This window comes from Haliotis rubra, unplaced genomic scaffold, assembly GCF_003918875.1.
Source record: "Haliotis rubra isolate DU_JTF1 unplaced genomic scaffold, ASM391887v1 Scf789, whole genome shotgun sequence".
Lineage (NCBI taxonomy): Eukaryota > Metazoa > Mollusca > Gastropoda > Lepetellida > Haliotidae > Haliotis > Haliotis rubra.
In genome coordinates, this window is record NW_025767511.1 from 336729 (window position 1) to 471574 (window position 134846).

The 134846-nt window shown below is 40.0% G+C and overlaps 5 protein-coding genes across 6 annotated transcripts; 1 reads left to right on the forward strand and 4 right to left on the reverse strand.

Moving 5' to 3' along the window:
- Positions 1–23633: 23633 nt before the first annotated feature.
- On the reverse strand, positions 23634–37276 carry LOC124261098 (probable glycosyltransferase STELLO1). The gene is made up of 4 exons (XM_046695418.1): positions 37143–37276; positions 35324–35473; positions 33208–34133; positions 23634–23956 (listed from the first exon to the last, which is right to left on the reverse strand). Exons 1-4 carry the CDS (start codon positions 37274–37276, stop codon positions 23634–23636), a joined length of 1533 nt encoding a protein of 510 aa, XP_046551374.1.
- A 15131-nt stretch (positions 37277–52407) lies between these two features.
- Positions 52408–63185, reverse strand: LOC124261103 (transcription initiation factor TFIID subunit 9B-like). The gene is made up of 6 exons (XM_046695421.1): positions 63034–63185; positions 61750–61886; positions 59952–60083; positions 58232–58301; positions 55398–55520; positions 52408–54473 (listed from the first exon to the last, which is right to left on the reverse strand). The coding sequence occupies exons 1-6, from the start codon at positions 63152–63154 to the stop codon at positions 54280–54282; spliced, it is 777 nt and encodes a 258-aa protein (XP_046551377.1). The 5' UTR covers positions 63155–63185; the 3' UTR covers positions 52408–54279.
- Positions 63186–72903: 9718 nt separating this feature from the next.
- On the forward strand, positions 72904–89770 carry LOC124261099 (probable glycosyltransferase STELLO1). Its single transcript, XM_046695419.1, has 4 exons — positions 72904–73016; positions 74317–74466; positions 75695–76734; positions 89622–89770. The coding sequence occupies exons 1-4, from the start codon at positions 72904–72906 to the stop codon at positions 89768–89770; spliced, it is 1452 nt and encodes a 483-aa protein (XP_046551375.1).
- A 5171-nt stretch (positions 89771–94941) lies between these two features.
- LOC124261084 lies at positions 94942–106144 on the reverse strand. 2 transcript variants are annotated; one of them, XM_046695404.1, is made up of 4 exons: positions 105953–106144; positions 100633–100781; positions 99005–99027; positions 94942–97704 (listed from the first exon to the last, which is right to left on the reverse strand). In XM_046695404.1, the coding sequence occupies exons 2-4, from the start codon at positions 100689–100691 to the stop codon at positions 96206–96208; spliced, it is 1581 nt and encodes a 526-aa protein (XP_046551360.1). In that variant the 5' UTR covers positions 100692–100781; positions 105953–106144; the 3' UTR covers positions 94942–96205. The 2 variants fall into 2 exon arrangements, with proteins under 2 accessions (XP_046551360.1, XP_046551359.1); XM_046695403.1 differs by having other exon boundaries at positions 99002–99027.
- A 2978-nt stretch (positions 106145–109122) lies between these two features.
- On the reverse strand, positions 109123–119637 carry LOC124261101 (protein FAM151A-like). The gene is made up of 6 exons (XM_046695420.1): positions 118871–119637; positions 116758–116883; positions 115713–115819; positions 114149–114279; positions 111876–112345; positions 109123–109975 (listed from the first exon to the last, which is right to left on the reverse strand). Exons 1-6 carry the CDS (start codon positions 118980–118982, stop codon positions 109311–109313), a joined length of 1611 nt encoding a protein of 536 aa, XP_046551376.1. The 5' UTR covers positions 118983–119637; the 3' UTR covers positions 109123–109310.
- Between the last annotated feature and the right edge of the window lie 15209 nt (positions 119638–134846).

A 134846-nucleotide genomic window follows, 5' to 3' on the forward strand; every position in this document is an offset into this window, starting at 1 on the left:
TGTCCAGACTCGATTATTTACAGACCGCCGCCATATAGCTGGAATATTGTAAAAACTTGCGGCGTAAAACTTAACTCACTTACTCACTTGGTGGAACATTTCTGTGTACGGCGTCAGGCAACTAACAAACCATACCAAGCATAAAGATGACCACGCCGTCTTGATCTAGACTGGTTACCGACTGTGCTTGCTTTGCAACAGCTTTATGTCAGGTTAAATTTGAACTTTGTCACGATCAAATCCGACCAATCTATTTTGAGCTGATACCTGTGCTGGGAGTGCCCTTTAACAAACGCCCGTAACTTTACACTGTTAAGGCTACGTTATAGTCTTTAGGTAATCAAAATCAGGGGAATATAGTGGTTGGCGAACATCACTGCCTTCTCTCTAAAGATGCAAAAAGGTTTCAAATGACTAAGAAGAATGTAACCAAACATTACCTGATATCGAGGGTGCGTTGCCGCCATCTTTTTGACAAAGCGACGCGTCGGCGTTGTAGCACGTGCCGGCGGGGCAGGCCACCACGGATGCCGTGCCACCTTGACACATGACGAACTTCTCACAGGTGAAGGGGAAAGGAACGGTGGAGGAAGAGCCGGAGGAAGATGTGCAGATATTGGCTGGAAAAACATTCAGATACTATCTTGAAGAGTGACATGACATGTAAAATAATATGACTACACATGATAATGATGATGATGATGATGATGATGATGATGAAAGCGATAACGGGGACAGTTGTACTGCCGCTGCTACTACTACCACTACTACTACTATTACTATTATTATTGCTACTACTACTACCCGTGAAGATCCGGGTTAGAATCGATCTTCAGTAACGGGATCGGGTGGTCAGTCTCCCTGACTTGGTTGACACATTTCATCGTATCCCAATTGTGTAGATCGATGCTCATAATGTTGATAACTGGATTGCCCGTTTCAGACTCGATTATTTACAGATCGCCGTCATACGGGTGGAATATTGTTGGGTGCGGCGTAAAACTAAACTCACTCACTACTACTACCACTGCTATTACCACTACCACTTCTACTACTACTGCTATTACTACTACTACTTCTACTGCTCTTACCACTACTACTTCTACTACTGCTATTACCACTACTACTACTACTACTACTACTACTACCACCACTACTACTTCTACTACTACCGCTATTACCACTACTGCTACTACTACCATCAATTCTGCTTCTACTACTACTACCACTACCACATCCACTACTATTACTACTTCAACCACTACTATTACCACCACCACCAGTACTACTACTACTATTACTACTACTACTACTGCCACTACTACTACTACTACTACTACTACTACTACTACTACTTAGGTTCAAGTCCCAGAATAGCCCTTATATTTTGACTGACTGACTGACTGAGTTTCACATAGAGATTTTTCTGGGTTACATCTTCTTTTTATTCTCGAGTACAACGTTTCAGGGCTTGTTCTGGCCCCATCATCAGGTAAACTACTACTCATCATCAGTTGTACTCGAGAATAAAAAGAAGATGTAACCCAGAAAAATCTCTATGTTCATCAAATATCATCTTCTAAAATGCCAATCAAGCATCTGACTGAGTTTAGTTTTACGCCGCTTTTAGCAATATTCCAGCAACATCACGGCGGGGGACACCAGAAATGGGCTTCACACATTGTACCCATAGGATTCGAACCCGGGTCTTCGGCGTGACGACCTTATATTTTGAAGCATTATTTCTAATCTTGATGTGTCATTAATCATATTTCATGGTTTCGAATCATGGTGTATATTACCTGGGAGTACATGCAAATCATCTGACGCCGTCTTTCTGATGACGTCGGTTGCTATGAAACTATTTTCCGTCAAACAAACAATAGCGGTGTTGTTGCCGTCGTTGGGCGGAGTGTATGTGTAAGTGAGGTTCACGTGGTTTTGACACCCGACCCGTCTGAACTCCCGAGTCAGTCCATCATTTTGGCCGATTTCCCTGAGAACGCCAGTTTCCGTGTCCTTGACAAACAGCAGCATCATTCCCCCTGGAAAACCCACGTTCCCTGTGCACGAGATCTCAGTCCGTTGCCCAGCAACCAGCGTCTTGGGAGTAGTCAGCGAAGGCTTTGTGGGCACAGCTGGAATTATTCTTATTCAAATTATCACAATAATAACAATAATATTGATATTAACGGTTATCGTGCTTGATTACAATCGTAATAGTGATGACGACGATAACGATGATGATGATTATTATTATTATTCGAAGTGGTGGATATAAATGTTTGAAAGAGACCATTTAAGATGTAGGACATGTGTCCATGGCAGATAATGATGATGATGATGATGATGATGATGATGATGATGATGATGATGATGATGATTCTGTGTGTGTATAATGGTGACATACTTATATCGATATAAATGTTTAATAGATCCATGGAAGTTGTGTACCTTTCACCGTAACAGTGGAACCAGCCGTTTTCGTTCCTAAGTCTGTGACAAGGTCGCAGAAATATGTCCCAACATCTTCACAGTTGGCAGGCTTGAACGCCACGAGGAAATACAGACTTGATGTTGTGACGTTCCATTTGACCTTTGAGTAAGACAAGGATAATAAGGTCACTGCGAAATGATTGGATGAAAACAGTTTTGAAGCATTGAGTTGCCGGATAAGAGGTGAGGTGAGGTGAAATTGGGTTTAACGTCGTGCTTAAGACTATTTCGCTCATATGACGATGTGCATGCGTGGGTATGTGTGGCTGCTTGTACTTGCCCAGACTTCAGCTGGTTTTATAGTGCTAGCTCACTGAGATACCATGCCGCAGTGAAGCATGAATACCCCACTCTGACACATTATACTGACTCCGAGCCGACCAGTCCTTGTTGTACCCATTAATGCCGAGCGCCAGGCAGGGACCAACAAGTACCATATTTTAACGTCCTTTGGTATGACGCGGCCGGGGATGAAACCCGCGACCTTCCGCTCTCCGGGCGGACGGTCTAACCACTACACAACGGAGGCGGCCTGCCGGATGAGAGGTGAGGTGAGGTGAAATTGGGTTTAACGTCGTGCTTGAGAATATTTCGCTCAAATAACATTATCAAAAATCCGTAGCAAAACTAGTATTTGATATCACTTTAAATAGGTTATACTCTTTCGTCTACTCTCTCTTATCCGGCACCGCCTTAAGTCTGGGCTAGTACAAGCTGCCACACATACACATACACACGCATGCACGTCGTCATATGAGTGAAATATTCTCAAGCACGACGTTAAACCCAATTTCACCTCACCTCACTCACGAGGGGAACATAAACAAACATAGAGGGTACATCAACCCATGGGCCCCATCGGGCTCAGGGAACATAAGCAAACACAGAGGGTACATCAACCCATGGACCAGTGAATAACGTATTTTTCTTACCGAACACCTCAATGTTAATTTTGAACTGTTTGAAGCACAGGTATTGGATCATAATAAGGAGTACCGGAGTTAGGCAACAGCCCAAACAATACTAACTCGAAGTACCAAACGAATTCCCACAGTTCGGCATTTCCAGCGTGTAACATAGAAAATGTTGACCGTTTGTAAGCGGGGTACATTGATTGGCTCAGCCAATCAAAAACGACATTTATGTGAGAGGTAAGATTAAAAAAAAATGTGTATTCCTGGTCCCCGACATGCAAATTATCGACTTAAATATGGGAGTGCAACTTGTACCGTACTGACCAATGCACAGTTTGTGGGATCTGATTGTCCTTTTCATTACTTGAATGTATTTGTGTTGCAAAAGACTGAATCCTCTTGCTATTTAAATACAGAGAGTGCTCTTGTACCAGACCCGTGAAGATTCGGATTAGAGTTGGTCTTCAGCAACGTATGCTTCTCGTGAAAGACGGAATCGGGTGGTCAGGTTCGCTGGCTTGGTTGACACATGTCATCGTATCCCAATTGCAAAGATCGATGCTCATGATGTTGATCACTGGATTATTTACAGGCCGGCGCAATTTAGCTGGAATATTGCTGAGAGCGGCGTTAAACAACAAACAAACAAACAAACAACCTGTCAGAAAGCATGGCTGCAATTCAGCTGAACAACAACACGAAATCAATATACAGAGGATATTATATGAGTGCCCGTACTATGTTTACGACACGAGTGCCTAAATGTTGGTATTTCCCGAGCGAGAGCGAGGGATATAACCGATATTTAGGCACGAGTGTCGTAAACAGTATGATATGGGCACGAATATAATATTCTGTTTATTACCGAAGTCGTCAAATTGAGGAAAATATACCCAAATCTACTTGCAAACATAGGCTGGCTACATGCCGTCTCCGTATGTAGAACGCAACGTCATAGAAGAAACGTGACGTCATAGCATTGTTCATGACGTCACGTCACCATGACAAAGTAATATTTTGCCCTAGGGCATCGTATAAAAAATATGAACCCCGATATTTTCGCCCTCGTAGGTAATAAATGTAGATAATCACCAATACTTATGGGGACATCGTGAAACTATTAAATTAAGAATGGTGATAATTAACTGTTATCCATTTTTCTGGCTTCACCAAAGTAGACTCACCGAGATTTTGTTCGCATCCAGGGCAATGTCGAGTTGTGGGCTAGACCCCCTGTCGACTCGCAAGATGTCGCGCTTATTTCCGCTCATGTCGACGTGACGTATTCTGACGTATTGCCAATCGTACGGATGTGTGACGCCGCAGATGACAGACGATGCCCCGTAGTCAAGCAGCGTCTCGGATCCGAACATCTTCATGTCTAAAATACATCCAAGAGTGAGTGAGTGAGTGAGTGAGTGAGTGAGGTTTTACACCGCTTTCCAGCAATATTCCAGCAATATCACGGCGGGGAAACCAGAAATGGGCTTTACACATTGTACCCATGTGATTAGATGTCATGTGATCGGAAACTAGCAACATGTGCATGTCAATATCACGTTTATATGATATAAACCATTCTTCAATATCATACAGTTATTTTTATCCTGCACAAATCAGAAGTATTTTAGGCTCAAAACGTTTTGATAGCGGCTCGTTTCTTACTTGTCTGTGGAGGTGCAGTAGTCGGTGGCGATGTAGTAATAATTGTAGTGGATGCTTTAGACGTAGTTTTTGTAATTGCCATAGTCGTTGACGTAGTGGAGATTGGCGTAGGCGTTGTGGCGGCTGTAGTGGTGGATGTAGGTGAAGAAGATACAGACGATGACTTCGAAGTTGGTGATGACTGCGTCGTCGTGAACGGTGAGGTAGTTGAAGAGGAAGACGTTTTAACATCACCAACATTCTTCAGGGTGTCTCCTTGTCCCAAGGCCTCAGCTGGTGATAAAACAAAAATATTCAGTGATCAACATCATGAGCATCGATCTACGCAACTGGGATACGATGACATGTGGCAGCCAAGTCAGCTAGCCACCCGACCCCGTTAGTTGCCTCTTACGACAAGCATTGGTTGATGAAGACCAATTCTAACCCAGGTCTTCACAGGTCAGGAGCAAAAGAATGTATGCGACTGAAAATGACTAAAAGATCACAAGAGTTACACTAAACGCCAAAAGAAACGTTACCCTCCTTCCTTAATTACGGAGGTACCTATCTTCAGCTGGCGTTGTGATGCGTGGACGTCCACTTCTTGGTCTGTCTACGGTGATCCCACTCTGTCTGAAGCCCTGAATATGTCTTATAACCGTGATACGGTGGCATCCATGGGCGTTCGCAACAGCATTGTATGTCGACCCCATCTGCACCATCCCTATGGCTCTAACTCTCCCTTCAGCTGTTAATCGTGGAATATTTCTCGTACTTGTGTATCAGATCATGTCTTCTAGGCTCTCTTTACACCCTATAGAATCATTCTACATGTGAAATGGATGTAAATACTGTTTGAATATTGCTGCGTTTTGGCGATTGATATTGCAATGTGTAAAATGGAAATGGAAAACTGTTACTTTGCAAGCAAAAATGTTAACAAAGATAATTGTAGATGTTCCTAAAGATTTTTTCACAATATCAAAGACACGTTTTACTTGTTTTCACTAATGCAAAATGTTTTAATAGACAGAAATCATAGCAATGATTATTTTACAATTTTACAAACTCTACAACAGTTGTTTCTTGTTTTAATAGTTGAAAAATGGTGACTTTAAATGGTTAAATTTTATTTCAACCTTTCTTTTGGACATCAAAATGACTATTATTGGTTTATTTCGGCATGGACGAATATAGGACAATTTAACTCTTCTGAAAAAGATGCATTTCACCCAAATATGAATGCATTTGAGAAATATTTTTCGTGATTTGCATAAAGCTGTGTTGATAAGCTTTCTTGTAAACTAAAACATTCTAAAATATCTTTGATAATTTTTCAGTAATTCATAAAGGTAGGAGGGTAACGTTTCTTTTGGCGTCTAGTGTATGTAAATTACGGGACTGAATACTCTGCAAACTAACATACCATGTCAAAAGTTTAATGTAGGCTAAAACGTTTTGGGACATAACTCAACGTGATGAACACAACGACCACTCGTCGCCAATTTTATGAGTGAGTGAGGGAGTGAGTGAGTTTAGTTTTACACCGCTGTCAGCTGGTGACAACCGAAAATCAAAACGTTTGCGAATTGGGGATTGGAACCCACCATTACAGGGGACACAACTATATGCGACTAAGCTCCTTAGACCAGTGAGCCCCTTTGCATTAGTGAGTGAGTTTAGTTTTACGCTGCATTTAGCAGTATTCCAGCAATGTTAAAGCGAGGGACACCAGAAACAGGCTTCACAGATTGTACCCATGTGGGGAATGGACCCCCATCATTAAATGTTACGGGTCCTGGCTGGTAATATAGGGGAGAGGTGTTCACATAAGCTTATAGCTTGTTCACCGATCCCTATTCAATTTTAGTTGAATAAGAAGGATATGGGGGTGCTGTAAAGTATTGAAATGGTGTAGTGTAGCGTACGTTGAGATAATTACTTCAGAGCCTGGAATGAATCGGCGGTCATGTGGACAGTGGTTAAGACTGATGGGTGAAATAACAGACATAGATAACTACTCCCGATGCACGGTAGGGATATTTGTGCGCACCTTCGGGCACAGTATTTTGGGGGTCTCCACATACTGGACGCTTACTTGTGCGTCGAGTAAAACAGCGTGAGTCAAGGTGAAGGTTTCACTCGACACACAAATGTGCGTTCGACTTATCCATTACACCAAAGCGTCTGTTATCAGAAATATCCCGTACCTAAATAGTGAGTGAGTTTAGTTTTACGCCGCCTTTAGCAATATTCCAGCAATATCACCTCGGGGACACCAGAAATGGGCTTCCCACATTGTACCCATGTGGGGAATCGAACCCGGATCTTCAGTGTGACGAACGAACGCTTTAACCACGAGGTTACTTCACCGCTCGTTCCTAAATAGTCAGATAACCTTTAATCCTCAGTGCGAGAGTAAAGTAATATAACTCAGTGATGACACCCGGTGTTCGTTCAAATGACACCTTCACCAGATGACATTTATCTCAATGACAGATACATTAAAAGTATGTGTACTAACATCACCCTAAGGTGAACGTTAAGTTGAAATTATTTTCTCAAACACGATGTTAGCATTATAGTTTATTATAGAATGTTTAAATTGTGACGACTTTACCTGTCTGACGTAATATCTCAAATGACTTGTCTAAAATAACTAATGACGTCATGGAAAACCAGTCTTATTCTGATTCCATTCGGAGTGAAAACAATCACTGAATTGGCTGGTCCAAACTTGATTTATATACGTCATTTTGACGTCATACAGTTTGTTTGTTGTTTTACGATGCAGTGTGTTTGTTGTTTTACGATGCAGTGTGTTTGTTGTTTTACGATGCAGTGTGTTTGTTGTTTTACGATGCAGTGTGTTTGTTGTTTTACGATGCAGTGTGTTTGTTGTTTTACGATGCAGTGTGTTTGTTGTTTTACGATGCAGTGTGTTTGTTGTTTTACGATGCAGTGTAGTGTGTTTGTTGTTTTACGATGCAGTGTGTTTGTTGTTTTACGATGCAGTGTGTTTGTTGTTTTACGATGCAGTGTAGTGTGTTTGTTGTTTTACGATGCAGTGTGTTTGTTGTTTTACGATGCAGTGTAGTGTGTTTGTTGTTTTACGATGCAGTGTGTTTGTTGTTTTACGATGCAGTGTGTTTGTTGTTTTACGATGCAGTGTGTTTGTTGTTTTACGATGCAGTGTGTTTGTTGTTTTACGATGCAGTGTGTTTGTTGTTTGGCGCCGCTCTCAGCAATATTCCAGCTAGATAACGGGGGTAAATAATCGGGTCTGGGTCAACATCATAAACATCGATCTTCACAATTGGATCCGGAGACATGTGTCGACCAAGTCATCGAGCTTGACAACCCGATCTCGTTAGTCGCCTCTTACGACAAGTTGCTGAAGACCAATTCTGCAACTTGTCTTCACGGGTGCACACAGCTGAACGGTGTCATTTAGGGGGGCGTGGCGGGCGAGCTGTCTCAGGCGCCAGGCTAGCGGTCTAGCGAGCTTAAGGTGCCGGGATCGAGCCCACCTGTGACCGGGTGTAAAAAACCTTGGAGTCAACTTTGGCCTGACCTCATTTCGCCTACACCTCATTTCGCCTACACCCTTATCAAAACAAATTTAGGGTTGACTGCACATCACATAAATGCTGTTTACCTTTAGAAAAGTAACTCTTCCACTAATGAAAACACATGTCTGAATTCATAAAAATTCACTAGCCAGTCGGGCCAGTGACTGTGGTGAATTACTGGCCCGACTGGATTTTTAATATCCACGTGCTAGCGGACCAGTGGCTATTTCGCATACTGTACAAACGAATACATGCTTATGATGAAGTCGAAATTGTAAAATCGACACTGCTTTTAGAAGGGAATTTTAATGTTATGGATGTGGAACGTTCTATGTCTTTGTATGTATGGGAGCAGCCGGGGGCATCGCTGTCTATGGGTATGTAGTTTGTGTTATCGTGTTTCACGATGATAATCCCCTTGAGCTATGGTGGCGCGGAGACAGTAAATAGTTTCTGATCATCGCAAATTCCCTAGAGGTATAGAGAAGCTCATACCCGCGTCTATTTTGATATGACTATATCGGCACAAGTCAGTAAAAGTAGCTTATATGTTATGTTTGCTATAAGACGAGACGGGCCCTTGAAAATCCGGGTTAGAACTGGTCTTCAGCAACCCATGCATGTCGTAAGAGGCGACTAAAGGGATTGGTGGTCGGGCTCGCTGAACTGGTTTACACATGCCCCAATTGCATAGATCGATGTTTATGCTGTTGATCAATTGTTGTCTGGTCCAGATTCGATTATGTACTGATATATTGCTGAAATATTTCTTTGTGGGCCGCCGTGATATTGCTGGAACATTGCTGAAAGCGGCGTAAAACCCAACTCACTCACTCACTCACTCTTAGTGCGACGTTAAACAAAAAACAAAATAAATTATGTTGGACGTGACGCAGAATCTTATGGTGTCCTATAATTGCCATCGCGTGGCGCGTAAAAAAAGAACTACGTCGTGGACGAAGTCGATTTTGTATTTTTATCGTAGATCATTCTTGTGTATTTCTGCACGACCTCGTGGTCGACGTAGTCTTTTTTATGCGACGTCGCCCACGACGTAGTTCTTTTTTTTACCACGCGATGGCAATTATAGGACACCATAGAATCTCCATCAGCATGAACGTAACAAGGTCATATTTTAAAAAAAGTAGTCTTACCTGTTGCCTGTCCAGTTTTCAAAACAACGACTGGGACGACGATGGCTACAACAATGACGACAGCAACGATGAGCGTCATGACAATACATCTCCGCCTAGAGGGCGCTTTCTGTTGGGATGAAGTAGAAGCTTCTTTCCTCCTGTCAAATTCCGCTCGGCGGTTTGTGCTGTCATCCATATCGTCATACTGGGATTCTGGTAGGTAGATTTCCAGGTTCCCGAATACCTTTGCATTTGTGCTCACCTCAGAACTCTGAAACAACGATGGTCTGTAAATAATCGATTCTGGACCAGACAATTCAGTTATCAACACCTTGAGCATCGATCTCCGCAATTGGGATACGATGACATGTGGCAGCCAGGCCAGCGAGCCTGACCACCCGATCCCGTTAGTCGCCTGTTACGACAAGCATGGGTTACAGAAGACCAATTCTAACCCAGGCCTTCACGGGCCAGAAGCAAACGAAAGTATGCAACTGAAAATTGACTAAAAGATTACAAATGTTATGTAAATTATTGGACTGAATGCTGCAAACTTACATACCATGTCAAAATTTTAATGTAGGCTAAAACGTTTTAGGACATAACTCAACGTGAACACAATGACAACTCGTCACCAATTTTATGAGTGAGTGAGTTTTGTTTTACGTCGCTTTCAACAATATTCCAGCAATATCATGGCGGGGGACACGAGAAGTGGGCTTCACACTTTGTACCCAGGTGGGGAATCGAACTCGGGTCTTCAGCGTGACGAGCGAACACTGCAACAACTAGACTACGCCACCTCCCTCAATTTTATGAAGCATAAGCACCTATGAAAGAGGACGTCCTCCATTTGTTACGAGATCAATAGGCTTAAATGTTGTAGGCGATGTTGGAGTCGACAAGGGTGGTCTCAGATTTCTACCCAGCGTGTTCAGAGAGAATTAACGTCACAACCAATTGAACATTTACTGTTAGTCGTAATGAAGCATGTTAACAAAACAGTTAAACATTTAAGAGCTTAAAAATTTACATACCTTCCTGTGTGGATCAATGAATCTTTCAGAGGGATAACCATTGTGATAGTCTTGAGGACGGAAGGGGTCAGACCTTTGTCTGTTCATGGTATACGATGTGAATGGCACGTGAAAGTCGTGACATTGTGTTTACCTTGATATAAATACTCTCGTCTCCTCAAGAGGCCGCATCTCTCCATAACGTTACCACGGTAATATCATAGTGATCTCGGTAAACTGCATTGATAACAAAGATAATTATCTCTATAAAGTGTTATCGTAATTTTGTACAGAATTTGATCGAGATATTGGCTATATTCTGTATTCAGATACCCAGAAGGTATAGGCTAGACGCACTAGGGCATGGTTTAGCCATTGGAGGAGGCGGGTAGGGGAGACTGCTGGGAAAATATAATACGAATTGTCCCCAAGATGCATGACGGATGCCTGTGGCGTTTATGACGATAATATTGCACATACACCTGGAGGCTTCAGTGTGGCTTTGTTCGTTAAAAAAGATAACGAGAGACAGAGACAGAGAGAGGGAGAGAAAGAGCGAGAGGGAGAGCGAGAGAGAGGGGGGGAGGGGGAGAGGGAGAGGGAGAGCGAGAGAGATAGAGAGAGCGGGGGAGGGGGGAGAGGGAGAGGACAAGGAGGTAGGGGGAGAGGGGGAGAGAGAAATGCGTTGATAATTGCATTCCATTATCAATTCTCTTTCCCCAACAATATTTTTGGGAAATTCTCCGTAATTGTAATGATGAAATCCTGACTTGATCAGCTTTTCTCTTTGCTGGATATGCGGATAATTCACACACTGACTGACTTCACCCAAGGCTGTTCTCTAATTACTTTGAATTTTTTTGATATTTTGCTTGATATATTTAACAAATTGCACTTCCTGTTTTTAGCCGTAAACATCACTTTGCCTTTATGTTGGTGAACGCTGCACACACTATTAAATATCATATTTCGTATTCTTTTGCTGGTATTAATCTGTAGGTAGCTGTTATTGCCAAGCAAAATCCCTAATTCAGAAATCATACTCTCTAATCCCAATACCATTATAACTGATTTCTGGTACCTAACTCGAAGCTGTTCAACGGCGCATCACAAAATCTACACCGGACAGCCCAAGCTGCCTGTGAGGCGCTATGCATAGTCACGTGACTTATCCCACATAACTTTTCAAACTTGAAAAATCAGAAACTGCAAAGACTTTCATCGGGTTTATTTATGTACACAAAGATAGATCACCCAAATATAAAAATTCAGAAACCGGCGGAATTGGAAAGTTAGAGGATAAACTGTTTCAAATAATATATGGCTATGGAGATATGAGAGTGAGTGAGTGAGTGAGTGTGGTTTTACGCCGCTTTAGCAATATTCCAGCAATATCACGGCGGGGAACACCAGAAATGGGCTTGATACATTGTACCCATGTGGGGAATCGAACCCGGGTCTTCGGCGTGGCGAGCGAACGCTTTAACCACTAGCTATAGGATACCCCCACCGCCCCTGGAGATATGAGTCCTTTCATATTCGGTGGAGACTTAAATGATCCGGATTTCCACCTAATGATGAGTGAGTGAGTGAGTGAGTGAGTTTAGTTTTAACGCCGCTTTTAGCAATATTCCAGCAGTAATCACACATTGTGCCCATATGGGGAATCGGACCCGCGTCTTCAGTGTGACGAGCGATCGCTTTAACCACTAGGCTACCCCACCGCCCCAGATGTCTTATTGAGCTTAGATAAGTGTTTTGATTCAGTCTGACCCTTAAATAAAAATAAAATAATAGTTTATTCGTGATAAGTGGGGCAACCATACGTATTGATACGTAACCGGGTTAAATTCACCGTGTGGAAAATACGCATTAGGTCGGAAAGCGCACGTAAAATCTCCAAATCATCGTTATTATCAAGAGTCCCACCACCACCATCATCATCAAAATAATACTAATCATCAAAACTATCATCATCATCATCATTATTATCATCATCAAAGTCTTTGAACTCTTCTGGACGTGTTACACATAGAACGTGAGAATGTAGGTGCGAATTTTATGGATGTCAACTTCTTTATTATGAAGAACACGACGATTCGGAGCATATTCTTCCTGCTTCATCAAATGAATGAAAACAAGGAGGCAGATAGCTGTAAAAGTGAATACGAAACAACAATAGTCTCATTCGTCACCACTCGTAACTTTCCGTAACCTCAAAGAAGACTCCCCTATTGATGAAGGATTTAGGCACGTTGGTAAATATACTCGGCGTCAATAATAACGGGTCAAGCTATTGGTAACACTATTTCTTAAAAGTTGTAAAATCTTCGTGTTTTTATGAAATCGATACAACTGAACGTTTTATAAACTTTCTTAACAGAGTGGAAAAACATATCAGGCCGTTGAAGTGTCATTATCACGTTCTTTAACGTCCGATACATTCTGTTACAAATGGCACATTGTTTATTCAAATTGTCAATATGGAAATCCACCTGCCCAAAATGTCAATGATCTGCACGTGAAAGTCGCCCTACCCATGGAGAGTGGAGGACAATACACATACATTGATCGTTTTTCACTGTCGTTCACTGTTCAGGTGTAAAATCGCATCTTAAAATGAGACGTTTTTTTACACTAGCTGAAAGGGATCAGGCTATAAGCCTTTTGGAATCTCAAACTCAACGGCAAGTTGCTGACCGCTTTAATGTGAACGAAAGTGATATTGGTAGACTGTGGCAGAGATTTCAAGCCAATGGGTCCGAGGAATATGCATGCCGACCAGGTCACCCCAGAGTCACAACAGTCCGAGATGTAGGCACATGATTAACACTGCGTTACGTAACAGATTCCTTAACACAGCAGATCTTCAGACAGAACACTTCAGTGTTAACAATGTAAGGATATCCAGAAGCACCGTTCGTCGACGTTTAAGGGCAGCCCCACTCCAATGGAGGCGACCTGCAGTTCGTCCACTAACACCACGTGACAGGCAGGCGCATTTGGGATGGAGTAGACATCATGGCCGCTGGAATCAACGTCAATGGTCTCCAGTGCTCTTCGAAGATGAAAGCAGATTCAATTTGTCCGTCCATGATGGTCGGCAGAGGATTTATCGTCGCAATAGAGAGCGTATCACAGATGCAACTGTGGCCACGCATTTAACCGATGTGGCCAAGGGGTCGATCATGATTTGGGCAGGGATAACTCCTACTGGACGTACTCCACTGCACGTGGTCGACGGTAATCTTATCGGACAGCGTTATCGATACGAGATTCTGGCTCCTTTTGCAGTACCATTCCTGCAAGCTATGCACGGTTTTATGGTCGACCCTTTTTACTGAAAGACGACAACGCTACGCCTCATAGAGCCAAGATTGTCATGGAATTCCTTAGGCAGCAGGGTGTAGAGCGGATGGAGTGTCCAGCATACTCGCCAGACCTCAACCCAATTGGGCATGCCTGGGATGAACTCGGTCGACGTGTGTACACACGACACCCAGCACCAGTGGAGCAACTAATTAAAATTTACGATATACACTATCATCTGCAGTAGTACTGCCATACATGTACCTAGCATCGTATTTATTACTCTCTTACAAAAGGTCAAATATCACAGGGTTGTCATGGTAACGATAATTTGGCGTACTATTATTGTCTTATTCTTTAATCTGCAATTAGAATTTAAATCAGTTTTCACGTGAGCATGTTAAGAGAAAGGAAGCTGTAAAACGAAAAATCCAGCAATATCACGGCGGGGGACACCAGAAATGGGCTTAACACATTGTGCCCATGTGGGGAATCGAACCTGGGTCTTCGGCGTGACGAGCCAACGCTTTAACCATTAGGCTACCCCACCGCCCCTATTGTAATCGAACCTATAGGCCATTGTAAAAGCGAATTTCAAGCCACCTACATAAACAACCCTGGTTTCATGATAAATATCTGCTGATCTTTGGCACAAGGGGGAACATTCCTCAGTTATCTCCCTTTACCGCTTCGCCAATAGATGGCGCCAATCACTAAGTGTACTTCCGGTATAATGATGGCGTTCAAAGTCACAATCCGGCACAGCGATGACTTAACATAACATCACTGCCACAGGCTATTATCATATCACATGACTGGACTTTTCTCTTGTTTGTAATCAAAGGCGCATATTCATAATAAGAAGAGAGGTAACTCTATAATGTTTTACATTGTTACATATGCTGTGGCTAGAGGTGGAACTGGCTGCTGGCTTGCCGCATGGAACTCTGGGTAGGAGAGTGGTTCAAAGTGTTGTTGCACGGTCGATTTCAAATGCGCTGCAATTACAATGTCGGAGACGTGTTGCTGTGCCTCGGATGCTGCAGTAGAGGTGGTCCGACGTGTCCAAGAGGTCAATACATGCTGAAATGGTGGTAGACTGTAATTCGAAGTAGCGACGAATCTAACCAAAGCAAGATGAGGTAGCCGTCAGCACTCGCAGGTCTCACTCTCAGTGTTGTGTGCCATTTCCACTTCTGTCAGAGCGATTTCATTGCTGTAACTAACTATGGTAAGTACCACGTATGTTGTAACTTTTAAAGTTTGGAGAAAAGGTTTGTTATTATCATTGTCCTTGCAAAGTTTAGTTAACATGTATGCAAACCGAAATTACGAGCAGGGGTTTTGAATCGATTCAGGGGAAAGGAATGTTTCTTCAAGAGAGACACACACTTTACAAAACTTTTCACGCGAAACATTACGGGCCTCTCACTGTAGTAATAATCAAACTTCAATCAAACTTACAGTACACAGTCTTTTCGCCTTTGCAGCCCTGGGCGTCTCATTTATAGAATGCCACTGATTCTCTATCTTGTGAAATCGGCACCCCAATGAAGCTTAAAACAATTTCTGTAGTAGTTAGGCTATATTCATTGGTAGCATTGATTCCAAATTTTCCACCGTACTTAAACACAGCTACTGGATTCTAATTCCAGGTTGATCTATTGAATCTATTTTCAACTATATTTCAATTATATTGTAATAGGGTGAAATAAAAGCATTTATATTAACTTCATGTGTTGCGTTATTTTTATCAAAATGTATATACATCTATGTTGTTTTGGGTTCAACAGAGGTTCATTGTGTTCACAATGAGCAGTTGTCGGCAAATAGTGTTTTAAGTGCTTAATGCAGGTCTCTGATTGCTTTGGATCATTCCATTACAAGGTCATAGGGTAATTAGGTTATTCTATCTTTCTGTCAGGTATGTGATTTGTAATGATCACCTGGTTGATTGGGATTGGCTTATTTCAAATCATAGGTCATCAGCCATTTTCACTCACACAGCACTTGTCACCCTCACCTGATGTGCTCAGCACTTGTCACCATTACTTGATGTGCACAGCAAATCAACATACTAAATAAGCTACTTCCAAGGTTAGTAATTATAGTACATTACTGCTATATGCTTTTATTAATGAAAACATGACATAAATAAGTATCATAAGTAAGCATTTTCAGTACAGTATTTGATAGTGTAATTAACAAATGTATGAATACTCTTATGCAAGAATGTGTGTATGAGTGATGATTTCATATATAACTTTGTATTATAAGTGTGATTGGATTATGCATATTTATATAAATCACACAATGAAGTAAACCTTTCCTTGTAGATATGTGTATTGTACAAGTTAATTGTTGTGTCTGAACTATTCTCAGTCACGTGACATATGTATATATTTTCATGTGTTATCATGTGTTTCATGTGTTGCTTGGCTCAGGTATCACAGTCCTGTAGTATGAGGAGGGTTGACCGCCGGTAACAACACTCCCGTGTCACCCACAGGGTACGCAGATTATAATCTATTTCGTTATTTATGCATAAGTGATGTATTTGCGTATTGTTGCATATATTGTATTATTGTCTTGTATCATGTACTTGATGACATGATGATATATCATAATTTGGTAAACATATTTGTAAGAAACATATATTTGTATGTGCACTTCTAATGGTATGAGCATATGATGTATGCATTATTACAGATAGTAATGTACCTGTAAACATATGCTTATTGATGTTATGTAATATAGTGTGATGTAATATGTACGCTTGTATTTTAACCCATCAAAGAAATTGTACTTATGATAACACAATTGTTACAGAGTCTCTACTGATATCAACTGAATCCTCAGAATAAACGAGTTGACCTCACACACGCAGCCTTTATTCTCACTGACATAGAGGGTAAATCCCAGGCCGCAACATTGGAGCCCCCAGTGAGGAACTCGTCTGCACAAGAGAAGCGGCATTTCCCTCCAGAGTGACAGTCTACAGGATCAGAAGGACTCTTCTACATGTCGTCTCATCCGTGGTGAGAAACCATGATATAGCCTATACCATGTATTGTGACAGTTTTGCACTGTGTTGATGAACATTCCAACATATACACTTTGTGTCAACTGAGATATGTGCTGGTTTCCTTGACACTTCTTGGACACAGTGATGATCAATATGGACTTATTTTTCCTGGATAAGTCATAAAGGCTTTAGTAATGAGCCATAAAGGCATGATATGCACTAGTTGCCTCATTCATTTGTGTTTACCTTGCTTCATTTCTTTGAAACAACATATGACACATTATTCTGCATTTATTACATTGCCATTCATTTATTGTTTTGTAAAAGTTGAGGTTTGATATTTGATATCTTTGCATACCCTGTTTATCATAAGCCAAACTTGTTTACATTTGTTTAGATTTACCTATAGTGTACTTTACCATTAGGACTTAGTGTAATTTGTTTACATTTCATCTGTTTATTTGAGTGTGTGATTAATTAAACTTATATTATTTAGGTTAATTAATCATTATTAATTAAAGTATATCATAATTAATTAAACTTAATTAAGTATCCAGGTTAATTAATCAATTTATCTTTGTCAAAACATATCTTAATTAATTACGTATTTAATTAATTAGGTAATTTATCATATAAAGCTCCTAATCTTAGCACCCTTCACTGCAACTCACCCTGCACATTTTTATACATAACCATGTTGTAGGTAGTGCTTCTTGGTGTTGTATTTTCTTGGTCTACTGGTGTTGATTATTTTCATTCCATGTTTTGAGTTTCTTTAGTGTTTACTGGGACTTTGTGTTTTCTTTTCTGCTGGTAACTTGCAACTGGTTTACTTTCATACTCGCGTCCGACATTGATGTGCATCTGGTAACGTCTACCAATTTTTCGCTAATCCGTATCTGGCGCCTTCGGTACATTTTCGCGATTGTTCGTTTAGGCCCGGTTCTTTAATTGGTAATTCATTAAATAAGTATCAACTTTTCTTTCAACTTGGACCACAATACATTGCACACCACCTGGACTTTGTGTCATATCACTGATAGAATTAATTCTGTTTCCCTGTGCTACATTTCAACATGGATCTTGATGCTATGGTCGAGGCCTTCAGAAAGGCTGGTTTTGCTCCTAAAAGTGATAGTGCTGAGGATTTCAAGAAGTGGATTAAGGATTTGTCTGATCAGGATATAAGCCCATCTGTTAAACGGGAACCAGTGGAAATACAGGAACAATTGGATTCCAAGCCTACTTCTACCAAATCGGACATGACTTACCACAGTTTTCCAAGATTGCCTTTATTCAGCGGAGACTCTGGTAAAGATACAGAGTATGATCTTGGGAAATATGAAGTGGATTGTTTGCAAGATTCTAAGGTGTACAGTCAGGAAACTGTTCTGCAAGCAATCAGGAAGTCTCTCAAAGGTGAAGCCGCACTCGTCGTCATGAAATTAGGGCATAAAGCTTCTATCAAGGATGTATTATCTAAACTCAGGAGTGCTTTTGGGACTTTGAGAAGAAGCTCAACCCTCATGTTCTACAGTTCTACAGTGCAAGTCAAGGAGACAACGAAGACATTTCAACTTGGAGTTGTCGTCTTGAACGATTACTTTATCCTTTGGCGGAACAGAAATTCATACCAACTGATGAACAGGATGAAATGTTAAGGAGCAAGATATGGGATGGACTTTCACCTTCTCTCAAGAGTTTAGCTGCATACAAATATGACACCTTTACTAGCTTCGACGACTTACGCCTTTGTCTTCGGGAATTGGAATTGGACCTAAACAGAGGGAAGTCGGACTCTACCAAACCCAAGTTTCTTCGTTTGAAGATAATTGTTAGTCATGTTAGTGGCTCATTTGCCGTAATTCATAATCATAATAGGCAGCAGCTGAATTATTTGGGTGTGATTACATCTTGATATGGTATGTTAATAATGGTGTGCATTAATATAGTGTTCAGTGACTGTTTATTTGTTTCATATGTGTTTATTATGTTATTTAATCTATTGTGCAGTGATATGTTCATTGTACCATACTGTCAGTATGTTTACCCAAATAAAGTCTCAAGAAGAACCTTAATGCTGATGAGGACTCAATAAATTATATAACATTATTAAATTATCACATAATGTTAGATAAAATAGAAACAAACATATGAGGTACCATTGAACCTTGGGGAAATCCAAGAATACCACAATGTGACCAAGGCTCTGAGTTTAAGTGAGCAGTCAACCAATTATAAGTGGTGGTCTTATTAATTGAAATAATCGAAGATTGGTCGCAGTGACTAAATGACCAAGCAATCGAAAATGTTTTCTCATAATCGAACACAAGCAGTTTTGGAACACTTGTTTGTATTAACAATATTTGTTCACAAGGTTGGTTTGTCTGAGTCATTATATTTACATTTCATAAGCACTACAAGCTTGTTCCAAGTCATGATTGAATTTATCTTAAAAACTCCTGGAAATTTATGTTCCTCACATACTAGCCATCCTTTAAATATGTGAAATATGAAAATGCATTTTGTGCAATTTGCCTCAAAATCCAAAGAGCTACATGGTTTTTTTTGTAAATTATTTTGTGCATTAACAAAGGTAACAGGAACATTTGATAAATGATGCTAACCAATTATTTTCGATGATTGATCGGTTGTAATGGACCAATGATCAATTTTAACCAATTGCCAACACTACCAATTATGCATTGAATTAGGAACAAAAATTGTCATAAGTCTTAACTCACCATCCCTAATATCAGGGAAGAGTAGGAGATAAATAACAAATAATATATATGTGATCTGAAATATGATATGTAATCTATAAAGGTCATGTCCATGGTTAAGGTCACAGATGTAAAGGCATCTTCCTGATGCTTGATATGAAGGAAATTATTGTTGGTGTAAGTTGGAACATATCAACGTTAGGGCAGAGCCACAAACACAGAACAGATGTATTGGACTTGCAGGTTCCCACTCACTGGTCAGGCGATATAGGCTCAGCTTTCTGTGAACCGTTGGTACCACCACAAACTGGTAGTAATTCATGAACACTTTATGCCATAGTCACAATCAGACAATTGACCCCACTTTTGTTAGGATTATAGAGATATTTTGCTAGTTTCATTTGCACATGCATGGCTGAAGATGTATTTGTTATTTTCCATTGAGTGAATCACCACCGCGGCTTCAAGACGCCTAGATTAGAGCCAGCCACCGCGGCTTCCACAAGCCGCGGTGGCTGAGCGGTCTAGGCGTCTGACTTTGTGTGCTGGCGATTAGGTGCCTGACTCTGAGGGTGCGGGTTCGAATCCCGGATGGGACTCGACCCAAAAAGTACAAGAATTTGTACATTACTAAGAAAGTGTAATCCCAAATATAACATATGTTACATTTGACCACTTTCTAAAATGGCATTGTGTATTTCATAGGTATGCTCCTTTTTGGCAATGTTATATACTGTAGTTAGACTTTTCTGTTTTGATGTTACATTTTAACCTCAATTGTCAAATAAGGCATTTTTAAGTTAAAAGTCAACATCTATGTCTATTTTGTGCATCCCTTCATGGTAACTCACAAAACATCAACACATGGATGCAGTTATTATTTATATTATGGCATTAAAAACAAATGTTTGTGTGTATAAATAACAGGTTGTTCACCATACCATCCCATGTTTGGTTGCCCCCCAGTCCAGATCAACAGTTTGTTGAGGAAAAGCTTGGAATTCAGTTGATGCCCATTCTTGCTGTGAAGAGGAGCAATCTGAACTGTATGCAGGGGCACTGTTGAATTTTTAGAGTTAGCATTTAGTTAGGCAAGTGGGCACATTTGTTATCCCATGTCATACAACAGTGCTGGATCTATAGGTGAAAATAGATCCCAAGGAAAAAATCCCTATGTTGAGTCAGGTGACCAGGAGGTAGTTAGTCTTGGTGACCTAGTTTATGGTACAGCTGGAGTAGTCTGGGATGTTAATTATAATGCAGAGTCAATTAAAAAGAAAGGTGCAGCATCATACAAACATTAAAGGACTGATGAATGCTACATTATTATGATTATTATTATTATGAATTTATGATTTCAGTCTTTGCTGTCAAATGCAAAACTCAGTCACTGAAAAGTACCAGGGTACCATTTCTATTTCTAATTCTAATTCGGATTCTTACCTCAGTGAAAAAACTTACGGCAACTTTTCCGACCGCATGCCTTTAACCCCATCACTTTAGAAGACTCTTCTCCACCTAGGGTTGTCGTGTGATCTCCATCTTCTCTTCAGCCCCATCCATCTTCGGTGATAACTATCCCTCAGTGCACTTTGGGTCCTGAGGTGGGGTTTCTTGTGCGGCGCTTGGTGTGATTCCTAGCATTACATCTCAAGTGACACTTACTTGCAGTGCGGCGCTTTCCACTTCGGTGGTTTTACTACGTCAGTTTCCCATTCGGTGCTTGCGTAGAATGTGTCACTTGCTTTGGGTACAGGAGATAGTTTTGATGCGGCGCTTTCTCAAGTGTGTTGATGGTTCCCAGAGTACCTTTTTCCACTTCTATCCCGTATCCTGTACTGTTTGGTTATGGGCCACTACGTTATTCTAGTGCGCCGCTTACCTCTCAAGCACCGCTTACTTCAGGACAGGTACCTGTGGGTAGAGCGCCGATTGTTGCCGATCACATGATTACTCATTGTACTCCCGCTTCAGCGCTTACGCATATTGTTCCTGGTTTGGCGCTGTCTCATAGTTCACTGGCTTCAAGGTTGACTCAAGGGGCGTTTGGTTTGGTGCTACCCTCAGGGTTCAGCGCTCACCTCTCATGTGTCTAGCTCGGCGCTGGGTCCGCTCAGCTCAACTTTTGCTGTTAATGGCCGGGACCTTACGGCTTCATCGTTGCCTCATCGGTGTGTGTCTCAGTCTGCTGGAGGAGGTCCGTCTTCTCTTAGTGAGGTGCCTCGTCATCTCTCGGTGTCTGCTTCTGTTTCGTCGGTTCCTACTACAACGGGATCGGTGGCCAGACCCATTTTACTGGTATCTTGGAATCTTGGGTCTGAGGATTCGAGTTCTCAACCTCTCGACTTTGATGCTATTGTGCTACCGGTAGTGTCAGCATTACGACAGCAGGTGCCAGCATCTTCCTCTGCATCAGTCATCAGGTCCTTCGACTACTCCAGTTCCCCTTTTAGAGGATGTTCATCGTTTGACGACGCCATCTCCTTCTTCTCATGGTACGGCACTATCCGCTGGTAGCATGGATGCTGTTGACACACCTCAACTACTTGTCTGGATTGCCGATAGCCTTCGTTTACAGCGTAGTAGTTCGTCGGCGGCTTTATTATCCAGTTTTGACATGAAGCCAGGTGACTTTGGCTCTATCACATTCCTGCTTCGACCGTGTATTACTATTGGCAGCTTCTCTGGAGGCAATCGAGTAACCTGAGGAAGGTTAAGGATGGGTTCGCAGCTCCTCGCTTCAATTTAGCATCTGCTCATGTTTATAGTTTCTCTACGCTAATCGTCTCCCCTCCGGTGGATGATGATATTACATTGCTGGGAACTAAACAGAAAGCCTACTCGCCGTTCCTGGGTTGAGGATCGTGAGCATTTGGATGGCGTCATAAGGAAGATTATGGCTCCACTCAATATGGTGCTGACGACTACCGAAGCAGTGGCTATGTCGGTTGTGCATGCTACGTCCCATCAACAAGCGTATATTTGAGCAGCTATGGTCTTTTTGCAAGAGCAATTCCAGACCATTCTAGATCAGTTGGCTCCCTTTTTTTCGTACATCACAGCTGTGCGTCGCAGGGGACCTTTTCACTTATCCTCTTGGGAGGATTGGTTCTGTACTGATCTCTTTCGGCAGCCATGGTCTGGCAGATCACTTTTCAACGGGGCTGTTAGAGATGTCGCCAACAGAGTGGGTCAAGATGCTCATTTACAAGTGTCAGTGGAATTGTTGAAGTTCCAGCGTTTGCAGGTGGAGGAATTGTTGCGCCAGCGACGGCCAGCCCGTTATGTCCCTGTGAATCTGGACTTTCATGCGGGTTCTGCTGCTTCCTTTCGTGGAAAGGGATCCTTTTGCAGAGGACGACTCAACCATCCACGTCGGGCATCCACTGCTTCACGATCAGCTTCCGCTTCCGACCAGCCCACTTCGCAAAGACCTGACAAACAGTGACTTGAGGACATTAGCAGGCGACTGGGTTCTTCCACCTCCAGTCGTGCCCATTCTGACTTCTCCAGTAGGCGACCGGCTTGGGACTTATGCTCCTAACTGGACCATCTTGGGAGACCCCTTCGTCCTCTCCATGTTGTCCCTGGGTTTTCAGCTGCCTCTGATCGGGGATCCTCCTCTCACTTCCGGATCGCAGAACGTATTCCGCTCAACAGACGGCGGTTCTTCGATCCACCTTAGACACCTTACTCAAGAAACTTGCGATCGAATCCCTAGGTCCGGCTCAGACCGCCCCGGGGTTCTATTCTCCAATCTTTCTGGTCCCTAAGAAGGATTCGGACAAACTGAGGTTAATTTTCAACATGAAGATTTTCAACGAGAGGTTTCTGCAGCCTCCGCCCCATTTTCGCATGGAATCGGTGGCACTCCTCAAGACCATTATCAAGCCGGGAGACTTCATGGTCAGTTTGGATCTCCAGGATGCGTACTTGCACATCCCGATCTTCCCGGCTCATCGCAAGTTCCTTCGGTTTGTCTTCGAGGGCACTCACTATCAGTGGCGTGTCCTCCCGTTTGGAATTTGTTTGGCCCCGTGGCTGTTCACATGGGTATCGAAGCCTATCACCTGTTTCCTTCACAGCAAGGGGATAGTGTTTGAAGCTTACATCGACGACTGCATTCAGACACAGACCGATCATGCCCTTCTGCTTTGTCACATGCAGTTTGCAATACAGCTTCTTTGCCAATTAGGCTAGTTAATCAATCTGCAGAAATCAGAACTAACCCCTACGCGCCATCTTCAATTCATTGGAGCAGTGTTCGACACAGAGGCCAACAAACTCTTTGTCCCTAGAGATCGTTTCTGCAAGATTCAGCGATTCTCTGGCACTGGCGCAACCCAGGACGCTTAGTCAGTGGCAGGAGCTCCTGGGCCTCTTGACGTCGGCTCAGGCGTTGACCCTCAGGGGTCAACTACAACTTCGTCCCTTGCAGTTCTTTCTAGCGCCTTACGTCAGAGTAAGAGATCCCGTTGCCTTGATCACTCTACCTCTGCAGCTCCATACCCATCTCCGATGGTGGATGGAAGCATTGAATGTTTGCGATGGAGTTTGTTTAGGGCCGTTTGTTCCGTCTCACCACCTGTATGTGGACGGGTCTCTACACGGGTGGGGAGCTCATCTTCTCAATCAACTAGTGGCAGGGCGGTGGTCTCCCATCGATCGTGCCTGTCACATCAACGTTCTGGAGTTCAGGGCGGTGCTTGCAATCAGTCACTGGCAGGATATCCTACGAGCAACTTCCCTCATGATCCGGTCGGACAACACAGCGGTGGTTTGGCATATCAACAGGATGGGGTCCACGGGGTCTGCTCAACTGCTGCAGTGGATCCAACGGTTCTTCGATCTGGTGGACTCTCTCCACATCTTGGTACGAGCCACCCACTTTCCGGGGGTGTAGAATGTCATCGCAGATTCTCTGTCCTGACCGAGTCGTCCCTCTCCAATGGAATGGAAATTGCATCCTCAGGTGTTCCAGGCCTTTAAGACCTTCTTTCTATTGGCCTTGGCTACGGCTGCTCGTATTTCTGAGTTGCATGCTCTTGATGTTTCTTGGGTATGGCTTGAAAGGTCTAGACATGCGAAAGTTTTCCTTGGTTTGCGGTGGGATTTTCTTGCCAAAATCAGTAACCAGGACAGCCGGATCGCACATTCACGATTCCGCCGTTATCCACTATCTTGGGCCCAGATGACGCTGAGGATCTGTCCTTATGCCCGGTGCATGCATTAAGGATTTACCTAGCTGCCTCACAGGATCGCCGCAGACTGCGTAAGAGATTGTTCATTCCATTGTCTACTGCCTCCACCTCGGAAGTCTCCCGTACTACCTTGGCGTTTTGGATGCGAACTACGATCCTGCATGCTTATGCCTTTGCTGACCTACCTCCACCGTCGACGGCGAAGCCTTATGCTTGCCGCCTCCATGCTCTTGACAGAAATTGTTCCCTGCAGTCCATCATGGAGGGCTGTTTTTGGCGATCAGATATGGTGTTTGCTTCACACTACCTGAGGGACCTCTCAGTTACAGACATGGAAGGTCTACATCAATTCGGCCCCCTGGTCTTGGCGCAGCAATTGTCATCGGCCCGTGTTCCCAGATAAAGCAATCCTTCCTTGGTCGGTTTTGTTTTGTACCTAATATAAGATATCGATGTCATCAATGTCTTGGTACGTTTTTCTCTTGGGCTTAGATCATTCTCACCTATGGGAATAGGGCGTGTCTGCACTGTCATAAGTTATGACTTGATAGACTGTGAGGCCAGTCTTGTGCTACATGCAGAGATGATCGACACTCCGCTTACTGACCTCTACTCTCTGAGCAATTACGTCAGTGAAGTGTTGATTTCCGATTACCTACATGGTTTTCGAAGCATTCTGCTCCAGAGTTAGGGAGATTGGTACTGAACGTTAAACTAGTTGAGCAACCGAACTATTCCCTCTTTCACCGCCTTCCAGCGTGTGACTGTGGGGGTAGTTTCGAAGCAGGGACTGGCCAGATTAGGGTCCTCGACTTTAATTCACTTGGGTCACCTGATAAACCTTTCTTATCAATGTTCCCAAGGTTATATGATCAAGCTGGATTGTGTCAAATACTTGTTTTATTTGATTTCAAATAGGAATATAACACACACACACACACACACACACACACACACACACACACACACACACACACACACACACACACACACACACATACACACACACACTCCCTATCGCTCTGACCCATAGACCCGATATTTGAACCTTTTAAACAGACATAATGACTATGCATGTCAAGAAAGGCACGCACGTTAATAGTGGTGCTCAGTCATGGGTATCACTTCGCCATGTGTTTTATTGATCTCCGTGCATTATAGTGTGGTCGGACGCGCTAACGAACCTGATGTGACAGTTATATTACAGAACCATTGAAATGCGTGTTCAAGTAGTGTCAATCTTGTAACACGCTATTTACCCATTACCAACCATTTACGAGTTTAATACATGTATATGACAAACCTAACCCCGGTCATAAGAGAGTTCAAAGGTATTGAAAGGCATGTCCCACAATCACAGCATTTACATTATGTTACACATGCTAGAAAACACATGAAAACAATGGCCAGATTTACATACCTGGTAAATACATGTAAATGCAGAGTTGAGCGTTCGTCTATATTAACACCCCATTAAACGTGTGTAAATCTGACAGCCATATGATACATAGATTTCAAACGTTGTTCATATGGCCGCTGGATGAAACTTATATTTCCTAACGTTAGGGACAGTTCATAATTTATGGCTAGGAGGGAAAGGGGGATTTAAGGGGTTCACCCATTTTGTTCTGGAGAGGTAGGGGTCATCAATTTTGTACATAAAAATATTAAAAAGTTATGCTTTAAAAATATGGAAAGGGGAGGGGGTCATTGACTTTGTACATGATATGCAGGGGTATTCACATTGTACGTGCTTCTCCATGTAAAATCATCATTTCCTCTTCTTCTTCTTACTCACACCCACCCCGCCAGAAATTATGAACGATCCCTTATTAAATTTGGGTAATACAGTCATTTTCAGTGGTGATTTATACTCCTCTCGGGCGGTGTACGACTGTGCACCGGGCACACATGGTAATGTGTCCTAGGTCACGTGAACCAATCAGAGATGGAATTCTTACATGAGGTTGGATAATCAACCTTAAACTTAAACATTGTGCTTACAGTTAACTTCAGTAGGGATATTCCAGTCTAACGTTTCTGAGTTCCTTCATATTTTCTCAGCGTATTCATGATTTTTCATCCAAACCTGGTACACGTATTAACCAAAGACTAAAGTGGTTCCCTTTGCAATTTGTAGACTTTTGTATTTATATTTCTCAATATTTCCATGGAAACGATTTTCCGTTACCGTTCCATATGTTTCAACAAAACTCGGCAGATACATCAAACAGTTTGACTTTGACTCTGTTCATAGTGGTGTATTTGTTCTGCCCATATCTCTAAAACTATTAGGTATTCTTTTTTTAATAAAATGTTTGCACACAAAAACCAGGTTGTCAAATGGTGCCCTGTGCTGCCTGGGCTGTTAAGAATTTAAGTTTTGTCCGTTTCCATGGCAGCAAATTTGATTGTGCCTCAGGACCATATCTCGAAAGAGTACAATGTGTGATAGAGTGCTATGTATTCTTTCATGAAACTGTGGATAAACAAAAAACAGGTTTTTAACGGCTGCCTTTTGCTATTAGGTATATCTAAAATTTGTATGTTTTTCAATTTGACTTTAATATTTGTGTGTACCTGACATAGAAGTACAATGTTAATTGCATGTTATTGGTTTGATAGCTCAATAACACCTCTTGGGAACGGGTGGACATATTAGACAGACATTCACTCATCAAGCTGGACTTAAAGTAACTGGCAGATGATTGGTTCTTTCAAATTTGTGGGGGCCGGGGGATTTGTTAAATGTTAAATTCATCGAGCTCATGGTTTACTCTTGTCCATGACTCAAGCATTGTTTAAAAGGCTTCAAGGAATTAGCAGTATGGTCGCTAAGCATACTTTGGAAAACCACGTGTCAGCTGTAAGTGCTAACGTACGGAAGCCTATTAGTGCCACGCTACGCGCTATTATTCAGCATCTTGTATCTTGAAAATTCAACACTCTATCTTGAAAATTCAACATTCTTTCTTGAAAGTCATCTTTTTGGACCTTGTGCATCCTTTATTTCACTGCGTCGCGCCCGTGAAAGAGTTCATCTTCAGCAACCCATGCATGCTTGTCGTAAGAGGCGATTAACAGGACTGGGTGGTCAGGCTCGCTGGCTTGGCTGATGCAAGCCATTATATCCAAGCTGTGTACACCTATGCTTATCCTGTTAATCTTGTCGATTATTCACAGGCCGCCGCCAAACAGCTGGAGGACTGCTAAGTCCTAAAAATATTTCACTGCGCACGTACACAGTAATTTTGCATTACCTCCGTTTGGCTACCAACATGACTGATCTCAACACAACAGATATCATGGATTTCGAAATGTTTACAATCGGCAGTTTTAAACAGGACGCCAGGACAGGATGAAATCAGTGATGATGAGTTTGACTCTATCCTCGCCAGGCTCAAATGGTTCAGGTAAATTGAGACCAGAAACTTCGGCATAATTTAACATCTTGAATATAAATAAATTGAACATAAGGTCTGCTTATGTGTAGACCTGCCTATCTGAGGAACACACATGTTTTGGAACAAACGTCTTTGTAAATATTTCAATATAAGATAACAAAACTACAAAATCATTTTCAAACTCATTTATTAACAGAAATCACATCCAGGTCAATGAACAGCCAACATTGCACCAATAATAGCGATGAGGAATTGACTGGCTGAATTTAGTTTTACGCCGCTTTTAGCACTATTCCAGCCTTATCACGGCGGGGGACATCAGAAATGGGCTTCACACATTTGAATATACATGTATATTAAATGTACGTTAAGCTTGCATAATTTATGTTTTGTATATGCAGAATAATATGAACATAATTTACAATATTTCAATGTAAAACAAGAAAACAAAATTTACATTTTAATATGCACGAATTTATATTTCAGATTTATTAACTAGCTGTTCTCTTCTCTACTAAAACTCTACTCTGTCAGGTGATGCTGTTGCTTCAGTTCAGTGCACATGCCGGGCTATCCTATTATCTATAAAGGGGTGATGAGGAGTTGTTGTTTTAACAGTGTGTGGTAGTATTGGGATGTGGAAGTTTTGGGATATAACCCATTGTACCCATTGAGAAATTGAAATTGAAAGGGGAAAACAAGTAATGAAAAAGATAATAGTCTGGAAGTATTAAAAAGATAATAGTCTGGAAGTATTAAAAAGGCGAAATCAAATGATTACCATGATTGCCCGAGCTTTATTTAAAATTACATAACGAGGCATGTCCTTCAAGAAAATAAATCAATAAAAGAAATAAAAAGCCTGTTGACGAAGAACTGTAAAACTACTAGTGTATCACAGATAATAGAGTAAACCTAGGATGGTATCATAAAACGATATTTATCACAGAGAACAATACAATATAAAAACGTGCTAATGATCACCAATAACTGAAGGTAGATCACCAATGTAGAGACCATGGGGACTCACAGTACATTTGCTTCCTGCATGGACCCTAGCCGGATTTACACAATGCCTCCAGCGGTTAGCAATTTAGACAAATCTAGCCATACATTAAAAGGACACATGTTCTACTGTTACAGAGAGTGGAGACATTAAATTGACTTTGAATGTTTTGGGACTTACGTATCCTCTCAGGGAGACAGTACTTTTTTTTACAATATTTTAACCCCCTTTCAGGATACAGCCACTAAAAATCTCAGCTGCTGATTTAAACTTCCAATTATGAAAAATAAATTTATCTTCAAAGCATACGAATCAAAATTTATCAATCAATTCAATTTCATTACAAATTCGAATTCAAAATGGTAATTAACATTATCAAAAAGATCCTTATCAGTTTTAACTCTGAAATATTTACACCTTGCAATGGAGGTACTCAATACAGTCAGGCAGGACATGCTTGACCGTGATTCTTTCATCAAGACTATTAAGACTTTGTATGTTTCTTAAAGAGGTGTTTGTACTTCCATCGAAACAAAAAATCTCTGTGAACACACAATCGTATCAATTGTAATAAGATCTACATTCTCAGTGTGGCGCATATACATGTCTTTACCTTACTGTTTTACACTTGTTGTACTGTTGGCCTCGTGGCCATATATACGTCAAAAAGGAGGATGATGATTCTTTCATCACAAAGGATACAAAACGGAGGATCTGCACCTTTCAATATATACTCATGAGTATACCTGCATAATGACTTATCTTCGAATCTGGACTGACAACCCAAGCAGGTGTTCCACAAATTTAGATACTAGCTTCTGTTGTAGGAGTAGTCACACTTTACAAACAGTCTCTATCGCACTGTCTGGATGCTGTTAAATAAATAATAATAAACTAATAACGTAGTCTTAAATGCATAACAATATGTTCACAAAAACGCACCATAGTTTAAATGTTTGTATGAATATGTTAAAGAACATTTCTGAGTTTAGCGACATTGGGAGTATCTCACTCAAGTGGGATTTTTGTTGTTGTTTTTTTTTGCTTTGTTTTTTGTTGTTGAGAAATTCAGTTTTCAACAATAAAAACCTTAAGCCTTAAGTGAGTTAAGAATTTGCAGTTACATCGGCAATATTTCAGCCATTTCGTGAAGTTCTAAATTCTCCATTAATGCATACAAATTATATAAAGTCTGTCAACAGTAAAAACAACCAGAATATCACAGATACGAACATAAATATGGGGACTTACAGTTCATTTGCTTCTTGCATGGACCCTAGCTGGATTTACATCATCCATTGCTGCTAGCAATTTTAGATAATCTGGTCATAAATTATAAAAAAATTACTTTGAGTCTTTTGGGACTTAGTTACAGTGTGCGAAATAGTTTCCCAAATTATGCCAGTCGGGCAAGCTATGCCTGAAAGCTACTAGCCCACAAAATATTTCACTAGCCTGAAATTTGAATGTAGAAACTAAGCAAAAGATTACAAACATAGATCAGAACAAGATATTGTCAGAATGACAAGGGTTTCATCATTAAGCTGCTAATATGATGAACATTTTTTGAGGCCATAATCTAGCATGATTAAAAAGTGTATTACAACTTAGCACGTCGGAGAGAGTGATATATTTAATAATTGACCCAATGAAAATTCACTAGCCAGTCGGGCCAGTGAGTGCGGAAATTTACTGGCCCGACTGGATTTTTACTAGGCACGGGCTAGCGGGCCAGTGGCTATTTCGCACACTGCTTACGCATTGGAGTTACGATCATATTATCGCTACGACTGTCGTAAGTCGATGATAAAGCATGGGAGTTACGATAATGTTATCGCTACTACTGTCGTAAAGTCGATGATAAAGCATGGGAGTTACGATCATGTTATGAGAGTTACGATAATAAAGCATGAGAGTTACGATCACCTTAGCGCTACAACTGCCGTAAGTCGATGATAAAGCATGGGAGTTACGATCATATTAGCGCTACGATCGCTTCGTGGAACGGGCCCAAGCTTTCAGTGCGACAAAGTTATGATTTCACGAATTTGCTAACCTGATTATGTACAACCTGCCCACATACAGCTAGAATGTTTAAGTCATAAATAAACAAGAACAAAGAAACATATTTACAACACTGTCTTGAACCAAGGAATACCTTTACGTCACACAGACACATATTCCGCCAATTTCATAGACTTGCATTCGAATTGACAATGTGATGTGTTCCAAAAGTTGTCTGTAGTTGGTAAGGAAATTTATATCTCTTTCAATGTATAGATCGACTTAGAACCATTCCAGAATCCTCTAATAGTCCATACAACATGTCAATATATCACCAATGAAGAGCATTAGCAATGAGTGAGTGAATGAGTTTGGTTTTACTCAGCGTTTAGCAACATTCCAGCAATATCAAGACGGGGGACACCAGAAATGGGCTTCACACATTGTACCCATGTGACATTAGCAATGACGAATCATATATTTGGTTGGTACATGCCACAAGCTCGGGACAGCGCAGACTGTGTATATGATGCAGAAATTCTTCTTAAATTCTTTTTAAGCATGGTCCCATCAATAGGGGAGCGGCTAAATGTCAATATAGGGATGAGTGAGGTGTGTACATGGAGTTAAAAGGGTAAGTTATAATCATAAATATATTACATAACGCGTTAATGGATTTTTGTCAGATGTTGTCACTTACTCACGCAAACTAGTCCGTGGACACGCTTCATCTTATCCATATAGTGTTAAGGGGAAGAACTTTTCGCAAAAGAATTTCTTTCCTTCAGGGCTAGGAATTAATTTGGATAGTTTAACAGTATGAATAAAAAGGTGCATTTTGTCAAAATACTTTTCTGTTTGGTTGACAGGTCCGTCCAAAATATATGTTCCAGGCATCACATAAACATTTTTCAACATTTCTATTCCACGAAGGACTGTTGGAAATATTATCTCAAGATATAAATTGAATTTTGAAAAATGTTCCATGTAATATAAAAAGTCCTCCTTGTATTGTACAGGAACGTATACGATGTCTGACGCACCAATAAAGAAACCATCATTCTGTCCGGAATTTTTCGAAAGCATTTGTGTGAATGAAGTATACCTCTGTGCGTCTACTAATTTCAAAGCTTTAAGAGCAGCTTGGTACGCTTTCAGACCCACCTTGGGGTCTTCTAAACGATCCCATTTCAAAGGCTTAGACTGTTTTACACCTGTCGAATGGTAAACCCAGAGACTGTTAAGAGGAGAGACATGAATATTCCACACATTAAGCAACACGTCATCCCCAATGTACAAATAGCCATCAACTCTGAACTGCAGTTTCATTGCTTGTATTAAACACCGATGACCAGACCATCCATCACTAATATCAATCTCTATGAAGGACAATGGTTTGCCCAGGAGTTTAGCGTGTGCGTCAAATAGATCTTTGTTTATTCCACAGTAGACGATATGCGGGAAATGCCTGCCATACATAGTCTCTAGAAACCCAAGGTTCTGGTAGTAGGGCCAATTAAAGACGACAATTAAAAGAAGATTGGGGTTAGTTTTGGGCACTGTAGAAGCTCCAACCAACTGATGATTACAATAGGAAATGATCTGACTCATTTGTGATGTAAATGCGGGTGATGCTTTAGCTGTGGAATACATCACTGGTGGTGTCTGTTCAGCTGCCCAAAATGTGACATTGAACTGCTGTGTCGTCAAATCAGTTTGATATGGCAACTTTGAATAATTCTGGAACATTGCACCTTCCTTAAGTAAACCAAATGGAATTCTTTTCGGTTCCTTGTACCCAAGCGCTTTCAGGTCTTTGATCCAGAGATACGTCAGACGTGCATCCCTTTCCCGCCAAAAGTTCTCTTGGACCATGGCGGTTGACAATTCAACCATACAGTCAAAGAATGTCTTATTCAAAGAACATCTCCATTTTGATAGGAAATCTACAAGGCGTTCTGTTAGGAAATATAGATATTTTTCGTCCTTTGCATCACTGAGGTAGGAGTGTGAGTTCCTCTTTTGGAAAGCATTCGGAGGAAAGAACCCCAAGTTTCCTCCCATCTCCCAAAGAAGTCTCTGGGCCCAGTAGCCTCTCCAGATGTCACATACTCGGAACGTGGTTGTTGTTGGAATCAAGAGAGCCCATAATGCATCATAGAGGAAAAGGGTATTCTGGGAATTAAAGGGAGAGAACACCCCAGCTGGAACAATTGCTGGTGGAGCTCGGTCATCAAAGGTCACATTGAGCTGAGAATGGGTTTGTTTCCGGGTCAGTCTAAAAATGGCATCCATATCCGGGTCGCCATTCACAATGCCCTGCTGTATGGACGGAGTTTTCCAGTGACTCAGCTCATACTCTTGAGTGATATTTTCTCCAACAGAACCAAGTGGGTAGCCTCTTGGCCATAGTGTTGGCTGTCCAAAATGGCGGTAAGGGTTGAAGAGATTTTCTCCTTTATACAGGAGACCCCACATTGTTGGATCCAGAACAAAATGTTTTAGTAAATCAAGAGGGCGGTTGTCATCGTCAGTTTCATAAATAACTTTAGCGCCATGGGCTATTGCAAACAGATACCCCACTGTTTTCCTGGAATAGCTCCGTTCTGGAAGATGTGGGGTTGTCTCAAAACCAAGTCCATGCTGATCGTCCAAGCTCAGAAAGGTACAGTTAGGGTACCTGAAAAGAGCAAGATTTATCATAAACACCAATATTTGACTCATTCCTTGCTTTTGCGAAAATGGTATCCATGTACGAAACTTCATTTGAATATTTCTGTAAAACCACGCAATACCTATGCATCATCTCAGATATTCAGCAAACTTTGTGAAGTTAATCCATGTCAAACGTTGAGGTAACCAGATGTATTCCATGTTAGGTCTACAGTGAGTGAGTGAGTCCAGTTTTAACACCATTGTGAACACCGTGTCATTATATCATGGCGTGATAACTTAATACGCCGGGGTAGGGCAGAAGGTGATGCTGATCTCACAGTACCACTTTGAGCACTCTTTGAAGTGATCCATGATTCAATAAATAACATGTTTTATATTTGTAATTATATCACACCTCGAAATTGGAATTGCTCATTTACAATTGCACTTCCTTGCCTATTTAGCTTTGTGTGAAAACGGTATGGAGTGGCACTGAATACAATAGAAAGAATGGGAAAAAAAATGCTCTCTTGCAAGCAATACTTGTCGTTAGATGCGACGGACGGGGTCGAGAGCCAGGCTCTGATTTGTTTGGATCATCGTGTCAGATGTTTAGATACTGACAGGATTATTAACAGACCGCCCTCATATAGCTGGAATACTGGTAAGTGTGGCGAATAACACTGATTGGTTGAGTATAGTTTTACGCCGTACTCAGCAACATGCCAGCTCTATGGTGGCGGTCTGTAAATAATCGAGTCTGGACCAGACAATCAAGTGATCAACAGCACGACCGTCGATCTACGCAATTGGGATACGATGACATGTGTGAACCAAATCAGCGAGCCTGATAACCCGATCCCGTTAGTCGCTTCTTACCACAAGCGTGGGATACTGAAGATCAATTCTAACTTGGATCTTCACAGGTAGAGACAAGCATGGGTTACCTAAGACCAATTGTCACCCGGAACTTCACGGGTGGAGCCAAGCATGGGTTAGTGAAGATCAATTCTAACCCGGATCTTCACAGGTGGAGCCAAGCATGGGTTAATGAAAATCAATTCTAACTCGGATCTTCACGGGTGGAGACAAGCATGGGTTAATGAAGATCAATTCTAACTCGGAGCTTCACGTGTTGAGTCAAGCATGGGTTACTGAAGATCAATTCTAACTCGGATCTTCACAGGTTGGCGAATAACAAATAAAGATGGTTACCTCCAGTCCTTTGGTGTTGTGGTGTCCCCAACAACAACGACCTTCCACCCGGGTATCTTTGCCAGGAACTTGATGTCCGGAGTTGGGTAGGAAATGGTAGTCACAACTATCCATCTATCTGACCGAACTGTCCTGAACTTGTTTATCACCCTGCAAAATACAACGAACGTGTGTATTGCACTCTATATATATATTATTTCTTTTTGTTATTTAACGCCGAACCCAGCAATATTCCAACTATATGGCAACAGTCTGTAAATTATCGAGTCTGGATAAGACAATCCAGTAATCAACAGTATGAGCATATGTATACAATGGACTCCCTCTAAACCGACATCGCTGGGAACGGGTAAAAAATGACGGCTTAGAGGAATGTCGGTTTACAGGTTTATTAGAAACTCAATGAAAAAGGAAACCACACACAAAGTTAAACAGACACAGTGAAATTTATCTTTATATCAATGCCTCTTTATTTACAAACATCCTCTGTGTAATAACAAATGATAAAAATATTAATATTTAATGATGAACAAAGAATTCAGTCCTGGTGGTCCTGTAACAATTTCTGCTTGACCTCTGGGGTTAACTCAGTCCCTGCTCTCTTAGGAGTAGCCATTGTGACTTGTAGTGCAGTAACTGACCATGACTTTTCATTATGATGATTATTATATGTGTTGGTGACACTGACTGTCAATACTCATGCTAAATTGAAACAGTGTTAATGTCAGTGTCAATGTCAGTGTCAATGAATCATAACAAGCGCTTGTTATGTGATTTTACCAATCTATGAACTCACTGGTCAAGTAATTAGCAAGTATTTAACGGTTAATCCTATTAGGCCTTTTCAGGCCACCTCTAACCCTAACGTGTTGATTGCTAACTACATACTATGTGAAATATACTCTTGTGACTTACAGTGTCGGTAAATCCTCTTGTTATACATACAGTTGCAGCATTGTTAAAACATATATTCATTGTTACATATGTTATATTTGGTATTACACTTAACATATGTTACATTTGACTACTTTCTAAAATGGCATTGTGTGTTCCATATATTCATTGCTAGATAATTACTTCAATTTGTGCTCACGTAACTCTATAAATACATTATATATTAACTATTAAATGGGCCATAAGGCCGTATGTTACCGAATAAAGTGTCTGTGTGTCTGTAAAGAGAGTGTTAATTTGTACTGAAAACATATCTTGGGGCCGGATTCGGGTATCGGAATTCGGAATAGAAGGATGTTAGAGGGAGTTTCTTATTTGATATTTTATAGGGACAAATTCGGGACCAAATAAACATGTTGTCTTACAGGGAACGTCGGATTAGTGGACTGTCGGTTTAGAGTGAGTCCACTATATATACACTATGCATTATCACCACATTATAATATACAATATATTGGGATACGATATATAACATGTGTCAACCAAGTCAGCTAACCTGACCACCCGATCCCGTTAGTGGCCTCTCACGACAAGTATGAGTTGCTGAAGATCAATTCTAACCCGGATCTTCACGGGTATCGGGGATTTTCCCATCCAGTAAGCGGGTACCACACGTAACATACAAAATGAAGTTCTTGAGAGGCATGTAGAAGTTGGTATTCAAGTAAAAGACAAATATTATGGATGACAACTTCTTCCTTATTGTATGTCACAACGTTTCTGGGATATTCCTTGACCCTTCGTCAGGTGATTTCACATCTCAGACATACAATAAAGAGGAAATTGACATCCATAATATTTGTCTTTTACTTAATAAAAATGAAGCCTCAACTGTCAAAAGATATCGCAGATGAATACAACTCACCTTGGGTTCGGTTTTGGATACCTTACGGCTGTGTTGGTTCTTGGCGAGAACGAGAACCAGAACACGTATACCAGCACAAAACACATGCACACAATGTTCAGAATTCTGAAGACATGTGCAGACTTTACCTGCATCCTGACGTTCGTGAGCGTGTCGTCCCTTCTGACGCTGTGATCAGGGCAACGGCCTTATCGCCTTGACGAAATGTTGCAATCAAGATAATCCTACCTCGTGTAAGAATGTCCGTCTCTGATTGGTTCACGTGACCTTGAGCAGATTATCATGTATGCCCGGTGCACGGCCGTACACCGCCCGAGCGGGTATAAATCTTTGCGAGGGAGAATAAATCATTTACATGTATACCCCGCCCCATGGAAAATGAACAGAACAGAACAGAACAGAACATAACAGAATTTATTCTCTTCAACCATACAAAATGATATAAAGAACATGCAATCGTTTATAATTCAATAACATATAAGTGGAAATATTGGTTTAGAAAAAACTAAGAACAGTTTTAGCAAACAGTGATAGTTGCAATGGGGGTGGGGTATAATCTGATTTCATAAGTGAGGTTTATTTTTCCATATGTGGATTATTGCAAAAAGAAGAGGGAAGTATTTTCTTATGTTCAACATTAAGATGTGTACATGATAAAATAACATGAAACGCGTCACAAATAACATTACGTTTACAATTGTGCATGTTCTGTTTTCTAGATTAATATCAAATCATCCTCCCGTTTCAATAGGTGATCTATGATCTGAAGTTCATAATTTTATTAACCAGATAGGAAACTTTGATGGAAGTTCTGAAAGATAAGGTTCTAAAGTAAGTGAGGTTTTATGTAAATGATACTATTTTCCTTCAGATGAATTTTGAGCATCGGCATGCCAGATTGTTTAAACTGGTCAAGTTAATGAAATTTTGACATGATGTTTCAACCAGTGGATGATGAGGAAATTTGAGAATGCCAAATATAGTAGAGCCCAACATTTTGAAGAATAATTCTTTCCAAGATGATTGAATTTTCATAGCCCCACTATTCCGAACTGTAAAGCAGGATTGGTAAGACGCAGTGATCAAAAAGATCAAAAGTTTTAGTTGGCAATCGATTGGCCGTATTTGTGATTGTTGGATAGGTATGAAAATGGAAACGTGGCTCTTTATGCTTTTTCCGAAAGACTCTTAATTGCCTTTGAGACTTTGAGAAAAAGCGGTTTAGTCTCTGAATGCCGGCACGTTACGGTTGCTGAACTAATCCGCTGTTGTTACAAGCACGGGTCGTATCAAGTTTAAATGTACAATTTACATGCAGGGGTTAGTAATGAAGGGTATTTGTATTACTAAGGAAAATGAAAGAAAACGTAGATGTGCAATTTGTTTTTATTGTTGAAAACAACAATAGGCAATAAAATGGAAATCAGTGGACATTTAAACAATATGTAAGAATGTACTTTAAGGATGGGCAATTAAGAGACATTGTATTCTTGCAGAGCAACGGACATATGTCATTCATTAATAATTACATTATAAAATTGACTAAGTCTGGACAATGAAAGTAATACATTTGTTCGTGAACATCAAATGACATTGTAAAGAAATTTACATAGTTAACGCAATAACATTTGCAATACATGTCATATACATCTACAGGCCCACATAATGGGATACAGTTGCGTGGTACATTCGTGACAACTCGTGTTATTCCGGGACAAATGAGCCGAACCTTCATGGAGGTTACGGAAAGGGGCGAGTGCTGACGAATGTGGCGTGGTACTGTTCCCGAGTCATCTGTGCATTCACGAGCAGCCGTTTAACCAAATCCAGAGCGTTGTCAAGCATGCAAGTGCTAAAGCTACGCAGAAACTGTAAATTATGCAAGGACCTTCCAACAATGTTATCAAATATATGTGCAATATATATCCAATGCTCTTGTACCACCGTGGGTGGTTAAAAAGATAATAAAGATTGATTGGTAGTTAATTAACTGGTAGTTACGCACTACTGTACTTTTTAGTTGGATTCTATGCTAATTGTAACAAGTTGCGTTCTATGAGAAAAGCATTGGCTTTGTTTAGATGTGGGGTAGCGTCGCTTAGAAACGAAACTGGCCGTTACGTTGGTTGTCCTTTAACTGAAAGAATTTGCTTTTACTGTAAAGATTTTATTGAAGATGAGTGTCATGTTTCATTGCATTGTCCTCTGTATGCTGATGAGCTATTGCAACTTTTATCTACATGTACAAGTCTTTTAGATGTTTGTTTTAAATCTGGGGAATGTTGAAAAAGTTAGGTTTATTCCACACTGATGTATGCTTTCTATCTACCAAAACCTGCCTTAATATTCTTTAAAAACGTACTGCAAATTTGTATATATCTTCTAAGTGTACATTGTAACCTTTTTGATTGTATTTGTAATGTTCATATATTATACTCTGAATATAGTTTGGCACAAGTGTCTCTCATAATTCTCGTAATGACTCATCTGTTTACTGTGATATATTTGTTATGTACTTCGATGTTTATAATGTTGAGTATTTACTCCAGACACAAGAAATGCCAAATGGGAACCTTTGTCGGGTAATCTAATGGTGTTACCACTTATTATACCTGTTATAAATTCATTAACTGACCGTCAAGTGAATGATGACAAATAACATGTGTAGGTTTATTCCACCTAACACAGGTTACAACAAGGGAGCATTAATTGCTGTATTGCATGCAATTTTAATTGCATATGAAAACTTATGGGCCGACACTGTTTTGAGAATACAAACAGAACTTCATTGTTGCATCAAGAAATACATATAAGCATTTGCTGTGTGCTAAAACTGTATGTACCTATTTACCTAAGTCAATTTTCAGATTCTTCTAGCAATGGCAAAGTAGGGTTGTTTAGTTTACGCATTCAAATAAATCAAATGTCAATTTTAATATCATACGTAATAGACGTCATATTTTTACATGACATGATTAAATATCGAAGTTAAAAAACACAGAAATGGGATCAACTTGGATCATTCATTATACCACCCAGGCATTAGAAAACCTGAAAAAGCCCACACTGCTTTGATACTTTATTACAATCAGACAAGAACTACCGGGGATATTTTCAAATATCTGCATCTGATGGGCATCCACCCTTCTTAATGTCGCACTGTTTAGGTGGAAGAAATTGACCGTAACCGTGATGAGCGAGGCTGATCATCGTTTTCGCTATCACTAGCGTCTGGATCGAACAAATGAGGCCCAGCGACACCAAGCGATTTTGACAGAATCGTCTATGAAAACAAGTTGTAACTCGGAAACTAGGCAAAGCAAGAGACAAAATTAAATGACAGTAGATTGTGAAAACATATAGCTTTCATTTTTCACAACAGTTGTCACGATTTCAGGTTTATACAAACCTGTAAACAAGATAATTTACCCCCTGAAATGTACATGAATTGTGCATCGGCCCTCATATATTCCCCATATGACGTCACAGATACGCGCCGCTCTGATTGGTTGACATTTCGTTTGTGGGTGAGAATTTGTGCACTGTTGTCAAAAAGGTCGATTTAACTTAATTAAAGATCGAAATGAGTAGTTTTAATGACGGGGTTTCATTTATAACGCTTCCAATTAGTGATTTATGTATTTGTATCCCCCTAGAGGATATGTGATCTTTAACTGAAAGAATTTGCTTTTACTGTAAAGCTTTTATTGAAGATGTTTGTCATGTTTGTAATGTTCATATATTATACTCTGAATATAGTTTGGCGCAAGTGTCTCTAATAATTCCGTACGTAATGACTCAACTGTTTACTGTGATATATTTGTTATGTACTTCGTTTTTGTATCATGTTGAGACGAGACGTGAATAAATATCCAATGCGGAGTCTACTAATGCCTCCAGGGAATAACGCCTACAGACGTATATAATCAACTTTACGCACCAGTGGTTCGCAATTTTACTGCTGTCAACATTTCATTAAAGTGGTATGTCCCATATGAGTGTGCACTTTTGCCTGCAATAAATACAGAACAAAGACTTTCTATGTTGATGAACCGGTACCATTAATAGTTCAGTCAGTATGACATAATTGGCTTTTGTTCAATAGCACATTCACCACAAATAAAATATAAAGGGTAATTTTTAGAGACACCTTTATTATAACATGTTTCCCCAAAGCCTTAAAGTGAATATTATTGTGTTAACGGGGCGTTGTCAGAAGCGCATTCTTTATATACTTTGCAAACTTATTTTCTAACTTATTAAGTTAAGGATTATTACTGAATTATATTTAAGTCTTGTATTTTGATTTGTGCACTTTGACAATCGGCCGTGATCAACGACTATGATGCTATTGAAATTGACACAGTTATTTATTCAAGGAATATATTCAGTACTTTGGCCACATGAATCTTCCATACCACAATAGCAATGAGCACAAATTGTCCTATTCCTGTTTGTAGCAAAATCGTGGAGTGATATAGTCATTTAACGATCAAGAATTCCCACTGAATGGATAATCAAATATTAAGACTAGAACATTATTTTTGTAACAGAGTGGATCAGGTCAGTTAAACGACACTGAACACGCTTGTCTTATCAATTAGGTGAACAAAATCGTGCATGATACTTTTCTATACTTTTGATATGTTAAAAGTACACAAGCTACTTACACACTTCAGCACACATTGTTACTGGACTATTATTCGTCATTTATTAGTGTTCATTTTTTGTTTTCATTCATTTTTCGTACACCAATTTTGTACACCTATTTCACACAATTGTGAACATAATTTTCATCTTTAAGTTTTACAATTTCCATCCATCCATCCATCCATCTATTTGCATCCATACATCTGTGTATCTGGATTCACGGCAGTCAGTGAACCGTGAACCAGTGGTTCGGGTCGACTAGTTAGTATCATGTTAGTAAAATATATGACTGAGTTTCAGTTTGTTCTAATGTTGTATTTACATAATAAGAGCTTTAAACATTCTGTAAGATTAATTCCTTATGGCATTATGATTCGGAGTAAACGGGGTTTTATGAGTCCCTCGTTAGGTTTTATCCACCCCGCCTCCGGCGACTCGGGACGCATAACACCCCGTATATTCCTCACCACAATGCTACAACATATGTTATACAATCACATCGACCCGGGGGTGAAAATAAATGAGTGCACGTATTCTCAAAGGGGCGGTAGGGTAGCCTAGCGGTAACGGTAACGTAACGAAGAACTGCAATCACGATATGCTATCTTATCACCCAGGGTGATATCAAACAGATTTAATCGACACATATCGGAAACATCCAGATATTCATCTGGTCACGATAACGGAGACGCATTACCTTTTCTCATGTCGAAATTATCCAAACTTAAGAACAAATAGATATTTTCATATTCAGTGATGTGATATCAAAACAGTACTTTACGGTAATGATTCACTAAGTAAATAATAAATAACAATAAAATCCTGAACTCATTACACCTGTTTATTACTAAAGCAATATTTAAGCCATATTGTGACGAGAAAAATTTATTATCAGTAACGATAAAAAATATTAGAAGCTATAAAACTGTTCACGATGAACAGTAAAACTACTTGTGTATCACAGACAGAGATATAAAACTAGAATGGAACTAAAACGTACTATAATGCAAGACAATACAACATAATGGCTATAGATCACCAGCAACTGAAGGTAGATCACCATACTAGAGAACATGAGTTTATTGCTAAACGTAAGCGCTTCCGGTGAATATCACCACAACATATATACCCATTATACCTCAGGTTTTTTATATTTTATATTTTCATTTGCAACTGCAGGCAATACTAGGCATAACCAACTCCTTGTGGGTATTTATTTTGCAATCATACAATAGTGTATAACGGTCAATTTCCCCTGTATCATTCTTTTACTTTTTAGCTGTTGCGTTTTTCATTTAATTACGCTATGTATCCACAGTGTGCGAAATAGCCACTGGCCCGCTAGTTCGTGACTAGTAAAAATCCAGTCGGGCAAGTAAATCTCCACAGTCACTGGCCCGATTGTATATGATTGTCTCCGACTTATTCAGTTACAATACACTTTTAAATCATGCAAGATTATGAACTGATAGATAAAAATGTTCATTAAATAAGCAGCTTTATGATGAAATCCGTGTCATGCCAACAATATCTTATTCTCTTCTATTTTTGTAATCTTTTGCTTAGTTTCTACATTCAAATTTCGGACTAGTGAATTATTTTGTGGGGTAGTAACTTTCAGGCAAACCTAGCCCGACTGGCTAACACAATTTGAAAACCAGTTTGCACATTGTGTATCCAGCTTATGAAAATTATGTATACTGGAGCGGTGTTAACATAAGCTTTAATAGGCTTGTTCGCCAATTCAGGTTCTATTTCTGGGGACAAAATATATATGTTTATACCATATCCCTTGAGGGGTGGAAATAATTGACTGCACGCATTCTCGAAGGGGCGTTGGGGTAGCCTATGGCAATTTAAGGCGCAATCAGTTTTAAAGAATTATAGAAAACCATAAAAAAACGTAAGTGAACACACATTGTTGAAGTGTGGAACCAACCATCAGAGGGAAATAACTCTTAGCCACAATGCTGCAATTGGAAAGCTTTGCTTCGCGATGGAGATTACTAACATTCACAGACACTGCATGGTACTTTGGGGCTGTGGGGTATCCTTGTGGTTAAGGCGTACGATCGTCACGCCGAGGACCCGGGTTCGATTCCCCACATGGGTACAATGTGTGAAGCCAATTTCTGGTGTCCCCCGCCGCGATATGGCTGGAATATTGCTAAACGCGGAGTAAAACTAAACTCACTCACTCACTCATTGCTGACATGTTGTATGGAATATTGCAGAATTCTGGAATGGTTCTAAGTCGATATATATACACTGAAAGCAATATAACTTTCATTTGATAATGCTAGATATTAGCCGGATCAAGTTACAATAAATTGGTTTGTCATGAGACAGGTTGATAAACTTTCATATACATTGTATTTGCAAGCCCCCAAAACATTCGCTTTGAGAAAACGTAAATACGCTTGCCCGCTGGCCAAATTGTTTTCGCCCATGGGCCAGACATTTTAAGAACACCATAAATTAGCCGAATTAAGTTAAAATAACTTGAAGTTTATGGCATGAAACATGTTAATACACTCAGATATTTGCAAACCCCCAAAACTCGTTTGAACAAGAGTAAATATTCTTGCTCTCCGGCCCTATTGTTTTCGCCCATGGGCCAGATATTTTAAGAACGCCATAAGTTAGCCGAATTAAGTTAAAATAACTTGAATTTTGTGCCATGAGACTTGTTTTTTTGTTTTAAAGATATTTTATTGTCCAAAGACAAAGTGATTTGGCACAAGTGCACCACTTATGATCGCTATCTTCCTGAAATGCAGTTAAACATAATATTACATAATGGGACTACAATTTACAGTGGAAGTTTGACATTGTGGAAATATATACAGTGTTGATATATACTGACGGGTGAAAGAAGTTCTAGACAACTCGAGCGACCATGTCGGTCTGTCAGCAGCGTTCCTCGGTACGGTCGGTAGGCCCTGATACCATAGGCCCGTCGTCTCCTTGACACTATCCTTCGACTCACTGGGCGACCGAGTGCTGTTGACGCTGATGACGTTACCGTCAGGAAGCGGTTTCTAAGGTGTAACGTCCTCGGGTGGCGGTCTTCCTGCGCAGTTGTCACCTGGGGTCTGCCTGTCTGGGGCCTGTCTGAGGTCTGCCCAGTCTGTTGGTAACGCCGACGAAGGTTCCTGACGGTCACGACGGAGCAATTGAAGGTTCTTTGCAACGTTACCCGTTGTTGCGCCCATTTGCAACATTCCGATGGCCCTCTCTCGCTCTGCTGAAGTTAGCCTCGGCATTGTAAAGTGGTTTTCTGCTGAAGTACGATCTGCTCCGTGCTGTGAGGTGGTTTTATACCATGCATGTATGTGCATTTTATCCTTACTTGCAAAACACGTGCATTTTGCTATTTTCGATGCAAAGTTGCCACGAGGTGCGTTTGAGCGCTGATGTTGGCCAGAATCGAACCCTTGTTGTTGGCAATAACTATGGGGCAATTTGCATTTGATTATATTTTCTTATGTTAATATTATGAAAACAAATTGCAAGAGAAAGTTTATTTTGCCCATCAGTATATATAACAATGATAACGTTAAAATTTGTATAGCGCTTGAATCCAAGGTATGCTCTAAGGCGCCTGGTCGAATGCTCTGTTGGAGAGAACTGTTTTTACATTGTTTCTTCAAAGGAATGATGTCTGACAAGTTTTTCAAATATTCAGGTAGTTGGTTCCATAACATAGGACCTGCAAAAGCCCGATCATCATAGCTCGCTCTGCGGGTAGAGAGATCACAGGACATAATATTGTGAGGGGATTACAGTTGAAAGAGTCCGATACTAAAAACACTGATCGACATGCTAAATTAGGAAATTTCCGAGAAAATGATGTGGCTGAGGTCTGATGGTGACTGTTTGAGAGTGTGTGACATTAACAAAGCTATTGCTGTTGAGCTCCACTCCGTTGGACAGTCTAAGTACATCCTGGAGGTCCATGTGAAGGAACTGTTTCCTGGACTGGTTTTCTTCACTAGGGACGGGCCAGAGGCATATATGCTAAAACAAGGGATGACTGTAAGCATTAGAGTAACTGAATGGCTTGAACTGCTGAAATCTGCGGCAAACTGTGATGCTTTTGGTAACCTGAATCAAGATGGTGATGGTTCGTAGTCATTTGAATCTGTGTGTCAGACTTCAAGTCTACTGGATCAAATACAAGACTCGTTACTTGAACGGACATCTGGGGTTAGAGTGGAAATGCTCTCTCTGTACAACTACAACCATTTTTTCTGTCTGTATTCCAAACTTTGCTTGAAGTCCCTGGTAAACCGTTGGAATCTCCTAAGGATCAATAACCTGCTTTAATTGAGATCTTGAGGCAGCAAGTTTGTCATTCCTACTATAATATAGAATGTCAATGTACAGAATAGCCAATCTTCTACATCCACCAATTCACTTTCCTACTGGGTTTAAAAGGCAAAATGGATGTTTTTGTGAATGCAAATCAGTGATGATGCCACATCTTAGTGAAAAATGTAACTTAATATACCAGTAGCACCTATCACTCACATTAATGCTATTTTCAAACAAAGGTGAGTTTCTGTTGCCATAGTTACTTGCATCCACAGTTATGATTTCCATTCATCCTTGTAACATCTGCAATTCTTCTCTGACCTAAGTGACATTGTATCATGCTGTTTAACCATGTTCTCTTATGAATTTGACCTACACTTAGTCTCTGAATATATATAATTTTGATTGTAACAAATACACCCATTTAAATTGAAAAGAAGCCCCAGGGAGACCAGAGATTCAGACCTGAGGAAATCTAGACTTGCTTCATTTAGGGCTTGGCAGTAGGGAAAATGATTTGGTTCAGGGACTGAGAGACAGACTATCTTATGAATGTACAATGCCATTTAGAAAGTGGTCAAATGTAACATATTGTTTATTTAGAACTATACCTTCTTAGTATAGCACATATTCTAGTACCTTTTAGGGTGGAATCTTATGCGAGATTCAAACCCACACCCTCAGAGTCAGGCACCTAATAGCCAGCACACAAACTCAGCCGCCTAACCACAGACTTTGTGAACCTCTCTGATAAGTGTTAAGTGGCACAGCTTCCATGACCAAAAGCTATGAATACGCAAAGCCATTTTGAAAGTGGTCAAATGTAACATGATTTGTAAAATGTATCAGTAAAGTAGAGATTCTAGTACCTTTGTTGTGATTCAAACCCACATTGTAATCCCAAATATAACAATGTTACATGTTCTCCTGTTCTGGACAAGATTAGTGATGGCAGTTGCTGGTGTCCACTGCCATATTACTGAAATAGTAAGGGCATGACTTGCGAGGCCAGTTCTCTAGTTCATTTCTCTTGACCAACTTGGCTGTTTTTAACCAGTTAACCACTCATTGGTCTGACTTCCCTTCTGCAACATTGTGGACCCGTGAAGGTCCGGGTTAGAATTGATCTTCAGTAACCAATGCTTGTCGTAAGAGGCGACTAACGGGATCGGGTGGTCGGGCTCGCTGGCTTGGTTGACACGTCATCGGTTCCCAATTGCGCAGATTGATGCTCTTGCTGTTGATCACTGGATTGTCTGGTCCAGACTCGATTATTTACAGACCGCCGCCATATAGCTGGAATATTGCTGAGTGCGGCATAAAACTTAACTCACTCAGTCTGCAACATTGTGGGTAATAGCAAGTCTCCAGCAAGTATTGGTGGTAGTAACGTGGACTGGTGATCAGGTTCTCATGTTAATGTACCTGGATGGCATGGGTTGTTGCTCATTACATCAGTCACTGGACACAGCTGTTTATATCTGGCCCAGGCAGACTCTTTAGCCTGCCTTCTGCTGAGTGAGGAGAGTGATGAGTCATGGCCTGCGCATGCGTACTAACTGTTGCTAAGGCTGGCATCATCATTTAAAGATGGCGGCCACATTAGCAACCCTCCCACCTCAAGCTTAACTCGTACTATTTCTCCTCTCTAACATTGTTTGTGTTAACATTATTGGTGTTATCCTAACACTTAACTTTGTGGCAAACCATAAATGAAGATTAATGACTGTGTGTAGAAATCTTGACAAGGGAGGTTACAATAAACAAACCCAGTCTGGAATCCCGTAAAACTGAAAAATGTTCTTAATTAACAGTGTCACAATTATCTTATCTGGGTTTTCTGGGGGAAACTGTTTACGTTATATGACAGCCCCAACTTTCCTCTGTCAGATGAAATTAACAGAGTTTATTCAAGCAGGGTCTGTTTCACATGAATCTGTCGCAAACATAGGTTTCATTCATACAGTGTATCAGAGAGTGTAAGGTTCTTGTTGATGATTCTAGTAGTATTGCCGTGAAAGTTTGAAGCTGTATTTTGTGTATTCTAAATGGAGCAAGTTTAAAGTGTTATTTTCGTTGGAATTTGTATTCAAAATGGAGAGAATATGTGAGATCACTTTAAAAACTGGAATTACTGTGCCGGATATGTGCTGGGAGACTTACACCATTTGGTAAAAGAGTACGTCTAGGCCATGTAAGAAGTTCAATGACAGACTGTATCATGTCTATGGTATTGATGTGTTATCTGACAATAGTTTCCACCCAAAGTTTTTTCTGTGCGACCTGTTACAACAGGACATTCACTCTAAACAAAGGAAAATGCAGGATACTATCAAAGGAGATAAATTTGAAAATGTTTGGGAGGTTAAGCAATGTGACAATGACTGTTGGGTATGTGTACAATTTAAAACCCAAAGTAAAGGGGGGAGGCCAAAAAAATACAGACAGAAAAGGGCAAATGATGATGAAACATCGATTCTAGGATTAGAAATCATGGAACATGGTGCATGTGAGGGTTCAAGTTCAGTGGCGACACAGCATGCTACACCACCCCGTCCCATGAAGGAATTTAAAGAGGCTCAAACGTCACCATTCCAGTTTCAGGACAATCCACGTGAACAGTCCTTAAGTGAATGTTTAAATAAACCAGTTATGCAACCACTTTCGAAATTTGAAGAAAAATTACAAACCCATTTAGTTCAGAGAAAGCTAAATACAAGCAGTAATCAGAGAACTCTAGAATGTAAAACAAAAGGACAGCCCTTGTGTTTTCAGCGTGTAAAGAAAGCACGGAAATTGTCTTCAGAGGCCAAAGCCCTTTGAAAGAAGGCGCTCTCAGGAACTTTCAAAAATTAAGATTAATTTTAACTGGTGAAAAAAAGACCACATAAGCCAGTTTTCATCCGAGTTGAAAAGCGTTCCCATGAAAAACGTGAAACTATTTGCCAAAAAGCAGGCATTAGAAGAAAACTGAGAGCTTCCTCCAGATATGGGCTTGCAATCAAGGCTTACTTGGGACTTTCCTGGACGCAATATCGAAAACAAAAGAAACTAATGTCAAAACTTGGAGTGAAATTTGAAAACGAAACATTTGAGAGAAAAGAACAGTCTCAAATTTTAAGTTCCCACATTGACTCCAAAATGATTGAAATGGAAACAACCAATGATGATGGTGAACGGGTAAAATCAGATGTTCCGATGGCATATGTGAAAGATCTGCCGACATTCGTTACAGAACTTCTCAATAATTACCTTGAATCTGGTCAACTAACATGGCACTGCAAACACATTCCAGAGGGATGAAATTTGGTTGAAAATTGGTGGCGACCACGGCGGTGGTTCATTCAAACTCTGTTTACAAATAGCAAATCTTTCACGACCAAATTCAAAACACAATACTGTCATTTTCAACATTTTTGAGGCAAAGGACACCAGAAAAAATCTAGAAATAGCACTTTTAACATACTGTGAGCAAATCAAACAATTTAAAGGACAGACTTGGCATGGAAAACGCAGTAAAAGTCTTTCTCTTTGGTGATTATGATTTCTTATCCAAGGTCTACGGCATTTCTGGTGCAGCTGCCAAATTTCCATGCCTGTGGTGTCATGCTTCAAAATTACAGATACAGAAGGACCCCGAAAGTCGGGAATATGTGGAAGGTAGAACACTTAAATCACTGAAAAGAGATCACAAAAAGTTTGTAGAAAGGGACAGGGTAGAATTGGAAATGCCGGGACATACCACAATGCTATCCACCAGCCTCTATTCCCAGTGCATGTCAACAGAGTATGCCCACCATATTTGCATATTTTACTGGGAGTAGTTAAAACATCATGTAATGCTGGAACGGGAATGTCATGAGCTCGATATGCTCATCGGAGGACATGCTCTCATGACTGATGAAGAAAGTCCAGAGACTGAATTTGGAAGTATGTTTTGAGAAGTCGGGGAAATACAAAAACTAGAAAGAAGGAGAAAAATTTACTAACGTTTTAGAAGAAATCGAAGACAATACACCTCTCGCCCATTTGGAACAACAGGAAAAGAAATTAGAAGACAAATTAAAGAAACTAAGGAAAGAAATATCAAGAAAGACTCAAGAAAACAAACTTAAGGGAAGAAAAGGCCCAGTTACAGCAAATTTGGACAAAGTGTTGAAATCGCAAAAATTGTACCCCAGGCCTATCATGCACGGTCCTTTGTGGGGAATCACTGTAAAAATATCTCGAGCCACAGGTGTATGAAGACCTTTGCAGGAGCATTACAACCGTCACCTGCAAAATGACAAAGCATGACGGAACACTATTACGGCATTCTGTATTAGGGAGGTGTATGAGGAACTAAACCGGAAATTTTCTGCTGTTCATCAACTTATCAGTCATGACAAGCCAATCGGTTGTGAAGAAATGCCAACAATCCAAAGAAGATAAAAGAGTACATGTCCTTTTATCGCCATAAATTCCCATCCAGTAGTGTTACTCCCAAAATGCATTTTTAGAGGATCATGTGTGTGACTGGATCAACACCTGGGGTTTTGGATTAGGTTTGCATGGGGAGCAGGGAGGTGAACAAGTCCACGCTACCATCAACCTGTTAAAACGGCGTGTATGGGGGTGAAATCTGACAAGATGAAATATGAAATTATGCTGAGGGAACATCACATGCAGGTATCACCATGTGTCCAGGCCGTACTTCCAGTCCCGACCAAAAGAGTGAAAAATCATAAGGACTCTTCTCATTGTTATATTGATACACATGGATATGTGCCATCAATAATACATTGTACCGGATATCCCAATAAATGACATAATCGTTTATACCAGGTAAACGGTGAATTGTGGATAACCTGTATACCCTGACAATGACAAAATACATGTATATATAATCTGTCATTAAGAATGTGGATACCCTGCCCATGACAGTCTGTGAAGAAATTCTTTATGGACACTAGATCTCATGTACAAGTGTGATATTGACACTCACTTTATCTGTGTGTACATATTTCTTATATTAACTGCAGTGGATGGATTTAGCAGTTTCAAAACAGTGAGTCCAAATTCCTTATCATTTTGAAGTCATATACCCTGCTTGAATATGATTGCATGATTGTATTGGTAGAATTAGATATCATACTCAGTGTACATATATATTGAATTGCAGGAATAACTCTACAAAGACCTCTTAAAGCGATTTGAAAATGGACAAATTGTTCTTATTATAAAGTTTAGAAAATGAATGGAATGTGAACTTTTTTGACTGAATATATCAACCTCATATATATATTTCTTAAATATCATTAGATAGCAGTGACGTATGTAACAACCTTGACAAAATTCCATTTTGTATTAGTACCGCAAGGGAGCACACGCAACACACGCGCAGACTTAATATAGCATGTGCGACCTAGATCTGGGCTTTGGTATGTACAGGCCAACCACTGCCTTATCTCTCTCTGCCTTCCTGACTCTGCCAGCTACGCTGTGTGTACCAGCTAAGTTGCCTGGTCCTAAACAGCTGTGTGGATTGTCTGGTCCAGGTTGCCATCAGAGAGCTTGCATACTGCAGACAAAACCAGACTAAAAACCATCATGTTTTTGATTAATGTATCAATATGTATGCTTCTGGTGAAGCAATCACTTCAAAGAAAATATCCAAAACTGAATATATACTGAGGGAAACAAATAAGGGATCACATGAAGCCAAGTGTTCCTTTAGTTTTTTTCCAGGTTTCTTCACAAGTTGTGCGATACAAAGCTTGTGAAGAAACCTGGGAAAAAAAATAGAGGAACACTTGTGCTTTCATATGATCCGTTACTTTAATCCCTCAGTATATTATGAGCTCTGATATAAACTGTTATAATTTTAACTATACATGATCAATGTTTAGACAGAGTAAACGCATCTGATTTGCATGGCCTATAGATGTTGGTTGGTTGGTTTGCTCAGCAATATTCCAGCTATATGGCGGTGGTCTGTAAATAATCGAGTCTGGACTAGAAAATCCAGTGATAAACATCATGCTGGGGACTTATTCTAATATGGCACCCTCAAAAGAAATATCAAATCGAGTGAATATCAAGACAAAGTTATTGTGTTAATGGGAAAGGCCCATTCCTCTGATTTCTATGTAATTATAATGAGTCATCTTGATGTTGTTAAGATGAGGTTGAATTGCAAGTCAACAAGTACATTTACGTTTTGTTTGTTTTTGTTTCGTTTGTTGTTTAAATCCACACTCAGCAAAATTACATACTTTCTGTTCTTCACAATAAAGAAAAACATAATACTAAAATATACTACAACTTCTAGGATTTATTCTAATCATGGCAAGATTCTATGTCACATAATTTATAGATCATATACATTTTGTTCTGTTGAAAGTTTTTACATGATTTTGGACATCCTAAAACATGATTCTTCATCATTATCAATACACTTGATCATGTATAAGGAAACACGACCCATCAGTATCAGAGAGATGATATGACTTAGGTTTCTATGCTGTTTTATTCGACAAGAGACACAATATGACGACACACCTCATAGTATGATGACAAGAAAACACAGAGTCCACCCCACCCCCCAACCATATTTGTCACAAAAGAGTGTTCAGTATGGTGAAGCCAAGACAATAACAAAAACAGAGCGTGAGTGAGTGAGTTTAGTTTTACGCCGCTTTTAGCAATATTCCAGCAATATCACGGCAGGAGACACCAGAAATGGGCTTCCCACCTTGTACCCATGTGAGGAATCGAACCCTGGTCTTCAGCGCGACGAGCAAACGCTTTAACCATTAGGCTACCCCACAGCCCACAGAGGTGATTTCAGGATACTGAAAGGGCTAAAAACAAGTATCTACACAATGGGTTTCCCTGACATTCCAAAATAAGTGCTCTTAAAATTAAGGCTGGTCCTGTGGTCCTTGGCTAGTAAAAATTCACCAGGACCACAATGATAAGTTTGCAGTGGTCCTGGTGGCCAGTTAGTTTTGTATTGATAGTTAAGTAAATATGCGAATGTTATTTTTGGACCAGTGAAGTACAGATGTCCCTTTTGCATTATAAATGTTAAATTTTAATGGTACACATTCATATACCATACCCCTGTCCACCATGTCCGTTTGATACTACTAACACAGCCACTCAAGACAAAATGCAAAATTTAAAAATAAGCAGAAAACGACCTCATTTCCATTTGTTTGGTTTAGTTTGATTAAACCTCAAAAATATCAAACAAACCCTAAACACCAAAACTGAATTCAAAATCTAAGTTCCATAATGGTATGTGGCAACCTCAGAGACTTAACTGGGCTGAAAATGCAACAAAACTAATATTTTGTATGAACCTTCAAAAACAAACATTTACTTATGAAGCAATTAATTGAAACTCCCAAATCGAATTTTCAGGAAGGCAGCAAAAATGGCATCTGAGTAAAGTAAAATTCTCCAACTACATGTGGAGCTCATGTACATCCCATACCAAAATGGCTGATGTATGGTATAGTTATGTATGGTGTATTAAGATATGTACCACCCCAAGGCAACATTTGTATGTTGATATTATTGATACAATGTAATGTTGACTAGTTGAGCTTGAACTGGATGTGCAGGATATTTTGACAGTGCAACATTGAGAACACTGCCTCAATGTAATAGTGTACCAACCTAAGGCAACATTAGTGTGTTTGATATACTGTAATGTTGACTAGTTGAGCTTAATTAAACTGGGTGTGCAGGATATTTTGACACTGTAATTTGAGAACACTGCCTCCAGACATCCATCCCCTGATGAAACCACATCACCTCCAGCCTCAGCAACTTGTCACTACCATCCTCTTCCACTTTTCTCTACAGCCCATCCAGATATCCTTCTGTTGAACCACACCACTTGTCTTACTCAGGCTCCCACAGAGTTCAAACTCCTTGGTCAGAACATAAGTCATAATCAGATTCTTCCAGGTATCCTTCTCTTGAACCACACCACTTGTCATACTCAAGCTCCTACAGAGTTTAAGCTCATCGGATACAACATCTACCAGTCATAATCAAAGTCTTCCAGATATCCTTCTCTTGAACACCACCAGTTGTCAAATTCAAGCTCCAACTCATCAAGCTTATTGACCACAAATCTTGTCATAATCAAGATCTTCCACACATCAAGTTATCGACATCATTTATCATAATCATCATCTTCCAGCTTCCTCTTGAGAGGGTTGACACCAGGGATCACACCAGGGATCACACCAGGGATCACAGGCTGACCTCCAAATGCTCCCTGCTGACCAATAGTGGACAAAGTGCTGGTTGGTATCGGCCGTGTAGTGATGATCTGACCGCTGGTGTTGGGAAGGCCTTTTGTCATCCCTAAGATGTTGAGAAAAAGCCATGTTATTGTAACATTTGTCAACAAGACACAAGTTAAAGCCAGTGGTCAACTTATAAACTACTTATTAACAATATTTCTCATAACATAGGTTGGGTGAGGTGAAATGGGGGTAAACGTTGTATTTAAGAATATTTCGCTCATATGACGACTTGCATGCGTGTGTATGTGTGGCTGCTTGTACTAGCCCAGACTTTAGCTGGTTTTATAGTCCTAGCACACTGAGATAACATGCCGCAAGTAAGCATGAATACTCCACTCAGACACATTATACTGACTCCGAACGCTACAGTGCTTGTACCCATTAATGCCGAGCGCCAGACAGGGACCAACAAGTACCATATTTTAATGTCTATTGGTATGATGCAGACAGGGATCGAACCCGCGACCATTCGCTCTCCGGACGGATGCTCTATCCACTACACCACTGAGGCGGTCATTGAATATGATGTGCAAAAAAGGTAAAAGAATAACCTACAAGCACAAAAAAGTTTGTGAAAAACGTAAGGTTTGATTGAACTGCATGTTAAAGTAGTCGGGCTGCCCAGTTTTTAATCATGGTTTAGCATCGAAAGTGGTATTCCTTTTGTATTCTATATAATAGTGTAGCTGTAGAATTTTCTAAAATCTTTATTTCTTCACCGATTTCATTCAAATTTGAAAAACATGTTCATCAAAACATACAAAAGCAATATATGACTGCAAATGTCTAGATTTTTATTTTTAAAAATTATTGTCCGAACAGTGATTCGAACCCCGTGGGTTTAGGTACAGTGGCTGTGGCAGGCTTGCTTGTTATAGTCAGTCGGGTGAGCTGCTACAGCCTGCCATGATATGGCTGGGATATGGTTAAACCTCACTCATGCACCCACTCACTCACAATGTCAAACACGTATCATACCAACCTGTATTGACTCTGATGGTAGGTTTTGGTATAGTGGCTGTGGCAGGTTTGCTAATAATAGTCACAGTCGGCTGTGCTTTTGATACCACCGTGAGACCGTGACTAGATGAACTAGAGCCCTTTGCTGAAAGAAACAATACAAAATATATACTGTAGTTCATGATTCATCTACCTCTAAATAGATTCATATATAAGCAGGCGTCTTATCCTGTCATTTTAATGTAATCATTCTGAATGACATCTGCTGATGTCAATTATTAGATTTCCAATCCCATCTGTACCAAATGTTATAATGAAACTGAAATGCCCATTGCAGGCAAATTTAGAAAAAAACCAACATTTTGTTTGAAAATAGGATATTCTGTTATTTGGATTTTTGTAAAATTCAAAGGGATTTAAACATACCGTGATTGTTGAATGGGGTAAAATTAGCAAGCCAGTTTGTTGCTACAATAAATATGATATTTAGAGAAGCAAAATATATTATGCATTTTCTGTCAACTACACTTCGTTTCGATCCGTGAGTAGACACAATATATATGACTGTGAATTCTTTGAATAATGTGGACCAAAGTTATAATTATTGGTAACTGCCAGTTGTCTGTGGTCTGTGCTTGCCGCGATTAGGACCCCATCGCGGGGGATCGACTTATGCACGAAACATACCATTTTGACACTGATTTTAAGGGTCAAGTTTGGGGGGTCGTCTTATAGACGGTCATATACGGTAGTACTCAGTCCAAAACATTAATTGCTCTTCCCATCACAATTCTTCAGGGTCATAATTTCAAGAAAAATTCTGATAATATAAATCTCCCAAAGCTTTTTGTGAACGCGTTTAGTAACAAAATAATCAACTAAACGTGATAACATTTATTTTCTAAATCATAAACCAAGGAACTAAACATTACTACCGATACACTTATGGAAAAACAATCTTTGATGAACAATAACGTAATATGTACCAAAAAGCATCAATAATTGTCTAAGAATTAAACCAATTTTACTACACTAACCCTGAATATCTAAGGTCTACCTCTTTCAAATGACCAAAACCGACTTATCTCTAACAATTCTAGTTTTGCCTGAAGGTTTTGTCAACTCGCAGGCAATTCTCGTGCAGTCAGTGTTTATGTAAATCTAACTCTGCAAAGTAATGTTTTCGACAAATGTTTATAATTCCATAAACACTAACTGAACGAGGTGTGTCTGAATGAACTCTCCCAAGCAATGACTGTGTGTATGCGTTGCTTTTTGGATTGGTCACCTTATATGAACATTCATACGGTGTTCATACGATTGGGCCCTCCCTCTATGAAGGTTCACACTCAGTGAACTCACACAAAGTGAAAGTCAATTCTCATAATTTCTTAAAACCTGATTTCCAGTCTAAGTAAACTTAGGCTCACTATTATTCATTACACTGCTATACCGAGTCTAACAAAACTTTGCAGAAGATCGCGTCAGATAACCTTTTCAATTGACCAATCAGAATACAGCTTACCAAATCGCGAAAGTTGACATTCGCTCATACCTTTTGAACTTTTACCTCGAAAAAGTTTGTACCCGAACAATTCCTAGTGCTATTTCCATACGATCGCTTCCGAGTAATGCACATGGAGCATGCCACAATCGTGAGTAAATCAGTCGCTGAAAATAGCGTCTTGTCAGTATTCAAGGATGTCAGCCTGCGGGAATATTAGCTCATGATAACATGTCAACAGAAACCCCAAAGCGTATATACTGCAGGTCAAATATCTGTGTTTTATGCGGGTTTTCGTTTGTTGGGAGATCAGTGTTGGCGACCGGGGAAGAGAAAATCCATTTTGTAAGTCCCGCCAAACCCTAAATAGTAGCCGTTGTCTGATTGGTTAAATTCGTTCGTCCGTCTCACGTTTGATTGGACGGTCATAGGTTGCGCAAAGGTTAGCTAACGCGACCTTCTACTAGGTTTTGTTAGACTCAGTATAGCAGTGTAACGAATAATACTGAGCCTTAGTTTACTTAGACTGACCTGATTTCACACTTTGAGTGAGTGAGTGAGCTTAGCATTTTAGCAATATTCCAACAATATCACGGTGGGGGACACCAGAAATGGGCTTCACACATTGTACCCATGTGGGGAATCGAACCCATGTCTTTGGCGTGACGAGTGAACGCTTTAACCACGAGGCTACACCACCTCCCCTGCTCTAATAGAAAAGCTGAATATCGGACAATTCAGAGATCAACAACATGAGCATCGATCTGCGCAATCGGGAACCGATGAAATGTGTCAAGCAAGTCAGCGAGTCTGACCAGCCGATTCCGTTAGTCGCCTCTTACGACAAGCATGGGTTACTGAAGGCCAATATTCTAACCCAAACCTTCACGGGTCAGTTTTACATTAAGAACATAGAGCTAAAGACACCAATCAGACACAGTGTACCGACTCCAAACTGGCTAGTACATGTTTTGTGCCCTCAATCCCAGCTGTGTAAACAAGAATCATCTCTAACGTCTCTTGGTACGAGGTGGACTGGGATCAACCCATTCTCCCGTCAGACACACTTTTCACCAGAGCATGGAAACCCATGAAGATGGGGGTAAGATGGTCTTCAGCAGCCCTTGCTTGTTGTAAAAGGCAACTAACAGGATCGGGTGGTCAGAACTGCTGACTTTGTGCACACATCATCATATCCCAATTGCAAAGATTGATGCTCATGATGTTTATCACTGGATTGTCCAGACCCAATTACTTACACACCGTCGCCATATAGCTGGAATATTGCTGAGGATGGTGTCAAACAAAAAAACAGAGCATGCAGCACTTACTTACGCCTGACACATACTTACACTGCATGGGAGCAATGCTGATTCTGGGAGAACCAGAAGAAAACTGAGGCAATCCTATCTGGATTCGAGACTGAAACAGTGAAAGTGTTCGATTTGAGTTTTATGTTGCTTGGACCGTATAGAAATGCATTTTTATGTTTAGTCAAGGTTAAATGAAATGAAAAAAAAGTGGTTACTGAAAGAAAAAACATGTTCCTGTAATAATAAACAATCCAAGATTGAATATGTTAAAACAAATTCCCATAATTCAGACCTAACAAAATCATGCAATGGCAAACACAATAAATAATTTCAATCAACACAAATTCAAGCAAAAGTAAAATGTAGGTAAACATTGACATGGATATAAGACATATATAAAAAGGCATTTGTTTGTCTGTGGTGTAACTTCACACTTTGCAATAGTGCTGGAGCGATTGATCGAGTAATCAGTCAATAGATCTCGCTTGCATCAACAAGTTTTCATGAGTTTGGGAGACTACTCGATATTCATAAAAAATAAATTAAACTTTAGAAAGTATGTTTCTTATTGTTATGACTGTTAAATCAACATAACCTGGGTTTACACATTCCTCTCTTAATGGGGGCGGTGGGGTAGCCTAATGGTTAAAGCGTTGGCTCGTCACGCCGAAGACCCGGGTTCGATTCCCCACATGGGTACAATGTGTGAAGCCCATTTCTGGTGTCCCCTGCCGTGATGTTGCTGGAATATTGCTAAAAGCGGCGTAAAACCAAACTCAGTCAGTCAGTCCTCTCTTAATGTAACAGACCTGCGAAGATCCAACTTAGAATTGGTCTTCATCAAGCCATGCTTGTCGTAAGAGGCAATTAATGGGATAGGGTGGTCAGACTCTCTGACGTGGTTGACACATGTCATTGTATCCCATTTGCAAAGATCAAAGCTCATCATGTTGATCACTGGATTGTCTGGTCCAGACTTGATTATTTACAGTCGCCGCCAAAGAACTGGAATATTGCTGACTGTTATGGTAACAAGAAACGAACAAACAAAACACATTCCTGTAAAGTTCCTTTCATTTGTTTCAAACTCAAAGATCATAGACATCTGCTTAGTTTACTGACTTGTAATAACAAAACAACTTGCTCATCCAAATCAAGTTTGGGGAGTGGGGCAGGGTGGGGTGGGGTGATATACTTCCGTGAACTGTCTATAGCCAATCCCTTCTGTGTGAGACTAGGAATTTATCAATCAACCAATGTATCCGTTAGTAATGTCGCAATTCACAGGTACATCGCCCGCAGGGTTTGCACAATATGATATACGATTCATCTGTATGTTGACATATATCTATTATGTTTGATGTTGCACCGATATTTCATATAAAATATTTTTTGTTAAATACAAATAGGACATTACTAAAAGTAACTGAACACATGTTTCTTGTATAATTTGTTACACAGAACATCACACATGACTAGACTTGGTAAGTGTGGTTGATGGATACTTGGCTGATACTCACTCTTCCCTTCTCTAGTAATCTCTACCAACATACTTGGTGACAGGTGAGATATGGTATGAGTTTGTGATTCAGGTAAGGGCTGCTTGTAACGAGCAAAGTGTCGGAAATGTCGCATCGTAATACACACCATATCGTGACCTCAGTATCAAGATATGTATCGCATCGAGAGAAATTTGTATCGTGACATCCCTAGTATCTAATTATTCTAGACTGGAATCTAAATGGACAAAAACATTCACCTTCTTGAGTGTCCTAAGCCTGTAGTTGGGAGCACTGAGGCAATATCTGTCCGGTGGCAAGCGTGGTAGTGAGTAGGGCTTGATAAGGGGTAGCTGTTGACTGTTCTTGTGTCGAGCTATCTCCATCAGCAGCTGTAGAACACAAACATAGCAATGTAGTGATGGTTATATTTATGAGTCTGGATTATCCACCATGGTTTGCACTCTTGGAAATAAACACTAGCTTCTAGGCCTGAGGCTGACAGACTTGGTCATGGGCATATAGTTTTAAATTTCAGAAAGCCATTAGGATAATCCTTAAATTGGCATAAAACCAAACTCAGTCAGTGCAAGGTAATTTGATTATGTATTAGTTTTCTGTAAAATCATAACTTGACAAGTTTTGCTAAACATAGGGCCTTTTTAAGGCAAATCACTGACAGTTGGTGTTTTTTCAAGGCTAAAATGAAATAAGGGCATTTTAAGGTTAAAATGTCCATATTTCAGGCTTTTTTAAGCCTTATAAACCCTGAATAACATGAAGAGCCATCTTTTGATGTGACAATGGGGACATGGCTGTGGAGTGAACCACAAACCTCATGGTCTAGTCAGCAAATGGTCAGACAATCTACCTATTGGATCCTGGTCTACAGCAGTGTTGGGAATTGGTTGAAATGATACAATTAATAATTGGTACATTACCAAAAAGCAATCATCGAAAAAAAATTGGTTAGCGTTATTTTTCAGATTTTCCTGTTCAGGTTGTTAATGTATTTAAGCATAAAGAAAAAATTGTTATTTTCTGTTGTTGTTTATGTTTTGTTCATTTGGAAACCACTCAAATTTCAAATCCAATGTACTGATGTACTACTATTAGATGAGCCACGACCTGACAAATGACCCCAATTTGCACATATGGGAACACCCTCCATTTGAAAAATGAGGGAAACAGGTTGTCGTCTAAAACTTGAAAAGTTCAATTTCCCCGTGTAAATCGTGTTTTGATTGTTATATCATACTAAGTATGTGTACACTTTGCCCATAGGCTCATCTAATACGAGTCAAGCAGTAAAATGATGCAACTTGATCCTTTAACTTGATCCTGATGACTGACATATCATGAACATAAACTTCCAAGAGACTTCAAGAAATACTCAGTCATGACTTTTCAGTAAGAAGGGAGTTTTCTTAGAATTAAACATGATTCAGACCCTGACAACTTCAAAGATATATCAAGCATTTTAAACACTAAAACAGTAGTTCCAAAATTATTTCGATTATGAGAAAATGTGATCTATTGCTTGTTTGTTTGGTCAATGCGACTAATCTTTGATTATTTTAATTATTCGGGAACAGCACTAGTCTACAGGGTTTGGGTATGGCACCCTTTCCGATCCTTAGGGTTAGAGTTAGGGAACCTCTCCAACCCTTAGGGTTAGGGACCCTTACTGATCTTTATTTAGGGTTAGACCTCACCTTAGGGCAGTGTAATCCTATTTATATCCACATTGAAACACATTTCGTTCCATCCGGGACTCGTCAGTACAGTCCAAGAAACAATGGCGTAAAAAAAAATGAATGGGAAAGGCGTTTGTTGCGCTTCCGCCTCACTTCTGTGCAAATGACCCGTTAAACGAGCTGTGAGAGCAATCATGGTCCCGAGGTAGAGAGTCTGCTAATTATGTCACTAATTAATGATGTTAGTAATCCGGCGAAGTGTGTTCGAGCCCCTGCTGCGCTAATCAATCTGAAAAAGTGAACCAAGTAAAGTGCCCTACTCCCCAATCTACCTCTTAGACCCTCGTCTACAGATACTTACATCTCGCGGTGGAGGTGTAGTGAAAGAGTGATCCATCTTGCACTGAATGGCCAGTTTGACATCATCGGTGTCCAGGTTCTTCTTGTTGGCATGAGTTGAATACACTTTAGCATCATCCAGGATATCGGTAATGTACCCTGATAGCAACACAAACATTGTAACAGTGAATAATAGGGATAGAATGCTAGTTTGAAATATCGGTTTCGGCCGCAGCGTGCATGCAATACATGTGATGTATTGGGTGTCTTATGACTAACTTTTGTGAAACATAATTGGTGGAAAAGTTATTTGGGCATTTTTTGTGTTCATATTGTTTCCAAAACATCCTAACTGATTCTAGTGACTTTTTAAAAAAATTCAGTCCTCTGAGTAATTATGGGTAGTTTTTTTGCTTTGTTAATGTTTTCTCTCTCCCTGTATTGGAAACACACTATAACAGGACTACATAAAACTAATGCAGGGATTTACCTTGAGTCCTGTATTTGAGGGTCCCTGGGACTCATACTCTTAATTTTCAGGGGTCCTGGACTACAAAATGGGGGTCCCAGACACTTCAATATTATTAATGATACTATGTTGTAATACTGTTGTAATTCAGTTACTGTTATTGTATTGTGTATCATGATCATCACATTGTTACAGAAATTAAATTGCAAATGATACCATAATTATGATTACACAATGCCATTTAGAAAGTGGTCAAATGTAACATATGTTATATTTGGGATTACACTTTCTTAGTAAAGTACAAATTCTAGTACTTTTTTAGTTGAGGCCCATCCGGGATTCGAACTCACACCCTCAGAGTCAGGCACTAATCGCCAGCACACAAAGTCAGCCGCCTAACCGGCTCAGCTACCGCTGGAAGTCGCGGTATATCCTTTATCACTCAAGGTTAGTAAAATAAAACTTTAAATGACATTACAGATATAAATTACGTTTTTGTCTTGCATCGTTGAAAACCCCTGACACCGGGATATATGAAGTTTATTTCCCTTGGGATAATAAAGAAATTACCTTAATCTTACTTCAATACTTGTGCGTGTGTGTGATATTTTGAATATTTTTAGTTCCAAGTGGTGGCTGAAGAGGATGGGCAAATATGTGCCACTGGCATTCAGGGTGTTAGGGGCTTGTGTGTAGATGCCGTCTGCCTAACGATGACAGAACTTCACAAAATCAAGTATGATCTTCGTAAACAACGTCTGTGAATCAAAACAGTGGCAATGCTTTTTGTTAATACTTGTGAGGAGAAACGTATTTTGGTCTCAGTTTTGTACTTACGGTAGGTAAATTCAAGCATTTGATTAATCAACCGTGGTTCGTAGTCCAAAACGCCCATATCTTTCAAAACTGCTGCCATTACTTGAGCATCCCTCGGCGAGCTTTTCGCAGGAGCCGCCATCTTTGAAGTGTGAAAGGTGGCGCTTTGGGGAGACAACTCTCAACTGGTAAACCGCTAGAAAATGAGCTTTCAATAAAATCTGTTAAATTGCTTAAATTGAAAAATAAATATGGCATAACAATTGAATCTGTTTTTCAAGATATCATGACGATAGCAATTACAACATGACCTATCAGTACCTATGAAAACACTCCTGTAACGAAAGGGTCGGAGCTAGGTGCCTGGACGAAGACGGCTGGTCTTAGATATTGATCCAGAGCGATTCTTCAGGGCTGATTGTTGCTTTCGTTGTTGTTTTTCCCCCGCGACAACCAGGATGATATCCCAGAAATCTTGACTGGTTTGCGATCTCTGCTGCGCCACCCGCAAGCTTAAAATCGTAGTTGTTTATGTTTATTAACATGTATATCCATAAATTGATCAACAAAGATGAAATCTTTTTTACCCATTAATATTTCCATCTTTATTATAATGATAACAATTGAAAACATTTTTCATCTGCCAGTGGTAAAAATGTTAGGATGAAAAAGAAACCGAAGTCAACGTACGTCTTTATATTTTGTCTTATAACCCTAAATAATATATTACTATAATTTTATGCATTTTGGAACTTCATAAAAAGTACACGATACGTTTTTAGTGAATTTATAACATGACTGTAAATATCTAGACATTTTATAGATTGCCTACGTAAATCATACGCTCTTAAAAAAGAAACAGTTCATTTGATATATATTGACAATAATCACCATAAGACAATTCCTATGTTTGAATCCCGTTAATCATGTCGTGGTTGTTGTGTACTGGGCGCAAACGCACCCCAAAATGTGTGAACGTTTGTCGTAAAAAATGAAAACCATACATGAAAAGCGCATGCAGAAACGTTTTCCACGTAATGTGCGTGCAATGTGTTGGAAACATAAGTAGAGACATCGACTATAAACGGCCAAACCAAATTCATCAGTGAGTGAGTTTAGTTTACGCTGCACTCAGCAATATTCAAGCTATATGGCAGCGGTCTGCAAATAATCGAGTCTCGACCAGACAATCCAGTGATCAACAGCATGAGCATCGATCTGCGCAATTGGGAACCGATGACATGTGTCAACCAAGTCAGCGAGCCTGACCACCCCCATCCTGTTAGTCGCCTCTCACGACAAGCATGGGTTGCTGAAGACCTATTCTAGCCCGGATCTTCACGAATTAAACTACTCAAGAGAAAGTGTACTTAACTACCTTTTTAAACCTGCTTAAATGTCTCAGCTTTTGCTGGACGCCCAAACAGTTTCTTAGCGGTGATGGTGTGAGACTCAGTCGCAGTTATATTTCTCTAACATTTTAGTTGACACATCATCGGGAAATGATCCGATTCCAACCTGGTTTCAACATTGAAATTGAAAATGGAACTAAATAATTCTGTTTAGCCTAACATACAGTCAACCAGACTCGCTCCATTGTTTTACAAAACAGTAAATGCACCCTCAGAATCACCCCGAAATCTGCCGTTCAATATATGGATTCCGTTGCTACAGCATAAATTAATTAAGCCTCTGTCATTGTTTTTAATCCACCATCTCGAGGTTAGCGCGGTATATCGAACATGTCTTCAGTATCTTGCATCACTTAGTTCTGGATTCGTGATAGCCAGAGATTACATAGTCCATAGCATGACCAGTTCGGGCATTAAAGTCTCTACTTTAAAAAACTGTCTGCTTCGCTGTATTGTGATTTAAGCTCTATTACAGCTTTATCAAGATACTCACCTCTTCAGTGAATGTAACTACGTAAAAGAAATATGGAATGATTTAACTAGATGGCTTAAAACTGTAGCAGAAGGTAACACTGAATTTAATTCAGAAAATATCTTGCTTGGATTTAAAGGAAGAAATAATAATTAATTAAATGCCATATGTCTTGTTAAAAAAGTCATATATTCCCGAAAGGTAAAAGGAGCAGTTCCAAATTCCAAGCATGTACAAAGGGAGATAAGCAGATATTATTGAAGCAACAAAATATAGCGCCATTTCATCATGTACAACTGACAAGTTTTATGCGTTCTGGTTATCATTCCATAATCTATTAAGAGAACCTGAATTTATTTATTGAGTGAAGGATACATATAGATCATGTCATTATAACAATTAATACAATTAGATAAACTATCTCTATTATGATATATATAACTGTCTCAATATTCAACGATATTTAACGCTATAAATTACTGTTTATACCCTTGACAAAATATACATATAGGAGAATGTTTGTATATGTAACATGTTTTTACATATAGGCTATAAATTACTGTTTATATTTGTATGTTTGTACTGTCGACAATATACGACAAACGTTGTATATGTAACATGTTTTACATATAGGCTATAAATTACTGTTTATATTTGTATGTTTGTACTGTCGACAATATACGACAAACGTTGTATATGTAACATGTTTTACATATAGGCTATAAATTACTGTTTATATTTGTATGTTTGTACTTTCGACAATATACGACAAACGTTGTATATGTAACATGTTTTACATATAGGCTATAAATTACTGTTTATATTTGTATGTTTGTACTGTCGACAATATACGACAAACGTTGTATATGTAACATGTTTAACATGAAGGCTATAAATTACTGTTTATATTTGTATGTTTTGTACTGTCGACAATATACGACAAACGTTCGACAATATACGAGGCTATAAAACTGTTTATATTTGTATGTTTGTATGACAATATACGACAAACATATATGTAACATTTTACATATAGGCTATAAATTACTGTTTATATTTGTATGTTTGTACTCGACAATATCGACAATATACATGACAAACGTTGTATATGTAACACGTTGTATTTAACATGATAGGCTATAAATTACTGTTTATATTTGTATGTTTGTACTTTCGACAATATACGACAAACGTTGTATATGTAACATGTTTAACATATAGGCTATAAATTACTGTTTATATTTGTATGTTTGTACTTTCGACAATATACGACAAACGTTGTATATACAACATGTTTAACATGAAGGCTATAAATTACTGTTTATATTTGTATGTTTGTACTGTCGACAATATACGACAAACGTTGTATATGTAACATGTTTAACATGAAGGCTATAAATTACTGTTTATATTTGTATGTTTGTACTTTCGACAATATACGACAAACGTTGTATATGTAACATGTTTAACATATAGGCTATAAATTACTGTTTATATTTGTATGTTTGTACTTTCGACAATATACGACAAACGTTGTATATGTAACATGTTTAACATGAAGGCTATAAATTACTGTTTATATTTGTATGTTTGTACTGTCGACAATATACGACAAACGTTGTATATACAACATGTTTTACATGAAGGCTATAAATTACTGTTTATATTTGTATGTTTGTACTTTCGACAATATACGACAAACGTTGTATATACAACATGTTTTACATGAAGGCTATAAATTACTGTTTATATTTGTATGTTTGTGCTGTCGACAATATACGACAAACGTTGTATATACAACATGTTTTAAATGAAGGCTATAAATTACTGTTTATATTTGTATGTTTGTACTGTCGACAATATACGACAAACGTTGTATATACAACATGTTTAACATGAAGCGGAAATTAAAACTTGTACTTTCAGCAATGTGTAGAGATCGTTGTATATATGCTCATGGAGGCGCATCTGGGGGTGCGGGTGATTCTGTTCTTTTCCAGGTTTCTTCACAAACTTTGTATTGCAAATTTGGGCGCCTGTACTTTCAGGTGTTCCCTTGTTTGCTTCCATGAGTATGTAACAGTTTAAACATGAAGTGGAAATTGAAGTATTGCTCTTGTTACTGTATAGTGTTGAAATATACTCTCCCAAAAAAGAAACGCATCATGAAAATAGCAATTTCATGTAGCAATGAATGAAAACGTGATTCATTTTACGAAAGGTTTTGCTCTGTTTATGAGTCATATGGTGTTTATGTTTTGAAACATCACAACAAAACGCACCATCCGTAAAATACCCGTATTTAACAACATGATTTTCAATTTCGGCATGTAGTGTCACAGAATACACAATTCACATGCAATGCACGTGTGGGGGGGCGATCACCTGCCGTAGGAGAAGTGATTTGGTGATGATCCAGGGCAACCTGACAGCTCAACGGTACTGGGACGAAATCCTACGCCCACACCTCCTCCCAGTCGTTGATCGCCAGAGGGAGTTGTTTCAACAGGACAATGCCAGGTCCCAACAGCACGTCACACTAGAGACTTCCTCCAGAACCACAACATCAATGTGGTCCCCTGACCCTCGAGATCACCGGACTTAAACCCGATCGAACATCTGTGGGGTGCCCTGGACAGACGGGTGCGACGCCGTAACCCTAAGCCCCAGACACTTCAGCAACTCGCACATGCACTACAGGCAGAGTGGACTGCGAATGGGCAACACGAGATTCTGAGACTTATTCGTTCGATGCCGAGGCGATGCCGTGCAGTTCTGGATGCCCACGGTGGTCACACGAGGTATTAACTTCAGCGCCACCACACGTCTCCATGTGACACTCAAACTTACTTTCTTCGAGTTGGTGCCAAAGACGGATAAGTCCGCATTCCCAGTGTGCAATTTCGCTATATTTCATTGACTCATAAAGCCTACAAGATGTTTCAAAATAAACATAAATACAGTTGAAATTCCTATATGCGTTTCTTTTTTGGGAGAGTATATATATAACATGTTTAACATAAGGTGGACTTATACCTTTTTGAAGTTTATACCTTTTTGACAATGTATCATTGTATGGAGAAATATGCATAGCACGAGTGGAAATAAAAATAAATCTAAAAATATTTGGCCCATGGATGAAAAGGGGGATATTCTCGGTACGTGGACACCCTGTGTCGTGTAAGTCCAGAAAAAAAGTATCTACTTCGTGCGAATGGGTTACTGAGCTCATTAACGCGAGAACTACGCAGATCGATGCTCATGTTGTTGATCACTGGATTGTCTGGTCCAGACTCGATTATTTACAGACCGCCGCAATATAGCTGGAATATTGCTGAGTGCGGCGTAAAACTAAACTCATTCACTCACTCATTAACGCGAGACAATAGACAGAGTTTGTGATTGCAAGACTTCGGGCAATACTAGATTGTGAAATTATAAGGAAACGAAACAAGTTTGGTTTTTTTTAGTCCGAAATTTGAATGTAGAAACTAAGCAAAAGATTACAAAAATAGAAAAATAAGATATTGTTGGCATGACACGGATTTCATCATAAAGCTGCATATTTAATTAACATTTTTATCAGTCCATAATCTTGTATGATTAAAAGTGTATTGTAACTGAACAATTCGGAAAGAGTGATATACAGTCGGGCCAGTGACTGTGGAGATTTACTGGCCCGACTGGATTTTGACAAGCCACGGGCTAGTGGGCCAGTGGCTATTTGGCACACTGTGGATAACAACTTGCAACAGCTAGAAAGTAACAGAATGATACAGGGGAAATGGGCAGTTATACACAATTGTATGATTGCATAATAAATACCCACAAGGAGTTGGTTATGTCTAGTATTGCCTGCAGTTGCAAATCAAAATATGAAGTGTGAAAAACGTAAGGTATAATGGGTATGTATCAATCAATCTTTATTCAGTACTCAAAAAGGCCACAGGCCTGTAGTGCATTTAGAGTTTACATGAGTAGATAGAAGTCATTTATAAATTCTTTTCTGTAAGAATCCTTTTTCTTAAAATGTACATTGCCAGATTCTGTTATAGTGATGTCGTTGTATCTGTTAATAGTGAAAATAATTTTCTTACACTTGGATGCTTACAATAGTATGGCTTTAGGTATTTCGTTCGTAGAGTCATATAAACAGGACAGATTAGAGGGAGATGTAGTTCATCCTTCCTCAACAGTATTCATCTTACATAATTGACATATTCTGTTTTCTCTTTGTATACCTGGATACCTGCCAGTTTCAATAAATAATACATGGGAAGAGCAACGAAAACGAAAGAGAGCTATAAGAAACTTCTTTACGTCAATTTTTGCTAAATAATTGTTTGATGGGCATTCTAGAAGTTGGTGTCTCAAAAATGAAACATAACTTTATGGATGACAAGTTCTTACCTATTGCATAGAGCGACGTTTCGATGTAGATTCTTACATCGTTACTAAAGCTAAAACACTTTTTATCTAACTAGTCTTCAAAACGTATGTCCGATTTCCATTGATGATAATATAAACATCTTGTGGATAGATTAATGATTCCGACCAAGATTGGAAATACATATCTTTCATTCTTTGCGTAAATGATATGATAAAATTTGCGGAGGACACCCGAGGACCGAGGACAATGGGTATATATGTTGTGGTGATATTCACAGGAAGCGCTTACTTTAAGTAATAAACAGGTGTAATGAGTTCATGATTTTATTGTTATTTATTCTTATTTTATTTACTTAGTGAGTCATTACTAAGTACTGTTTTGATAGCGTATCCTTGAATATAAAAATATATATTTGTTCTTAAGTTTTGATAATTTCGACATGAGAAAAGGTAGCGAACAGCGTCTTCGTTATCGTGACCAGATGAATATCTGGATGTGTCTGATATGTGTCGATTAAATCTGTCTGATATCACAATGGGTGATAAGATAGCATATCGTGATTCCAACTCTGCGTCTTAACGTTCCCGCTAGGCTACCCTACCGCCCCTTTGAGAATACGTGCACACATTTATTTTCACCCCCGGATCAATGTGGTTGTATAACACATGTTGTAGCATTGTGGTGAGGGATATACGGGGTGTTATGCGTCCCGAGTCGCCGGAGGCGAGGTGGATAAAACCTAACGAGGGACTCATAAAACCCCGTGCCAGAATATATACAGAGTATAATATATGGATATTACAAATACGATAAAAAAGTGTACTATTTATATTAAGAAGATATATACAAATTTGCAGTGCGCTTTTTAAGAATATTAAGGCAGGTTTTGGCGGATAAAAACTATACATCTGGACAAGATAGAATAACACTAACTTTCTCAACATCCCCAGATTTAAAACAAACATCTAAAAGACTTGTACATTTAGATAAAAGTTGCACTAGCTCATCAGCATACAAGGGACAATGCAACAAAACATGACACTCATCTTCAATAAAATCTTTACAGTAAAAGCAAACCAACGTAACGACAAGTTTCCATTCTAAGCGGCGATACCCCACATATTTTACAAAGCTAGTGCCTTTCTCATAGAACGCCCGCGACATGTTACAATTAACATAAAATCCAACTAAAAAGTACAGTAGTGCGTAACTTATTACCTCCCCTACCAGTTAAACTACCAACTTGCATGCTTGACAATAGTGCACGTGGTGTTCCGATTAATTGAAATAATCGAAGATTGGTCGAAGTGACCAAACGACCAAGCAATCGATCACATTTCTCATAATCGAACACAAATGATTTTGGAACTGCTGTTTTAGTCTTTGAAACACTTGACGATGGAACATATCTTCGAAGTTGTCAGAGCCTGAACATTTGTTTAATTCTTGGAAAACTCACTTCACTAACTGAAAAGTCATGACTGAATATTTCTTGAAGACCCCAGAAGGTTTATGTTCATGATATATCAACATCTCTTTAAAGTAGCAAGGTGTATCATGTTGTACATATCTGCAATACCAACCTGAATACGAAAATCTGAAATTGACGCTAACCAATTTGTATCGCTGATTGTTCGTTGGTAATGAAGCAATCATCAATTATGAGATTTTAACCAATTCACAACACTACTTGACAACGCTCTGGATTTGGCTAAACGGCGGCTCGTGAATGGTCAGTTAACTCGGGGAGAGTGCCACGCTACATTCGTCACCACTCGCCCCTTTCGGTAGCCTAAACAGATTCAGCTTGTCCCGGAAAATAACACGAGTTGGTCACGAATATACCACGCTACTGTATCCCATTATGTGGGGCCTGTAGATGTATATGACATGTATTGCAAATGTTATTGCGTTAACTATGTAAATTTCTTTACAATGTCCTTTGATGTTCACGAACAAATGTATTACTTTCATTGTCCAGACTTAGTCAAGGTTATAATCAGCGTTGCAAACTCCCGCCTGCCCGACCGTCCGGGACGGTCTGTTTTGCGACCGGACGGTCAGTTTTAAAAAGTTTCACGCCCGATGGTCTGGCTGTTGAATCAGCGTAATTTTGTAATGTATATAATGACTAAAACATTTAAAACGTGTTATTGTGCCGATCGATAATTTCGATGTTATTTTCAGATATTGGGCCTAATAAATTACGAACATTATCATTTACGAATTCATCAAAACTAACCACGAAATCTTGATCATGTTTCTGCGGCGTGTATGTATTTACGCATCCATTTTTATCACACTAAGCTACCAAATGTACATGTAATGGATTTCCGACCCCACCCGCATGTAACAATGTTTCAAGGAAATCATTAAATAAATTGAATAAACTTATGAATAAAATCAACAATAGCACTCATAAAAGTTGTCAAACGTACATATAAAACTACTATTTCCATCTTTTTGTGCGATTATGCAATACGAGTCAAGTCACTGACAAGTTACATCTCGGCTTTCGCCGCCTCAATCTTCACGCTTGGACACGATGTTTAATGCGAAAATATATGCATGAAGCATTTTTGTCACAGGTCATAACCTAGCACGATACGTCCAATAAGTTCCATAATTTAAGTATACATAGCGTTTTCGTGCTTAATATGTTCCGAATAGCATTATTTTACCCAAAACTTTCGTCTAAATATAAAGGTTTTCGTTTACGAGGACAGTATTCATTGCCGTAATATGAGTGGCTGCCTCATGTCACATGTCTGATTTTGACCAATCAAATTTCCCCATCATCCACTGGTTGAAACATCATGTCAAAATTTCATTAACTTGACCAGATCAAGCAATCATGGCATGTCGATGCTAAAAATTCCTCTGAAGGAAACTATCATTTATATAAAATCTCCCTCACTTTAGAACCTTATCTTTTAGATCTCCCATCAAAATTTCGTATATGATTAGCAAAATTATGAACTTCAAATCATAGATTATCAGTTGAAATGGGAAGATGGTTTGATATTAGCCTAGAAAAGAGAACATGCACAATTTGTAAAAATAATGTTATTTCTGTCCAGTTTCATGTTATTTTATCATGCACACATCTTAATGTTGAATGTAGGAGGATACTTCACTCTCTTTTTTTCAATAATCAACATATGGACAAATTTATCTCATTTATGAAATCAGATTACCCCCCCACTCCCATTGCAACTATCACTGTTTGCTAAAACTGTTCTTAGCCTTTTCTAAACCAATATTTTATTTATATGTTATTATATCATAACGATTGCATGTTCTTTAGATCATTTTGTATGATTTAAGATAAAAAAATTCTGTTCTGTTCTATTTTGTTCTGCTCTGTTCTTTTTCCTTGGGGTAGGGGTATACATGTAAATGATTTTTTTCTCCCTTGCAAAGATTTATACCCGCTCGGGCGGTGTAAGGATGTGCACCGGGCATACATGATAATCTGCTCATGGTCACGTGAACCAATCAGAGACGGACATTCTTACACGAGGTAGGATAATCTTGATTGCAACATTTCGTCAAGGCGATAAGGCCGTTGCCCTGATCCCAGCGTCAGAAGGGGCGATACGCTCACGAACATCAGGATGGAGGCAAAGTCTTCACGTGTCTTCAGAATTCTGAACATTGTGTGCATGTGTTTTGTGATGGTATACGTGTTCTGGTTCTCGTTCTCGCCAAGAACCAACACAACCGTAAGGTATCCAAAACCGATTCAAAGGTGAGTCGTATTCTTCTGCGATCTCTTTTGACAGTTGAGGCTTCATTGTGTTGATACAAGTGATACCCGTGAAGATCCGGGTTAGAATTGATCTTCTGTAACCCATGCTTGTCATAAAAGGCGAGTAACGGGATCGGGTGGTCAGGTTGTCTGACTTGGTTGATACATGTTAATATTGTACCCCGATATGTATATATTTTACGGGGATCAATGTGTTCTCGCCACAATATTGTAGTAATAAACTCCCTCTAAACAGACATCCCACTAATCCGACATTCCCTGTAAACCGACATATATATTTGGTCTCGAATTTCTCCCTATACAATATCAAATAAAAACTAAAACTCACTCACTCACTCACAAGGGTGTATTTCACATGGTATGTACTTAGCAATCAACACGCTTGGGCGAGAGGTGGCCTGAAAGGACGTAATAGGATTAACCGTTAAATATGTTATGATTACCTGTTCAGTGGGTTCAGTGAAATCACAAGCTAAGTGCTTGTTATAATTCATTGACACTGACATTGACATTGATATTGACATCATCTCAATTTAGCATGAGTATTATCAGTCAGTGTCACCAACACATATATAATAATCATCATAATAAGAAGTCATGGTCAGTTACTGCACTACAAGCCACAATGGCTACTCCCAAGAGAGCAGGGACTGAGTTAACCCCAGAGGTCAAGCAGAAATTGTTACAGGACCACCAGGACTGAATTCTTTGTTCATCATTAAATATTAATATTTCTATCATTTGTTATTACACAGAGGATGTTTGTAAATAAAGAGGCATTGATATAAATATATATTTCACTGTGTTTGTTTAACCCTGTCTGTGTGTGGTTTACTTTAGGAGTGAGTTTCTCTAAAAAACCTTTAAACCGACATCCCTCTAAACCGACATTTCTTACCCGTTTCGAGCGATGTCGGTTTAGAGTGAGTGTGTGAGTTGGGTTGGGTTTTAGCAATATCACTGCAGGGGACACCAGAAATGGGCTTCACACATTGTGCCCATGTGGGGAATCGAACTCGGGTCTTCGGCGTGAGGAGCGAACGCTTTAACTACTAGGCTACCCCGCCGCCCCTGTGGATTTAGAGGGAGTCCATTGTATATATATGCTCATGTTGTTGATTACTGGGTTGTCTAATCCAGACTCGATTATTTACAGACAGTCGCCATATAGCTGGAATATTGCTGGGTTCCGCGTTAAATAACAAAAAGAAATAATATATATAGAGATTGCAATACACACGTTCGTCGTATTTTGCAGGGTGATAAACAAGTTCAGGACAGTTCGGTCAGATAGATGGATAGTTGTGACTACCATTTCCTACCCAACTCCGGACATCAAGTTCCTGGCAAAGATACCCGGATGGAAGATCGTTGTTGTTGGTGACACCACAACACCAAAGGACTGGAGGTAACTAACATCTTCTCGCTTGAAGATTAGAACTATGTTCGCCTGTCCGTGAAGATCCGGGTTAGAATTGATCTTCAGTAACCGATGCTTGTCTCAATAGTGAACATCCGGGTTAGAATTGACCTTCAGTGACCCATGCTTGTCTCAACCCGTGAAGATCCTTGTTAGAATTGACCTTCAGTAACCCCATGCTTGTCTCCACCAGTGAAGATCGGAGTTAGAATTGATCTTCACTAACCGATGCTTGTCTCCACCCGTGAAGATCCGGGTGAGAATAAACACTATTTCAAACTTCCACATCCCAAACTGGGTTATCAAAAGAAAAGTTGTTTCTAATAAAGTTGTTGTTCAATACTTCAAATGCCCAACCCCGGTTGTAAATGTTTTGAGTCAGAAGTACAATCAGCCGAGAAACCTTGGACGCACTCTACTGAATTTGTCGACATCCCAGAATAATCAGTAAGTCCGGGTCCCATATTTCCAAAGAATGTCCTCGATCCAATCACACATCTGATCCAAACCGACGCTTACAATAAAGAACCATGTTTGTTTGTCGCACTCAGCAAGAGTCAAGCTAAATGGCAGCCTGTAAGCAATCAAGAGTGCATCAGACAATCCAGTGATCAACAACATAAGAATCAATCTACACAATTTGGGACACGATGACATTCATCAACCTAGTCAGAGAGTCTGACCACCCGATCCCGTTCGTTAGCTGTCTCTCACAACGAGCATGGTTACTGAAGACCCGGATCGTCAGGGTTTATGTAGAATTATGTGCCCTGCACAAGTGGCTTGACAAATCTATTCACCGTAACAACCTGAGATTTTCTATCATGCTCAATTTTCTCATTGTTATGTTCATAGTCGAAACGACACAACTCATAGTCTACCTTTGCGTCCTCAGTGCCTGTGTTAATATCACCACCAATTACAATAATACAGTCTTTATATAAAAGGTGGAATGATATATTTTGAGGATGCCATAACTTATGCCATTGCTTTATAGTGAGTTTAATTTTGAGGTGTGATATAAGTACAGGTGTAAAACATGGCTTTTATTAAATCATGGAACACTTCAAAGAGAGGTCAAAGTGGTTTACGTGTGAGATCAGTGTCACTATGTATTAATTATATCATGTCATGATGCCTCACTCACTCACTCACTCACTCAAAAGCAAGGAATGAATCAAATATTGGCGTTTATGTTAAATCTTGCTCTTTCCAGGTACCCTAACTGTACCTTTCTGAGCTTGGACGATCAGCATGGACTTGGTTTTGAGACAACCCCACACCTTCCAGAACGGAGCTATGCCAGGAAGACAGTGGGGTATCTGTTTGCAATAGCCTATGGCGCTAAAGTTATTTACGAAACTGATGATGACAACCGCCCTCTTGATCTACTAAAACAGTTTGTCCTAGATCCAACAATGTGGGGTCTCTTGTATAAAGGAGAAAATCTTTTCAACCCTTACCGCCATTTTGGACAGCCAACACTATGGCCAAGAGGCTACCCACTTGGTTCTGTGGGAGAAAATATCACTCAAGAGTATGAGCTGAGTCACTGGAAAACTCCGTCCATACAACAGGGCATTGTGAATGGCGACCCGGATATGGATGCCATTTTTAGACTGACACGGAAACAAACCCATTCTCAGCTCAATGTGACCTTTGATGACCGAGCTCCACCAGCAATTGTTCCAGCTGGGGTGTTCTCTCCCTTTAATTCCCAGAATACCCTTTTCCTCTATGATGCATTGTGGGCTCTCTTGATTCCAACTACAACCACGTTCCGAGTATGTGACATCTGGAGAGGCTACTGGGCTCAGAGACTTCTTTGGGAGATGGGAGGAAACTTGGGATTCTTTCCACCAAATGCATTCCAAAAGAGGAATTCACATTCCTACATCCGGGATGCTGTGAATGAAAAGGATTTGTATTTCCAAACAGAACGTCTTGTCGACTTCCTCCGAACGTGGACATGTGAACCAGACAAACCATTCTTTGCCTGCATGACTAAACTGTCTATAGACATGGCACATGAGAAATTTTGGAAGGCAGAGGATGCTGACCTCATTCACTTCTGGGTCAAAGACCTCAAAACACTGGGATACAAAGAACCAAGACGAATTCCATTAGGTTCTCTTCAAAATGGCGTTCAAGTCACACTAGATTCAAAACTGCCAAACCAAACTCGCATGACAAATCAACAGGTCAATGTCACATTCTGGGCAGCTGAACAGACACCACCTCAAGTATATTCCACAGGCAAGATATCACCAAATGTTGTCTCACACATTAGTGAAATAGCTTCTCATTGTAACAATCATACCAATCAATCGTTTAGCATGTTAGAACTGAACGGTCTCAATCAAATTAATACATATCCTAACATTTTATTAATTGTAGTCTTCAACTTTCCTCACTATGCTAACCTGGCAGTTCTTGAGACAATGTACAGCTTGCACTTCCCACACATTGTTTATTGTGGAACTAACAAAAATGAATTTCAAAACTACTCTAAGCCTCTCCGCAAGCATTTGACCTTTGTAGAGGTTGACATTGGCCATGGATGGTTTGCTCAGAACTGTCTCATTCAAGCCATGAAAATGCAATACACTGTTGATGGATATTTATACATGGGTGACGACGTATTGCTTAATGTGTGGAATATTCATGCCCTTCCTCTAGACAAACTCTGGCTTGTCAACTCATCGGTTTTTCAACCATCTGAAAAAAAGAAATTGGGGTGGTTTTCGCATCCTAAAGTTGGTTTAAAAACGTACCAGACTGCCCTTACAGCCCTAAAAGTGGTAGACGAACATAAGTATAATACTTTCAAACAAATGATATCGACAAATTCAAAGAAAAAGGATGCAATATTTTATGGCGAATCTGACATTGCTTATGTTCCTGCAAAATACAAAGATGAGGTACAGTATTACATGGATCATTTTTCAAAATTCAATCTATTTGTTGAAATAATATTTCACACAGTGTTTGGATGTACCGAGGAGTGGATAAACGTGGTAAAGTTACCGGGAACATATTTATGGTATGATGGGAAGAGGGACCATTTTGAAAAGTATTACAACAAGCATAATGTTTTTCTTCATCCTGTTAAAATATCTAAATTAGATTCTATGCCAGAGGGAAGAACATTTCTCTGTGATACATTCCTGCCTTTAACTTTGCATCACTGAACGGGAGAACAATCTACCAAGTTAGCTCACCTGGTTAATAGTCAGGTTATGGCATGTTGGTCATGTGTGTGTCCTAAACATCTTGGTCTCAGAAACAATAGAGATCAAATAGAGATTAATAGAGATCAAATTACACATGCTTGTTTCCACCAATGGTTACATCCCAGGTTCGATTTCGTTTTACTGGTGCCGTCACGTCAATCATGTTAAAAAAAGACGTATTTTTGTGTCATTACTTTGTCATTTTGTTTTCAAAATGAAATGTAGTTTGTACACTTGGTTAGCAGTGAGCTATACTCTTGCCACATTGTACCATTTTGTGTTGGATCATACCTTTGTTCTTTGACCTAATGTTTTGCCATTACGTTTTGCTTTGTCATGACATCTAATCTTCAAGTGAGAAGATGTTAGTTTTCAGACAGTATTTAAGCAGTATTTATAAACAATAAATGGTTATACGCGTCTCGAATGGTTTTAATATCGCAAACGAAACGGAATCTGTAGACACAGTAATTCTTTGTTGGCTTTGTTTAAGGATGTTAGACAGAGAGAGATGGATTTGGATGATTCAGATCATTCTCAAACGGTTGATATTGGCTCAGAATGACGCGAATCGTAGGCGTTTTTACATCAGGTGAAATAAACATGCAATTGTAAATGCATTTTCAAATGACAAGAATATGAAGAAAATTATAATGTAATATGCTTAATAAGCCTAGGATGAAAATTAGGAGATAATATATTGCTTAACAGCCTGCGTGATTTATTGATAAATCATATCGTCAGGATATCAGCCAAACCGACATAGTTCGAATCTTTCACACGACAAGGTGATTTATCCAAGAAATTTAACTAAATAAAGTTTATCGCTAACCTGATATACCTTGATAACCATAAGACACATGAAGGTCCGGGTTAGAATTGGCTTTTTTAAAAACATGCCTTTCGTAAGAGGTGACTAAAGGGATCAGATGGTTAGGCTCGCTTGCTTGTCCTCTTTCACATTCTTTGTTTCTAGATCAGTAAAACAGGCAAACGTTTTTAACTGAAGTAGGCCATGTCAATTTATGACTGTATCCAAATTTCTTTACATTAAGAAGGCTCGACGTGGTCATCTGTGAGTTGGGATGAAGATACCTGCACCAATACATTCCTGTGCATGCTATATACTCTAACTGCAGAGAGAATCAACTACACTTCCTAAGTTCCATATGATTTTGCGTTTTCAAAGAGATTATTCTTTTTTTAAAATACTTGGACTATTGATCAGTGTTGCACGATGTTCCCTAACTTCAGCTATGTAACACACACTATAATGACTGGGTCGATTATATAGGCGTACTTCTAAAGAAGTTCACAAACAATATTTTTCTGTTATTCCTTTAAATGATAGGCTCCTGAATGTTTTGAGAAAACCAGTTGCAAAACCTAATGCTGTTCTGTTTAATTCTAATAGTAATGGAGACATTGCATTCATTTTCCTTCATTTACTTACTTACATTAAAGGAAACCCACTGTACAAATCATGCTATCTGAAAGTTTTGTTTTTTAAAATTAAGACAATAAGTTTTCACCAGCTAAAATGCGTAATAAAGGCGGCATAGCGTAATAAGCACCAAAATTGAAAAATTATGAAAAATGGAATGAATGCTGAATAATGTTTGTAAATCTCTTATAGTTTGCTGAATGTTTGGAACATGTATAACCTTCCATTTGATGAGGTCTGGTTGATTAATGCAAAACTTTTGCAACAATCTATGAAGAAAACTGTTTGGACCTGGTTCTCATTGGACTCAAAATTTTAACGTCGCGTCGACATTGTTTGAGGTATATAGCAACTCCCAAATGAGACATGCATCTACTTATTACATTGTGGGTTAGATACTCCAAATGTCGCTACACTCAGAAATGTATTTTAAACATATTCATAACAAATATTTAAACTATGGTGTGTTTTGTGAACATATTGTTATCTATTAATAGGGTGGGTATTAATATGGACTTTCGTCTTTTCCTAACATAAAAGGAACCTGGTTCGCATTGGACTCAAAATTTTAACGTCGCGTCGACATTGTTTGAGGTATAGAGCAACTCCCAAATGAGACATGCATCTACTTATTACATTGTTGGTGAGATACTCCCAAAGTCGCTACACTCAGAAATGTATTTTAAACATATTCATAACAAATATTTAAACTATGGTGTGTTTTGTGAACATATTGTTATCTATTTTTATAAGACGACCCGCAACAGGTTTTGCGTGGGTATTAATATGGACTTTCGTCTTTTTCTAACATAAAAGCAGAAAGGAAGGGTTTTATTGTTTTTCCCAAAGGCGGAATAAGAGAGGATGTCTTGTATGTACAGATCCTCGTAGAGGGAATTATAGACACAGGTCTGGTTGATTAATGCAGAACTTTTGCCAAAATCTATGAAGAAAACTATTGGGACCTGTTTCGCAGCACCTGTTGGACTCAAAATGTACAAAGCTGCCCTGAAAGTATCCAACGTTTTGGACACTCGTCGCTTTAACACTTTTCTGCAGATGTTAGCACGGAATACTAAGGAGGCTAATGGATTCTTTCATGCAGCTTCAGATATTGCTTATGTTCCAAGAAAAGCTACATATCATGTGATATATTTTATGGAACATTTTTCCAAATTCAACCTGTTTGTTGCGATAACAATACAAACTGTATTTGCCGGTGTGAAAAGTGGAAAAATGTTTACAAGAGGCCAGGAAGCTATTTATGGTATGTTGGAAAAGGAGAGCAAATAGTTCAATATATATCATATATTTCTACATCCAGTGAAAATGTCAACTAAAATGAAGAAAAGTGAAACACGGCATATTTGTTTGGGACGTATCTACCGTTGACAATCAGGGCAATTGCATCCGTAACCATCTAAGGAATGTGGTGTAATCTTCCTTGCACGTTTCAGTATGAGCATACCTATTCTTCCCCGGACTTTGATTGTCTGTGTCAGTGATGAACAAAATGTGCAAAGTGTGGCAATCGAATCTTGAATATCTGGCCATACACATATGTGACTCAAAGAACATGATGGGTCTACCATGAAACATTTCAGGTTACACGTGAACTCGTGATAGTCTCCAGTATAATGTTAGTGAGAATATGTAATTACATTGGAAAATGCTCACAGAAAAAGGATCGGCAAACTCAGTTCAACTCTGTAGCAGATTATTTTTAGCAGGTATTTAATATGTGGTAGAAACGTCGAATAAGAGTTAAAAAATATGCCCAAAGATCCTGGCCTCCTTTGCAACCTTGATGGGGTGCTATTTAGAATTAATTCTGGATCTATTTATACGGTATATATTTACGGCAGAAATGTATACAATTAGTATTGGATTAAGAAACTTTAAGCCGTTTTCATGTGACGATATGTGAATTGTGTTGAGACAAAAGCTACAGCTGTCTCTCTATTGTATTGCATATTATTACCACGACAGAAACATTAAAATCATCCACAAAAAAAGACCACCGCCAGCTGATATATCGACTGAACGTGTCCCAACTTCATCAAGCCTTTTTAACAAAGAACACAACTTGTGTCTATCCACATCAAGATACAAACGTTGCTGACTGTTCTGAGAGAAAATTACATTTTTATCCCCAGCCGCCTGTTTAGCGCGAAGCGGGGGATATAGTATTAGGTTCCGTCCGTCCGTCCGTACGTACGTACGTACGAATTGGAATATCTTAAGACCCCTTTTACTAGATTCTTTTCATATTTGGTACCTAAGTTCATCACAGTATAAGAAAGGTTCCAGTCAGGTTTGGTGACCTTGACCTTCATTTCAAGGTCACAATGGGACTTTAACGTTTTACTCATGTCATTGAGATATCTCAAGAACCGTTCACTAGATTTTCTTCATATTCATCACCAAACTTTATCTAGGGAAGGCGCAGGGCTAAGTCGATTTTGGTGACCTTCACTTAATTTTGGTGACACTTTGAAGATTTCAGCATATTAACCTGCATGTTAAGATGGTCAGCGAGATACCTCAAGAACCATTCGCTGGATTTTCTTCATACGTCAAGCTTCATCCTGGGAAGGCGCAGGGCCCAGTCGATTTTGACGACCTTCACATAATTTTCCAGGTCACTGCGACACTTTGAAGATTTCACCATGTTAACCTGAATTCACTGGATTTTCTTCATAGACTTCAAGACTTCCCTTAAATGTTTTTCAATAAGCAATTTCTGTAGTACCACTTTTGCATATTTCATACACTATAACATGTCAAGGTCAAAGTCAGTCTTGAAAATATGTGTGTGTTTGAACAACTAAAGAGCAAGATATTAAGAGAGGTTGACTGGTCATGTTTTTGTTGACATTTAACTTTCATTACTTTTTACGTTTGATTTGATGATTTGCAGCGGGGGATTATGTCACCTTAGTGACAATGCTTGTTGTCCATGGAACATTAACGGGTTGAGATCTAACCGGTTTGAGATGCTATTCTGGTGACATAGCTGCGTACACAAAAACAGAAAGTGTAAAATACTTAAATAGGGTCTATACAGATTTGGGGAAAATTCAAACTTGAAAAATCAGAAAGTACCAAGACTTTCATCGGTTTTATTTATGCACCCGAAGACGGATCGCCCAAATATACAAATTCAGAAAACAGCGGACTTACGTATACAAAGTTCGAAGATAAACTGTTGCAAATAATGTATGGCTATAGAGATATGAGGTCTTCTATATTCTGTGACGATTTATATGACCAGGGTTTCATCCTAAATGATGAGTGAATGAGTGAGTTTAGTTTTACATCGCTTTTTGCAATATTCCAACAATATCGCGGAAAGGGACACCAGAAATGGGCTTCACACACTGTACCCATGTGGGGAATCGAACTCGGGTCTTTGCCTTGACGAGCCAACACTTTAACCACTAGGTTATCCCACCGCCCCAGATGTCTTAGGTAAGTCTATTGATTCAGTCCGACCCTAAGATAAACATCAAATAGCAGTCTATTCGTGATAAGTGTGACAACTATATTTGTCGATACTTAACTGGGTTACATACCCCGTGTACGAAATACGCATTTGGTCGGAAAGCGCACGTTAAATCTCAAAATTATGATTATCAAGAGTATCATCATACAAGTCTTTGAATTGTGTTTCACATACAACGTGAGAATGTACGTGGGAATTGTATGTATGTCAGCTTCTTTATTTAGAGGAACACGACAAATTCGGAGAATATTCATACTTTTTCATCAAATGAGTGGTTGGAGATTCAAATACAAACACGTACTTTTGTTCACATAATGACTTTCATGTTTACAACAGTGTTTTCTCTGATGATCTTGCAGGTTTGTTTTGGATATTTTACATGCACTTTCCGACGTATTTCGATAATGTACCAGTAGCGTAAAATAATTGTCCACCTTAGAGTGTAATTTCATTCTACGTATTTCTCATTGTACATGATTCTTGAAACGTAGCGTATGTGTTACTTTTAATTGTTTGACTGAAACCAACAATCACCAGATGGATGGCGTAAACCCACATGGGGTACCATGCAGGTAGCAGAAGTACTTTAAGGTGAGGTGAGGTGAAATTGGTTTTAACGTCGTGCTTGAGATTATTTCGCTCATATGACGACGTGCATGCGTGTGTATGTGCGGCTGCTTGTACTAGTCCAGACTAGTGCTGGCTCACTGAGATACCATGCCGCAGTGAAGCATGAATACCCCACTCAGACACATTATACTGACTCCGAGCCGGGAGATGGTAGTTGCAGACTTCAGAGTCAGAGTCAGGAGTGAAGCAGCTCAGGAGTGAGTTCCTCTGACACTCTGGGCTGCAGTGTTGGGGAGTCCGAAAGTTCTTGGTGAGTTCGACTTGCTGTCTATGGGCTGTAGAGGAGCAAAGGTACCTCAACTTATGAGGACCACCCAATCTCTCTTTGTATCATTCGTCTATTTAAATCTGTAAAACATTGTCATGACGATTTGTGATGATTTGTTAAAAACGTATTCTAACATAATTATATTCCTCATCTATTGTTTCCAAATGGAAATACGGTTAAATAATTGGAAATGGGATTTCTTGAAAGGGTAATTAAAATAATATTTTATTTTAGCTGGAGGAATTAAAATGAAAACACTGCAAAAAGTATGAATAATCGTAACAAACGTCAGACTAAAATATCCTCTGTGTAGTGAAATGTAAGTTTTAAGATTGAAGTTGTTTAGTTATATATCAGTATATTGTTAGCTGTATATAAACGACCGCCTCCGTGGTGTAGTGGTTAGAGCGTCCGCCCGGAGAGCGGAAGGTCGCGGGTTCGATCCCCTACCGCGTCAAACCAAAAGACGTTAAAATATGGTACTTGTTGGTCCCTGCCTGGCGCTCAGCATTAATGGGTACAACAAGGACTGGTCAGCTCGGAGTCAGAATAATGTGTCTGAGTGGGGTATTCATGCTTCACTGCGGCATGGTATCTCAGTGGGCTAGCACTATAAAACCAGCTTAAGTCTGGGCTAGTACAAGCAGCCGCACATACACAGTATGCTTCAGTATGCTTGTGGAAAGAGGCCACAAACGGGATCAGATGGTCAGGCTAGCTGACTTGGTTGACACATGTCATTATATACCCAGTTGCGTAGATGAATGCTCATGCTGTTGATCATTGCATTGTCTGATCCAGACTCGATTATGTACAGACCACCGCTGGAATAGCTGGATTATTGCTGCTAGCGGCGTTAAACAACAAGCTAACCAACCAATCATATCGGAAAGCGCACGTACAATCTCCAAACCATTACGCAAGATCGTCTGAGAAAACGGTCAATGGAAAACCTGGTGGCTGACATGTAAACAAACGCATGTGTTTGAATCCCTCACTGTCCATTACAACATACTTATTGGAAGCATCTATCCTAGCAATAAACATGGGTGACTTACTATATTCCTACATTTCGGAAATACAACAGGAAAAGAAAATTATAAATTCAAAATCAAGGTGGAAGATTGAAATGAAATCTTTTTTCTGTTTCATGAGCTCAAAACCGATCAAACGCATGAAGCACTATCGTTTGCTTTTAGGTTTTTTGGTTTCGTTTTGAAGGTCTTCGGCCCACATACAAAGATACAAATGATTATTACAATGATGAATATACCATTGACACATTATGAAAACGTATGATTTAAATGACACACAAATATATTTTCCATTAACCATCAGTTGTCTAAGCTCAAAGCTCTAACATAAATATTTGCAAAGATTATTTAATAATTCAGTTGATGTAGAAGATAACAATTGATGAAATTTATAAATAGACGGATTGTCGTTGTACATTGCAGTAAATAACAGTTTCTTAGATTATTATAACATCCACATATAGGTTTAAAATGAAATTCATCTTCTATTCCTTCGTTACATGTAATGCAAATAATTTGATTAAAATCATCTCCCCACCACCGTCCCTCATTAACCGTTAATTACGTTCCCGCTCTGATCCTAGTAAGAATATTCCTATGTTTTTGATTTGTTGACAAAGTTTAATATAATTCTGGTTCTAAAGTGCTTTCATTTTGTCTGTATAGCCTGTACCTTGAACTCTCTTCCATTGTACTATTCCATGTCTGTATATACATGTAAACTGAAACGCTTATAAACATCTGAAGAAACTGGAATTCATTACCGACACCTTGAAAAAATCAAACATAACCAAATCCATATGAAAACAATATATTATGCACAGATGAAACATAGTTATCATAACCACAATTATCATAATACATGAACATATCATTAGCTTTTTGGGAATTCTTTGTTGATGCAAATTCAAGCCAGTATTTCATAAAACGACATTGAGCACTAATGTACAGTGGGTAACGACCACATTATCCATGAACAATTACATTTGGTGTTTGAGGGTCAAGATTTAAAATATCTTACATGCAGTTAAATGTACATTTCAATCTATAAAAAATTATTGTTTTCCCACAAAACGCTGGAATATTGCTAAGTGCGGCATAAAACAACAAACAAGGCGATATTACGTAAATATTGTTAAAAGAGGCGTAAAACTGCACTATTAGAAACTTTCTGGTAGTCACCAAACCTTTAAGGCCGGAGTGCAAACTTAAAAAATCCCATGGGTTTCTACTTAGTCTCCATTGGCTACTCCTCAGCAGTGTAGATGTTATCTGCCCATGAGTGACAGGACTGTAAGGCTATGGGAGCCTGGCGTTGTCGAGTTGGTAAGTTTAGGGCAGCAATTGACACTCTCAATAATTTCTACAAATTGTCTGGTTTAAGAATAAATATAGATAAACCTAAAGCAGAGTGGATAGGCTCAATGGCAGGTAATAGCATGATTTTATGCCAGGATCTAAAGCTTGATTGGCATAATGGGGATTTTGATATTCTAGGAATTAGGCTTAATCCTAATTTAAATAACCTTTGGGTAATTAATACAAGAAAAAAGACTAGAAATTATTAATAGAACTCTAGGGATTTGGAGGAAAAGAAAGTTGACATTAATAGGGAAATTAACTGTTATTAAAACTTTAGCACTTTCATTATATATATTCACTTCACTCCTAAAGCCTCCAAAGGATTTCATTGACCAATTAAAAAATATATTTTATAAATTCATCTGGAATGATAAGCGGGATAAGATAAAGCGAACGACACTTATTAGAAAATATGAAGAAGGGGACTCAGAATGGTGATGTAGAGGTATTCATAAATTCTTTAAAACTGTCAGTTTTACATAAATATCTTCAAAATAAAAGCAGCACTAGCCCTAGTATCTTTCCATTCAAAGATGTATTTCTGCTTGGAACCAAAATTATGTCAATATTATGAATCCCTATTGGAAAGATGTATTTGCTGCATGGGGAATATTTTATAAAACATTTAAAACTGATTTTACAGATATTGATCAAATCTTATCCGAACCCCTTTGGTTCAATCATCAATTCCAAAATAGTAATTTCATCATAACACATTGGCATCTCAAAGGTATTCATTCTATAAGAGACTTGTGTAATGATCAAGGTATTTTGTCATTTAGTGAACTTAAGAAAACTTACAAAATTAAGGGCACAATTCTTGACTATTATCTGGTTCTTTCCAATATACAGAAAAAAATGGACAGATGCTATATACTAGCCACATAAAGAAACTGCATTGTCAAAATATTATCCCATTTGATAAGTACGATAACAGTGTCAAAGGTACATATAAACTTTAATGGAGGGATCATGAGACCATAACAAGTCGGGAGAATTTCAATTGAAAAGTCAATCACAATGACGTCACGAGTCCACAAGCGGGACAGGGGTCAAACGACCATGTCACAGGCTCAATAACGGGTATGTCCACCATCGGCATTGAGAACAGCAGTGCATCGACCCGCATAGAGCCTATCAAACGTGCAAGGAAGGCTTGTGGGATGTCACGCCAGATTCTCTCAAGTTCTGTTGCAAGGTCAAGGACGTTATCTGGCGGATGGGGAAGACGGCGTAGACGTCGATCCATCTCGTCCCAAACATGCTCTATCGGTGAGAGATCCGGTCAATTTGCAGGCCAAGGCAGTAAGTCAACGTTGTGGTGTTGCAAGAAATCCATAGCAACCCTTGCCGTATGAGGGCGGGCATTGTCCTGTTGGAATGTTAACCCAGGGCCATGACGTTGCAGAAAAGGAATTGTCACAGGTCGAAGAATCTGATCCCTGTAGCCCACACCAAGTTGCCCTGAACAATCACCAAAGGAGTTCTTTGGCGTGCAGTTATTCCACCCCAAATCATCACGGAACCACCACCAAAGCGATTCCTCTCCAAGACACAGGCCTGTGCATAACGTTCTCCCACGCGTCTATAGGCACGTTGACGTCCATCACTATGGAAAATGTTAAACCTGGACTCATCTGTAAAAACAACATTTCTCCACCAAAACAAGGGTCTGCGGACATGATTTCGGCACCACATTCGGCGAGCTTGTTGATGACGTTGTGTCAGGATAGGCCGTATGGCGGGACGTCTTGGTCTGATCCCGTGATGACGTAAACGTCGTCGAACTGTGTTGGGGTGGATATGGCGAAGTCCTGGGATGGTTCGGGCAGTCATCACTGCAGTCTGAAACCTGTGGCGAAAATGGGTCACCCTTATCCATATGTCCTGTCTTGGCGTTGTTACACGTGGACGTCCAGAACGTGGCCGATCAATGACGTCATTTGTGTTCTGGTAGCGTCTCACCAGTGCAGAAATGGTGTTCCGGTGGCAGTGGAAATGTGCAGCCACTTGTCGTTGAGACATTCCCCCACGGACCATTCCAATGGCCTCATGACGTTGTGCAGACGTGAGCCTTGGCATGCTATGCGTTTTATAGCCGTTTAATTTTTTGAACGATCGCAAGGGCAGGGGTTGAGCTTTCCAAAGTGACAGTATTTGTGACAGTAGTGTGGCATTCATTTGCTCTGTTTCTCTTTCCCGGAATGCACTTGCAACAACGTATTGCACGTCTCAAGGACGAACCCACTGACGTCACGGAACGTGGCACGTGCATGCATGTTGGATACATGTCACGAATCTCTGAGTTTAAATCCTTATGTGCCTACACAGGTTTGATAAATTTAGATTTTCAATCTTTGTATGGACAGTTTCTTTATATGCCTAGTATATAAGAAATAATGTATTGATTGTTCAGAATCATGATCTTAACACATCACTGATAGGTTTACTTTCAGCACCAAAGAGATCCAGATACTTCTATGATAAACGTATAAGTACTGAAAACCTACCTTCAACATGTGAAAAATGGCAAAATATCTTTGATATTGCAATTCCATGGCAAGATATTTTCAAAAAATATAGAAGAAATACAAAAGATACTAAATTGATTGACTTCCAGTTTAAATTTATCCACAATATTGTCTACACAAAAAAAATTGTATTGAGAATGAAATTAGTAGATGATGAACTTTGCTCATTTTGTAATTTAATGTCAGAAAATTTGATACATGTTTATTGGGAATGTGAATGTGTGAAAACGTTCTGGTTGAAACTGAAAGAATATATTGAAAATAAATCATCAGAAAATTTTACCCTGACAAAATATACAGTCTTAATTGGCGGAAATAATAACGACCTTATGAATCACATACTTCTTGCCAGTAAAAAATACATCCATGTATCAAGTATTAACAATACTTGACAAAATATACAGTCTTAATTGGCGGAAATAATAACGACCTTATGAATCACATACTTCTTGCCAGTAAAAAATACATCCATGTATCAAGTATTAAAAAAAATAAGTTATCACTGGATACATTTGTAACAATATTGAGTGATATATTCAAGACAGAAAAGTTTATTGCCAGTAAGAATCAAAACATATTACAATTTGACAGAAAATGCTAATCTCTATTGTACACATTCCCAGATTAATGAATGTTGTAATATGTGTAATGCCAACCCATATGAATTTCTGTTTTATTGTGTACAAGTTCTGTTGCATCATGTACTTTGTATATTTGTATCTTCTGATTTTGAATGAATACAAAACAAAAAAAACCAAACCTCACAGGCTTGTTTTTATGGAACCGCACCTCTGGCCACCCGACTGATCTGGATTTACAAAAGAAAAATATATTTCCAAAATATGCTGGACAAAACCAGTTAGGGATATATGTACCAGTTTTGGAATTATGAATAATGATCTATTTCCTCATTGACACACGGATAAAATATCAATCATAAAAATACCAATATCCCTAACTGTCATGTAGCTGTAATATTGCTGAGTGCAGCGTTTAAAAGGAAAGAAACACATACACACAGTTTATGTTATGAAAATTATTGTTAATAAGTTGTTTTGATTTGTACGTTGACCAGCCCTTGGTTTTTACTTGCGTCTTGTTGGTAAATGTTACAATAACATGGCTGATGACAAAAGTTCTTCCCAACACCAGCAGTCAGATCGTCACTACACGACCGATACCAACCAGCACTTTGTCCACTATTGGTCAGCAGGGAGTATTTGGAGGTCAGCCTGTGATCCCTGGTGTCAACCCACTCAAGAGAAAGCTGGAAGACGATGATTAAGATAAATGAAGTCGATAACTTGATATGTGGAAGATCTTGACTGGTGGTGTGGTTCAAGGGAAGGATATCTGGAATACTTTGATTATTACATGTGTTGTGGTCGATGAGCTTGAAGAGCTTAAACTCTGTAGGAGCTTGAGTATGAAAGTGGTGTGGTTCAAGAGAAGGATACCTGAAAGATTCTGATTATGACTTATGTTGTGACCGATGAGCTTAAACTCTGTAGGAGCTTGAGTATGACAAGTGGTGTGGTTCAAGAGAAGGAAATCTGGAAGAATCTGATTCTGACTTATGTTGTGACCGATGAGCTTAAACTCTGTAGGAGCTGGAGGTGATGTGGCTTCATCAGGGAATGGATGTCTGGAGGCAGTGTTCTCAAATTGCAGTGTCAAAATATCCTGCACACCCAGTTTAATAAAGCTCAAATAGTCAACATTACAGCATATCGAACACACTAATGTTGCCTTAGGGTTGTCACTGGGTCATTGAGGCACAGTTATCAATGTTGCAGAATGCAGACCCAGTTTGATTAAGCTCAACTGATGAACACTACAGTATGTCAATATTATCAACATACAAATGTTGCCTTGGAATTCATATCTTCATACACGATGCATAACTATACCAGACATCAGCCATTTTTGTATGGGATGTACATGAGCTCCACATATAGTTTGAGACTTTTACTTTTCTCCGAAGCAATTTTAGCTGCCTTCCTGAAAATAAGATTTGGGAGTTTCAATTAAGTGCTTCGTAAGTAAATATGATTTTTGGTTTTTAATTTTTATACAAAATATTAGTTTTGTTGTTAATTCAGCTGAGGTCTGAGGTTGACACATACCATTATATAACTTATATTTTGATTAAGTTTGGTGTTGCTGGATTGCTTGATATGTTTGAGGTGTAATCAAACCAAACCAAACAAGTGGAATCGGAGTCGTTTTCTGCTTATTTTGATCTTTCTCATTTTGTCTCGAGTGGCTGTGTTAGTAGTGTCAAACGGACATGGTGGACAGGGGTACGGTATATGAATGTTTACGCTTAAAACTTAACGTTTATCAAAAGGGATATATCCCATCCAAAGGATTAGAAGGGGCTCAAACCAAACAAAGATCTACCCATGTTAGGGCTGGCTATCGATGTAGATTATCGAGGTAGAGCAAAATGAGCAAAAGTGCGTAAAATGTCTGAAAGATACCAACATATTTCATGTCACTGGTGAGTGCTGACATATTTGTGCATGGAATGTTTAGAAAACAGTGTCCAGTGTCCAGTTCCTCAAAGCGATCGTAGAGCTAAGATGATCGTAACTCCAATACATGGACTTGGTTTGTGGAACAGGGCCAGGACACATTTAGAAAAAGTCCATGAACAAAGATCTAACTTTGTGTATCGTGTGAGTAAATTAAAACTATATTTCCACACAATAGTTAATGTACAATATTATCTATGACATAATTATCATGTCGATAATCATTAACAATTCTTCCCATTGACAATATTTCCGATTTCGTTTTAGCCAGACCTATCACTGAGTGTACAGTAATGATACAAGACAAATGTTATGGATAACAACTTCTTGATTTATTTTACACAACGTTTCTGGGCTAGTTCTTGCCCCTTCGTACAGTAATGAGTTGGGGAAGTAGATCTGAAATATATGTTTGCATAATCATGACAATGAACCAGATGTATTATCATTATCATCAGCAGTAGAAGATGAACCTGTACACAAAATGGTCCCCCGGTCAGAGCTTGTGTCTTGCAAGCAGAAACGTCATGCCTTTCCTTCTGCCAGAGGGGTGGTGAAGTAGCCTAGTGGTTAAAGCGTTCGCTCGTCACGCGGAAGAACCGTATTCGATTCCCCACATGGGTACAATGTGTGAAGCCCATATCTGGTGATATTGCTGGTATATTGCTAAAAGCGGCGTAAAACAAAACTCACTCACTCTTTCTGCCAGATAGAAAAATGACATCAAAGAGTTTAAACAAGAAGCCGATATTCAGCCCTGAACCTGCAGGAAATGTCTGTAAATATATGGTAACCAATTTTATCATCCTTGTTAATACAGTTATGAGCAGTGTCATGGGTTTTTAGACATTGTCCGGAAGTTTCTTGTATTCCACTGATCAGTGGACCAATAGAGATAGAGCTTTATTGCTTAGCTGTAATATCATTTCATTGAATGTGTTGTTAAAATGCAGCGTTATACACAATACCTCGAAGTTAGATATGTTGGTTTGGAAAAGTGTAAATTGTTAAGAAATTAATAATGTTTGAATGAATTAATGCATTGAATGCGTTGTTAAATATACCTCACACTTTGTAAGATTATTTATAAGATTTTTAATATATGTTTTTGAAGGAATTAATGATTAAGTCCTATTTGCCAAACAAGAGCACTTATTTTGGAATCTTAGGGAAGCTCATTGTATAGATCCTCGTTTTAGCCCTTTGAAAATCCTGAAATCATCTCTGCTTTGTTTTCGTTATTGTCTTGGCTTCACCATACTAAACACTCTTTTGTGACTTATATGGTCGGGGGATGGGGTGGAATCTGTGTTTTCTTGTCATCATCTATGAAGGTGTGTCATCATGTTGTGTCTCCTGTCGAATAAAACAGCATAGAAAACTAAGTCATATCAGTAAAGAAAACATTGCAGAAAGTGTTTGTTTATCACAAAAGAAACGTCGCTTTTCAAAACCAAATGCAAGATTTTGCTCTTACAAAATGGTGTTTTTATTATGATTGTATCGTTTTGTTAACAAATTTTTCAATCCAAATTGACAGTTATTGCCAACATCAGTGTGTTTTCTGATGAAAAAGCATTTCGACCAAACGCACCTAAAAAGGCAAACGTGGTAAAAGGTTCCGTATGATATTCGTGAAAATGAAAATGCACGTCCATATCGTGACAACCCTACCAATGAAAGCGAGACCCAAACTCGCCTGAAATCATTTTTGCTTTGACACAATCGTCATGGCACGAATTACCAGAGATCAGAGGGACCAAGTCTTCGGACGATTGCAAGTTGGCTAGACTGCCAAACAGTTTAATGTTTATGTTAGGGCAATCTACCGACTGCAGGAGTGGTATCAGGTCACTTACAACATCCAGGACCGTCCACGCCGTGGGCGACCTTCAGTAACATCACAACGTCAAGACCGGCAGATAATGCGCCACCATCTGCAGGATCGCTTCCCCAGCGTGACGGAAAGAGCACGCCAGACCATTGGGACTCACAACAGACCCATCAGTGCCGATACAGTGCGTCGGCGTTTGCGCGGAAGAAACCTCTGCTGTCACAGACCATATCGTAGTCCTGTCCTCACCGCTCCTCGCCGCCCAAACCGTCTGCAATGGGCAACTCAGCATCGAAATTGGCGTTATTGACAATGGAGAACTGTGTTTATTCTCATGAAAGCCGATATTGTGTTTCGACAGTCGATGGCAGAGTGAGAGTATGGTGAAGGCGTGGGGCCGACAACTGCTGCTGGACTCGATCAGGCATTTCACAGAGTATGAAGCCTAAGTGCCTATGGCCTTCATCAACCGGCTAATTCAAACAATGTACAGACGATGCAACGCTTTCATCGATGTTTATAGAGGCCACACACGATACTGACTTTGGGGTATCTTAATGGTACCATTTTTGGTGATTTTGTTTGTGTGAACTCTAAATGTGATCCTCAAAATGTGTTAACCATGATTGTCAAGTTTGAACTCAATGCTCCGTTTTGATTGTTCATTAGAGTGAATTAAAGTGTGTGCTTTAATATATGGGGGAGGTTTATCTCATACAGTGAGAGGGCGGTGGGGTAGCCTAGTGGTTAAGGCATTCGCTCATCACTCTGAAGACCCAGGTTCGATTCCCTACATAGGCACTATGTTTGAAGCCCATTTCTGGTGTTCACCGCCGTGATATTGCTGGAATATTGCTAAAGGCTGCGTAAAACCATACTCACTCACTCGCTCAGAGAGAGACCCGGACACACACTTCTGATGCTGATGATTCATGTTTCCATAAACATAATATAGTGTATCGATAATAATGAACAATCATGTTTTAGTTTATCATAAATCATGTAAAAAAAAATCAACAGAACAAAATCGGAGTGAGTAATTTTCCATTATTCATGTAATATTGCTGAGTGTGGATTTAAACAACAAACAAAACAAAAACGAACAAAACGTAAATGTTCTTGTTTTCTTGCAATTCAACCTCATCTTAACAACATCAACATGATTCATTATAATTACATAGAAATCAGTGGAATGGGCCTTTCCTATTAACACAATAAATTATTATTATTCACTCGATTTGATATTTCCTTTGAGGATGCTATATTAGAATAAGTCCCCAGCATGCTGTTGATCACTGGATAGTCTGGTCCAGGCTCGATTATTTAAAGACCACCGCCATATATCTGGAATATTGCTGAGCAAACCAACCAACCAACATATATAGACCATGCAAATCAGATGCGTTTACTCTGTCTAAACATTGATCATGTAGAGTTATAATTATAACAGTTTTTATCAGAGCGCATAATATACTGAGGAAAAGAAATAAGGGATCACATGAAAGCACAAGTGTTCTTTTATTTTTTCTCCCAGGTTTCTTCACAAGCTTTGTGTCGCACAACTTGTGAAGAAACCTGGAAAAAAATAAAGGAACTCTTGTGCTTTCATGTGATCCCTTATTTGTTTCCCTCAGTATATATTCAGTTTCGGAGATGCTATTTTCTTTGAAGTGATTGCTTCACTAGATGCATACATATTGATACATTAATAAAACACATGACCGTTTTTAGTCTGGTTTTCTCTGCAGTATGCAAGCTCTCTGATGGCAACCTGTAAATAATTGAATCTTGACCAGACAATAGAGTGACTGATGTTATGGGCAACAACCCATGCCATCCAGGTACATTAACATGAGAACCTGATCACCAGTCCACGTTACTACCACCAATACTTGCTGGAGACTTGTTATTACCCACAATGTTGCAGAGTGAGTGAGTTAAGTTTTACGCTGCACTCAGCAATATTCCAGCTACATTTGGCGGCGGTCTGTTAATAATCGAGTCTGGACCAGACAATCCAGTGATCAACAGCAAGAGCATCGATCTGCGCATTTGGGAACCGAAAATGTGTCAACCAAGCCAGCGAGCCTGACCACGCGATCCCGTTAGTCGCCTCTTACGACAAGCATGGGTTACTGAAGGTTCATTCCAACCCGGATCTTCACGGGTTCACAATGTTGCAGAAGGGAAGTCAGACCAATAAGTGGTTAACTGGTTAAAAACAGCCAAGTTGGTTAACAGAAATGAACCAGGGAACTGGCCTCACAAGCCATTCCCTTACTGTTTCAGTAATATGGCAGTGGGCACCAGGAACTGCCATTACTGATCTTGTCCAGAACAGGAGAACATGAAATATTGTTATATTTGGGATTACCATGTGGGTTTGAATCCCGGGTGGGACTCAACCCAACAAAAGTACTAGAATCAGTACTTTACTAAGAAAGTGTAATCCCAAATATAACATTTGCAACAATTGTCCACTTTCAAAACTGCATTGTGCATTCATAGGAGAACATGGTTAGTATAGGTTACACAGCATGATACAAGGTCACTTAGGTCAAAGAAGAATTGCAGATGTTACAAAGATGAATGAAAATCATAACTGGATGCAAATAACTATGGCAACAGAAACTTCCTTATTCTATGGAAATAGTGTTAATGTGAGTGATGGGTGCTACTGGTATGTCAAGTTACATTTTTCACTAAGATGTGGCATCATTACTGATTTGCATTCACCAAAACAATCTATTTTGCCTTTTAAACCCAGTGGAAAGTGAATTGGTGGATATAAGACTGGCTATTCTGACACTGACATTCTATATTATAGTAGGGATGACAAGACTTGCTGCCTCAAGATCTCAATTAAAGTAGGTTATTGATCCTTAGGAGATTCCAAAGGTTTTCAAGGGGACTTAAGGCTAAGTCAGGAGTACCGACAGAAAAAATGCCACACAAAACTGATTGTACTTGTATAGAGAGAGGCTGAACATCATTTCCAGTTTAACCTTTTATATATGTCCGTTCAAGTAACGAGTCTTGTATTTGATCCAGTAGACTTGAAGTCTGACACACAGATTCAAATGACTACGAACTATCACCATCTGGATTCAGGTTACCAAAAGCATCACAGTTTGCCGCAGATTTGAGCAGCTCAAGCCATTCAGTTACTCCAATCCTTACAGTCATCCCTTGTTTTAGCATATATGCCTCTGGCCCGTCCCTAGTAAAGAAAACCAGTCCAGGAAACAGTTCCTTCACATGAACCTCCAGGATGTACTTAGACTGCCCAACGGAGTGGAGCTCAACAGCAATAGCTTTGTTAATGTCACACACTCTCAGACAGTCACCATCAGACCTCAGCCACATCATTTTCTCGGAAATTTCCTCCTTTAGCATGTCGATCAGTTTTTTTAGTATCGGACCCTTTCAACTGAAATCCCCTCACAATATTGTGTCCTGTTTTGATGTCCTTGGTTGAAGGTCCACCAGGAGATGCGGACAAGGGTGTTGATGGAGAAGGGAGTGGGGAAGTGTATTGGTGTTGAATATTTAGAGGTGGTATAGAACGAGGATGTTTCCTACGGTCTTCCCTCTTTGAGTCTCGTTCACATGCTTTATAAGCTGGAGAGGAAGGGACGGAAGACCTGGATGAGTGTCGGGGAACAGTTTCAGATGCTTTTGAAGCTGTAGGTGAAGAGATGGGAGACTTTGATGAAGAGGATAAGGACTGTCGGGGTGCAGTTCCAGAGGCTGGTTTTGTATTTCTAGAACTTCTGTGATCTTCTCGTGTTCTGCTTCTTGACCTGTAGCGTTCTGGATTCCTATCATCGTATTCACTTTTTTGACGCCTGGCATGTCTGCTGTCGACCCGAGACGCCCCTTTTGGTCTCTGGTCAACGGGTTCGTCCCAACTGGACCTTCGATGACCGTGCTTCTTGTACCTTTCAGACCCCCTTCCTTCGGTTCTCCGGCTGTCCCATTCTCTGATGTTAGATGATACATCATCGTGAAACTCCAGTTTTTGCCGAGCTCCACGTTTTCTTTCGCCACTTTCCTGCTTCAGTGGTGAGTGTACAGCCATAGCAGGCTGCTTTTCCTCCTCAATGCCAAGAAAGAACGACCCTCCGGAAACAAGTTTCGAAAACGTTGTAAGGTACTCCAAAAGGTGCAGCTTCTCAATCAGCCTGTAGACTATTTGTTCAACCCTTCCCCTGTCTCGATGGTCAAGGCTGTCCTTTTTCAGATCGTCCTCACTCATACTCTTAAACTGCACACCCCTCGACTCAATTAAATCAACGTATTCTCCTTCCTTATAAACCGTCCTCACGTTCTCAGTACAGTATCCACATCTCCGATTCTCGGACAAATAAATGGCCAGTTCGCGAGCTCTCGGTCTTTCCTTGCTTCCGTCGTAGGGCACCAAAGTGTTGAAGCTTTTAGTAGAAACTGAAGAGGAGCCTTTGACAATGACCACGATGTACTTAGCTTTATTATACTCGCCACTTTGATCCACAAACCATCTCCTTTGGTAGTTATACACAAATGGACTGTCGTCTTCAATCATGAAGGAAAGGTCTTTGGACACCTTCTGATCGAAATCATCCAAACATGGGCCACAGTTGTCGTTCTTGTTTTGTACGTGTATAGCAAGAACTCCTCCCTTGCTGTTGCGCAAGCTGCAGACTTTCCTGAAAAACGTCTCCGTGAAATGTTTGACGTGTTCTCTCTTGCGTTCGTCTCCTTTCTTGCCGCTCTGACCCAGCACCCAGTATTCCACGTGCATTGATAGGACATGCTTCTCTGATTTGTAATATGTCTTGATGTCGGGCAGGTACTTCAGACAGACGTCTACAAGGAAACAAATGTAAGGACAATGCGTATGGAGTTTCCCATCAAGTACGAGTGAGTGAATGAGAAAGAATATTTCAAGCCGCTTTGCGTAGTATTAGAAACAAGACAACACTTGTAGCCATGTTCATCGCAGGCACTTACTTGGTGACCTTAAACTGTTACGACATGAGTGTTTCGTATATTTCGTAATTTATGATGCCAAAAAGCGTCAAGTGAACGTGAAGACTTCAATATTCCAAAATCCCACTCCGATCAGTTTTGTAGTTTAATCCGAAGAACAGAAACATATTTCATGCTAAGGACATCGGCGTTGTCCAATGAGATGGTTGTGTAGCCAATCTATGAGTGTAGTTTTATGACGCCTTTAGTAATATTCCAGCAACATCACGGCCGGGCTGACTGACTGAGTTTGGTTTTACGCCGCTTAAAGCAATATTCCAGCAACATCACGGCGGGGGACACCAGAAATGGGCTTCACACATTGTGCCCATGTGGGGATTCGAACCCGGGTCTTCGGCGTGACGAGCCAACGCTTTAACCATTAGGCTACCCCACCGCCCCCACGGCCGGGGGACACCACAAATAGGAATTAGGAATATTCCAGCAATCCCACTGTAGATGACACTATTGTACCCATGATGTTGGGACCCGTGAAGATCCGGGGTAGAATAGGTCTTCAGCAACCCATGTGCTTGCCATAAAAAGGCGACTATCATGTCGTAAGAGGAGACTAACGGGATCGGGTGGTCAGTTTCGCTGACTTGGTTGACACATGTCATCGGTTCCCAATTGCGCAGATCGATGCTCATGCTGTTGATCACTGGATTGCCTGGTCCAGACTCGATTATTTACAGACCGCTGCCATATAGCTGAAATATTGCTGAGTGCGGTGTAAAACTAAACTCACTCACTCACTCACTCATGATGTTGGGAATCGAACCAGGGCCTTCGTCGTGACGAACACACTTTTTTATAAACACTGGGCCAAACCTATAACTTGATACGCCCGCTCGATTCCCAACATGGGTACAATGTGTGAAGCCCATTTCTGGTCTCCCTCGCCTTGATATTGCTGGAATATTGCTAAAACCGGCGTAAAACTAAAACTCACTCACTCACTCAGTGTAACCTGATACAGATTTTGATTTTTTTCATCTATAATGAAACACTATGGGACAGTCTTAAGGTCAAAGTCCAAATTAAAATCCTTTTGGGGCAGTATCTTGGTCAAATAAAGCCCTATCTTACTCGTTCTCACGTATGTTTTAAGAATTAAGAATGGAAATAATATTACCACACTTCTCCACGTCATCAGGAGCGCTGCAAAGAAGAAATATGGAAACTTAAACAAGCATCCAAGAAAAGTTAAATCAACTGACTGTCATTCGGAACAGTCATTTCGTATGAACCAGGTCACCATCGATCGCACACCCCTATTCAGTGAAAATGGATTCTTCAGATACACGTTGAATGCCTGCTGTTCCCCAAGCGCAGACACGTCTCAACTTGGTTTTGCAGTAGATACGAATACATTGATTTTTCTTACAATTTCGTGGTTGTTTATGTTTGTATAATTACGATCCATCGAAATAGGGCCCGTCAGTAGGTCACGGCACTTTGCAAGACCTTAAGTTGCTTAGTACTTCCGGGTTCATACCTTTTCTTATGGTCTCATGGTTGTCAGTTGAAGGTAGGGAACCGACATTTCCGATCTAACCATCACCAAATTAGCCACCTATTACGACTGTCAAAGCTGTGACAGCCAGGCATGGTTGTACACTTGGTCCGGTCTAGTAAAGTCATATTTAGCGGTCGCGCAATTTGGTTCTTGAATATACGCTTGTCACCAGCTTAGTACCGGAAGTATCGCCTTGCGAGACTTACAGGCCTTATACCGCCACCATATAGCTGGAATATTGCTGAGCGCGGCGTAAAACTAAATTCACTCACTCACTACAGGCCCTATAGTCTAGTTGTGTGACGTCAGCCTGTAACGTAAATTAGACGAGACAAACCGATGACTGATATCATGAGCAACGATCCAAGCAAATGGGGTACAATGACATGCAAGTCACTGAGTACCTATTACGATGAGCAAAATTTGTTGGGCACCACATCTATCTCCAAATCCTGGCACTATGACTTGGATGGCGTACATGTGAAACACTACATTTTAATGAAAATGACAACTCGTGAAGATCCGGTTAGAATTGGTCTTCAGCAGCTCATGTTTGTAGTAAAAAACGACTGACTTGGTTCACACATGTAATCGTATCCCAGTTGTGTAGATCGATGTTCATGCTGTTGATCACTGGATTATCTAGTCCGGACTCGATTTCCAGACCGCCATCATATAGCTGGAATATTGCCGAGTGCGTCGTTAAATAACGAACAATGAAAGTCACGAACAGATTTTTTTATAAGCGTTTTTTTACTTATTTGTATTTTGGGGGTTACAGACAATATTGGAAGGTTTAAATAATATTGGAATAATGTTTCCGTTTTTCAAATTCACAAAGTCGCCTATATGATTCAATTTTGAATGTTCGTTTGATTACGGAAACTGTTAGACATTAACGGAATGCAGCGAAACAGTGACTCTACATTTATAAATTTTGTTTTCATTATATCTTTTAACTATTGAAGTTTCAATTCCGGGTAATTCTTGTGGACAGCTACAATCGAGAGAAAAACAAATTGCGTTTCTCATTTTCGAGCTGTGTTGCCTCTAGATTTATCTACGCTATATTGGAACGAGCACAGGCCTACATAGTTCTGAATGAGTTGTGAAATCACACACAGATCATAGCCTTAATAATAAGAAAGAGCTAATAAGTAAGGAATCTGAATACCGAAATATGATCACAAATATTTATATGTCATTCACAGGCATTACAGATCTGCTTAAAAACATTCTTTGCAAACCTCTGACGCTTATCTGCACTTGACAACTGACTTCCGCTCTTCGTGCCGCCTTCCGCCATGACGTCCTGTGTAAGTCATGCGAGAGTCATTTGGCTTTGATAATTCTAGATTTCTTCCCAGGCAAGATCACTGTTCTGGTTTGGAATTACCTGAAATAGAACATGTCACCGGTCGTGACTCTCGATTGATTTCGAAATTCGCTGGTTAAAAATAGCGCCACGTTACAGTGACTCAGCTGGATATATGGTCAACAGCTAAATGATGAATATTGCTATTCAAGAGTGTTCTGAATAAATAAATAGTTATTCTAACGCAATGACTTCATAGTAGACCATGACGATCCGCGTGAGAATTGGTTTTCACAAACCCATGCTTGTCGTAAGAGGCGACTAACGTGATCGGGTGGTCAGGCACGCTGACTTGGTTCACACATGTCACCATATCCCATTTGCGTAGGTCAATGTTCATGTTGTTGATCACTGGATATATTGCTGAGTGCGGCGTTAAACAACAAACCAAGCAACCATTAAGTAGTCGGGTCTGCATTTATATCAAACCGGTGACTGAAACCATGAGCAACAAACCAATGGAGCGCAACATGAGAGAGGCACCCGATCCTATACTGACACACAAAAGAAAGTACACAACTGATGATTTGGCACAATCTCCAGCAAACCTCCTACAGGCAGTTATCAGAAATTTGACCGGAAAAATCAATAATATGACCGGAAAATTGCAATCACCCACAGGCAGTTATCAGTAATATGACCTAAAAAATTGCAACCACCCACAGGCAGTTATCAAAAAGTCATCTTCACCTTTTCTGTGGGTAATATTTTTAGTTATCTAGTTACTATTTTTCACTTTAACGAAAGGTTTGAGGGAGTACTGTTATCATTTTTATTGCATCTGAATTCAATAATGAATAAAATGTAAGTTTTTTTCTATATAAAGAGAAACGTTGTTGCAATATCGTAGTTATTAATTAGGTCCAACATCCAAAAATAATTCAATATTATTTAACATTAATGTAGCGGTTTAGATGAGGGAACAGTCAAATATATTTTGTTCAAGTTATATTATTGATGTTTTAAATATTTGAAGCATGTTCCAGTTTATTCGTAAAAATGAAATTTTACTTTGTCATCTGTATGTAATGTCAAATAAAACTGATTTATCCTCATTTGATTTGTGTGATGAAATTGGTGTGATGGCAGAGTATAAATCTGATTTGTTTTCTGCCACGATATTGAAGAATGCTTTTGATTGGTTAAAATCGATATCTTTTTTTAATACTTAGCATCGATATGAAGTCAATTTCTGTTTTAATATTGCTGGAATATTGCTAAAAGCTCACGCCTCAGTATGAGGGTGAAGTCCATTTCTGGTGTCCCCATCGTGATATTGCTGGAATATTGCTAAAAGCTCACGCTTCAGTATGAGTGTGAAGTCCATTTCTGGTGTCCCCATCGTGATATTGCTGGAATATTGCTTAAAGCGGCATTAAACCAAACTCACTCACTCACGCCTCAGTATGAGTGAGGTACCCAAATGAGGAAATACGGTACGTTTGTGTTGGATGTTTTGACATGTTCGAAGACAAGGTGACACACGGAATGAAAGCGTATCTTTTTCATACAAACAGCAGGGCTCCAGATAATTATTTAGACTCAAGGGTATTTCACTCCTCAAAATTAAAAATGAGGAGTAAAATGCCAAATGGAATAATTGATGAGGAGTATTTCACTGATTGCATGGTTTTATTACTTTTCCTTGCTATTTAAAACAGTTTTCCTTTCAAACAAACTCAACGAGTTTCTTTTGGTTAGTCATTCTTACTGCAGACAGGAAATAAATGACAATGCGCGTTCAGCTTTTTCGCATTAAATGTTTTCCTATGCTGGTTTAGGGCCATCACGTAATCTACAGTAGCCCTAAAGCTGCATTTTTACTGATATTTATAACATATGTTATATTTGGGATAACACTTTCTTAATAAAGTACAAATTCTAGACTAGTACTTTTGTTGGGTTGAGTCCCACCCGGGATTCGAACCCATACTACTGATATTGGATCGAAACGTTGTGACAGTAACGTTGTTTAGGGCTAGCTTTTCAACAAAGCCTGCCCCGAACGTGAATTAGAAATATTAAGGGAAATTATACGCAAAACTCGACAATCTTGGTTACAATATTTTGACAGGTTTGGTTCACGCATGTAAACAAAATCTGCATTGTATTCTGAGGAAGTAATGCGTATCTTTCACTCCTTGATTTGACTTTTTAAGCGTATATCTGAATTATTCATGCGAATTTTACGCAGATACGCATCTTATCTGGAGCCCTGTTCAAACACTAAAGTGTTTATACATATAACTTTCTCGGACATGCTCAGTAATCTTCTTAAAAAACGACGCTATGACGTTTGGTAGATTTGGGTGCGGTGAATAGAGAATCTCACCCAAGTGTCTACTGAAATCAATTATATCAACGAGTTGATAAAGTTACAAATACCGGAGGCTTGCTGAGGATAGTTTTACTTTTATCAACTAGTGTTGATATATATTTGATATCAGAAGACACGAGGGTGAGATTCTCTTTATCATAAGAAAAACACTCTTCATTTGTTTTCAATAAAAACTGTACGTCTCTGAGCAAGTAGACTATCTGTACAGCCATTTGACTTGCTGTGCAACGATATCATCGCATTGTCATAACGCGTCATATTGTGATGTCATCAGGTTTCCAACGTCATAGCACTGTGGGCAATGTAATTGATTATGTGAGGGCATTATCTTACTTTCATATAAATACTTTAATTTCATTGGTCAATGACGCTTTAACAAGTTTCCGTGTCACCCCACCCATGAGGAAACTGGAAAAAATATTACCCGCTGCCACGGTAACCGCCAAACTCTCCGCCGAGAAGCTGTATCGCTAACAATCGTATGACGTCATAATATGACGCATGCAGTGCCCGGAGTTCGAAAACCGTTCCATTAGCGGTTTTTAAGTGCACTATGTACACATTTATTTTACTGACTTTCACTGCTTTATTTAAAGTATTTTGTATATTGAATCGTTTGCTCACTCAATTAATTAACCATTTTTGCAGCAGTTTTAAGCTTGTCAGAATGTGTTTCACTGATTTAAAAAATCCAGTCGAGAGACAGACAACATTTTGTTAATACATGTCATGTAGTCGGTACCGATGTTTAAAACAAAATAAAATGACATTTCGTACATTTAACATGGCGGTAAGATAAATACGTTGTATGCTTCTCTCGAGGGTACGTAATACGGTCTGATGTACGCCTCTTTGTAGCAGTGTCACCCGAACTGGAACACAGTTTTGGATGATAATGCCCATTATGTTTCTGATCTGCACCAGAGCATTGCAATTTTCATCATTGTTGCAAGCACAACCGTATACTTTCATCTAAGTTAACCTTATATCTTCGGGTGGTCGAGCTCGCTGAGACTTGGTTGACACATGTCATCGTATCCCGTAGATCGATGCTCATGCTGTTGATCACTGGTGATTGTCTGGTCCAGGCTCGATTATTTACAGACCGCCGCCATATAGCTGGAGTATTGCTGAGTGTGGCGCAAAACTAAACTCACTCACTCTGGACATTCGATCCGGTTTACTGGCCACGGCAGGTATGTTAAAGGATACGTTGACCTCGACCCGGGACCCTATGGGGTTAAGGTTGGTTAGGGGTTAATGAGGCGATGTGGGGGTTGATGAGGCTGGGGGTTGTTAACTCCGGTTAAAGACAAAACAGAGAGAGCATACATACAGCAATACCTAAGCGACAAATTACACCCACTACAAAATCTGTATTTTGTGAATATCTTCCCGGAACAACATCGTTAATTTCACCAATGTAAGCGTAGCCTCCTGCGATGATGTAACGTTCAAGACTGACACTGGGCGGACAGAAGAACTACAAAAGATCAGGTATAGTCTCTGAATATGACTGAATAAATGTTGTTTTGAGTTTTGAGATGTTCCCTCGAGGTTCACAATCGATATCCATAGTAAATCTGACCCGAATTCATGCACGTGAAACACATGCTTACGTCACATGTCAGACATTACATCCATTCGGAATGAGTTGATGAAAACAATCACGAAAAAATAATTAGTAATATAGGTAACTGTTTTAATAGGCGATCACCGTGACATTAAAAATAGGTTCCTGTTGAGTCACGGAGAAACATGAAGGCACATGTAAACGCTTTGACACTGAAACCAATGAGACATGGGTTCCATAACTTTGAAATGTAATTAATTACATTACAATTACTTTGATTTTCCTCAATTACAATTACACCTTAAATTAAAATTACAATTACACCTAAATTAAAATGTAATTAATTAAATTACAATCACAAAAATAAAAAGATATCTGCAAAAATGCAGTCCCAAAAGATTGATTGACAATTCAGCTGTGGAAGCAATGGAAAGGTCGCGTAATATTCAGATTGCTCGTTGTCTTTGCTCCGGCGAATAAGAAAGACATAACCTTTGACGTGAATAATATAACGGGTATGCTGGCGTGTGATTTCAAGCATGACGTATACAGCTATTTCAAATACAAGGTCACAGTGGTTATCAAGTACATATATCCCTTGGCGAATCACACATACACAGTCATCTCCCGTCTGAAGAAGTATTATAATGTTCATTTTGATACCAGTTTTGTTGTATGTTCTTTACAAGTATGGTTTTAAGTCGCTATTAGCAATATTACAACGACGTCATTGGAGAGAGAGAGAGAGAGAGAGAGAGAGGAGACCCACATATGGGCTTCACACATAATAGCAGGGTATGTAACTCACAGGGCTGGTTAAACGTGAAACATGCCATCCCTGACCAAAACTTACCTGCCCACAAAATATCTTCATATAGAAGTATATTTTTTAACCCGACCGTCGGCAGGTGAATTTGAGAATGGGGCAGTTCGTGTTGAAAATAACCCGTCCCGGTCGGTCGGGCAGGCGGGTATTTCGAAAGCTGATACTACCCATACTATCTTTCGATCCCACAACGGCGGTGGAGTAGCCTAGTGGTTAAAGCGTTCGCTCGTCAAGCTGAACACCCGGGTTAGATTCCTCACATGGGTATAATGTGTGCAGCCCATTTCTGGTTTCCCCTGCCGTGATATTCCTGGAATATTGCTAAAACTCACTCGATTGATCCCGCATTGTTTCCGATTGCTTAACGGACTCCCCAAAATTCCATGACGCTGTGAGATTATACCACTGAACAGGGATGAAATATCTGTGACACTGTGGTATACATGAACACTAACCTGATGTTTGGACGTGTTGTAGCAGAAACCTCCACGGGGTTGACTGATTGGTACTCGGCGATGTTGTAAGGGAAAACCCGTCGCTGTCAGCGCTATTTTAAGACCTGTACAAGTTGATATTCAATGCAATGTTTACATCGGCAACTGACCACAGCGGGCTTGAAGTAAGAAGCAACATCGCATCACTTCCTGGTATAAATAATAATATCGAAAGGGACATAACTGCTCAAGGATTGAATACTTCCGGCTCGTGAGCATTACGTAAACAGCGAATATCCCGAGCTGATCCGAATGCCTGGCCCGTTGATCAATGCCAAGTGTCGTACTATGGACTGAGTCAACCCGAATGAACTGATTTTGTAGCACCGATTCCCGAGGAATTGGGTGTTAGCTGGAAATCCGAGTTAGTTGGAAGTTGCAGCGTGTGAAAGTGTTCAGTTGGTCACAACTTGTAGCATTGATTTTGGTCACGCACATACACAATGTCGCCGTGAAATATAATCACTAAGGATGCAATGTGATTCGGTTTTCGCTTCCATAAATTTAAAACTGTGAGTAAGTGAGTATAGTTTTACGCCGCACTCAGCAATTTTCCAGCTATATGGCGGCGGTCTGTAAATTATCGAGGCTGGACCAGACAATCCAGTGATCAACAGCATGAGCATAGACCTACACAATTCGGATACGATGACATGTGTCAACCACGTCAGCGAGCCTGACCACCCGATGCCGTTAGTCGCCTCTTACGACAAGCATGGGTTGCTGAAGACCAATTCTAACCCGGATCTTCACGGGTATTATCATAACAGACTGTAGATAAAATCTACAGTCTTGAAAATCGAGAAGAAAAGGAGTGTGCTGGTTAAGTTTTCCTTCCGAATGGGAAATACAACATGGACGGAGATCAAAGAGAATATTTAATTAAAGCAAAAATACAAGAAAGATTCCAGATGATTCAACACATGACTTCAACATTCAACGCAGTTTGTACAATCGTACAATCGTAGAAGCATCTACGCCCACTCCACATCACAAGCAAACAGACAAACTGCTTGAAATACCGCTCAAAACATTGAAAAACATATACCCCTTCCCTTAAGTGTCGTCACGTGACTACGTGGAGAACAGTCCCGTTTTGTTCCACATTTAACAAAAGACGTGCCGCACGTGTTGATCCGCGATTGGTAAATTCTTCGTGTCGAAAGAGACTGAAAGTTTGAGGCTACAAAATGTTGAGCATTCAGCCATTCTTCGTTGTGATTATCAGACAAGATTGTCCGGCATACATTCGTGCATAAAATGTGAGAGAGAAATCATTCTTTTTCTTCATATTAAACAATTAGACAAATGTCTCAGTACAACCAAATACACCCAGATTGCAATAAAACAGTCACCAGTTACAAGTGAAGTTCGAGAGAAACTGCTATTTAAAGTGTTTATGCTGCGGACTTGTTGGAACAGTTCACCATTGCAAGGGGGTGCAAAATCAGGTTCAACTGTTGAAAAACAGGATGATAACATCTAAAATTGTCACTAGAGTCTACCTTATTCTAAAATTAACTAGGTCTCCTGTACAAATTATTGCACATGATATTATGCACTGTTGTGACGATCCGCCCGGAGAGCGGAAGGTCGCGGGTTCGATCCCCGGTCTTGTCATACCAAAGACGTTAAAATATGGTACTTGTTGGTCAATGCCTGGCGCTCGGCATTAATAGGTAAAACAAGGCTGGTTGGCTCGGTGTCAGTATAATGTGTCTGAGTGGGGTATTCATGCATAACTGCGGCATGGTATCTCAGTGGGCTAGCACTTAAGTCTGGGCTAGTACAAGCAGCCACAGAGACACGCGCATGCACGTCGACATATGAGGGATCTTAAGTACGACATAAACCCCAATTTCACCTCACATGTTATGACCAATAGTTTAATATCAAGCATATTTGTCTCAAAATTCCTAACGGGATCGGGTGGTCAGGTTCGCTAACTTGGTTGACAAATGTCAACGTATCCGTATGCTCATACTGCTGATCATTGGATTGTCTGGTCCAGACTCGATTATGTACAGACCGCCGCCATATAGCTGTAATATTGCTCAGTGCTGCGTAAAACTTCTGTTTCGGATCGCTGGAGTTTTCGAGGATTTTGAAGTAACTGAAAACAACTGGACATGTTCAAAACATTGACGGACAACTTACTCTTTTGTACTTTTGTTTTATACTTGAACTGTATTTTGACGTAATAAGTGGAGTGTTTGGCTACAACGAGGTAAAATTATTGGGGCAGTGATTTGAACATGTTCAAAATTATTTTTTGATTGCCGAGGGGCATTTGTGAAACAGTTTAGCCTTATCAATACGGTACCCTACGCTTGTAACGAACTGACGGATGAAACGAATTGTTTGTTTGACCTGCCCACTTGTGTATCATAGTTGAAATATTGATAACGAACTACGGTTAAGACGAACTAAAATGCGTGGTCCTTTTAAGATAGTTTTAACCCTTCTTTACTCGGTTTATATCGTCATAAGTGAATGAGTGAGAATAGGTTTTCGTCGCCTACAGCAATATGTCAGCAATATCATGTCGGTGCACTCCAGAAACCGGTTTGGAACATGGTTGCCATGCAGGGAATCGATCCCGGGTCTTAGATTTGAGGACGCAATACTGACTGACTGAGTTTGGTTTTACGCCGCTTTTAGCAATATTCCAGCAACATCACGGCGGGGGACACCAGAAATGGGCTTCACACATTGTACCCATGTGGGGATTCGAACCGGGTCTTCGGCGTGACGAGCCAACGCTTTAACCACTAGGCTACCCCACCGCCCCTGAGGACGCAATACACCTAGGCCACCCTATCGCCCCATGTTGTAATAGGGGTATAATATGAAACGGAAAAATATATCCCCCGATATTTAAAGTTGGCATGACAGATTAATAATTGAAATACGAAGAGTGAGTGAGTTTAGTTTATGCCGCTTTCAGCAATATTCCAGCAATATCACGGCGGGGGACACCAGAAATGGGCTTCACACATTGTACCCGCCGGGTCGTCGGCGTGACGAGAGACCGGTTTAACCACTAGGAAACCCCACCGCCCCTGAAATATGAAGAATCGTGTGGTCTTTGCCGACTTTTATCCGGCGTTCTCGGTGTCAAGGTAGATAATCTAATCCATGTCCAACATCTCCGAACAACCAAGCAGATTTATCGGCCATCTTGCTACTCACAATATCCCTAGCAAATGTTGGGTAGTATGAATAGTGTTCCGTCACAACACGTCTGCCCTATAGCCTAATACTTTCGAAATCCACATCAATACAAAACGGGAATTGTTAATTCACAGGTGTTGATATACTATGTCGGCATCAAGTCCTTTGGCAAATCAAAATAAACTTTCGTTGCTTCGGAATGATTTCGGACAAAGTGCATATCTTCTAGTTCAACAACATCCTCATTTGGGAAGGGCGTCCAGATTGTCAGGGAATAGCCACGTGACTGGCGTAAGAGCCAAAGAAGGTTCTCCCATGATTTCCGCACAAGTGAGGCTCGAACGGGGAAGGTAACTGGTTGACGTAACATGATGGCGTGTGTATTCATTGTCTGCACCATAGATAATGAATAACCGACGTTATCACCAGTTTTGAGCCATTCTGTCGTCCAACCAAGTGAAAGTGTCACTTCCGGGAAAATGGCGTCTATTTTCGAGAGAAACACGCTCGCGTTCAGTCCTTTCTTGTCTGTATTTGGACCTGTCAAAATGTCAGCGTTTATCCAAAGAGGCGCTGTGATTCCACCGCCATTATTAATCTCAGCAAGAAGTCTCAGTGATGGTTCGACCGATTCTAAGTCTTTAAAATCCAGCTTGATGCCTTTACCGGAAGTCCCAGCCATACGTAAGAAGTCCTTGACATTCAGATCACTATGTACTTCCGGTGGATGCGCCATTATAGGAATGGCGGTGTCATCTTTGGAGTCCTGGCTAACGAGCAGCACGTCACTTTCTATAAACATCGTATCACCTGTAACAACGAAAGTACTAGTGTCATAAACTCACGGGCGAAAGATACGTCACCAAAATGATTTTTATATCTTTTATCGTACACTAAGTGATTATTCATATGAGTAGTTCACACTTTCACCATTCAGAATGTTGTAAATCCGTTAATTTTCCACATATGATTGTTAAATTGTCTTGTGACCTGTTAAAAAAACCATGGGTTGTAAACTACTCAGTCCTCCATAAGGATTATACTACTCAACTCTTCACAAGGATACTCATCTGTGTCGTAAAATGTAAATATACCACTAAAAACATTCAAAAAAATATTCAGTCGGACTGGCAACTTTGCAAAATGTCCATAAAGGGTAAACATCAGTTATGTCATTCTAATGTTATTCTCAGAAAAAATAATAACCTTGAGGACTGTCAGCATTAACCCACTAAAATTGTATTCATCCAAATCCAAGTCCGATGTATCCAAACTATCATAGATTTACGATAGTTTGGTCGCTAAAAATTGAAATTTTAAGCGTCGGGTTTCCAATAAGCGCCGGCCACTATTCAGCGCCGGGTCTGAAAGTTTGCTAAATTGATAAGCGCCTGGGCGCTTGTTATAGGAAATACGGTTTGTTATATCTTGGATTACACTTTCCAAGTAAAATAAAAATTCTAGTACTTTTAGGGGTTAAGATCCGTGAATTGCTCTTCAGTAACCCATGCTTGTTGTAGGAGGCGACCAACTGGATCGGGTGATCAGCCTCGCTGATTTGGTTGACACACGTCATCGTATCCCAACAGCGTAGATCATTGCTCATCATGTTGATCACCGGATTGTCTGGTCAATACTCAATAATTTACAGACTGCCGCCATATAGCTGGAATATTGCTGAGCGCGGTGTTAATCGACAAACAATATTAATGAAATTGAAATGCTTAAATGACTTCACAAAATATGGAAATCAGAAAAAATTGGAGTCGCGGTGGGCGAGCTGGCTAAGGCGCCAGGCTAGTGATCCAGCGAGGTTGAGGTGTCGGGATCGAGTCCACCTGTGACCGGGTGTAAAAACCTTGGAGTCAACTTTGTGTGCAGACTCTTTCAGTGTTGTCACAAACCCTTTTGTGCAGTACACAACCCTGTGCACTTAAAAGAACCCACGAATCCGTTGGTATATGACCAGATGGTGGCCACATGAATACGTGCAAACATCTAGTTGCGGGTACAGCAACGTGCAGTGAACTTGGACAAAGTACTGTGACTATGTGTCCCAGTCCACCCTGCTGTGAGTGGGTACCTCGTTAGGATGAGAAAGCCACAATAACTCGGTGCGCCTAGTGGCAGCAAGAGTTGTATACTCTCCAGGGAGTTGAGAATGATAATACGGTGTGCCGTTGAGATATACATCCAAAAATACCAGCGCCTTGAGCATGCACCAGTTGCCTGGATATGTGCGCTATATAAATATACTATAATAATATAATTAAAAAAATAAGAATCTTGGAAAACAAACAAAGGGTTGAGCCCTGTCGGAGATACGAAGTAACTCTCTCAGAGTCAGACACCTAACAGCCAGCAGTCAGCGATGTCGACGAGTGGACACTCTTGGTAAATAATTGAGTGAAGAGTGCGTGAGTTGTGTGAGCGGGGGACACTAGAAATGGGCTTCACACATTGTATCCATGTGGGGAATAGAACCCGGGCCTTCAGCGTGACGATCGGTCGAATTAACCACTAGGCTACCCCACTGCCCATGATGCTTGAGGAACACTTCTGCATTTCGGTTTACAGCAAGTTCGTTGTTAATCATACAGTAAATGGTGCCAAATTTCAAACTATTTTCGGGCAATATAGATAACAAGTGTTTAAAGTGATGCCCAAATGAGAAATGTTTTTCTTTAGTCAACCTCGCAAATAACATTACCTTTCATAGTCTCCTTCAAATACTTCATATTTGTCACACGATGAGCCCACGTTATTTTCGCAGCATCTTGTAGCCCAAAATAATGCAGAGGACTTCCTGCCGTTACTGCGGCTTTCCGGAAGCGGTCCATATTCGCTTCCGGTATGTCAAAAAACACCCTCTCCTTCGGCCAATCGTTCCGAACGAAGAGAAGGTCAAAGACTGATACCCCGGAACAAAAGTAATTACTAGAGGAATAAGTTATAATTAAAGATATGTCTTGGGACTGATTGAGTAGCCATCTAACCGGAAGCCATGACCTTCTTATGACCGAGGCACAGACTGTGATGAAGATGGGCTGTTTGAAATTGCGAATCTGTTTCCATAACGCCTCCATATACCGCTGGTGTACTGTGTTGGTGACAGAGGAAGGAATATGGCCGACACTGAATGTAACTGCCGGGTACGTCGTTCGTATTTTGTAGAAGAACCTGAGAAAACAAAACCAAAAAACATTAACTGAATTTTTTTGCGGAAATAATACATTTTGAAATGGATTGGGGGAGCCTTAGGATCTTTGCTGGAGACATATTTCTTCTTCTGAGACAAGTTCTGCCACATATCCAAGCAGATTACCGTGAGTGAGTATATAGTATGACCAGAAATTATTGAGAATTTTAGGAATATGTTTAAATGGATTTCTAGTATAAACAACCTTGACCAGCTATCAAGTGCTTGGTTTCATTCAAGAGAGACAACTCCGTTAATCCGTTTTCATTAGTTTGTGAAGAGTTATCGCCCTTTATTTACTCGCTAGCAGACGGCATTTTCAGTGATCCTCAGTATGGATGATTTAGAGAAGAGGAAGTTGATTTTAGAGTATTATAACAAGGACATCAGATCAGCTAAAGTGATTTCACGTAGAACAGGCATCCCTTTGTCCACTGTTTATCGTGTTTTGAAAAATATTGCAAATGGATATGACAATGAGCACCAAGAAGGCGCAGGTAGGGACAGAAAATTGACTGTCGGTGACAGGAGGCGGCTTGGTATTCTTGTTTCTAAAAACAAACGAAGGAGTTTAGAAAACTTAAGGCTGGATATGATTGATAGGGGAACTGTGGCTGTCTGTAAGGAGACAATTAGAACTGAGCTGCATGCAATGGGTTGGCAGAAAAGTCGAGGAATTCCATCACCGATCATGAAACCTGAACAAAAGGAGCGAAGGTTGAACTGGTGCTTACAGCATAGAAATTTTAACTGGGACAATGTGATTTTCTCAGATGAAAGTGTGGCTGTTTCCTAATACACTGAAATTCTCGACCAAACAAACTGAAAAAACCTTTGTATCAGCGCCCAAAGTACAGTCCGACAATTAACGTGTGGGGTGGCATATCTGTGTTAGGGGCAACGCCCCTCTGTGTATTTGAAGGGAATATGAACAGTGAGCGGTACACAGATATTCTCGAGGGACATTTACTTCCATCTGCTCACGTGTTCTATGGAATTTTTTGGATTTTCCAGCAGGACAACGACCCAAAACATCGTTCAAAGCATTCACAGGCCTGGTTTCGGACCCAAATATGACATTATTAGATTGGCCAAGCTATAGCCCTGACCTAAATCCAATAGAAAATGTTTGGGGACTTGGCCTGCATTGCTGCCCATGGTGACTTGACAAAATACTAACTGTTCACCTGTCTTTGAATCTGGAGTTATGTTCTGCTAATAGTCACATTAAATATTTGAGTAATGAGTGAAAATTAAAAAAAAAATTACAATCTTAAATTCTCAATAATTTCTGGTTGTACTATACTTTTACGCCGCTTTCAGCAAATGTTTAGCAATATCGGGGAAAGGGGGGACACAAATGACATCAATGTGAGGAATCGGAAACGGGTCTTTGACATGATGAGCGATCACTTTAACCACTAGGTTACCCCACCTCTTACATTATGCTTGACGTAAGAGGCGACTAACGGTATCGGGTGGTCAGGCTCGCTGACTTGGTTGACACATGTCATCGCATCCCAATTGCGTACATCGATGCTCATGCTGTTTATCGGTGGACTGTCTGGTCCAGAGACTATTTACAGACTGCCGCCATGTAGCTTGAATAGTATGGGGTGCGGCATCAATCTAACCCGGATCATGGACATTCATATGAAATATATCATATTTTTAGCCTGTTTGTATAAGTTCTTATGATAATGCATAACTGAATACAACACAAACACAAACTGATCCGTGCTAACAAAAAAACTCTCCAAAACAATCAGACAAGAGTGCCTCACACATCAGCCAGAAGCGCGCCTTGTTCTTCAGCGTTATCGAGTGCGACATCTCCGTGGACGATGACTGGGTAGTGAATGTTGTAATTGTTGTCGTCGAGATGAAGCAGGCAGGTCTCCAGCACGCTCATGTTCTAAACACAACAACAAATAGTTATAGGGTATATTAATTTCAATGTGTGTTTGCTTTTGTTCCAGAATCACAATCAGCAATTTGATAACCCAAACATGCACCAAAGTGAATATATTTTTAGGCCGCCTTTAGCAATATTGAAGGATTATAACGTGAAATCTGACTGGAAATTGTACAAATTTGCCATATATTCCTTTAATCCAAATATTTATCTTGTTAACATAGACAGATACGCACACACGCACGCACACGCGGGTACGAGCATAATTCTCAATCCAAGTTCCATTCATTGTCATGACAACCATAAAACATATAAAACTCCCCAAAGCGTGTAAAGACACCAGCTCTCCACCAATCTGATCAGTATAGCAAGCGTTTCATCTAGAAATATTCAACGGTTTAGGCGTTCTGACATGCTTATCGCTCTGTCCCGTTTTCCACACCCATGGGATAAAAATTCGATCTGGATGTCAGGAAATGCTGTTTCAGTGTATCACCGCTAGGTTTCCATAATCACATCGGCATCGGGCGAACCAGCACGATGGAAGCATGCGGTGGAAGATAACACCAGCAAGCTGTTGGATTAATTCCGTTACACCGATTCTGTTACACGTACGTACACGTCAGCACAGTACAATGAAGTGATATACGTCCCTAAATGCCTCAGTCATCAATATCAATGTGGTCTCTGTACTCTAAGTTGGACCACATTAACCCAAAACTGATAAACTATTCATGGGTAAGCATTCATCTAAGCAAGGGAGGGATTTGGGGTTATTCCGGAAATATCGCTACAAACATTGTACCCATGTGGAGATTTCAAACGCGGGCCTTCGGTGTGAGTGAGTGAGTTTAGTTTTACGCCGCACGGCAGTAAAACGTCAATCGACATTTGGTTTGTTGTGTAAGGCCGCACTTAGCAATGTTCCAGCAATATGGCGGCGGCCTGGACCAGACAATCCAGTGATCAACAGCATGAGCATCGATCTAAGCAGTTGGGGTACGATGACATGTGTCAACCAAGTCAGCGAGCCTGACCACCCGATCCCGTTAGTCGCCTCTCAGGACAAGCATGTTTTACTGAAGATCTATTCTAACCCAAATCTTCACGGGTTGGGCCTTCGGTGTCAAGTGGAGCGAACGAATTACTTATTAGGCTAGCCGACCTCTCCACATCTGTTGTAACCATCAGATCAGCATTTCAGTGGGCACCAACCGGTTTAAGGGCCTGACCACGATGGGTTTGTGTGTGTGTGTGTGTGTTGGGGGGTTGGGGTGGGGCTTGGCGTGTGCGTGTGTGCATGAGAGCGTTTTGTTTTCGTTGAGTTATATATTCAGTTTAGTTTCGAAGCCTTTGATCCTGCAGTGTCTTAAACATTCAAACAGGTTCTACTAACATCGTTCGCCGTAACAATATCGTCAGGGTCACCTCACCTTGAAGTTCAGCTTCAGTCCGACGTCCTTGACTTTCCTGGCGTGGTCCATCCACAGGTTGAGAGTCGTCTTGCTGTCAATGTCCACGCTCATCATTCTGTTGGCCCCTGGAACGTTGCCATTAGTGAGTGAGTTTGGTTTCATTATGCTTTTAGCAATATTCCAGCAACATCACGGCGGGGGACACCAGAAATGGGCTTCACACATTGCACCCATGTGGGGAATCGAACCCGTGACGAGCGAACGCTTTAACCAATAGGCTACCCCACCGCCCTAACGTGGCCATGAAAGTTGTCTAGAACATCGACGTATTGTAACCGGAAATGAGACTCTTTCAAATTAATTACAATATGTGGAAATTCCAGAATACTTAATAAATTCGTGACATTTGTGGAAATGTTTTCATCTTGCTCCTGTTGTCTTCAAGAAATCAAGGAGAGTCGCAGTTTTTAAGATTGAATATGTGCCTATGGCGCGTCTCTGAATTGGGCGCCTTCCCACAGAGCGGAAGCATGGGAAGGTGGGTGGATTCAACTTCCCGACCATGTCGTTCCAAAATAGATTGAAAGACGGAACCTGTTGTTACCGTGCCTGGGGATAAAATAGCAGATTCCTTCAGTCGCCTCTTACAACAAGCATAGGTTGATGAAGACCAATGCTAACTCGAATCTTCACGGGCCTTCTTTTTCACCAAAGTGAGACCCAGATCACCTTGGGCTTTCACCTCGGGCGTTCACCTTGAGCGTTCCTCAAACATTCCAGTGACAAACCGATATAACTTGAACAATGTTCAAAGTAGCTTTGAACCCGGCTCAATCACTCACTCACTCAAATCTAATCCAATTGTAACATCTAAATTCAAATAATCATAGCACACTATCTGAACCAAACCCGAGGAAAAAATCTTTTGACAAATCAAACCATTTCCCATTTCAACGACTGACGACGAAAATAACGTTCCAGAATTTGTTTGAAATACAACAATCAGCTTCAGAGTTCGATGATTGCACGCATACGCTGGTTGTGATGGCTGCTATTTACGCACCGACTATGCCGAGATCAGATGATGATGCATGCTGCCATTTCATGTCAATAGGATCGTGAAGTTGGAAGAACTTGAGAAGGGGCGACTGGAAGCCTGGTTCGTCTTGTATCTTGACTTGCAGTAACTCTGAAACGGAAGGGAAATACTTTCATGAAGTTCAAGGTAAAACGACATCATTAACTGCTGCCTCCACCCCCATCTCCTACAGTTTCTATCTTTGGGACATGTTAGACATGATCTTCGGTAACCCATGCTTGTCGTAAGAGGTGACTAACGGGATCGGGTGGTCAGGCTCGCTGACTTGGTTGACACATGTCATCGTATCCCAATTGCGCAGATCGATGCTCATGCTGTTGATCACTGGACTGTCTGGTCCAGAGTCGATTATTTACAGACCGCCGCCACATGCTAGCTGGAATATTACTGAGTGCGACGTAAATCTAAACTCACTCTATCTTTGAATACACCACGGACTAACGCTTTGTCTCTGAATGTATATAATTCTGATATTAACATATAATCCCAGTTAAACTGAAAAGTAGCCCCAGTGAGATGGGAGATTCCTGAACCTGATGAAATCTTGACTTGCTTCATTCAGGGCTAGACAGTAGGAAAAATAATGTTTTTCAGCCACTGAGTGACAGACTAGATACGTTACTTTCACGATTCCACATGATATTTGCACATTATCAACATCAGCCAGCTGCTGCCTATTCGTCAACGGAATAGATATGCCACGATGAGTAATGTCGCTTTAGAAATATTAGGGCCGGCGACTTGAACAACACTGTTCTTACAGATGTGACCCGTGAAGATCCGGAGTAGAGTAGGTCTCCAGCAACCCATGCTTGCCACAAAAGGGGACTATGCTTGTCGTAAGACGCGACTGACGGGATCGGGTGGTCAGGCTCGCTGACTTGGTTGACACGTCATCGGTTCCCAATTGCGCAGATCGATGTTCATGATGTTGATCACTGGATTGTCTGGTCCAGACTCGATTATTTACAGACCACCGCCATATAGCTGGAATATTGCCGAGTGCGGCGTAAAACTCAACTCACTTACTCTTACAGATGTAGACGTACGTTCATCAACTCAACTGCCGGTTCTAGTTTCAAGAGTCGTTTGTGTCAAACGGAATACTTCGGGAACTGTCGGCTAATTATCGGAAGTTACGTGTTCGCTAAGATTGTATTATCCGAGTTCGAGTCCCTGATCTACGCTGATTATATTTGTATGTTTGTCAGCCCCATACCATGGCTTGTGGGTTTCACCATTGTAGTAAATATTCAAAACCCACATAATACCGGACTTCGAACCCACAATGAGCAGACAAACCGTGATATCCTGAGTCTGTTTAAAACGGCGTTTGACCCAAATAACACATTTAACGGTAGTTAGGTTGTGTGAACATTTATTTCTCAAGCATGTGTGTGAATGTATCAGTTACTGGTTCGGCTAGAGGGATTAGTGATGTCATTCGATTGTGACGTCATGGTGACGATGACGTCACAATGTATGTACAAGAAAATCGATTCCATTGTAGCTATATATCACAGAAGTATAATCATGGCATATATTTTCTGTTTGTAAAGTGGTCAGGAAATTTATTTTAAAACCCATCACGCCCAAAATTTTGTCTCAAGAGTCCCCCGATCTTGCAAATACGCATAAGAAATATCATAGTTAATATGTAGCTGAATGTCTGGAAAATGTCGATACCACGTTACATTTGAACTCATTCGGTTGATGTTTATTTTCTTAAAAAATATGCAGATAAACAAAATGAAATTTAAATAAAATACAACGCGCTTGGGCTACCAGTCTAGCCCCGAGGGAATCATCCCTTAAAGACTTAGTCTGTGAAAAAATACAATTTTGAACAGGAGCCCCTATGAGTGGGTCTGAACTTGTACAAATTTATACTTGCTTCTTTAAGAGCTATTACATTACTAAGGGATGGGCGAAGTACAAATAATATGATCCAGGGACTATGATTGGGACTGGATTTCCCGACAGTCATATGACTGATGGCAAATTAAAGCTTAGAGATCAAAATTGAACGTACCCAGTGAAAACGTACAAAACGAAAAGTTACAAAGTGAAAGCTTACCCAGGCTCCTTTCTTCGAGACGAGAGGCGCTGATATATCTATGAAGCAAATAGACGGTAAATCCAAACAGGAAGACCACGCCACCTAGCTGGTAGTACAGCTTTACCTTCATCTTGCTCTCAGTATGCTACTGACTCTGGACAGTATCCTGGCGTGATGCTCAGCTGTTTTATCCCATTGATTGATGCGTTCTGGTTCGAGCTTATTTGTCAAGTGACACACGCTCCGACAAAACGAGACGGGCTATGGTGAAAGAACCTGCAGATCAATACTATTAGCGGCTGTTTATTTCATGCTTCACAATCAGGTGCTCAGAGAGACGGGTTTTCGCATTGTACGCGACGAGTTATGACGTTTGTCTATTCCCGGCATTTCACTGAGCAGGTGTTGCGCAAATAAAAATACATTTGATCATGTTGTTGTTTTCATTTACATTATTGTTTGAAACAGAACTGACACTGAACAGAATAAGAGATGGGAGACGAGGTTACAATGAAATGAACGTCGCTATTCTTTGATAACGCAATGCATGTTCGTCGAACATATCATCATATGATATGGTCCGCACAGGCTACCGTAGAAAATTGACAGCGCCAGCTGCTGCTTTCCGTATACGTTGAGTGGGTGTATCTGCTATTCAGCTGTCAGCGTACAACGGAGCACAATACAAGTTGCAGCTCACATTCCCAGTAAGATGTGCCTCGTTGTGTTCATGGCAAAATGCACATCGGCTACATCTGCAACAATGTCAACACAAAGGTTGGATGTCCGTGTGTGGATAGCTGCTTCCGGGGTCTCGGTGCGCTTCCCTATTTATGTCATATAGAGACGGAGCCCGGTCTGTAGTTCATCGCGCTTAGGGAGCGGTTACTGAATATAATTACAGGGAGGGGTTATTGTGTGAAGATGCACACTAACTTTGTCTTTATTTTGTCAGCAGCAATACTCTGTACCCAATCATTATTTATGTTTAAAATTTAGAAAATTAGCTAACCTTTAAATGAGAATATATGAAGATGTACTATTTAAAATTAGTAATTTTTTGCCGGCTAAACGTCACAAACTTGAGAAGACGATTTTGCTCTTTTAAACGTGTATAGATTGTGGTCTCACAACTCACACAAAGATGTCCTTTTCAAAATCAGTTTACCAATCTCTTCTTTAGACCTACACCGTTTTTCTGGTGAGGATAATTTTACGCTGCTTTGAGCAATATCCCAGGATATCACGACGGGAAACACCAGAAACGTACATTACACATGATGATGATGGTGATGATGATGATGATGATGAACCATTATCATTACCCCGGGCACTGGGTTCATCCTCAGTCTGTATATAAACTATTACAAATGTCGGCACACCGGTGTTTGAGGGTAGTTTGTTTCGTCCAGATACAGATATACTCACTACGATAATAAAGCTGGATTAACGGTAACTTTGCTGCCTAAAAATATATAATGGGCTTTGTTTTATCCATACCTGATTCTACCGTATAACACTGTATTGAATGACTGGTTAAGAATTCTCTTAATTCCGGATCTAAGTTGAATTACATGTGGATTAGTTGGTCAGTATGTCCGCTATTGGATGGGAATTGGTTGGATAGATAGAACACTTGTTTGTCTACATGTCACTCGCTCCGTATCATATCTATGACGTAATATGGCACAGTAATAAACAACACAATGATACAGTCCTGGGTAAAAGAACAAATATTTAATAACCTTTCCTGAATTTGTGTTAAGTATCTTCAATGGATATTCATATATCTTGCTCGTTCCATCAACAGTGACTTAGCAAAGTTGTATAATTCAACATCGTTATGATTAACCTTGGCAATCCTTTCAAGGTCGCTAGGAGCGATAACTGCTTTACTTGCACGCGTTAGATTAAACTGATCAAAATCGGACAGGAATTTAACATGGAACGTTTTCTCAAAGACAGCCTGACTCAAGTGTTGATAGTCTGTTAAACCAAAATACGACATTTTTAACAGATTTTCTTTTGCACTTTCCAACAATTTTCTGTCTCGTTCCTCTTCGGACATCCCCGTCCTGTTATAGCAATTTACCATCCGCAAATCTGCCAACATTCTTGTTTGACGGTTTATGGCAAGGTTCGAACGACATGCCAGAAAACGACCCAGCGTCAGATTCTTTGGTCCCTCAAAACAATCCCAAAGCTCCTGTTGCGAGGGAAACTGTCCTTGGCAAATGTTCATATCGGGCCACTTGAAAATTTTCTTAGTTCTTAGAAATTCACTGATGAATCTTTGAACAGGGTCTCTTAGTACAGTGATGTAACGATACCTGCAATAAAGAAATCGACAATTTTAGAAGAGTTATCCCCCTTTTTAAGGGCTTCAAACCTGTGATCGTTGGTTCGAATCACAGATTTCATGCTTGTGGGTTTCACACTCTGGCGGATTGACGAGGTTCCTCCGTGAAACAGAATATTTCCGTTCTACACCCCATCTGTCAGCATCTGTGCGCGATGCTGACGTTGAACAACACTTATTATGATTGTTAGGAAATGTCTATTGAATGGATCATTCAAACCAATCGATCATCGGAGTTAATCCGACAGAATAATTTTGGTTCAGTAAAAGAAGACGTAGCTGACAATGGTCTAAGCCTGTGTCACGTTTTCGCCTACCAGTGAAGATCCGGGTTTGAATTGGTCTTCAGCAACCCACGCTGCCACCGGGATCAGGTGGTCAGGCTCGCTGACTTGGTTGACACACGTCATCATATCCCAATTGCGTAGATAGATGCGCATGATGTCTATCACCGGATTGTCTGGTGGTTTTAGTGGTTATTTTAGACAATTTGGTACTTAACTGTGAACGTAATGTTGAGGAAAACACAGGTGATGTTTCTCATGACGACATGGTGCTTACACATCACGTGGTTTCAAACTGGTAATTATGGTATTCGGACTCAAAAGGATTATATATTTTAATATCATTTCAAACATTATTTGGGGAAACAAAACCATTCTCTTTTTTGTGTTCCTGTTCTAAGGAACCCATTATTGAAACTCACCTGGTCTCGCTCTCGTTCTCGTCAAATCTCGCCTCGATACACTCCGCTAGCTCCGTCCAATCAGAGTTAGGACGGCAAGGTGACCCCTGTGGCATCTTTGTTGTGTAATCAAGCAGCCATGTTGAATTAGTGGGTGAGAGACACCTGTAGCCCTTACCATTTGAGAATCTACAACGAGGCTTAATATCAGAATTGTGAATGATATAGTCAATTAAAGCCGGTGTTCCAGTTTTGGGAATATTCAATGGTGTAAACACGTCTTTGTTAACGTCAAACGGCAAATCTCGAAAAACCTCAATTTCGCGAAATATCGACTGTTTCCGTTTTATTCCGTCCCCTCGGATGTTGACTGAGGGAGAGACCCGAGGTTTCCTGACATAGAAACTGTAGCTGAATGAAACACTGAGAATAATTGCACAAACCACAATCGTCTTGACAGTTCTTGCTGATGAACATCTTGCTGATGTAAAACAAGCAAACTGCCGCATGTCCTGCTAGCACCAAACCGAACCAAATGTTCCACTGGTCGAATATTTATGACTGTTAGGAACACTCTAACGTCTACTGGTCGACTATATATTCCAGACACTGTTTACTCTTCCGACTGCCAGGAACACCGTTACGTCTGCTGGTCGACTATGTATTCCAGAAACTGTCTCCTGCTCCGAATGTAAGGAACAATGGACTTTATACTGGCCGGCTATGTATTCCAGACACTGTCTAGTGTTCCGACTGTAAGGTACGCTCTAACGTCTTCTAGTCGAATACGTATTCCCGACACTGTCTGCTATTCAGGCTGTTAGGAACACTCTAACGTCTGTTGGTGGACTACGTATTCAAGACACTGTCTACTCCTTCGACTGTTAGGAGCACTGTTACGTCTACTGGCCGGCTATGTATTCCAGACACTGTCTAGTGTTCCGACTGTAAGGTACGCCCTAACGTCTTCTAGTCGAATACGTATTCCCGACACTGTCTGCTATTCAGGCTGTTAGGAACACTCTAACGTCTGCTGGTGGACTACGTATTCAAGACACTGTCTACTCCTTCGACTGTTAGGAGCACTGTTACGTCTACTGGTCGACTATGTATTCCAGACACTGTCTCCTGCTCCGAGTGTAAGGTACACTCTTACGTCTACTGGTCGAATACGTATTCTTGATACTGTCTACAGCTGTGACTGCTAGGAACACTGGAACGTCTACTGGACGAATATGTATCTCAGACACTGTCTACAACTCCGAGTGTTAGGAACACTGTGTAACTTTTACTTGTCAGATATCTATTCATGACTCTCTACTGGTCCAACAAATAACAGCAGTATCTATTGTGATCTCTAACATGGAACTGGTCTAACGGTCCAGAACAATGCGTCGTCTTCTACCTGTTGGGAACGTTGTCAACTGATCTGGTGTAGAAGGTGTAATAGTGAGTGTTGGGAACCGATACGTCAGTAGTGCCTGCGAGTGTCAACTGCTCACCCAATAGGGAAGGCGAACTCCCTGTCTGGCCACTACGACATGGTTACAGGTGTGAGTGAGTGAGTGTGGTTTTACGACGCTTTTAGCAACATTCCAGCAATATCACAGTGGGGGTCACCAGAAATGGGCTTCACATATTGTACCCATGTGGAATATCGAACCCGGATCTAAGGCATGACAAGCTAACGCGTTAACCACTAGGCTACCCCACCGCCTCTTATAGGTGCGAGCAGGTCCAAGCTGAAAGTGTGTGCTGATGTTGAGGGTGGGCGTGGTGCTGTGGAAGCCAGAGGGGTAAGGGGATAGGGTGCTGAGACCGCTACAAACATAACAGACTATAACAGTCGTCTCAACGAGCAGGATATTTTGTCTTAAGATGATAACACTCACCTGGCTGGAGTTTTATATTTTCCCCCGCTTCATTTTACTTTATAAAATACGGATACTTATAATACTAATTCCCTCCCTGTTCAAGTCACATTGACTGTCTCACAGTCCCTGAGCCGCACAGACCTTAATGAGTGAGTATGGTTTTACGCCGCTTTTAGCAATATTCCATCAATATCACGGCGGGGGACACCAGAAATGGGTTTCACATATTGTACCCATGTGGGGAATCGAACCCGGGTCTTTAGCGTGAAGAGTCAACGCTTTAACCACTAGGCTACCCCACCGCCCCACACAGACCTTAATGAAGCAAGTCAAGATTTCCTCAGGTTGAGAAGGAATGCTAATTATTCACAGATAAATCATTAGTCTGTACCTGGCGTTCACCAGATCTAGGATACATTGTTCTTTTGTCCTTCTAACTGAACAGAATTAGAGCGTTCTGGGAGCACAGAGTGAGTGAGCGGTATTGAGAATCTTGGAAACCATCAAGAGTGTCGTCTGTGTGGTACATAGCGATAGTGCACGGAATCGATCGACATAGTGGTATATCAGTGATGAAATCAGTTGAAACCCACATATGTTGTCGAGTCTATTATTCCCCGCCGTGGTAGTGCTGAAATATTGCACTTTCTGAAGTCTCTCAATATATCTAACTCACTCACAATAAAATCATTGAGTATAAATATCGTGAGAGACAAATGCTGTACTCTCGACAACAGATATTGTTTTCAACTGTTTTCATCACTGATATACCACTGTCGATCGATTCCGTGCGCTCTCGCTATGCTCCACACAAACGAGAGTCTTGATGGTTTCCCCGATTAACAATACCGCTATATCATTTTCCCCATAACTTTCGAGATTTTAGTGTGAGTGTGTGTGTGAGAGAGAGAGAGAGGAGGGAGAAAGAGAGGAGAGAGAGAGAGAGCGTACTTGAAGATACACATCCAGGAAGAATTTTGGTTTATCTACCCTGAGGTGAGGTGAAATTGGGTTTAACGTCGTGCTTGAGAATATTTCACTCATATGACGACGTGCATGCGTGTGTATGTGTATGTGCGGCTGCTTGTACTAGCCCAGACTGAAGCTGGTTTTATAGTGCTAGCCCACTGAGATACCATGCCGCAGTGAAGCATGAATACCCCACTCAGACACATTATACTGACTCCGAGCCGACCAGTCCTTGTTGTACCCATTAATGCCGAGCGCCAGGCAGGGACCAACAAGTATATATATATTAATATATATGATACTTATATAGCGCACATATCCAGGCACCTAGTGCTTGCTCAAGGTGCTAAGATTTCGAGCGCCCTATTTTAACGTACCATATTTTAACGTCTTTTGGTATGACGCGGTCGGGGATCGAACCCGCGACCTTCCGCTCTCCGGGCGGACGCTCTAACCACTACACCACGGAGGCGGTTTATCTACCCTGAACATTACGTTACATTACATTAGGTTACGTTACGTTACATTGATAGAACCAGTGAAGATCTGGGTTAGAATTGGTCTTCAGCAACCCATGCTTGTCGCAAGAGGCGACTAACGGGACCGGGTGGTCAAGCTCGCTGACTTGGTTGACACATGCCATCGTATCAGAAATAGACTTCACACATTGTGCATATGTGGGGAATCGAACCCGGGTCTTCAGCGTGACGAGCAAACGCCTTAACCACTAGGCTACCCCAACGTCCCATTTTGTAAGTAAGACATACATCACTGTTGTGAGCTTACACGACTAACGGAGGGGTGGTCAGGCTCGGTTGACACACATTATCCTGTCCCAGTTTGGTTTATCGATGCTCATGCTGTTGATCACTGGGTGTTTAGGTCCAGACTGATGCCATAAAGGTGGAATATTGCTGCTTTAAACAACAAACAAACAATCTTCAAGCCCCATTTCTTCAGCTGCTAGACCACAGCTATGAGGTACTGGGTGCAATGCTTGATTTCTTAATTATGTTTACATTAGCATCACATGTAATATCATTAAATGATTTTTCATAACACAATTCTTTTTAACAAAAAAAATCTTTTATTACTGAAGATGTAATTTTTGGTTGCATGATACTATTTCCATTAAGCATATGTTTCTAATACAGCAATATATATATATATATGTACATAAATAAGTAAACAAAAAATATAAAGCTGGGACATTTTCACAATAAAACATTATGCACTTCAAACATTAGCGAGACTAGTATCACTAGACTTAACAGACACTGTCCAGCAGCCAGCTCTGACAGATCTGTTCATCCTCTGTGTGCAAGGGATTTTACCCTTTAACAACCCTGGGTGCGGCTTTGTTGATTAATAAACCTAACTCCCTAGCCCATCACAAGCCAGACAGCAGAGAAAAGGAAACCAAAGCTGATTCGTAGCCAATCAGAACTTTGATACTAAGTAATGGCACTGTTACACTTAGCCAAACAAAACCCAGGTACTTAATGTAGACTAGCATAGCCATTGTCATGTACTGATCAATTACCAGGTGAAAGTGATGCAACATTTGCTCTAAATATTTCAATACAGGCGTAATTAATACATACTTCATATCCATTACATTATAGTCAGATGAATGAATTTGCTTAAAAATATATTAAGAGACCTATCCAAAATTTTACCTGAAACATTTTGCACTGAAAGGATTGGCCAGGTTGGTGCAAAGAAATATTTTTTTTTTTACATCGGACTGAAAAGATTGTCAATCAATTCATGTCACTAATACTCTTTTTCAAATACTTACATTTTTTTTCTGTTTAAGAAAATGTATGAACTCAAACATTATTCAGAAGAAAATATGTTGTAGCATCATCATCAGCTAATTAACATAAACATAGAAAATTTAAAATCAGTACATGATAAAGTTGTAGGATTTCACCAAGACCTTGCCTCATACTTATGGACCTTGTAGAAGGCAGTCAGATTCAAGCATTTCACACAGTAATAGCAAACCCCAGTACTTTTCTGGGGATACTGAAAAGCTTGTTAAAGCATCAAGCATGCCATGCAGGTTTCTCATCTCATTAAATAACTTGGTCAATCATTGAAAAAACATATTATCTCATAATATGGGTGAAAAGTTGAGAAAAGAGCACAGAATTGTAGAACACATATTTCTTTCATTTCATTTTTATTACTGACTAGGAAGCAAAAAGCAATGTTTTAATAAATCAAGTTCATTCCGCACTTAAAATTTTGGCTTTCAGATCCTGAAGTAAATAACAAAAACACCCTGCACTATTTACAGGGATGAGAGGAAAAAAGATGAAAATAATCCGGGTTGTTGGGGGTTGTAGGTTCCCATGCCAGATACAATGATCCCAGCGCGGATCCGCGGAAAATTCTCATCCCTGTATTTATCAAATGATGCAAGTTCGTTTTAAGATGTCTATGATACATGTTTGTGGTCCATTTGAAAAAATACTTGACAGGGGTCCTGATACAGGACTGTTACATTTTGTCCAACATGCAGGCAAGAAAGGACACCAGATACATCAAATTTGGTACATATTGTGTAAATAAATGCATATGGTTGTATGTATATATATCAAGCTTCTAGTTACATCAGAACATGAAAAGTATTTTGGTGCAAATTTAAACCATTTTCATTTTCAGCACCATTATTAAGGGGTCACCTTGGTGTCAAGAGGAATTTATGTATCAAGTGCCAGCAAGTCTAAGTATGCTGGCAATGTGATTAACAGGTGAGCGAGCTGAGTGTTAACACCCCTTTTAGCAATATTCCAGCAATATCATGGCAGGTGCACCACAAATGGGCTTCACACATTGTAACCATATGGGTTATCGAACCCAGGTCTTCAGCGTGAAAAACAAATGCTTTAACCCTTAGGCTACCCCATCACCTATTAACAGGTGAAGAACACGTTTGTGCCTATGTCAGTCTGAGCGGATGCTTATATGAAACTGGGAAAACTAATTTTTACAAAGAATGGAAAGTGCAAGATTGAACTTGATGGAAAGCTACCATAACACACGCCAGGAAACAACCAATGTTTGAGGCAAGACAATGTCATTCAAAAAACACCTGACATAAAACGGTCAATGTAGACATAAAATGGTTCGGTCCAGAGGTAACAGTACTACACTACTGGAAGTTGAAAAAGTTGCGTTTTTTCAAATATCATAAGGTCAGACCAATTTTAGTTCTTGTTTTACGGATCCGCCGGTCGTATTTTTTCAAGAATACGAAAAAAAAATAAAAATGAATTTTCCCCGCTCAAAACAAAAAATCCTCATGTTTTTATTGGCCAAAAATGTAAACTTACAAAAAACAACAGTTTTTTAATTGTTTTTTGCCCCATATACACTTCATAAATTGGCAAAAATAAAATACTTTTAGTATTTAAAAGGAATATTACTTTGACTGGCGATTTTTATTTTAATTTTTTTCCCTCCTGCCTTTAGGTTTTCTGAGGACAAAAATCCGTAAAACAAGAAATAAAATTGGTCAGGCCTAATCTGTAATTGTTGTTGTGACCCTTTAATAATGTTGCTGAGTATATACACAATAATAATACCTTTTGAATCATGATTTTATGAAAAATATATCAAACAATAAAAAAGTGATTCTGACATTAAGCCAATGAAGAGTACACGTTCTCAGTTAATTCAGCTCCATTCCACCAAAAAATCTTAGTGCTGAGATGATTGTGATGGTCATCTCAGCACCATGATGATCTAGCTTTAACATGGTGTGTGGAATGGGGTCTTGGTTGTCTTATCATTAACAAGAACCTGAATTCATTTTTTGATAAAAAATTATTTTTATACTGAGCTGCAATGTTGTGCGACACATTTATATTTGGATTACACTTTCTCAGTAAAGTACAGATTCTAGTTCTTCTGTTGGGTGGAAGCTGCAGTGGCTGAGTGGGTTAGACGGCTGACTTTGTGTGCTGGTGATTAGATGCCTGACTCTCAGGGTGTGGGTTTGAATCCAGGATGGGGATCAACCCAACAAAAGTTTTCTGACACTCATGGAAATGATGAATACAAACAAATTTCAGTTAGCAGTGAGAAGAATTTCCACATACATGTATTTCCTCAATTGATCAGTTGTAATTAGGCTAAAATTATTTTGCTTCAGTGCTAGTCAGTATTAAAGCCATTTGACCATTTTTTTATACAAAGGGAAACAATTCCATGTTATCAGGGAGTGAGATGTGAAGTATTTCTGATATATCATGGTCAGTCATCATTAAGATGAGACAGATGCATATAAAAAACATGTACCACTTTAGTGAGTGAGTATGGTTTTACACTGCTTTTAGCAATAATTCAAGAAATATCATGGTGGGGGACACCACTTACATGAAACCAGAGAACGACAATATGCACAATGACCATGATGACAGTGCTTATATAGCAACAATCAGGTAGAATCAGGGCTGAAAACAATGATCAGCAGATCCTGGCACACAAAGGGCAGAACAACATCAAAACATTATCGCAAACTGTGTCACATCCTGACTTACAACACTTCCTTGTCATTCTCAAATTTGACAACAAATATTAAGGGTAAATGTTTGGAAACAAGGGAAAGGATGATTGTCAAATGTGACCTAGATCGTGATTTGTGAGGCGATATAAGGATTCATTTGGTCATGATGTGTCACCACCCTGTCATATTAGTTTGAAAATGAAAATGCAACATCATTTTCTGATCCATGTCACGGGTGCGATATACTATACATAGTGCGGCTAGCATTAATTACAAATACAGACAAAAGTAAAAGCCATAATAATTAATAAATCACAGTAGCATATTATACTTTGGAAAGCAATATTTACATTGCGAACAATTACTCTACTGGAAGATCTGTCATTGGCAGCAACATCAATATAAATTATCATGATTATCATACTGTCTTACTGTGAACAAGTATGGATATTTCCATATCAAAATGAGATCCTACAAACACAGTCAATAAATATCCAAAATATCTTCAAAATGAAACAAAAGAAACCTCTCACTTGTTGGATAATGTCTTTAACAATACCTTGCTTGAACAGCAAAGTTATAAGAATGGCCATTCTTCTTTTTTAGAACCTGGCTGATTTTGTGTCATCCTAACCGATGGCTTCATGATCCATTCATAGAGGCCATTGTGGCCACCTGATTAACATTCAGACTCCAATGTACATAATATTTTACAAGCATGATGCACTGGAGAAATACTGATGACAACCTAAACTAGTGCTATCCATTCCTTGAGGCCATTGTGGCCACCTGATCAACATTCAGACTCCAATGTATATAACATTTGACAAGCATGATGCACTGGAGAAATACTGATGACAACCCAAACTAGTGCTATCCATTCCTTGATGCCATTGTGGCCACCTGATCAACATTCAGACTCCAATGTACATGATATTTGACAAGCATGATGCACTGTAGAAATACTGTCAGACAACCTGAACTAGTGCTATCCATTCCTGGAGGCCATTGTGGCCCTCCAATACACATTCAAGCTCAAGTTCACATGGAATATGACCAGCATGATGCACAGGGGTATTTATGTCATGAAGAAACGCCTATTCAAGTACTATCCATTCACAGCGGCCATTTTGGCCCTCCAATACACATTCTAGCTCCAATTCATGCAAGATACGACAGGCATGATGCACTGGAGAAATACTGTCATGTAAGACAAACCATTCACATACTAGCCATTCCTAGAGGCCATTGTGTCCCTATGACATACATTTAAACTCCAATACACATGAGTGAGTGAGTTTGTTCTATGCTGCTTTTAGCAACATTCCAGCAATATCACTGTGGGGACACCAGAAGTAGGCTTCACACATTAACCCATGTGGGGAAAAGAAGCCAGATCTACAGCATGACAAGCTTAACGCTGTAACCACTCAGGCTACCCGATCACCCCCACGTAAGTCTAGCAAATGCCTCAGTCAATATCAAGCTGAATAACAGCCACAGGCTTATACATTGAGGCTTGTAGAATGTCCTTAATAAAAACAAAAACCATAATAAATAAAAATATATAAATAAGAAAAATATATTCCCGTTTTCATCATTTACCAACTGGTTCATGATGTAGGTGGTCGCTAAATACACCTTACAATCCCAGTATATTTGAAGTGAGGCAATGAAATGATTTAAAGGAATTTGGATATTTAACACCCATATTACTACACAAATATGATGGTCATTCATTCTTATCGGATCTGCCAGTAAGATAAATATTTTCAAAATTTCATTTGTGAGAATGAAACTAATGTTGATTCAATATCCATTTTAGGAATAATACCTTTTATGGTCAGACCAGCTCAAGTTATAATAAACTAATTATCACATTTCATCACTGTCTATCTCACCATCAAAACCCAATCTCACACCTTCAACTTTTGACCAATTTCATCCCTCTCAACCCTCACTCATCCCATCTCACCATCGACTCACCCTCTCAACTCCCACCATCCCATCTCATGATCCCAAATCTCACCATCGCCCAGCCCATATTTCACCATTGACCACTCTTTCTCAGACAAATGACCGCTTCTAATACCATGCCATCATCACACCATCAACCATCCTATCTCACCATTGACCATCCCATCTCACCATTCCATCTACACTCCTAAATCTTACCACTGACGATCACATCTCACACCATCAACCACTCCACCTCACCATCCCAAATCTCACCATCGACCTACCCATACCTCACCATCAACCATCTCAAATCTCACCATCGACAATCCCATCTCACCATAGACCATCCAGGGCTCGATTTAGTGCTTTGCTACTTGCACTGGTGCAACGCACATTACAAAGTGCAACCTAGATATGAGTCTTAACTTGCACAAGGTGCAGAACTTTGAGAGAAATAAATCCACAATAAATCTAACATTATAAGCATAAATATGTCAGCTCATTTTTCTTCTTTATCTTTGAATAGCTATGACACTGAAATATTGCTATTCATGTACACTTTTCGGCTATGACAGCTCTTGTAAACAGGGATCAGCTGTCTCTGTGTTGCTATGGTTTCATGGGTACTAAATCACAGAAATATGTTTATGTGCACCAAAACCTCTGACGTTTTAACACACTACGTTGCAACTGGAATTTGGCTGTTTTTATCTTAGTTTGCACCTGGTGCAAGTAGATCAACCTCTCTTAAATCGAGCCCTGCCATCCCATCAACCATCCTATCTCACACCATGTGTTCTGTCCCCTATGGAAATATTACATTTTCTACTACATGTCTATGTTCTCCTGTTCTATGCACACCTTTCTTTAATACAATTATACAGAGAGAGATCAGGGCACTACATACAGACAGGTTTTGACTTGAAACATGCATTTATTGTGGCCAAATGCTTCCAACCACTGCAAAACAAACCAAACGAAATGCTCTGGTAACAATCTCATCCATTGATAAATCTAAACCGGCAATACATTTTCAGTTCTATAAAATGTCTGTTCACAGTATATACAAATATGATCAACAAAACTCTAGCTGACTAAAATATAGTCTCGGGTTTATTCATGCTCAGTGACAGTGCTTCAAGCCCTGTGGCATTCATCAAACTCTCAGCTAATCTTGACAAAACATGTCAAACATCCTTCTGTCTACATATACATCAATACTCCAGCAATGATATCCACATCCAGCTGCTAGTTGTGACCAGTTCAAAGATGTACAACAATAATAAAACTATAATCTACAAGATATGGACATCTATAGTGGAAGTTTTTTGGTACATAGAGTTTGGTAGTATGAAAGGGTCGCTCAAAGCTGCCCTATAGAGGATCTTACAAAGCATCCTATAGAGGATCTTACAAAGCATCCTATAGAGGATCTTACAAAGCATACCAAATTCCAAAAGAGGTATTCGATTCAAATCAGAAAGACAGAAAAGCATTATCCAGAGATCAAATACTTTCTTGAAAAAATCATTACAAAAGTAATTCTCTTCTCAAATTTGACAAGTCATGTCAATAAATCCCAAAGACTAACATATTTTTCAAAAAGAAATGTTTACAAAATGTTCTATCTCTGTATTATGGAAAAAGATCGGGTATATGTTTTGCATGGATTGTGAGAATCTCCGTGGGTTGTCTCATAGGTGGGTGGTATCTTTGATGGCTATATGTTTCCAGTAAGTAAGAAATATTCATTGAATAAACCATCATTCTTAAAGCAACAGGCTCGTCTTCAGACAAATCTTCAATCATATGTGGACTTATGATGTAAGCTTTCAGTGGAGGCTGGATAATTAATCTTAGAGTCACTGCTTCTCTTGCTTTAGAACATGAATCACTACTGGCTAGAGAACAGTTATCGCCAATACATCAGTATCACACAGTACGCAGTTCCGTCAATTGCAATTATGATATTTTTCTCACAGTATTTGATTAAACAATAAAGCGGGCAGCAAAAGTAAAATTCTTTCACTTATAAGTAACATAAGATAAAAATTAAACATAAAAGTTGTGAACCCCATAAAAAATGTTTAACTTAGTTGGGTGGATGTCCCACCTAACCTATATAATAGCAAGTTCTGCCATAAGAAGTCATTAATTGTTTCCATTCCCTATCAATCTACTGTAAATGAAACACTCAAATAGTCACACAATCAATTATTCGAGGCTAATGTATGATATAAATATATACTAGGCATTACATACAGAAACTGTGCCTACAAAAATTTAAAATCTAAATTTATCAAACATGTGTAGACACATAAGGATTTTAAACTCAGAGATTAGTGACATGTATCCAACATGCGGCATCGCACGCCCGCTCCGACGCCAGTGGGTTCGCTCCTTGAGACGCAAGTAATACGCTGTTGCATCGCATTCCGAAAGAGAAACAGAGCAAAATGAATGCCACACAATACTGTCACATTGGAAAGCTCAAACCCTGCCCTTGGCGATCGCTCTCAAAACTTAAACGGGCTATTGAAACTCATAGCTTGCCAAGGCTCACGCCTGCAATAACGCCATGAGGCCATTGATACCGGTGGGGAAATCGTCTCAACTGGCAAGCTGGCTGCACATTTCCACCGCCAATCGAACACCATTTCTGCACTGGTGAGACCCGGAACATCCCAGGATTCTCGCCTCTATTCACCCCAACACAGTTCGACAACGCTTAAGTCATCACTGGATCAGACGACGACATCGCTGCATCGGCCTATCCAGACACAACGCCATCGGCTAAGCTCACAATGTGGTGCCAAATCGGCGTCCGCAGACCCCTTGTTTTGGTGGAGAAATGTTGTTTTACAGATGAGTCCAGGTTTAACATTCTATAGTGATGGATGTCATCGCGGTCTATAGACACGCGGGAGAACGCTATGCACAGGCCTGTGTCTTGGGAGAGGAATCGCTTTGGTGGTGGTCTGGATGATTTGGGGTGGAATAACAGCACGCCAAAGAACTCCTTTGGTGATTGTTCAGGGCAACTTAACTGGTGTGGGCTACAGGGATCAGATTCTTCACCTGTGGTACCTTTTCTGCAACGTCATGGCCCTGGGTTAACATTCCAACAGGGACAATGCCCGCCATACGGGTAGCAAGGGTTGGACTTACTGCCTTGGCCTGCAACAAATCTTCTGACTGGATTCTCTCTCACCGGATAGAGTATGTTTGGGACGAGATGGATCGACGCCTCACTACCCCCTTCATCCGCCAGATAACGCCCTTTGACCTTCGCAACAGAACTCTTGAGAGAATCTGGCTGACATCCCACAAGCCTTCCCTTGCACGCTTTTGATAGGCTCCCATGCCAGTCAGCCGATGCACTGGGTTGTTCTCAACGCCGATGGTGGATATAATTCGCTATTGAGCTTGTGATATGGTCGCTTGACCCTGGTCCCGCTTTGTGGACTCGCGGACGCCATTGCGGATTGACTTTTCAATTGAATTCTCTCGAATTTGCATATATGGTCTCAATGATCCCTTAATAAACTGGCTATATGTACATTTGACATTGCTATCGTGACTTTATCAACTGGGATAATATTTTGGCCAATGCAGAGTTTCTTTATGTG

Bases quoted from the DNA above. Each gene is read 5' to 3' on its own strand.
- LOC124261098 (XM_046695418.1), bottom strand. From the start codon at position 37,276: ATGCAGGTAAAGTCTGCACATGTCTTCAGAATTCTGAACATTGTGTGC. The intron at 34,134-35,323 runs GTAACCATCTTT...TGCTCTTTTCAG, and splicing joins ACAACACCAAAGGACTGGAG to GTACCCTAACTGTACCTTTC. The intron at 23,957-33,207 runs GTGCAATGTTCC...GTCTGAATGCAG, and splicing joins ATTTGGTTTACTTAAGGAAG to TCGTCGATGTAAGCTTCAAA.
- LOC124261103 (XM_046695421.1), bottom strand. From the start codon at position 63,154: ATGGCGGCTCCTGCGAAAAGCTCGCCGAGGGATGCTCAAGTAATGGCA. The intron at 58,302-59,951 runs GTGAATGTTTTT...TCACTGTTTCAG, and splicing joins GGCTTAGGACACTCAAGAAG to TCTCGAATCCAGATAGGATT. The intron at 54,474-55,397 runs GTTGGTATGATA...TCAACATCTTAG, and splicing joins TACCATCAGAGTCAATACAG to GGATGACAAAAGGCCTTCCC.
- LOC124261099 (XM_046695419.1), top strand. From the start codon at position 72,904: ATGGAGGCAAAGTCTTCACGTGTCTTCAGAATTCTGAACATTGTGTGC. The intron at 73,017-74,316 runs GTATCCAAAACC...CGTATTTTGCAG, and splicing joins AGAACCAACACAACCGTAAG to GGTGATAAACAAGTTCAGGA. The intron at 74,467-75,694 runs GTAACTAACATC...TGCTCTTTCCAG, and splicing joins ACAACACCAAAGGACTGGAG to GTACCCTAACTGTACCTTTC.
- LOC124261084 (XM_046695403.1), bottom strand. From the start codon at position 100,691: ATGGCGGAAGGCGGCACGAAGAGCGGAAGTCAGTTGTCAAGTGCAGAT. The intron at 99,028-100,632 runs GTTTGCAAAGAA...TCTTCTTTGCAG, and splicing joins AGTGCAGATAAGCGTCAGAG to CGCTCCTGATGACGTGGAGA. The intron at 97,705-99,001 runs GTAATATTATTT...GTTTCCTTGTAG, and splicing joins TGATGACGTGGAGAAGTGTG to ACGTCTGTCTGAAGTACCTG.
- LOC124261101 (XM_046695420.1), bottom strand. From the start codon at position 118,982: ATGAAGGTAAAGCTGTACTACCAGCTAGGTGGCGTGGTCTTCCTGTTT. The intron at 114,280-115,712 runs GTGAGGTGACCC...TGTTGTGTTTAG, and splicing joins GACTGAAGCTGAACTTCAAG to AACATGAGCGTGCTGGAGAC. The intron at 109,976-111,875 runs GTAATGTTATTT...TCGTTGTTACAG, and splicing joins TTTGAAGGAGACTATGAAAG to GTGATACGATGTTTATAGAA.